Below are 144179 nucleotides of genomic sequence, written 5' to 3'. Positions count from 1 at the left end.
GCGCTATCAGAGGTCCTTCCTCCCAACCGCAATCAACATCAGACTAAGCGAAGATTACTCCAAACAGAAAACTAAATGATCCTGAAGTCTCTTTTCTACTTTCTTTAGCTGCTATGACTTGTAGTATTTTTTTTTTACTATATGCTATTCTATTCTATGTGTATCTCCTTCTGTAATATATTACTGTTATTATTCTGTATCCGTATTATCATGCTGCTGTAACACGCTGAAATTTCCCCATGGTGGAACTATTAAAGGATTATCTTACTGTATCTTATCTGATTCCATAGAGAAAGTCCTCTCCTTGTTCATGCAGACGCAAGGGCAATGCATATAGTGAAGACTGGCTACTGCTTCTCTGTTAGAGCATTACTCCCAAAAAGCCAAGTCCAGAACTTGGACTTACAGTCGATTTGTTCATCTGGGGCTATATTCAAAATATGTATTTTGTAGACACTGTTGTTGAAACCAACCAATATTTCATAAACCATAAAAAGTTCAGTTATAACTAATATGCAGATGTAGTCTTGGTGAAAAGACCACACTAGTCTGGACAAAATTTAGCGTAAAAATGACAGCCCTTGTTTGTAAAAAGGACCGCAATTCTTACCTTAGTATTCATGCCTAGTATACCTAAAAGGTGTCCATCAGAAACGACATTTTTAGTTTGTGTCTAGGAGTCAGGTCATGAGCAATCCTCACTATATATCAAGCATGATAACTGTCACAATCACTTGTCAATTAAAGAAAAAAACATTAAATCTATACACAGTGTCACAAAAATGACAATAATAAATGAAAAATGAGAACATAAAACTCTGTGGACTGTGGCAATGTAGTCTGCAAAGCACATAAATCTGCTCGAGAAGATAAAATTCAGACCCTATAAATCATGTGAATAGTTAATTATTATACCTACACAGATTAATCACATGTATTAGTAAACTGGTCCTGACATTCGTTATTTAAATGTTTCCTATCTTCAGTTTTCCCTTTCACAAAATAAAACAAATGGTAGTCGCTATAATAATAGTATACTGTTGGGTATCAACCTAGTCACATCATTGGTAAGATACCCATACACCTTCAATAGTTGGTGGCCAAATAGATGACAGCTATTGCTCCTACTCCAACATAACCATGCACACTTGATTTGGCCAAGTGTGCATGTGTTTCCAATAGGAACACAAGAGCAAACAGAGAGCTGACACCTCTGTTGGCAGCCACAAAATTACAAGCGGAAAATAACGTGCATTATACGATCATAATCCCCATTGAAATCAATGGGATCTTTTTTGAGCGTGCAAACTCTGACACGCGTATATGTGCCAGATTGCGTGCCAGTTTACTCCGTGTGAACTGCCCCTAAAGCCCTATCTAGCTAAGGCAGATCACTGCCAAACTAAGTCTTGCACAGACATACACAATGTGGAATTTGGTTGAGACTAGAGCACCCAGCATCCAAACCAGCCTCCTTAAATGGAGGGAAGGCAGGACCGATCAGTCCGCCCAGGTGACCAAGCCAGATGCCGAATGGCTGACACCAATGTCAGTCAGCAGACCGACCACGCCTATCAGCTGCAAGGGGATTAACCCCATGCATGCTGGACTGAACAGTCACAGTGGAAGAGGCTGCAAACCTGATATCATAGCCGCACCTGCTGCACAGTCCTAACACTATGCTCCGCACACAGTATGGCCCAATGGCCCACACACAGTATAATATGTTCCACAGTGGCTTATACGCAGTATATATACTTCACAGTGGTTCATACATAATATAATATTCTCCCAAGAGGCTCAAGCCACTTTAGCAGAATCCTACGAAATTTGCTTCAATGAATATACAGTACTTGAAGTTCAGCCCTCTGGTTCATTTCAATGCTATTATTATACTCTGGGTTCTCATAGGACCCCAGAGTATAATAAGTAGAGGCCCAGCAGAGGTGAGGGAAAATAACAAACACTTATCCTCACTTTGCCTCACCTCTTCTGGGCATCCTTGCTCCATCCATCTCTCTCCAGAATCTTCTGTGGTCCTCTTATGCCTTCGACTAAGGTCATGCATGCCAGAGATCTCTGCTGGGGCCTGTGTTTGGGCCTCAATGGTTATGTTCAGTGCGCTAAAATCAGTGGACCCAGGAGCATTCCCTCCAACCACCACTGTTATGCCTCTTCCTATTTCTCTACTGGTCTCTCGAGCCTATTCACAACTGCATCACCAGCATGCTCTGAAAACCATATGAAACGCATGTCCCTTTCCCCTGGACTTGGAAAGGCTTCTGTGACTTTGTTCACAGCACACAAGAGGATTGGAACAATAGCCACAATGATGTGGAAACGAGCTTGTTTGTGTGTTTGGATGTTTGTTTCTCAATCGCGCAAAAACTGCTGAACGGATTTGAATGAAGTTTGGCACATGGATAGTTTGCAACCTCGATTAAAACATAGGCTTCTTTTTATTCCGGTAAATGACATGAATTCACGACTATTATGAACTTATGTTCTCATACTATATTACACTGCTGTTGTAGTAGCTTATCTCAGGTTCTGATAACACCTGGTCTGTTATCTCTATATGTAAATACTCAGCTAACCCTCAGTGGATTGTGTACATGTATTTGCATATTATCTGATCTGCTCCAGGCAATACTGACATGGGAAAACATCTTAAATCCAAATAGCCAGTTTTCTACTTTTAAACATTTCGGGAAAAAGAAAATCTAATTAGTCGCAAACAACGAGCGCTGTGAAGGTAGCCACAAGTCACAGAGTTTTCCTTAAGTGGAGCTGAGGGGGATCATCAATGCCAACAACACACTCATTATATGGTGTTCCAGGGAGCTGCTGAGATGCCAGAACAATCACAGGCACGGTGTGAGGAACAACTTCAGTGCCAGGCCAGCTTGAGAGCTGCTGAAATGCCGGCGCATGCGGATCATCAACACCAACAACATTCTCATTATATAGCATCCCAGCGAGCTGCTGAGATGTCGGAACAATCATGGGCACAGCATGAGGAACAAGTTTAGTGGCAGGCCAGTTTGACAGCTGTCGAAACGCTGGAGCAGGTGGATCATCAGCTCCAATAACACGCTCATTATATGGCATCCCAGTGAGCTGCTGAGATGCTGGAACAATCACAGGCACGGCATGAGGAACAAGTTCAGCAGCAGGCCAGCTTGAGAGCTGCCGAAATGCCGGAGCATGCGGATCATCGACACCAACAACATTCTCATTATATAGCATCCCAGCGAGCTGCTGAGATGTCGGAACAATCATGGGCACAGCATGAGGAACAAGTTTAGTGGCAGGCCAGTTTGACAGCTGTCGAAACGCTGGAGCAGGTGGATCATCAGCTCCAATAACACGCTCATTATATGGCATCCCAGTGAGCTGCTGAGATGCTGGAACAATCACAGGCACGGCATGAGGAACAAGTTCAGCAGCAGGCCAGCTTGAGAGCTGCCGAAATGCCGGAGCATGCGGATCATCGACACCAACAACATTCTCATTATATAGCATCCCAGCGAGCTGCTGAGATGTCGGAACAATCATGGGCACAGCATGAGGAACAAGTTTAGTGGCAGGCCAGTTTGACAGCTGTCGAAACGCTGGAGCAGGTGGAGCATCAGCTCCAACAACACGCTCATTATATGGCATCCCAGTGAGCTGCTGAGATGCTGGAACAATCACAGGCACGGCATGAGGAACAAGTTCAGCAGTAGGCCAGCTTGAGAGCTGCCGAAATGCCAGAACAGGCAAACCATCAACGGCAGAAATTTGCTGAATATAGGTGGATCATCGACGCCAACAATACTCAGACGAAGTCGCGGGCAGAGGTTAGTAAATAAATAAGTACGGTCAGAGATGCACAGACCACAGTGACATGGAAAACAGCCACTACATTGCTGAGATCAATATGCCCAGGGATATACAAGCCACTGCAACCATACGGTTAATCGTTATATATATACCAACACAGGGAGGGAGAGTGGAGCACACATGTAGTAGATGTACTGTATATAACTTGTGTCCAGCTGATCCAACTTCTCTTGAAAGAACCATGTGCATGAGTGAGAACTTGGAGTCTAAAGATGGAGGCTGAGGATGTAGTGGGCAGGCTTGCTAGGGTAACAGGAAAGGGGAATGAGTGAGAATGGGGGGGGTCAGTGTGAAATAAAAAGGGGTGTCAACTGTGAGTGCGACCCAAGGAATCATGGGAATTGTAGTAAAGGCACACAACAGGAAGATACAGATGTAAACAAATGCATATCATGTTGAGAGCTCCCAGAAAACCCAGAAATCACTTGAAACACTGCTAAAGGCATTTTGGGTCACTTGTTAACCAATTAATCGTACGAGCAGATTTTTTTTTTTTTATAAAACTTATTTTGTGCCCGGAAAAATCCTTTAAAAGAACCAAGTGTGGGACAACCAACACACCAACACCTGAAGCAAACGGAGCACCAGGATCCTAAACAAAGTGGCTATCTACATTCCTGTATATTCATTTCTCTAAGCACTGTATAACGGAGCCAGGTAAGGTTTTTTGTAAAAGTAATTCAAAGGGAATGCATAACCATTTTTATGTTTATTAAACCAAGATAAAGTGTATCATGGTAATATAGTAAATGAGGTTGGATGAGGATACAAGTCCATACAGGTATCAATTTTTTTGTAATCTTTAATCTCTTATTTTCTGATTGTAGATTTTTTTCATTCATTTTCCTATATATGATTATGGGGTGCCATCTTGTCTGAGTTTCTACTCTGCTTTGTTAACAGCATTTAATGATATGCCTTATAGCAGCCTCAGCAACAGACTGGAGCTGACTCTTTGAGGTCTATGGAAGAATTTTCTAGATATGCTTGGTAGAGGAAGGGATAAGTTCATCTGTTGTCAGTAGTGGATGCAATGCTGAGACAACAAAGTTATGTATAGAGGTGTTATCTTCTATTGTAATATTATCTGCCTTGTTCTTGTCTGTGTTGTAAATGAGATAATTGGTACAAAGAAAAGTCCTACAGAATTGACAGTGTCAAAAATAGGTTGTTTTCTCAAGACATATCCCTTTAACCAAGTGTCCGCAAGTGGTAATATTCACATGTTGTTGTGTAAGTGAATAGGGTCAATTTTGTTTTTCCTATGAGATATTCCTAGCCAGAATGTTCCTTATCTAGAATGTTCTTCCAAATAACATGATATGATAGACATTGTCCGGAATAGAACCTATGGAATGCTAAATGCAGTGATAGAATTGTGTGGCATATAAGGGCTCAGGTAGTCAAATAAATAAGGGGAACCGTTAAATTGGGGTTTATAGAGTATGAACTAGATATGAGTTTCTTTGACATCATGGATATCTATAAAAATACAAATATCATTTATTTAATTCTTGGTTAGGAAACATTGGCATTCAAATTGTTATAAGCTGAAAAGCAGAAATAATCAGGAATCGTAGGCGGATGTAAACTGACAACCTACATTACTAAACAACAAATTTTAAGAAATCTAAAGTTTCTTATCACCAAAAGATCTACATAACAATGTCGAATTGCCACATTTGCATTGCAAATGGAGTTGACAAGCTGTTATTACATGCAATTAAACATAATATATCCAAACCACATGACTAGCAGCTATTGACTTTCTAAAATGACTCTTGAGCTTTGTATGTGTTTTTGTTGAAAAGTTCACTTAGACATTCTTTTTTTTTTGCACTGCTTTTCATTATATCAGAGAAAGTTTAGAACATTTTTATCCTCATTGTTCCTCCACTCTGGTTGTCTTTTCCTTTTAAAACTATTGCTACTTCTTTTATTATCTTATCTGAGAGCAATGCGGTTAATGGATTAGTATTACAACATACTGTAATAATACATACAATCTAATAGTAATCCTTATAAAGCGCCTGGCACAGAGTAGACACATCAATGTAGCAGCTGGACAGAAAGATGAGCCTGGATGATACATTCAGGACACATTGCAGGAGAGAGAGTTTACTTATTAGAAGTGGGTTACAATAATCGAGATGAGAATAGATCAGGGTGACAATGAGAGAATTTTGTTTCTCTCACAAAATTTAAGCCACAGATTGAATGGTGCAAAGTTTATAGCGTAAAATGATAGTGGTAGAATAGTGAAAAAGTTATGGCTCTTCTGAGGCTAAGTTCACATCTGCTCCAGAGTCTCTGGCAGAAACCGCCAGAAATCAGCAGATAGTCCTGTATGAAGGACTTTTCTCTCCACTAGTTTCAGTACAAAAATGGCAGACACCCGATGGACCCCATTGTAGTCTATGGGGCCTGCCAACATCTCCATTGTTGTGTCCCCGACGTACCAAAGTACAGAGAGCCCAGCACAGGTGAGAACCTAGCCTTACATTTGACAATGGAAAAACACAAAAAATGGCTTGGTCTTTAAGGTCCAAAAAAAGTTGGTCGCTAAAGGGTTGATTTCAGACAACCAGTTTAGAAATACACTTTTAGCTAACAAGTCCTTTGCACATTTCTGTTGTTAGAAATCAGAGGAAAAAGTGAACAGGTTGTCGGAGATCTTTGTAGTGACTGATCAAGCTCTATTATTTCTTACTCGTGCACTGGTAGCAAAACTGTCCACAATATTCCACGTGGGACTAGAATTATGTCCCATCATTTGTATCTATATCCCTTTTGAAACATCCCATGACCTTATTTGCCTTGACAGTAGCTGACTGGCAGTGGAGAGAAAAAGGCTTTTGTAAGTCTCCATACGCCTGTGAAGGTGATATCTCCTTAAGGAGTGATAACATCCCCAGAACCTGGTCTAGAAGTCTCTCATCTCTGCCAAATCAGTTTTCCCTATGCTTTGCTGAGGAGATCCAACCAGATCGAAACAGCGCTGTCCACAGCTGGGATACTGATGTGGCTAATCCCCGCATTATAGCATTAAGGCTCGTTGAAAAGGTCAGGCATGATGTTTAAGGGAGCTTAAACAGAGACACTGTTTTCCTATTTACAGCTTGGGAAACAGATTTGCATATTTTTGGCATTGGTTACTACAGGTAATTTTACTGTGCCCCAAGACCACTGAAAATGCTAGTGTATAAGTGTCAGGGGGAGGCTACTTACATTGCACATTTCAATAGCAGATTTTGATGTAAATTTGTAACCTGTAATCTACTGCTCACTGCTCCACACTGTTTCTGTAACTCCTATTCCCTTCTATAAAAGTTACATAAATGGTGTATCTCAGACCTATGCTGTGTCTGTACAGCATAACCATAGGTGAAAGTCTTCTCATTGAGGTTGCCACTGGGTAAGTAGTGGGGCACAGAGGCTGGGGGCTCATTTTAGAGATTGGACAGGTCCCAGAGATGGGACCAGCATCTATCAGACATTTATGGCATATCCTTTGGAAAACCCTTTTAAGTAGGCACTAACTATTTAACAACATATCTTAGAAAAAAATGTCTTCTTTGTTAATCTCTTTTCATGGAGTTCTCACAACTGACATTCACTCTGTAATATCTGCTGTATTCCCCTTTGCTATGGCAGGACATCCAGAAGGTCACAGCTCACAATAGAAGTCTAGGGAGAGGTGAGGAATGAGCAAGAGGAAAGAGGACAGACAGAGGCACAAAAGAGACTGCAAGTTACATAGCAGTTTTCTAGTGTAAAAGAAAGTTATGATTCACATTCTTCTCCATGTTCTTTGTGCAGTACATGGCAAAGGGGAAAATTGGTAAAAATGCAGTGTAAAAGTCACATAAATAGTGTTATTCCTCATGTACATACTGTACTATTACTACTATTTGTTGGAACACTATAAGCTTTGCCTAAAGAAATCTACCATTAAGTCCACTTAGAATTTTCCATTACATGTGGATAGGTTTTTGAAATCCCTGTCCACATGTATTATGCTGTAAATTTCTGCAGATTAGAATTTCAGGATGCGCACTAACAATCCACAGCAATGTCACAGTGTTCCATCCATGTTTAGTATGCCCTATCATGAACCTTATCAATATATTTGTATGTATGAGGGGGTGTAAATCCCTGCATTTATGTTCCAAATTGTAGTCAAAAGTCTTTTTTTAGAAAGAGATGACTAATCTCATCTTATTCCACACGGCTTTGGCACAAAATGTTAAGCACATACTGTATTCTGTGATGCTCGGGTGTTGGCATATATTGGGCCATGTAATGTAATATTTAGTCTTCTAGACTTTAAACCTGCACTGGCTGTCTGTCAAATAATATAATAGTCATATTAGTTGGTGATCGCAGTGTATCATAAGCTTGTCACTATAACTCTGAGTGCCAGAATCAGATGATGACATGTCACACTGAATCTGCTAACTGATCAAGACTGTTCCTATGATATCATTAGACAAGTCCGCACTCATGTAATAGTTGGATGTACTCCCGGGAGATAGTTCCTAAGAGACTGATAGCTGAGTCTCAATTACAAAAAATGATTATTTTAGAATATGAAGAATATGCAGAATACGAAACAAATACATTAAAGACGTTTAAATAAAGGTCCAATATACTAAATACATTTCTAATTTCTTCTGGTACATACAAGGGGATCCTACCTGACATGAAGTATGCCCATGGAATATCCATCCCCCTATATTTCCTAATAGTGGATATAAACATAAGAGAGACTGCTGATTATTTCATTCATTTCAATCTAAGGACATCTAATAAAATGGATACAATTCTAAATATGGTAACAAAATTATACAACAATGGGATCTCGATTCAGTATAGGAGCTCCTTGAACGATATAATGGGTCCAGATTTCATAATCTAAAGATATATTGGCATTGGTTAATTATATAACCAATATATAAACTGCATGGATCAATATCTCTCTATAATAGTGTACATTGATTTTATGAATACCGACATAAAGACTTCAACTATAAATGGATATGCGCCATCTCAAACACAATGAATATGCATAAAGAAACTTGTCTTACAAAGGCATACAATGACGTAAAAGCTAAATATAAAATAAATGCATTCAAGAGTAAGTACCCTACAGAAGTGTGAGCTCTGCAGTCTAAGTGAAATATAACAAGTATGGAGAAGGCAATACCCAGGGAGGATATTGGTCAACCTGTCTCTACAACAAGATTTGTCATTTTTATAGACATATTCTATATTCTGCCTATCTGTATGTAGTATGTACTGCGCCATCCATGTGCAACTTGTGCAGAAGAGGGGCCCCCTGGCTCAAGGACCCATTGGGGGTTCACTCTGTGAGCCAGTCCAAACCTGACTATATCAACAAGAAAACAGACTGTATTTTTGTCACTTTAGTAAAAGTTGAATGTAAGGAGATGTTTAGTGAAATATGCAAGTGGAAATTACTATTGGAACTGAACAGGCTGCTTGGATGGAGCTTAGGGCAATAAGTGACAATCTGTAGATAAAAGCTAATTTTAGTATGCATACAGCTCAAATAGACTGGAGTGAAATGGCCTTTGTGATCCAAACCAATCAACTATCCAAGGCTTTATCTGCAGAAAATAATTTCCAGATGGATAACCAGTTACTAACATACACTATTGTACTGTGAATTGTGAGCAATGGAGAAAGTCATAAAAGCAGCTTTCCATACACTCGACTTATGTTATGCAGAACAGACGGCGGATTAATCACTTTAGAAATTAGTTCTATGAGATTTATTGAATAGTTGTTATATCTAAGCAGATATTATTTCTTATTGCACTACTATGGGGGCTTTTCTTAAGAAAATAATTAAAGAGGTTTGGCCACAAAAGCAACTCATTCCTTATGTCAGTGGTCAGACCCCTACTGGCAGTGGCATAACTAGGAATGGTGGGGGCCCGTGGCAAACGTTTGACATGGCCCCCCACCCACGCCAAAGACCCCTCCCCCCCCCCCCGCATTCCTGTGCACTCTATTATGCCCCATAGTGGCTCCTGTACACTGTATTATGCCCAATAGTGGCCCCTGCACATACTATTATGCCCCATAGTGGCCCCTGCACATGCTATTATTCCCCATAGTGGCCCCTTCAATGATGTCCGAGACGATGCAGGGCCTCGGTCATGTGGCATCAGGGACGTCACAGAAGTAGGCCCGAAGCCTGTCTGGAACCCGGAGAAGTAACAGTGTTTTTTATGTTCTCTTACCTTTCCCAGGCCTCCGATCATTATACTTCTGAAAAGACCTCTGAGTATAATAATAGTGTTTGGGGGCCTGCGGCATCATTTACCGATCTCAGCCCCTGCCAAGATCGGTACATAAATAGGGCTCGTTACTGTCTGGAGTAACTTCAGTCGGTAACGGCCTATTAAAAAAAAAAAAAAAAATGCTGTACCGGTAGTTACGCCCCTGCCTACTGGACATGAGGACATAGGTTCTTTGAACCCTTCACAGTATGGAGCAGAAGTCATAAAGTTGTGCTGGTGCTCAAATCCTTTCTATCAATCTAACAGTCATCAAAACACGTATATGTATAGCCAGCTATGGTTGGTCCCATCCATATCAATTCTTTGGCTACCCCTCCTTCGCAGCAGAAAGATGTCCTCTGTCATTGCAACCATATTTAAAGTAGATGTGCACTTATACTCTGTATAGTCATAGTCCTTATTTACTTCAAAGTAATATACAATAAAATAATTTTGTCCATACATATTAGATGTCTAACAGCCAAACTCACTGATTTCAACCATCTAATGTATATGTCCAGGCCCTTTGTCCTTGGGGAGATAAGCCACAACAGCGTTCCATGTTCAGTAGACACGTGACGTTTAGCCGAACTAAGCATGCAAGTGTATGAGGGAGTTGGACAAGAAAGCCACTGGCCTAACAAGCATGCAGCTGTCAGCTCTCTAAAATGTATGTACTTGCAACTACCCCACCCCCTATTAATTACAAGAATTTGTTCTTAAAGGGCCTGTCCATATTTATTTTTAATTAATTTCCTATCCTTAGGACAGGACACAAATACCGTATATACTAGAGTATAAGCCAACCCAAATATAAGACGAGGCCCCTAATTGACTCGAGTATAAGCCTATTGAGACTTATTGACTCAAGTATAAGCCTGGGGGGGGGAATCCACCATTGCAGATAAGTCTAGTCATGTGCATTACAGCTTAGTAACTCCATGTGCCTCATAGTAATAGCAGTTAAGCCCATCACATCCTTCACATTAACCCCCGTGTGCCTCATATAAGAGTTACTGATATGTGGGACATATGGAGGTAATAATTAGGTAATTTAATAATTAAGGTCCTTTATTAGTACCCCCATGTGTCTCACATATTAGTAACCCTTATATGGGGCACACAGGGGTTAATATGAGGGACATGATGGGGTTAACTGCTATTAATGTGAGGCACATGGAGTTATTGAAACTAAATTAATAACCTCAACAGACATCAATAGGCAGAGTAATAGGCACAGCAGGTACCTGTGTGTTTTTCTTTTACTTTACTGTAGCTTCCTCTCCTCCATACGACAGACATCTTCTATGAGACACAGTGAATCCTGGCCCCCACCCTACCCATACTTTTATTAACCCCTTCCCGCCGATGGCACTTTTTGACTTCCTGACCAAGCTCGATTTTTCAAAACTGACATGTGTCACTTTATGTGGCAATAACTTTGGAACGCTTTAACTTACCAAAGTGATTTTAAGATTGTTTTTTCGTAACACATTGTACTTCATGTTAGTGGTAAATTTTGGTTGATATGTTTTGTGTTTAATTATAAAAAAATTGGAAATTTGGTGGAAATTTTGAAAAATATGCATTTTATAAAGTTTGAAATGATGTACATTACATACAGATAGTCAGACCGCCAACATTATATCATAAATCTCATGTCCCAGATCTCTGCTTTATGTCGGCATCAAACTTTAGTCACCCTTTTAATTTTTACGGACATTATAAGATTTACAAGTGAAACAACAATATTCAAAATTTTCAAGAAATTTCCAAAACCCATTTTTTAAAGGGCCTAATCCAGTTATGAAGGGGTTTTGAAAGACCCTTGTATTAAAGCCCCACATAAATCACCCCATTTTCAAAACTGCACCCCTTAAATAAGCCAAAACAACATATACCTAGTAATTTAACCCTATAAGTGCTTAACAGGAATTAATACAAAATGGAGGTGAAATTTTCAAATTTGAATTTATTTTACTAATATTTTCGTTTAGCCCTAGAATTTGCACATTCACAAGGGGTTAAAGGAGAAAACGCATCCCACAATTTGTTAGGCAAGTTCTCCCGACTACCATAGTACCCCACTTGTGGGTGTAAACTAATATATGGACACACAGCGAGCCGCAGGAGGGAAGGCGCGCCAAAGAGCTTTTAGAAGGCAGATCTGGCTGTGATCAGTTTCAGGAACCATGTCGCATTTACAAAGCCCTTGAGGAGTCAAAACAGTGGAAACCTCTAGAAAGTGACCCCATTTTGAAAACCGCACCCCTCAAAGTATTTATCAAGTGATGTAGTAGCATTAGTAACCCCGAAGTGAATGTGTAAGCTGTGCGGAGTAAATTGGGTACACCAAATCCCATTCTATTTTCCCACCAGCTCCTATGACGCGGACGGGGAAGAGGGGCATTCTGGGGGGTCAGCGCTGGTGTATGCTCTCTCATAAGCTCTAAATATGGGGTGTCCCCTGAAAACGCTCGCACCGCTTACACATTTCCTTCTAGTCGCAGCCACTTATGTCCTAATGATTTGGCGACTTTTGGGGTTTTTGTCTTCACATTGTACAAGGTAGATTTTTATTTTTATTTTCTGGCAATGTGGCCATATGAGGGCTTGGTGTTTGCGGTATTAGATGTACTTTTCAATGCCACCATTTTGGGGCGTGTAACTTATTGACTACATTTTATTAACTCTTTCTGGGTGGGATGTAAAAGGAAACATCAATTCTGGCATTGCTTTTTAGCATTTTTTTTTCCCGTGCAGCGTACAGCATAAGTAACGTGTTACCTTTATTCTGCGGGTCGCTACGGTTATGGCGATACCTCATTTATATGATTTTTTAATGCGTTGCTATTTGTGCAGAATAGAATTCAATTCAGGGAAAAAAATCTATTGTTTTTGCATCGCCATCTTCTGAAAGGCATAACGTTTTTATTTTTCGCTAGACAGAGCTGGTTGAGGGCTCATTTTTTGCGGGAAGACCTCTTCTTTTTATTGGTACCATTTTGGTTTTCATCTGACCATTTGATTACTTTTTATTGAACATTTTGTAAGGGAAAGGTGGTGAATAATCATTATTTTGTGCGGTTTTCTACGTTTTTTTTTATGACATTCGCCGTTCGGGTTAAATAATGTTTTAATTTTATTGTTCAGGTTATTACAGACGCGGCGATACCAAATATGTAATGTTTTTTTCTATTTTTCTTTATTTTACATAATAAAACATTTTATATGGGGAAAAAGGGATTTTTGGGGCTTTATTTATTTATAATTTATTTTAAACTTATTTAAACTTTTTTATTTTGACTTTTTTTTCACTTTTTTTTTCTGTCCCCATGGGGGATTGAAGCAGTGATCGGCTGATCACTGCTTCAATAGATATACGCTGCAATACACGTGTTACACGTGTATTGCAGAGTATAGGAAGCTGTCAGCCTGTGTAGACGCACAGGCTGACAGCTTCATTTACGGCAGGATCTGCCAGGAGCGAGGACGGGGTAAGTGATGGGGCAGACCCGGGGTCACTGATCAGACCCCGGGCTGCCCCCTACGAACACCGGCACCCCCCGAAACCGGTGCGGGGGGTGCCGATCGGCACCATATGACGTTGTAACCCCGGAGGTGCCGGTGGTCATGTTGATCACCGGCATCTCAGGGGTTAACACCCGCGATCGGACCCGGTTCCGACCGCGGGTGTTACGGGGCATTGTCAGCCGTGTATTACGGCTGTCACCCGCTGTGCATGGTGCGCACACAGTTTCTGTGTGCGCACCATGCATCCGCAGTAATAGTACAGCGGTTTGCGGGAAGCCCTTCCCTGCAGCGCCGTACTATTACGGCGAATGTTGGGATGGGGTTAAGGGATCTGTCCAGATCACCAATAAGTTATGCATGATATGGAGGAGATCTCCCTTAATAAAGCATAGGTAAACCTATAAATGCAATAATTAAATATGCACTTTATTGTGTTTTCTTATGAGATGCACAATTTCCCCAACCCTGCCCTGCCAGGGCAATTGTATGCATGGAGACCATAAAGGGTACATACTACTTTAAAACCATAGGCACTGGGGCAGATTTACTAACCCTAGGTTTGAGACAGCATAGACATAGACTAAACGATTTTAAAATGCACAATATATAATCTGGCATATCATAAGTTTACAACTAAGTTGGCTTCGTTTATGGCAGAAAAAAATGTTCAAAAATTTTGTGGCATTAGGTGCCATATCTTAAGTCAAATAAGCCTGTCCCCTATTAGAATAAGAACTAAAAAGTGTCTTAAAGTATATAAAACAGATTAATGGGGCAGATTAACATCAATCCTTATGGTTCCTGAGCCGTGCGTTTCATATATGACAAGGCTCACCCGCTGTATGACCACCTCATCAAAGTAAAAAAAAGTCACAATTTTTTGAGCAAAAAAAAATGCTACTTTTCATGCCTTATAAGTCAGAAAATTGTTGTACAAGGCATAATAAATCTTCATACTGTGTGTTGCCATACAGTGCATATAGGCTGTACAACCAACATTGAGCTAAGCAGAGGTCATTCCATACAGAGAACTGAAAGACCCTTAAGTTGTGATATCCCTTCTACTATTTTTTACCTTTATCTTTTTATCTGTACCTACTATCACTGTAATGCCTCTACTGTGGAGCTTTCTGTATTAGTATGTTATATTATTATTGTATTAACCATGTATTGCCCATGGTGGGACCATTAAAGGATTATCTTACTTTATATGAAATTGGGGGCATATAGACGTACACAATATGGCCCTGCAAACCATTGAGCAAAGGTATGGTCCTATCAATAAAAAAAAAAATGGAATTATTTTTGAGTGCATTAAAAAGCGAATACAAAGTGTTCAGTAATCCATAGTAACCAATTAAGGATTAACACTCATCATTCCGTAAAGCAAATCCCTCATTGGTTAAAACGGGCTGCTTATAATTTACATTTCCATATATTATTCCATAATAAGCCTCGCTACGCTCCTTTACCATCACATAGCACCATTTAGTTCGAATGGAATTTGTACTTAGCCTTGCAAAAGCAATGGATGGTTAGGATTTACATGCAGTTCTCCTAGGTGACACTATTACAAGCTTCACTGCATACACATATGCCAGATGAGATTTGTCCAATACGAAAACAAATAAATGTCAGTCATTCTGCCGAAATTGAGTCTCTCTTAATAATCATTGACATTTCACATCCAAATATGTGTTATATTTCTAAAACATCTATTAGCAAGAAAAAGCTTGGCTACTGCTGTTTTTTCATTAAAAATATACAAGTGAATTCTGGGGGAATTTTAGCATTAATGGTACTGGGTTGCAATCATGGGAAAATAATAGTATCATAAAGTGAATTGCTCTCTTTCAGCCTGCTGCTCACGCTACAGTACTTTAGCATATGCGCTGCTTGTGCTGAAGGTCATTGGTGCAGCACCTGAAGGTGAGCCAAGCAAACAGCTGTTACATTCCAAGTCCTCCGAGAGAAGTAGTAAAAAAAAAGCACTTGGAATAGAAAGCAGACTCGAAACTATCAATGGGCATCAAGTGTTAATTACATCCAAAATTCCTACTTTCTGAAAACCCTCAAGTGGAGCTGTCTGTCAATATCATCTCATCGCCTAACCTACTTTGTGTGTTAGGACTGGAGAATAGGACACATTACCATAAGATATCTAAAATAAAAACAGCAAAAAAAAAACTGGACTACTTATTTTATGCAGTTATCAAAACTCATCTTTATATATACAGCATAAAGAATACTTTTTTGGTAAATTGCATTGGACATGTTTCTATTATTCAGACAATCCTAAAGGATCTTATTAGAGGTGAGCGAATAGTATTCGAAACTCTAGTTTCTAATACCTCGCTCCATAGGAATGCATGTAAGTGGCCGGCGCTTAACCCCTTGGGGTTTAGCCGCTTCCATTCATTCGTATGGGAGCGAGGTATTCGAAATTAGAGTTTCAAATACTATTCGCTCATCTCTAGATCTTATCACTTTGCACAGGTTCCGTGTGGTATTCTACAGCAGTGGTTCTCAAGGATCCCTTCTCAAGAGCCAATAAGCCCTGGGGGTACTTGCCACGTTGATAGCTCCTCATACCCCCTCAAAGGTTGTTTATGGCTTTCATCACCCACAAACTAGTATTATACCCTGGGGTGCCAGAAGAGCACAGGAAGCAGCACCAGAGCCCAGGAAAGACGAGAAACACTGTTTCTATATTTATTCACCAACCTCGGGCCTCAGCTAACTATGCTCTGAGGGATTGAAGAAACTCCAGGGTATAATTGTAGTTCATGGGTGATGAACCCCCAAAATTTTGTGTTTCTCCGAACTCCAGAAAAATGTGAGTTTGGCCAAACCCCAAATGCCTATGTATGTAGGGGCCACTATGGGACATTATAATGCATTGAGGGGGCACTTTGGGACATTACACTACATTATACTACTATATATGGTGGCAAATATAGGACATTATACTGTATGGTAGGACCACTATGGGACATTCTACTGTATGGAGGTACTGCTAAGGGACATTATACAGTATGGAAGGGGCACTTTAGGACATTACACTATATGAGGGCCACAATAGGACATTGTAATTCATTGAGGGAGAACTATGAGACATTATACTATATGGTGGCCACTATGGGACATTCTACTACAGGAGGTACTGCTAAGGGACATTATACCATATGGAAGGGCCACTTTGGGACATTACACTATATGGGGGCCACTAAAGGACATTATACACTATGGCGCTGAGGGGATAGTCATTTTATATGTTGAGGCCATTATATCACATGTGGCGGACACAGTGGGGGCCACTATATTACATTTGGGGCATTGACGTGTGAGGGCCATTATGCTACCTGTATTGGCACTGATGAGGCCATTACATAATTGTTAACAAAGGCTCCAAATTAAGCCTTATTTTATTAACATTTATAAGTGATCTCTACTTTGGGGGTACTCGGTTGGGACATTTTCTCAGTAGGGGATACTTCGCTTGAAAAGGTTGAGAAGCACTGTTCTAGAGGACTAGCTGCAGAGATTCACTTAGCTTGTAGGAAAAGATACAAGTAAAGTTGTGCTTTATTAATGTAAATTCTTGCTTATTCTGCGTAAGAGTCCTGTAGGCCGTCTCACGCTAGGATTGGTAGCCACCCACGTATGAGTGTACATAAAGAGACTGCTCAGTGGACATCTCAGTCCAGAATAAGCAGGGATTTTAATGAATAAAATACAGGTTAGGCCTTATTGACATGTTCACAAATCGCAATTCGTGGACGTGTGAAGTACGGATAATATAATGGTTATTTTAAGGTTGTGTACGCTCCATAGTCTATAGTTTATTTAATTTAGTATGGCATAACTTTTGCCATACTGTGAAGGACAGTATTAACCCCTTCCCACCGATGGCATTTTTTGATTTTTGTTTTTCGTTTTGGACTCCCCTCCTTACAAACACCATAACTTTTTTATTTCTCTGCTCTTAGAGCCACATGAGGTCTTAATGTTTGCGGGACTAATTTTTCTTCATGATGCTAGTATTATTCATTTTGTACAATGTACTGGGAAGCTGGAAAAAAAATCATAATAGGATTTGAAGAAAAAGTGCATTTGTGCGATTTTCTTTTGGGATTTTACGGCATTCACTGTGCAGCCAAAATGACATGTCACCTGAATTCTATGTTTCGGTACAAAACTATCTGGTATCTGGAGATACCAAATTTATATGGTTTTATGTACATTTTTTTAAAAATGTAAAACTATGCCAAATTTTTTTTTTCTAAAAGTCGCCATATTCTGACACCCGTAACTTTTTTATACTTCTGTATATGGGGATGTATAGGGCATTTTTTTTTGCGGGGCCGGGTTTACTTTTTAGTTATACCATTTTGGGGAATTGGAATTGCTTTGATAATTTTTTATAAAAATTTTTAGCAGATACAAAACTGTGAAAACATGGCGGTTTGACACTCTTGACTTTTTTTCTTGCTACGGTAAACAGGAAAAATATTTTTATAGATTTGTAGAGCGGGTGTTTTGGGACACAGGGATACCTAACATGTATGTGTTTCACAGTATTTAACTACTTTTATATGTGTTCTAGGGAAAGGGAGGTGATTTGAATTTTTAATACTTTTACTTTTTTTTTTTTTTTTTTGCATTTATTAGACCCCCTAGCCTGCAAAAGAATAACACTGCAGACAAGCCGGGGAGCCTTTACAAGGCTCCCAGCTGTCATTCCAACGTAACGTCAGCCCTGGACCTTGTTCCAGGTGCCAGCGATCACAGGCAAAATGGCGGCGCCCATGTGACACTGGGAAAATGGCGCCTTGGTCAGCTTTGACCGAGGAGCCGGAGGGGTTAATGCCTCTGATCGGTGCGGGCACTGACCGGAGGCATTAGCACTGGGTGTCTACTTTGTAAAACAGTAGACACCCGGAAGCTATGGCAGCCACCCGACTCCCGGGCGGCCGCTATAGTTAAACACCTGGCGCCCACTGTAGTATTATGGCGGATGTCGGGAAGGGGTTAAATGACTTACAAAAATCCAGGTATACTGTATGACATCCACTGGTCACCCCTTATCCAAGTTTCTGCTGGCTACTTTAGAAAAAGTAAGTAAACGGGCTTGACATGACCTCCCCTTCATAGTTACATAGTAGATGAGGTTGGATAAAGGCATTAGTCCATCAAGTCCAACCTCTAACCCTACAATCCCTAAAGCTATGCTGGTTACTGGTGAGTATATTGTTGTCATATGAATTAGTATCATCTCTTAATAGTCATAATTATAATTTTCCAGCAATAAAAGTGGCTTGAGTGGCTGCTTCGATACAGAGCTCCAAGCTGGGAGCAACCTTTATCTTTCCTTTTCACTCTCTTTGTCTGTATCTTCAAGAATCCTGTAACTAAGCAAACTAGCACTATGAATTAGCAACTATAAATCGAATGGAAGACCCTGTGGAGTTTCTATTGTTAAAGCATGGACAATGACTCAAGACCTGGAGTTTTCCTGTTGTGCACATGTGCCTGTTACCATCCCCCCACGAGCTAAGAACCACATGGACACCATGCGGCAGACAAAGCTGGAGGAGAGACCTGCAGGAAAGTGCGGACTTCTTCTTTCAAGGAGATGATTTTCGGTGTCTATTGCTGATGTGGGAAGATGCCTACAGCGGACTGGTATTTCTTTCTTTTACTGTGGACACATAGGACTCTGTTACAACCTGGGAACCTACCATCACCCACCTACCCCATGTGTTTATGGAAGCTTGGCAAGAGAGCAGCAGCCTGTCTACCTGGATGGCTTCAGACTTCTCTGGGCAGCAGAACACAGTGGTAAGAAGAAAGGAGGAGGAGGGCTTGTGATGAAGGACATTTGGGGCATTTTTTTTTATTGTGGTTAATGGACAATAGCGCTGATGCAAGATACCGAACTATCAGCTGTGAGCATGAGATTTCACCACCTACCAAAGGAACTGCCACATGTTATCATGATGCATATACTGCATATGTCCCCACCTCTGCAAAATACGTTTTTTTGCCTGTTATATCTACATGCTGTGACCCCCCTCCTCATGTCCTCCAACCACATTTGGCTGTATTATTAACATCACTTCACACAGAGAACTAAATGATCCTGCAGTGTGTCTGTGTTTCTTTCTTTTTTAGTTGCTATGATTCCTAGGATTTCTCTATCTGCCATGAGCTTGTATGTGTTTCTCTCTTGTTATATACTACTGTACCATCTATGAAACTGTATCACTGAAATTTCCCCATTGTGCGACTATTAAAGGATTATCTTATCTTATCTTATCTTATAAAAGTTAATCCGTTCAAGACCAAAAGTCTTTTGAGAGTAAAGGCACAGAGCGAAATTTTAATTTTTGAAATACTATATTTTTTTTTATTATTTCATATTATTTTCATATTTCTTTCATAGGTTTTTTTTTATATAGTTTACTACAATATGTTTGTTTTTTTTTCTACAGTACACATCAGGCTTTCTTATTGTTTTACCCCTTGCTGCCATAGCCTTTTTTTTTTTTTTTTTTTATTTGTGTTTTTTTTCTTCACATCTATAAGCCATAACTTATTTTTCCATTTACAAAGCTGTATCAGGATTTACTTTTTTCATTTCATAGTGACATCATTTAATATTCATTACATAATAATGGGAAGATTCAAAAAATTCAGAATGGGTTGCAATTTAAAAAAATGCATTTGCACTATTTAATTATGCCTTAAGTTTTTACAGTCTTCACTGTACAGCCAAAATTACATGTTACTAGAGATGAGCGAGTACATACTATTCGAAACGGCAGTTTCGAATAGCATGCACCCATAAGAATGAATGGACTCAGCCGGCACGAAGACGGGACCGGCGTCCTGCCGCTTAACCTCCTGCGTTATGGCTGCGTCCATTCATTTTTATGGGTGCGTGCTATTCGAAACTGCCGTTTCGAATAGTATTCGCTCATGTCTACATGTTACCTATATTTTGCAGGTCATTCTGATTAGGGTGATACCAAATTATAAAGTTTCTGTTTTAACTCCTTAGCTGTAACTCCTTAACAAAAATCTATAGTCCCCATCTGACACTCTTAACTTTTACATATTTCAGTTTACGGCCATGTAAGGCATCTCTTTTTTTTTTTTTTGGGGGGGGGGGAAAGGGAGGGGACAGTTGAATTTTTTATTTATGTCATTTTGGGGAATATATTACATTTTGATAGGTTCTTCTTTTTTGAAAACGTCAATACAGCATAAAAACAGTAGATTTTGCTCCAAGTACAGTGTTCACCATGCGAGAGATATTACCTAAGGAAACCTGCAGACCCTATAGACTATTATGGGGTCCATGTGGTTTTCCGCTGGGTTTCCACACGAAAAATGCTTGCAAGACATTTCCCTCTGCATTTGTCATATAGAGAGGGGAACAGAATGGCCCGAATGCAGATGTGAACCGGGCCTTATTTGGGGAAAATGATCAAAAAAATGTTCTTCATTTTTTAGGTATTATATTGATGTACTTTGTTCTATGAATATTTTTAATCTAGACTTAATTTTCTAATTCTCCCATGTATGACAGTGTCAAACTGTGTATAAGGTACATTGCTATAGTGCTAAGAACAAAGACGTTAAGTAAAAGGGTTGTCTAGGAATTGGACAGATCACATTGGAGGCTGTGGAAGGTAAAAAAAAAAAAAAATCTCACCTGTCCTTGCTGGTGGAGGTTGGGCATCGTGTGTGACCATTAAGGCCATCAGTGGCTTGGAAAAGAATCCAGTGACATGTGTGAGTGACGTCACTAGGTATTACAGCCACCGTAAGGCCAGTGATTGGCCAATAACAAGTGAGGTGTCCAATTCTCTGACAACCCCTATAAGCTATATACAGTATGTATCTCCTAATTTAAAGCTTCCCTAATCTTTCAAATAACTTTTGATTTTCTGCCAGCATTTGTGACTAATACATTTAGCAATATACCGTACTCAATTAACTGATTTTGTTTCTTTTACATGAAATTCTGGGGTTACTTCAAACATATATATCGGACATCGTAAAACCTAGAATAGCTTTCATACACTACTAAGATTGCAGTTCTACCTATATTATTTCTAGAGTTATCAGTTCTAACTGCATATGTGTATGTGGAAGGTTTGTGTGTGTGTGTGTATATATATATATACATATATATATATATATATATTTTTTATTTTTTTTTTGTCATGGAGCAAAGGTATACGTCTTTCCTCCGGAAGATCTCTTGAATCAACAGGGACATAAGAGGACGGGAGACAGCAGCAATTTATTGTAATCCGCAAAGTTAGCAGCCGGCAGCGGTCACATCAACCGTAATAACAAGTCCACGGAAGTCACAATCCAATGATAGCTTTGGTTCCTTGGTCCTGTAACTAAATCCTGGCTCTCTGCAGAGCTGTTCACAGGCTGGCTAACCCATATTAACTGCTAACTACAAACATAAACATAAAAACTAGAGTTGAGCGAGTACTGTTCGGATCAGCCGATCCGAACAGCACGCACGCATTGAAATCAATGCACGCAGCCGGCACGCGGCGGGTTAAGTGGCCGGTTGCCGTCAAACCGGAAGCACCAGGTGCTTCCATTCATTTCAATGCATGCGTGCTGTTCGGATCGGCTGATCCGAACAGTACTCGCTCAACTCTAATAAAAACTGTTACATCCTATATCTGTGGGTGGGAAGGGCTGAGTCACAGATCCTTCCCCCCTCACCTATGCCAAAGAAAGCAGACTCCCTGTCTCCTTTGGACAATGCACCGTCCAACATCTTCTTGGAGACACCAATCAGATTATCTCCACCCATTGTCCTCACTGGTCCTCGCTAGTTAGAGGTATTTGCATACAATGTGCTAACACACTAGACCCTAATCAGCCAACTACACATTGATGTATACAACAGGTTAGAGAATACATTCCACACGAACTATATATTACACATTGCCTATAGTATAGACTCTAAACATCGCGTGACATATATATATATATATATATATAATATTATAATATACTAGCAGTACCTGCGACTTCGTCCGCGGCGCCGATCCCCCTTTGCCTTGTGGCCGCAGCAGGCCCTTCCTACACCTGTGGGCCTATGGACCCCCGGGACCCCACCTTCCAGACTGCTGGCTCCCTTTCCCTCCTCTCCCCCTGGCCACCCCCCTTTTTCTCTACCCGCTCCCCCATTCCCTCGCTCCTTCCTCCTACCTCATGCCCCTTGCCCCCCACCCCGTGCCCCCTTCCCCCACCCACCCCATGCCCCTTTCCCCCTGCCTTACCTACCCCGTTCCCCTTCCCCCCCACTCAGTGCCCCCTCCCCCCCTTACCCACTCCAACCTGCGACCCTGGCCTCACCCCACCTCACCCCAGGCTTGCCATGCACCGAGGTTTCAGGGGTTCATAGGGTTGGCAGACTGTGCAGCACAGGTGCTGCAGCCATGCATGGCGCACGGCACAGGTAGACGGCGGTTTGCAGGAGTTCGGCACAGTTCCCTCTACCTCTTCCCACCCCCAGGGCCCTGGTGGACTCACCATTCCAGACCGCGCACTGGGCTCCAGTGATGGCGCTGTGTGCGGCTCTTGGCATGCACAACGCCATTTTCTTCCTGTGTCTTTGCGGCCAACTTGTGGCTGTATAGCTCCGCCCCTGATGTTGCCTGGTCCAATTAGAGCGCCGCGCCTGACGTTGTGACGTCATCTCAGGTCCTTCAGCCTACACCAACCATGAATTCGGTGCTGGCGGTCGGCAAACCCGGCAATATACGTGGATGGTGAGGCACCTATATTCTATTCCTGGTGCCATTCTAGGTATGTGCGAAATTTGAGGGAAATCTGTTTGCCCGTTGCAGCGTGATTGCGGAACAAACATCAAAACACAATATTAGTAAGGATAAGGATAATAATAATATGTTATTATATATTATTGTTTATATATTATTTTTTTATGACGCTCCGATACCCTGTCAGTAGTAGAAGTGACTCATATGACATCAGAATCACTGTTTTATATCTTTATAATGCCTGAGATACATCTGTTTGATGTGATCCCCCACCAGTCTTAACTTTGCTGTATACACAGGAGTCCACCTACCCATACTTCAGTGAATAATAGAAACAGGAAAGAATAAATAAGGGACAGGAAGCAGATTTCAGTGAAGGAATTCAAAGAAATGAGCCAAAATCCATTAATAAAGTGTATAAATAAAGTACGGTATATATACCGTAGTTATAACGTCACAAGCGAATGAAGGCACAAAAACAAAGAGCACTAGAATGCGGTAGAATAGGTAAAACATGGTAGCCGGAGGTAATTACTGTATATTCAGGGCAATGTACATTCTGCAAGACTAAACATTTGATGTCCTTACTAAATACATTCTGAACATGCAGATGTAGTTTTGGAAATAGAATTTTTTTTTTATGGGAAAGGAGCAATTTTCAGTTTTTTTTAAAATGTTTATTATTTTATTAATTGTTTCTAATTGTATTCATTTGAATTCACTAATTTAACTTCACAATATTTTTGACATTTGTGGATTTGACCTGCAGCATGGACCCTGCTATTGCTAGAGAAAGGGCATTGACATACCGTATTTTTCGGACTATAAGACGCACTTTTTTTCCCCAAAAGTTTTGGGGAAAAGAAGGGTGCGTCTTATAGTCTGAAGGTGGCGCCTGGCATCCGCTGTAATAGAGAGGCGGAAGCCGGCAAGTGATAGACGCCATTACAGGTGTCGGGGCCTGAGACATCGCTGCGCTCCTCTGCCCTGCATGAAGCCAGCAGCGGCAGGGGCTCCTCCGTCCCCCCGCCGCTGGCTTCATTCAGGGCAGGGCAGCGATGTCTCAGGCCCCGGCGTCTATCCCTCCCCGGCATCCGCCTCTCTAGTACAGCGGATGCCGGGTCAGTATCAGCGGCCCCTTCTCCCCCGGGGCTGGTCCCCACCGGCCCCGTACCTGTAAAGTTGCAGGCCGGCTCCTGCGCGGCGATATCGCAGGAGCCGACCTGTTCGGGTGACAGCCGGGAGCCTAATGAGGCTCCCCGGCCTGTCACGGCTATATTAGTATTGCGGCTGGTCTCTATGACCAGCTGTAATACTAATAGACAGAATGTCCCATAGACGGCAATACAGTTGTATTGCCGTCTATGGGACTTGCGATCAAGTGACCGCAGGTTCAAGCCCCCGGGGGGAATAAAATAGTAAAAAAAAAAAAAAAAAAAAGCTTTAAAAATATGAAATAAATAAAAGTTCTAAATCACCTCCTGTTTTTTTTTCAATACAAGGTGATCTAAGCAATAGATATCCCCCAAAATGGTATAACTAAAAAGTACAGCTGGCCCCGCAAAAAAAACACTCTATGCATCCCCGTACAGCTGCAGGGTCACCTGTCAATGTGGCCTTGCAGCTGTTGCAAAACTACAACTCCCATATATTAAATATTTTACCAGTTTTTGCTTCAAAATTTTTTTTCCCTATTTTCCTCCTCTAAAACCTGCGTCTTATAGTCCGAAAAATACGGTATATGTGGCAGCAATAATAATCACAGAACTAAGTGCTTTGAAGACACAAGGATATGAACTGCCCGGCCCAGGGGCTTTATGCCCATTAATTTTTTCAGTCCTTTTATGACTATGACTTTACTCAGTCTGGACAGGTCATTACTGATGACATCATCATCAATGTTACTGAATATTGTGAACACAGTTGATATGAATGCATTTAATATCTCTACAGTCTCATAATCAGCTTTACCATTGTTATCAGTTATGGGATCTAAATTTTCAATAACAACCTCTATATTGTTGATATAATTTTTGGGGAGATTTGTTTTACTGTCCTCAAAAATTTGCTTCTTATTTTCTATACTAGCTAGTCTGAGTTCTTGCAGCTTTTACTAGCCACCTTATAGTCTATAAATGCAGTTTCTGTACTTCAGACATATTTTTTTTGTATTTATTACTTTTTTATCTTACATGTAAGCTAAGTTTATGTTTCCTCCTCTTACAAATATACTGGTTAACAGATCTATTTTTTAACCCATTTAACAACTCCCATCTTTTTTTCAGCGTTCTTTTTTATATCATTATAAGTCTATAGACTGGAGATAGGCTCTAAGCATAGGAAAATTCACCTTTTTAAAATGAAAGTTCCCAAACTTTTCATAATTATATGTACAAAATGTCCTACTGGTGGTCTATATGTAAGGCAGAAACTTAGAATGAGGAAAGGAACTCACATCATCATACAATCAGAGAGAAGAAAACCAATAGAGAGACTGGAGGGTCTGGTGGTACAAACTCATGACAACCTTTTACTCACTCAGCACAGGGATGAATGGGTCTCATGGATTTATGTCATCCTACATCACTTGTGCCATCAGACCTGGTAAGGGCATCACAACCAGTCACCAGATCTCAGTTGAGGACAATAACTGTTTCACACTAGTTATCTGTGAACTGCTCTGTTATTAGCCCTTGTGATGCCCCTGGCTGTAGACCCTCAGTCCAGCACAGAAGAGTCCTTTTAGCCCAACACCCCACCTCTCATTGTGGCAGCAAAAAGTAGTCATACTCACAGACTTGCTATGATTAATCTAAAGCAGAAAGAAAAGTATCAGTCCCCTGTCCAGTTTCTCGGGGCAGAAGATGGAAACCCGCAGGACTGGCTAAAGCGGAGACCGGGCGCAGATGTGAACCCGCCCTTGCTGATGATGAACTGGGCATCTAGGCTTAGCTAGGATCCCCCCACACTATCATGTACACTTGCGCTAATATACTCCATGGACACTGGTTGTTTTCATTAAAAAAAATCTTCTTAGACATCCTACTACGAAACAATATATTACAATGCAGGGAAAATGCTCTTTTTCTTTCCACATTGTCAGCCATGACATTCTCACTACCAGGATTGATGCTTTTACAGGGACAGCTATGGGTCCAACACAAGTCCCTGGAATTCGCTGGAAATACTCCCAGGTTATTACACTTTGAAATATATACTTTCTTAGTTTTTATTTGACCCTAGAATGCATAATGTTAGAAATCTACACTTTTACATAACCCGGGCCTTTTAGGACCGTATGCAAATCACAAAGAAGAATTCAAATAAATAACTTTTACAAGTTTATTTCATATTTGCCAAGTAAGATAAGAAAAATACACAAAATTGTAATTATAATTAGAGATGAGCGAGTACTGTTCGGATCAGTCGATCCGAACAGCACGCTCGCATAGAAATGAATGGACGTAGCCGGCACGCGAGGGGGAGGGGGGTGTTAAGCGGCCGGCCGGCGTCAAAGCGGAAGTACCAGGTGCATCCATTCATTTCTATGGAGCGTGCGGTTCGGATCAGCTGATCTGAACAGTACTCGCTCATCTCTAATTATAATTGCAGAAAACTCTAAAAAAGTAATTACATTAGAATAAAAGTACAGAAAACATATTTAGTAGACAAGCATTGGGGACTTCCTACAGCTTTGAGCTTTTCTCAGAATACGAGGGGGGACCCAAAAGTTTCCAGAATGAGGCTGCTGCACGCGTAGTTTTCGTAGTTCGTGATTCTGCAGCTAGTTATTTGTTCAACCACGCCTTCTCAGTCAGTGTGCCAAGCAGCGTTGATGCGGAAGGTTTCGTCTACCCGCTGTGAATTTTCTTGCAAGAACTGTTTTGTCCAGCCGTCATTTTTCCTCATGGATTAATTTTATGAGCAGCGCGCGGCTGTGAAGTTTTGCTTTCTGCTCGGAAAAAAAGCATTGGAAACCTTTCAAATGTTGAAGACCGCTTACAAGGATGACGTGTCAAGCTCAAGTTTACTCGTGGTTCACCCGCTTTAAAATTGGCGAAATGTCAATTGATGATCAACCGTGTTCTGGACGTCTGTCAACTTCCCGAACAGACGAAAGTGTCCAAAAAAATCAATGAGCTCATGCGTGAAGATCGACGGTGAATCATTGAGGAACTCGAAGAGTTGTCTGGAGTGAGTTGGAGCTCAGTTCAGCGCATTTTATCGGAGGATTTGGGCATGTCATGGGTCGCTGCAAAGTTTGTGCCGTGGCTCTTGACTGATCAACAGAAAGAGCGTTGCATCGAAACATGCCGTGCCATGAAAGAACATGCAGAAACAGGACCCAGAATTTTATGACTCGGAAACCAAACAACAATCAAGCCACTGGAAGACGCTATCCTCGCCCTGCGCCAAAAAGGCTCGCCAAGTGAAGTCCAATGTGAAGACAATGGTCATTTGTTTTTTTGATGCAAAAGGGATTGTGCACTCGGAATTCGTTCCAACAGGTCAAACTGTCAACCAGGTTTTCTACTTGGGGGTTCTCAAGATTCTCAAGAGGTTGCACAACAGTGTGTGGCGGAAAAGGCCCGAAATGTGGCAGTCTGGTGATTGGTTTTTCCACCACGACAATGCCCCAGCCAACACCGCCATCTTGGTGACCACTTTCATGGCAAGAAACGGAATGACTGTCTTGCCTCACCCACCCTATTCACCCAATATGGCTCCCAGTCACTTTTTTTATTCCCACAAATGAAGAGGAAACTCAAGGGGAAGCGTTTTGCCGACATGGAGGAGGTGAAGAGGAAAACGACAGAGGCGCTTGCACACATCAAAGTAGATGAGTTGAGTAGATGAAAAATGTTTTAAACAATGGCAGACGAGATTTGACAAGTGTATTGCCGCTAAAAGAGAGTACTTTGAAGGAGATTGAAGGAATTTTGTACAAAAAAATAAATACACGCTTCAAAAAAACTTTTCTGGAAACTTTTGGGTACCCCCTCGTATTATGTAATGGGTCAGTAAAACCCTTGGTTGAACAATGTGTCATTGTTGACTAATGTCAGTAAACTAAAAGGAAAAAACAATTACTACAATCAGGGTTGTCCACTCTTTCCTAGTGTGTGTCTGTCCCTGCCCCCTGCCATTGTTGACTGTGTGTGTCTGCCCCTACCCCTACTCACCTTTAGCAGCTCTCACCTTTTAGACTTTCTTCTAGGTGATGTACAATGCTCTGGATTCTTGAGGCTCACAAGGTATACACTTTGCTAAGTTCTTCTAGAAAGAAAGACGCTGAGAAAGAGACTGACTCCTTCCTTTCAACATCACATGGCATCATCACAGGTCCTTCAGCAATCAGCACACAGTGTATGCCAGTGTTGGCGAACATATGGCATGCATGCCAGAGAGGGCACTGTCGCCATGATTGCTCACTAATAGGAAATCCAGTGTAGAATTCACCGTCAGTGAGTGATTGTTTCTTTCAGCTGTATGTGCAAATGCACATACAGTTAAAAGCTGTCAGTGTAGGCCGCGGTCCGCATTTTACACTGACTGCAGACTGTAACCTCTGTCCTGATGCAGGCGCGATGCAATAAGTCATTAGTGCCTGCGATCCGAAGGAGGAGGATGCTCTTCGTGGGACTGCAGCCACACCGGGTAAGTAGCATATACTACTGTGTGGGGTGCCTATTGTGGAGCATAATATACTGTGTGGGGGCCACTGTGGGGCATATAATACTGGGGGGGAGCACTGTGGATGATATAATACTGTGTAGGGGCCACTGTGATCCATATAATACTATGTGGGGAACACTCTAAAGCATATAATACTGTCTAGGGCCACTTCGGAGCGAATTGTACTGTCTGGAGGCCACTGTAGAGTGCATTGTACTGTGTGGGGGCCTCTCACTATTTATATCACACAGTATCTGTACTATAGCAGCCATGTGATATTATTACGGGCTATAATAACATTGCATGGGCACTATAAAACAGGTCCTGGTTAATTTAAGGTTAAATTGCCATGTTGGCAGTTTGCGATAATTTAGTGGGTTTTGGGCTGCAGTTTGGGCTCTCGTTCTTGTTGGGGAAGAGTATGTTACAGGGCTCCAAATTAAATAATTAATTAACAGGCCTAGATGGACTGCAGCCATTTTTCTAGGCCTGGAGAACTGATTAAGACACAAGATGGTGTATCAAAAGAGTTCTGATTTATTATTACAGAGAGTAGCATTTATACAGACAAAAGCAGGTTGGACTTGACATGATTGGTTATAACATAAGCTGTGGCACATGACTATTGGATAAGGTCTGCATCTCATTATTACACTCCAACCTGGGATGACCTTTCTCATGACATGAAGAAGAATCTAAGATATTTATGTGTAAACCAATATCTTACACTAATTCTAGATGTATATCACAGCAAGAGAGATAATGATCACATACTGGTCCACTCCGGCCTTGGGGCTAACGATCAACAGGTTATTTGAACCGGTTTCTACACCCACCCTCAAAGATGAATAGTCTTAGCACAAACAGATAAGGAGTTATAACCCAACTATCAACATTCCACATGCCTTATCCCCTAAAGGGGTCTCTTAGACTCTAAACAGACATCCTTATGAAGCTTATATAAGAAAAAGGTTACAAGATGGCTGACAGAATACAAGATGGAAGATGTGATCCTAACATTCTCTAAAAGGTTCACCATCATTGGTGTATGCTGTCCCCCTAATGCTCATTACTGTGTTCAGAAAGACCTGTGATAATGTCATGGCTATGTGATGTTGGAAGGAGGAGTCAGTCTCCCTCCCAAGATTACACGGCCATGGCATTATCAAAGGTCTTATTACACACAGCCATGATCCATCCCCCTCCCCAGCAACCCTGATTACAAAATCACAGTAATTTGTGACACATAAACTGATGAGTATATGAGAAACATAATACAGGCCTAAAAGGTTAGGTTATGTAAGTGTTATGTAAATAGGTAGTTTTCAACAAAAAAAAAAAAGCATTGTTATATCAAAATGCCTATCGCATAAAACTATACAAACAACTGGAAAATACCAGCAACTACAAACTTGAGGAATACCTGGAGTTTCAAAATTCTATCTAAAGTAATCTTGCAGAAAATAGCAAACAAGTAAGCTAGCGGGCATAAAAGGCCCAGGTTATACATTCTAGGGTTATTAAAGCCATACAACATATATAATTGACCAAAAAAGATGGAAACATGCTCTCAGTGTTTGCAAAGTACATCTGCTTTACTGAAACACAAATAGTAGTAACAATAGTGACAGTCCTCAGTTTAACATCAGTACGGTAAATGTCCATTTACTGTAACCGGATACTGGCGCCTTCGATTTTGCCAAATTCATAACAGAAGTAGTCAGGACTGGTGTACCTCCTAAACAACAGGTGTAAAATAGAACTTAAAGGTAATGGCCATTGTCAATCCAAAGAATAAGCCCTCACATAGCTATGTTGACAGAAACATAAAACAAAGTAATGAATATTGGAAGGCGGGGGAAAAAATATGAAAAATGCCGCAAAGCATTAACATAAAAATTACACTGCATTCTTAAGGGGTTAAAGAGGTTTTACAAGACATAATGATGATCTATCTTTAAGACACATCATCAATATGTGATTGTAGGGTTCAACCTCTGGGACCCCTACAGATCAGCTGGTTGAAGAGGCCGCAGTGTTCAGGTTAGCGCCCCAGCTTCTTCACTGAAAACAAAACACAGCACTGTATATATTGTAGGGACTATGCTTGGTACTGTAGCTCAGCAACATTCACTGCAATATGCCAGAGTTTCTGTTGTACTATGTGATCGATGAACTTGACATCAACGGTACAGAGAAGAAGCCACGGAGCTCGTGGGCACCAGGGCCCCATCAAATAGCTGAGTGATGGAAATCCTGGGTGTTGGAACCCTATCAGTCACATATTGATATCCTAACAGTGTGTCTTCAATATATAGGTCCCACAAAACCTCTTTAAACACATACATAAATAAATACACATTCAGCTACACAGAAATAGAATCAACCATATTTTATTAGGTAGGCAATTAGGAAGACTGTCCACAGTATGGAGTGAGGTTACAGCTAAGTCAGCTACTAAAGGGGTTATCCCATTAAGGCAGCCCCATAGCAATGTACACGTAAGCACACTGGAGCTCCATTCACTAGCAGCAAGCATGGAGGACTTTCAGCCCCTTTTCCAAATAATTGCTGTGGTACTTGATGGTCAGACTCCCAGTGATCTGACACTTATCTTTTATCCTGTGGCTAGGGGATAAGTGTGCTTAAAGAGGACCTTTCACTATTTTGCCCATAGGCAGTTCTATATACTGCCGGAAAGCTGACAGTGCGCTGAGTTCAGCACACTGTCGGCTTTCCCGATCTGGGCCCGGTGTGAAGAGCTTACGGTCCGATACCGTAGCTCTTCTATGGTCAGAAGGGCGTTTCTGACACTCAGTCAGAGATGTCCTTCTTCACAGCACAGCCAATCGCGCTGTGCTGTGAGAGCCGGGAGGAACGCCCCCTCCCTCTGCTCGCAGTACTCGTCCATAGACGAGCATTATCAGGGAGGGAGGGGGGCGTTCCTCCCAGCTCTCACAGCACAGCGCGATTGGCTGTGCTGTAAAGAAGGACGTCTCTGACTGAGTGTCAGAAATGCCCTTCTGACCATAGAAGAGCTACGGTATCGGATCGTAAGCTCTTCACACTGGGCCCAGATCAGGAAAGCCGACAGTGTGCTGAACTCAGCGCACTGTCAGCTTTCCGGCAGTATATAGAACTGCCTATGGGCAAAATGGTGAAAGGTCCTCTTTAATGGGACAACCCCTTTAAGGAAAACTAAAGAGGCACTTTTAAAGCGATAGATTTCCATACCTCACATTCCCATTAGTGTAACAAACCATATCATACAGAAGTACGCTAGGTTCACACCTGCGTTCAGGTTTTTATTTGGACCGCTTGGGGACCCGAAAAATGGAAACCCAATCCCCTTAAAAAGTAATTACGCACATTTTTTAAGTGTAATAATATATGGAGTGGCCAAACGGCAATGAGCACAGATGTGAATACAGCCTTAAAGGGGTATTCCCACGTCGCATACTCAGCAGTCTTTACTGCTGTAAAATCTTCTTTCTTCCTGGTTTCTTGCATCATTTGGTGGGCGGGGTTTCACAACCTGCCATTTAGCTCCGCCCCAAATTAACGTGTCGCTCCGCCCACCCATATTGTACTATGAAGTACAGGCAGCAGCAACTCCATTCTGTGGTACATACAGAGACTGCCTGTTAGGGAATAGCCAGATGATAATTCCCCAGAAGCTGCTGGTGAACCCTGGAGGAAGGGGCACAAGGGACAGTGAGCCCTAAGCTGAAGCCCCCAACTTTCCCTTCCTATTGCCAGACCCTATTCTAGGTAATAGGCGACAACCACGAAGACAGTCCCTCCCTGAATACGTGAAACACAAAACGCAGACAAGACGAACAACAAAGGGAGGTCAGCTAGCCAGGGTTCGGTAACAAGAGGGCGATGCAGTGCCAAATCGGAGTCAAGAGAATAGTCAGTAGGAAAGCCAGAGGTCAAGGATCAGAATACAAGTAAATAAACAGCACGAGATACCAGAAAGCAAGAGGCAATAACCGGCACTAGTGTGACTGTGAGCCAAGACTAAATAGGGGAGGAAGAACCCGCCCTGAACCTGATAGGAAGGAAAGCTGTCAATCACAGGCAAGACAAAATCAAACCACTGAATGGACAGAGGGAACAAGGGCAGAAGACGGGTGTGGTGCAAAAGCAATCACAGAACTAGAGCTGAGTTCACACAGTGCAACTAAAAACTTTAAGCAGATTATCAAACTGCACATGCCTCCTGCGCCGCAGGACGCGAGCAGAGGGTGGCGCAGAGACCCGAACAGGCAGAGATGTTACAGTGCCTGTCTCTGCCATAATGAACACAATTGAATTAGCTAGCCTGATAACTGGGAGAACAGAAGAAATGAAAGCAGCTCCTTTCCTCTATCTGAAAGCAGGAAGCTAGGTCACGTGGTGTAGACACAGGAATAGCTGTGTCTACCCCCGAGAGCAGACAGATACATCACTGGACTTTTGAGCAGATAAGTCAAGGGATGTGTCAACAATGAATTGAATAAAGTAAGATAATGGACAAACAAAGCAGTTTTGCTGAAGCAATGTATTTAGGAAAAGTCTTACATTCACATTAACAAGCAGTATAGATAGGATCCTTGTGATGGGACAACCCCTTTAAAGGAGTTTTCCGCTCACCAATCGAACTGTCATACTGATGACGTATCCATAGATTTTAGGCCATCAGTATGTGATCTGTCAGGGTCTGACACTTGGACCCTGCATAGATCATCTGTTCTAGAGTCCTCCGGGAGCTGGGAGTTCAGCGCCATTCCTTACATAGTAGCAGTGCTGCATGTGCCGCCTATCCACATGCAGATGATCTGTGCGGGTGCCGGATCCCCACAGATTGCAAACTGTGGACAGGTCATCGGTATGACAATCTGATTGGGGGCCGGAAAACCCCTTCAACACATCACATCTTCAGCAAAATTCACTGATTTGCTTTGCACAATTAAATAAATTATAATATACAATAAATTAAATGCTATATCTTTAGCTACTGAAAATAACGTCACAAAAATACATCTTTAAGCATTACAAAAACAACAACCCGCTCTGCAAAGGAAAATTAAAAAAAAAAATGGCCATTTGTGCAGAAATGTAAAGGCACTGCATCCTAAAGACAAGCATAAGACAAGAGACAAAATAATGCCCTATTCCCTGGTGCCAGTAGAGGGAGCGCTAGCACAGATATCATCTCCTCCCAGGCAGCGCTGGCAGGTCTGGCAGTCACTCCCACTCTATCACACGCTATATTCAGCATCTTATGCCACAATGCAATTACCCACAAGACCCTTCACGTGTCTCTGTCACATGACTTGTTCCAAACACATGACTCGCGCGGAGAATACGCCCTCTGCTCGTGACGCGATCGACGAGGGGCGTAGCTGTAACTGTTGACCAAGTTTGGCTCCAAACGGATACGGTCCTCCACGTGATCGTGTACGGGAGCAGCTCTAGCGATGGAGGCGGCCACGAGTAATGACGAGGTGAGCGGAGGCGATTTGGGGCAGACCGAGTGACGTCTCACTGAGACACAGAAGAACTTGCTGCAGTTTGCAGGAGACAGGCTGGTTATTGCTGCCTAACCTGCTCTGTCATTATAAATAAAGATTTAGATAGTCAAAATATTCAAAAGGCCAATTCCCAGTTATGGAGGCTGTGCGTTTTAATAACGGTGGTCGCCTGTGCTGGAGGGGAAGTGCTTAAAGGGCATTTCCATAAGAGGAACAATGCTGCCCCCACTGGAGGGCTTGTGGTGAGAAGACTGTGCTAGCCTGACAGCAGTCTTGTTCCCAGGCCTCATGGGCGACTAGATCGCAGACCTGTTTAGTGGCATGCTTCGGTGAATGCCAGGTTGCCGGTCTGATCATGGGCATGCTTGGATGATAGCCAGATTGCCAGTCTGAGCCTGGGCATGCTTGGATGATAGCCAGATTGCCAGTCTGAGCCTGGGCATGCTTGGATGATAGCCAGATTGCCGGCATGGGCATGCTTCTATGAATGTCAGGTTGCCGGCCTGAGCCTGGGCATGCTTCGATAAATGCCAGATTGCTGGCCTGGGCATGCTTCGATGAATGCCAGATTGCCGGCCTGGGCATGCTTCGATGAATGCCAGATTGCCGGCCTGGGCATGCTTGGATGAATGCCAGATTGCCGGCCTGGGCATGCTTGGATGAATGCCAGATTGCCGGCCTGGGCATGCTTGGATGATAGCCAGATTGCCGGCCTGGGCATGCTTGGATGATAGCCAGATTGCCGGCCTGGGCATGCTTGGATGATAGCCAGATTGCCGGCCTGGGCATGCTTGGATGATAGCCAGATTGCCGGCCTGGGCATGCTTGGATGATAGCCAGATTGCCGGCCTGGGCATGCTTCGATGAATGCCAGGTAGCCAGCCTGCTCATGGGCATGCATCAACAATAGCAGTGTTGAAACTGCTTCCAAGGAGTAGTCAGAGAGCTGATTATCCTTTGGCACTTGGGTGATGGGGTATCTTACCTCTGGGCACACTGTGCACGATAGCCAGAAAGCCACCCAATTTCTTGTATCCAGAAGCCTTCCAGAAGCACAAGGTGGGTTATAACCAGAGGCCCGTCCTATGTCTGGGCATTGTGGTAGGCAATAACCAGAGGCCAGCTCTATCTCTGTGCATGCTGGTGGGCTGTATCTCTGGAAATTGTGCTGGGCTATAAGCAGAGGCCTGCCCTATCCCTGGGCACGTGGTGGGTGATAACCAGAGGCCTGCCCTATACCCGGGCATGTGGTGGGTGATACCAGTGAAGATGCAGTGTGTGCTTAGGCAGCAGTCACTTTATTTTCTGCTCACTGCTGAAGAGGATATGCTTGTGGCTGGCTCAGTAGTGCCCAAGGCATTGTGACTGGCAATACTGAAAGGGCGCTGCGGCTGTTGTTGGGCCCCTGTGTGCCAGGTGCATAGTTTTGTCATTGTTTGTTCTTTAATTTTTTCAAATAATGCAAAGTAGCAGAACTTTTCCAAGCATGTGCAGTAGGACTTTTCCAAGCATGTGCAGTAGGACATTGAGATCTCCACTGTCTCTATATGAGGTACGCGCACACAGAAGCAAACAGTGCTCTGATGTTTAGGACTCCGAAGACAATGAAGACAGGGATGGAGGAGCAGAGCAGCACAGTTCCAAAAGACAAGACTCCTGAAAATATTCAAGATGTGCGTCCATACAAATATCATATAGTTCAGCCATGACTGAGGATACTTGCATCTGACACTCAGATATTTACAGCGTTCCTCACATCCTACTTCTGGTCGCTTTTATACTTTGAATGAAGTCTCCATATTTTCTACTTGCTGGATGAATTTTGTGTCTTTGCTGACGATAATTTACTGCTCAAATGAACACTTGTAAAAGTAGTCTAATATTTCTTTTAAAGCCATAGTATACCTAGGATGCAGAAAAATGGATAAAAAAAAATTCCAGCATGCCATATACATAAAATACTAGCTGCTACCCGCGACTTCGTCTGCGGTGATTGTAGAAGTGTGTAAATCGAGTCGCGGGTGAAATTTTACGATCGGATTTTTGCAGCGTTAACGCCGCGCACACGCGACCGTAAACGCGCACCGTAAATAGCGTGGCGCAAACGCTCCTGTAACGTGGCGCTCGGCGTAAAAATAAGCACCAAATGAGCGCCGCGTTACGCCGTGTGAATGGACCCTTACACGTGTATTTGTAGACGTGTATTTTCAGCAAATACATGGGCGTTTATTGGGTGTGAAGGAGAGCAGGGGGTGCGCTGAATAATGCAATGCATTGCAATAGTAATGTATTGCAATGCATTGCCTAATAGTGTGAGTGTATGCACAATGTTTAGTTCAGTCAGTAGAGTGGGGGATTTCGGAGGCGGGGAGAGGTAATGTGTGTGTTTCACAGTATTGTTTTTTTATTTTTATTTTTTTATTTTATTTTAATGCTAATGAGGTTTGCAGGCTGCATCCAGCAGCTTGCAAAACAATACCGTTGTACACCAGCAGGGGGTGTCCTGAACAATGCAATGCATTGCAATCGTAATGTATTGCATAATCGTGCCAGTGCTACTGCAGGCTACGTAGCATAGCCTGCAGCAGCCTGGACACACTGAGCTGTGTGGGAGAGCTAGCGGCTGCTATAGGAACCTTCGCGGCGGCAGCCTAGCTCAGGCGGCGGAGATGAGCAGGAGGATGCCTCCGCGCAGCGAGGGACAAACGGGGTAAGAGAAGGTGGCGGAGGACGCAAAGTTGGCAGGAACCCGAGACATGACGGGGGTAGCGTAGTGTATGCGCGATTGTGTAAGGGAAGGGCTATGGCGTACGTGAACTTACCAGTGTCGAGCTGGTGGATGGATCGTGCAGAGGAAACAGCAGGGAGGTGACAGCGGCATTGGGTACTGTTGCGGGCTGGAGGCAGGATTTTGTGTGCTGCGGCCTTAGGTGGAGGCGCACAATGGTGGCGTGCAAAGTGCGCATGCTCCTGTGAAGCTAGTGGAGTAGTGTGGTTGGCGGTTGCACGGATCCTCCCAGCGGTGGGGGTCGGCAAACATGGCTGGTCCGGAGAGTGACAGAGGTAGGCTCCTGCAGGAGGGTGAAGGTGAGGGTGAAAGTGGGAAAGTATATGTGACTGTTAGTGTGTGGGGTTAGGGGCTAGGCTGTAGAGGGTAATGTGAAGTTTAGGGGCTTGCTATGGTCCAAAGTGTGTGAGATTGCAGAGATGGTGATGTCAGTTTGTTTTTTTGTGGGGGTCCTGTGGAAAACGTATGTGGGTTATTGTGTTCAAAAGTAGTGTTTGTGGAAAATTTTAGCCAAATCGGTGGAGCGGGTTTTGCGGGATTGACCGCCAAACATCCGAACATCCAAACTCACAAACATTTCACATTTATAATATTAATAGGATAACTTTTACTTCATCAGATTAAAAAAAAACATCCAATTGACAAGGATCCAAGACTTGATAAAATAAAATGAATAGCTTACGTGTTTCGGGAAGTCCCTTACTCATAGCTTATAGTGTACCTACTATACTGATACCATTCAGTGTCCAGATAGAGGTTGGGGGTGTAGAGGTGCACACATAAACTGCTATATCATCTGCATCCTAATATACCTTCAGCTCAGCTGCACCATCCCAAACACATATCCTGATTTCTGATCAGATGAGTAGTATATCACTGTATAACCGTGATGGCGAACCTATGGCACAGGTGGCACTCAGAACCGTCTCTGTTGGCTCACATCTGTGGAACAGATTATACTGTGTGGTGGCGGAGCAGATTGTACTGTGTGGTGGTCACTGTGGAGCAGATTGGACTGTGTGGGGACCCTTTACTATTTACACAGTATCTATTTTATAGCAGACGTGATATTATTACAGGTCATAATAACATTGCACGGACCTATAAAACAGATCAGTACGATGTAAATAGTGAACATTAATTGTTCAGAATTGTACCAAATCCAGTACAAAGTTGTTTGTATAATTGAAGGCTCTGTAAAGCCCCATTCATACGACCGTATTTTGCGGGTCCGTAATTGTCCGCAATTGTGGATCTGTACAGTATTAAGATTAAAGGGATTCTATCAGTAAACCAACATTTTTTCTAATTACCATGTCGGAATAGTCTTAAGAAAGGCTATTCGTCTCTTACCTTTAGACGTGGTGTCCGCGGCGCCGTTCCTTAAAAATACCGGTTTTAACCGGTATGCAAATGAGTTCTCCGCAGCAATGAGGGCGGGCTCAAGTGCTCAAACGGCAATGGGGGCGTCCCCACTGCTGACCAAGAGCTCACTCCAGCGACGCCTCCATCTTCAGCTGCAACCCCGCCTCTTCTGTCTTCCGTCTCGGTCCAACATTCGACGCCTGTGCAGTACACTTCTGTATTGAACTACAAGAGCGGCCTCCCAAAAATGGTTCTTGCTCTTGTAGTATCCCCAGTGCTCCGAGCACCTCCTGCGTTATAACTCTCCACCACTCCTTTTATGCTTCTGATCACTCCCTTCCTCCTCTTGGCTAGAACTTCTGCCTTTCACAGGTATCTGACACAGCGCTGTGTGTACCTAAAATATTGTGCATGTGCAATCGGCTCCGCCACTTCGACTTCAGGCAGAGCTGACTGTGCATGTCCAAGCAGCCATTTTCCGGTGGTTTAGTTCTCTGGAGAACTGAGCATGCCAGGATGGCATCACTTCATTTATGGGTGCTGGGCTACTGAACGTTCCCCCGGTAAAGCCGGCTTCACGCATGCTCCCATTGAAGTGAATGGGATCTGTTTTGAAGCGCTCGCGTGTATGAGTCTAAATGAGCGGCGCGCTTACTCCGTGTGAAGGGGCCCTAAGTCTTCCTTGTGTTACGTCATCTGAATGGCTCCAGTGTAACACCACATTTTCTGGGTTGGCTTCTGCTGCTTCCCCCACTCCTGACCTTCCCTTCCCCTCGCTATATACCCCTCCCCTCCAACTAGGGCTGAACAATTATTACCTAAATCAATATCACAATTAATTGACCATTTTACCTTGATTGCGATTAATGAACGATTATTTTAAGCCCCTTTTTGGTTTGTTGGTCATGTATATTAGTACTCCTGAATAGATAGTGTACAGTCAGTGACATATCCTTTAGCCAATGGCAGGAGACAGGATGGAATAAATGCAAAATAATTGATCAAGTTCACAACGATGAATTCAATCGACTTTTGATTATCGTTCGATTAATCACCCAGCCCTATATCCAACCCAATGATGACTATAGTAATACACAATCCTTTTAGGTAGCCGAGTTGGCTTATTACACAGCCATGTGCCTTTATATTATTCCCTAGGTTAGAATGCTTGTATACCTAGACATCAGTGGTGGCATACATCTGTTTTTTTCAGGTTGGATTGTGTATGAATCAAATGGAAGAATACAGTATAAGAATTGAGGGTATATTTACATGGGAAGGAATCGTTGTACAAAATGGTCATTGTGCTGATCATCCCATATAAAAGGGCTTTTAGTCCAACCACAGATCCCGTTTTTCTTTGTGGAAGTAGATGGTGTGCCCACGTATGTGGTAGTAGATATACCCTTAAGTACTGTGCTACGGGTGTGCAGTAGGACTAGTACATACACTAGGTGTCCGCAATGTTATTTAGTCATTCATTTGTGGTTGTCTTCAGGGATGGCTGCTGTTTAACTCCTTTGCTTTCGGTAGCAAAACACTTTTCTGAGTTCGGAGTTACCCCCTGCCCTCTGTGACATCTGCGCCTGTAAAATGAGTGCGGGCACTGTTATTACCTCACTCCATAGAGATTTGTTCTCTGCTGGCAGCTTTGCAAAACACTAAGACTAGATAGAAGGGCAGACGAGTATACACTGTGTGTGTGTGTGTGTGTGTGTGTGTGTGTATATATCTGTGTCCAGGGCAATGTCCTGTAAAGACTTGGTGAAATCTGGTCTTTTTTAAGTTGATTTTTCTGCATTTTGGCCAAAAAAGCCATGTACACTGAGCTTGTTATCTAGGAATTATGAAACTATATAAGCCATTTGGTGGAGTCCAGGGTCACTGACAGCACAGCAGATACAGAGGGCACATGTCTTTCAGAAACTATGGGCAGGGGGAGGCCGTGACTTCTGCTGTAACTGGAGGAGGAGGAAGATCTTGCTGTCATTACTCAGTATTGGTGGAAGGGGGCGCAGTCACTATTAGGGACTTTGTGTCTTTTAGAGGGACGTTTTCTGATATATTGGTCCATTACCACTAATAGGTGACACGTGTTATACTAGTTTATACTGGGGTACTGTCAGCCTTAGATGAATATAGAGCTGGGAAATACAGAGACAATAAAGTGATGACACAGCTCAGAGTGCCGTGTGTAAAACCTGTCAGTGTGAACACGGTTGTTAGCCAACTATGGAAATGTATAATGAATAGGAAGGTAGAAATAGAAAGGCTTTCTAGACAGGACACTGACACTGTTGTGAAATATGAAGGTTGTGAAATTGCCTTCCAGCAAAGAGCAATTGTAGGGCCGGACAAGTAATGGCATTAGATTGCCATCTCCAACATGCACAGTTCTGTTTTTTTGGCATGTACTTTTTTTTTTTTTTTTTTTTTTTTTTCCCCCGTCACACAGGTCATTAAAACAGTCATGTGAATTGATCCATTAATGTCTGTAGGGCCATGTGCTGGCCATTAATAAAGCGCTGTAGAATCATGTCGTGTGAATGAGAACTGAGGATTATGCAGAGCGAGTTTAGAAAGTGGTTTTTTTTGGGGGAGGTGACTGTGTGCCCACTCCCTGTACATTACATCTGCTATGGCAGATCCTATAAGCATCCTCCCATACCGTCCCAAAGCTGGATCTGTTCCAGGTATGCTCAGGTTCACGTGGCCGCTGAGGCTAATCAGTCTATGGAAAGGACATGGGATGTCATTACCTATGATGTCCTGTGCTGAGACCGCAGCGGTCACATGTGGTGGGGACTTCAGCCAGAAGAATACACCAGAACCGCAGGACCAGACCACACTGGTAGACACCAGAGGACAGGGGAGTATGGCTTTTTATGTATCATGTGCATATAAATAAGATCCCCTATTCCTAATAATTGATTATCACAACTCACCTCCTCCCCCTCCCTGCACAGTGACCTATAGATGCTCCCCCTTGTAACCTTGTAAATGTTCCCAGGGTTATTACCATTGCTAAATTATTATTAAGTCCAGTCTGTGGCAGGGCTTAATAGTTACATAGCGATTTTAGCATAGACTGCAATACTTTGTCTGCAGCGTAATAAATCTAAGAATTGCAAACATTCAAATAATAAGATTCTAAAAAATCCGGGGGGGGAGGGGGGGATTTAAACCACCATTAAGAAGTCACGAGACAACCTTATCTGAATAACACTTTTAGGTATGTGACAACATGCAGCCCTCTGGGAGTCCATGGCTTACTTCCCATCATGTATTCATTAAACTAGGATTTGGGGAAAAATTCAGTTATTGCCGTTCCTGGTAAGGCTTGTGACCATGGCGGTTGTGGGTTGTTGCCGCTGACAAGTTCCATGACAGTTGTTGTATATCAGTGGCTCTTGTTGCAGCATGGATGCTATCACAGTCTGTGAAATCTATTTTTGTGTTTGGATCTCATGACAGCTGTCATCTCCATCCATTCCTAACAGTATGTATAGCTCTGCAGTGCCCTAGATGACCCCGAACGCAGTTCTCTGTACACTGGGTGGGCATGACGTATGTGGTGCACTACTTTCCATTTGGGATAAGCAGATGAATTGCCCCCTCCAGTAATGAAGTTTTGCAGTCTGCTTTTTTAGGGGGTATACAAAATGGCTGACAGCAGTAAATATCCTCGAATTCAATAGTTCCCAAACTGAGTGTTGCAACCCTTTGGGTGGTCATGAGCCTTCAGTGGTGATTAGACTGTGCAGCGCTGCATTGTAGTCTAATATAGCTGCTGATAAAGGGTCTGAATTGACCCCATAGTACAGTAATGTACCAAAATGAACATGGGGGAAGGCGGTCTAACCTCATAAATATTTTGTTGGGGTTCGCCTATCTCTGCTAATAAAGCGGCCCGAGACATTATGCTCTGGAGTATTATACTGTGAGAGACTGTGGACCATTCTGTCTGGAGACACTGTGGGGCATTATACCATGTGGGGCATAATATATATATATATATATATATATAATATAATTATTATTATTATATATATATATATATATATATATATATATATATATATATATATATATATATATATAAATCATGTGGGGGCCACTGTGAAGCATATTATATATACTGTGTAGGGGCATCAGGACAGGGAACTGTCAGATACATCAGAAAGGAGGGGGGCACACAAACTTTGCTGATATTGGGCCCCAAAATTCCTGATGGCAGAGTACTGTGCTAAAAGGCAGAATGAAAGGAAGATTACAGCGGAATGAGAGGCAGAATACAGGTAGCGACATTTTTTTTTTATTTCAAATGCAACCAAGTACAATAGAGGTGATTTCCTGGAAAAAATCTTGCCCAAAAGTAGGTTTTGCGTTCATAAACTTTAGGCACTACTGATTTAATTAATTAAAAAAAATCTGGTGTTTGACTTCCTATAAAAATAAACATGTAACAAGCTACAGATCTAATTATGTAATATTGATTATATAATGTAACAATTTAAAATAATCCAGATACAGTAACTTTTCTCTGCCCCTGGTTCCCAGCGATTTGACTCCATGGATCATAGAGATTGCATATTGTAGTGATATGCCGTTACTTTGATATGTTGAGCTTAATATTGTGAAATGCATTGACTAATTTCTTTCTTTTATTTTTGTAGGCCCCCTTAATGTCAAGTACAAATGTGAAAAAAAAATTCAGAGCCAGGAAAACTATGAACGCAAGCTGTCGGCAGCAACTGGCCACGCTCAAGCTAAACAACTCTTGCAAGAATGACAAATCTGCTAAAGCCGCTCCTAGCAAAACTGCAGAACAGCCTGAGTTACTCAATGAGAAAAGCTTTGGTGCCCAGGACAACGCTGCGGCTAAAATCGGCAAAGGCCCGGGTGTATTCCCCAATGGTCTGAAGGTGTCCATAGAGGTTTCGCAAGTGGACTCTGGAATTAACATTGGCTGTTCATATAATGAAACTTGGGATCAGATTTCTCAAAAATCTGAAGATGTCCCATTCTCTCACACAGCGCATTTTTTGGTTCGAGATTACAATGCTCCAGCAGAAAATCCCATCACGGGCTTAGATCAAGTCACTTCAACCACTAACACTGGAAATCCAGTCCTGAGCGAGGAGACGTTGGAGATTGCTGAGAGCACGCTTGTGCAGGACGTACAGGGGGTCGGTAAACAGACCGATATTGAATGCAGCACCATCTCCGAAAATCTGAATGCGTCAATAACAGTAAAAATAATCGATGAGGAGAAGAACTTTCAGACCTCCTCCATTGATGTGCCTCTGACAGGGCTTCCAGATCCCAACTGTGCTGCAGCTCTCCAAGTTCAGCTTGATACTCCTAGTTGTCCTACTGATGATTCTAAAGCGCTGAGTTCTCCATCGACTGTCAGCGCAGTCCCCGATTCTGTCCAACCTGAGAACGATACCGCTGTTGGTAAGTCTGGTTTGAGGCTCCAAAGTATATGTATACTGTATTGTGTCACTGCAAATAGGAGCAGATACACCCAATCTCATAGTTTGTTGCAGAGTTTAACAATGTAGGATGTAACCTGCATGGAATATATCTGCACACCTAAAAATTACTAAGGGATTTCCCGTAATATAACATTTACAAGGAATCTCTTCAGAACTCTTTGTGGTTGGTGCTGTTCCTTTTTTATTGCTCCTGAATATTTATGAATAAATTGACACTCAACTAAGTCTGAGTGGACACTCAGTCAGCACGCCCCCAACTAATAACACCCAGTTGTCAGCTTATTCATACATTTCCAGGAATAATAACTTAGGAAGGGCACAACAGAGTTCTAAGGCAAGATCTGATTTGTGAGACGAAGGTCATTGGGACTGTGAAGCAAAATTAAAGAAGACCTTTCATGGTCCGGGGCACAGGCAGTTCTATATACTGCTGGAAAGTCGATATGTCTTTCCCGATCTGTGCCCTAGGTAAAGCGCCATCGGTCCCGGTACCGTAGCTCTTTTACAGTCAGAAGGGCGTTCCTGACAGGTACATCCTTCTGTACAGGCAGCGCTAATGGCGCTGTGCTCTAAGACCGGGGAGGAACGACCCTCCCCTCCTGATAATGCTCGTCTAGGTATGGACAAGCACTGTGAGCAGAGGGAGGGGGCGTTCCTCCCTGCTCACACTGTATAGCGCTATAGGCGCTGCTGTAGAGAAGGACGTTCCTGACAGACTGTCAGGAATGCCCTTCTGACTAAAGAGCTACGGTACCGGAACCGATAGCGCTTTACCCGGGGCGCAGATCGCAGCTTCCACCTCTCGGGAGCTGATAGACCACATGATCTGCGTGGGGCTGATTGTCGGACCCCATCGTGTTTATTTACAATAGAGTCTATGGGAATGGACACAGACTGGGAGGGGGCTCTGTCTGTGTTTGGCACAATCGCTATTAAAGTCTATTGTTCTGATCCTATGACTAATCAGTGCAACAAAAGTTAGTAGTGTGAACTTCCCCTAGCTAATCAGTTTTACAGATACAAAAAAAAATGGTAAAAGCAGGTGAAAACCTATGGAAACTAATGACTATCTATTAACATAGAATCAATGTTGAATAAAAATGGATTAGGGAAGGGGGGACCCACACAGGGGCCTACGTGGTCACTATGGCAACCTCTTTGAAGCAAAGTCGCCACCATCTTTAAAGACCTGACATCTGCCGTAATGATATGGCGAATGACGGGAAGGGGTTAAAATTGGCTCTATGTAGACAGCTAGTCATCAGTTTGTTTGTTTGTTTTTTTCTTTTTTGGGGGCTAAAACTGATCAGTTAAATGGATGATGAAAATGTGAAGTGAGTCCTTATTGTGGGACAGACATCCTAGATGGAGACTTTGTGATCCTCATTGTAGGTATACTGTATATCATGACTACATGTTTTTACTTTATGAAGGTGCTAGTCAGAAGAAAAGAAACTGTCTATACAGCTCGGACGTTCCTGAAGCAAAGCGAGCCAAAACTTCAAACAATGTTACATTGAGTGAGGTACGCTAGTATATGATGTTAAATACGTTTGTGTCAAAAAAAAAGAGGAAAGTGGCGGGGGGGGGGGGATACCTCTATTTGGCTAATTAGACAGATAGCATTCACATGCCTATAGAGCACAAAGGCCTCTTCATCAGGCAACTTTACAAACGAGCACAACATCTAAAAGTGTAACTCATTTTCCTTAATTTTTTGCTATTGTATCGGGGAATGAATGTTGCAAATGGTTTCGTAATTTACTTTATTAACCTATTTAATGTCCATTTAACAGAAGACAGCTGTAAAACTCACATTAGTAAAGCTCTAACTGAGCATTGTCAGGGAGACTGCACATAAACATGTACTCAATGTAGTACATAGAGCTGAAGCAGTCACCAAAGGTGGGATGGTCATTGCAAATAGTTGTATCTCAGGTTTTATACCACCTAGAAAAATGCTTCTGGTATCGCAGCAATGCTGAGACACTGCATATAGAATTACATTCCTTTTGAAGAAAAAATAGAAGGAAGTCGGGGTGGGCACTCACCATTCCATGGTCGGCAGATGATACTTGACACTTCTCATATATAAAAACAAAGTCCTTTTATTAAGTGCAAATAAAAATAATGATACAGGGAGGGAGAAAAAGCATTATAGGCACAAAAAATGGCAACAGCCGTTTCGCGTCTAATCTGACGCTTTTTCAAGCCAAAAAATGCATTTGCGATTTTTATTATTTTTTTTTTTTTTTTTTTTGTGCCTATAATGCTTTTTCTCCCTCCCTGTATCATTATTTTTATTTGCACTTAATAAAGTGCAAGACTTTGTTTTTATATATGAGAAATGTCAAGTATCATCTGCCGACCATGGAATGGTGAGTGCCCACCCCGACTTCTTTCTATTTTTTTCTTCAAAATGCTATGTGCTATACATCAGGGGTTGTAGAGCACCACCTGTAGCGGCGTGCTACTGGAATGTTTTGCCAGATAGAGGGCTTAATAGAGGAAAAAGAAAACGACCCAAGTCATAATGTCTTTATATAGCTGTGCCGTCCATTTTTTCTCTTTATAATAAGGACTTTGTTAGAATTACATTCCTGACTGTTTTAAAACTAGTAATCTCTGTAATTCTTTTATATCTAGTATCTAGATTCTAGTAGAATCTGAGCTTTCATATGACACCAGATCCGATTTCTATGTGGTATAAAACTGGAGATAGAGCCATTTGAAGTGAACACCCCCTTCAGCTCTGCATATTCACAATACGAATCCTATCCTAGTGTTCTCAGACTTCACTTGCTGACTGTTACAGGATAGTGGGAACAAACTTTTAACTGTTTTATCTTTTCTTACCAGATTGAAAGTCTAATACACACAAGGATAAATATATTATTTGAGGATGTATTTGAGCAGAAAATGCAGGCTTTAGCACGACAGACTGAACTTATCCGAAGAAACATGAATCACACTGATGACCTTGCTAGACATCTGGTGGGTTTCCAATTTACCTGATTTTCCATTTCTCTTGACATTGTCTAAAAGACTACAATACCCTTTAGTAGGAAGATTTTTATTTTTTATTTTTTTTAACATAATGGCAACGGTCATTTTGAACATGGTGTTTGAACTGCAGGCAGCGTGGCATACAGCACAGGTAGTTATACAGATTTTGTAGCAAAAGTGTATCTTGTATTTCATTCATTGACTGACAGCCTTCCTAGTATGACTGCATACAAAGAGAGCTGCTAGTCAAAAGTAGGACCGCCCACTGGACTCTTAAGTATAAGAGGAGCCATGTCTCTGAAGTCCAAGCTCTACAGACTTTTCCACCTGCTCTGACATGCTGCATGCAGGTACGACTGCATGTACAATGTGACTGATTCTTTTTACTATTGACTATACCCTACTATAAAAAAAAAAGTACATCAGTTTTGTGTCAACTGGAAGGAATAGACATGCCACTGTCATAAACATTCTCACTCCATGCAGAGATGAACGACTGGTGTTGCATGTCTGAGCTGGTCATACACTTTAAAGGGATTCTACCATTAAACTACCTTTTTTTTCTAATGAACTCGTCGGAATAGCCTTAAGAAAGGCTATTCGTCTCCTACCTTTAGACGTGGTCTCCGCCACGCCGTTCCGTAGAAATACCGGTTTTAACCGGTATGCAAATGAGCTTTCTGCAGCAATGAGGACGGGCCCCAGCGCTGAAAGGCTGATGAGCGCATCGCCATTGCTGCCCAGAGCTCTTTCCTGCGCCGCCTCCTTCTTCTGCAGCAACTCCGCCTCTTCTGGCTTCTCTTGCTCTTGTAGTTCTATACAGGAACATATAGAGGCCACCCCAAAATGGCCGGCTATTCCAAACATTCCTTTTGTATGTGAATCCCCTGAGTAGTTTTTGAATAAGCCCATTTTTATTCACATGCTAATTACCCTCCAGCGAGCACAGGAGTCTCATCGAGCACTCTCTGCTATGTGTGTACAGCACAGGCTGCTGCTGACTCCCTGCTCTCTCACACACACATAGCAGACAGTGCTCGCTGAGACTTCTGGTGCTCACTGGAAGCTAATTAGTATATGAATAAAAACGGGCTTAATCAAAAACTAAACATGTGAAGAAACTCCAGCAATCTCCGGATGTAGTAAAAAACTCCAACTTTATTGTGTCATGTTATTATGCCATGATGAAGGATCTAATCTGAAATGCGTAGGCTTTTTTTTCATCTATGATACGCCAAGTCAACTGTTGCGGTCACTTCAAGCATACAGACTGAAGTTTTTTAATATGACATAATAAAGTTGGAGTTTTTTACTACATCCGGAGATTGCTGGAGTTTCTTCACATATTTGGTTTGAGCTACCGAGTGGAGTCCATCGGTGTCCGTGCATTCCGGACTATGAAATTCAAATGACAAGTGGGTGAGCCGGTCTTCTATATATTCTATTATTCAAAAACTACTGAGGGGATTAACATGCAAAAGGTAGGTGTGGAATAGCCTTTCTTAAGGCTATGCAAGTACATGTTTAGTTAAAAATGACTTTTCCCAATGATAGAGCCCCTTTAATCACATGACCATGGACTGAATTTTATCCACTGTCATTAAGCAGAACGAATGATTAACAAGCAAAGCTCTAGAAAACTGTGAGGAATTAATGCAGAAAGTATATTGGAAATTTGTTCAACTTTTCGTTATACAGAGTATTGGTCTGAAAGTGGCCAACCCTTTTTAACTGTGTTTTGCTATAAAACTACTTAAATCACAGGCTGATGGTTAAAAACTTTTTTTTTTTGACAATTTTTTATTTTTTTATTATTACAGAGGAGCCTCAGGAGACTGGAAAGACGCATTAAATGTGCAGTAATCCTTCAGAAACAGTTAGGCACTTGCTCAACTAATCTGACAACTTCAAGTACGGAGGTAAGACATGATTTGTCAAACTAAGTTCATTCAACCACAGTGTACAGGAGTGAAAACACTATAAGTAGTTACATGACTACAGCTGTACCAAAGCTTTACTGATGTATACTATGCGTATATTTGCAGTAAATCTCAGTATACATGCCCAGCACCACACTTACATTTTTTTAAGATACTTTGCCAGCAAGTATAGCCACTCGGAAAGAAAGAAATTTGACTTGCCAAAAAAATGACATGGCTTATATAATACTATATGATGGTCAACTATTGATCACATTGGTGGGTCCGACATCCCCCAATCTTCACAATCAGCTGTTCTTGGCAGACTCCAACGCTGGGACTATGTGGTGTATGGAGCCAGGAGTAGACATCTGTGAACACTGTGGATGTCACATGCCCAATTACCGACACTCTGCTCCAAATCAAGTGAATGGGAGCTGAGCGGCAATAGAACGGCATGGACGGTACAGAATGTATGGAGGTGTCTGCTTCCGAATCTGTAAACTGCATAGTTCCAACACAAGAGACTATTGAATACATCTGATTGAGGAGGAGTCTTGTGTGTTGGAATCCACCAATCTGATGTTGATCAGTATCATAAAAAACAGAAAAACTCTTTAAATGGCCACTATTGCTTTAACAAACTTACAGGAATCAGTAGTACAAGTGAATACAAGAAAGTTTGTCATGTCTTATCAGAGAAAAAAACTTCTTTGTCCATTTATTGATCTCTTTTCCGGCTCCCCACTCTCCCTAATGAACTAACTTTCATCAAAAAAAATTGATATATGTATTATCAAGGGAAACTTGGGGGGCCTTTCACCATCTCCAGTTTTTAGCAACCTTTACTAGATGCAGCTCCACTGATTCCAAGATGGTTGGCAGAGGCTAGAGGAAAAATTCCATTCCCTGGCAATGGGTGCAGCTAGTTTTGGTGCCTGATGTGATACTTAGGGTGTGTATGGTCAGGCAGGAGAGTGGGTGTGATTCAGATCTCGAATCATAGGCAGCCAGTGTCAGAGCTCAGATTCACGCCCCGTTGTTCTGACACCGCCCTCCTGACAGTATAGAGCCTAAATAGTGTACCAGACACCAAAACTAACAGCACTGATTGCTTAGGAACAGAGGGGGCTGGAGAAAGAATTCCAAATATGCCAGAATCATAGGAGCAACAACAACACAGAAGTGGTGAAAGGTCCTCTTTAAAGATGAGCAGATAAGGCGCTTGTATCATATAAAAGTAACACTGTAATATACCACAATAGTCAGAAGGGCTGTCCCATCAATGTAAAGTATGCAGAACATTGCACTTTGTCTTGGAATTCTCTATCCGCCACAGTTTATCCATTGACTTTAGTGTGTGGTTTTCCACAGAAGCAGCACAGTCTCCATTTAGTAGTAAAGGTCCTGATGATGAGAGAGAAAATGTATCTCAAGAAAATCCTTTTTAAAAAGATTTCATGTTAAAGGGATATTCCCATGTCCCTTACTCACCAGTCTTCGCTGCTGCAAAAACTTCTTTCTGGTTTTCGATGTCAGTTGGTGGGCGGGGTTTCATATGCAAAGCCATACTGTCTGACTACCTCCAGTTTAGCTCTGCCCCCAAATTAGCGTGTAGCTCTACTCACCACATAGCGTGATCCTATGGGACGACTGAAGGGCCTGTGATGTCATCAAAGGTCCTGTAACACTTGGATTTGGCTTGTTCTATATAGAGTCGGCTAAATCCTAGTGAGCAAAGGGACCAGGTTCTTTAGCCCACTAGGATTTAGACCAGTCTTTCTCAAAGTGGGCGATAACGCCCCCTTGTGGGCGCTGGAGGCCTATAGGGGGGGCAGTAAAGGGCACAGAGAAGATTGGGGGGCGTTGAAGCGGTTTAGGGGGGCGATGGCTAATTTAAAGGGGTGGTATCATAACAATGATTCTATCTATACTGCTTGTTTAATGTGGATTTAAGACTTTTCCTAAATACACTGCTTCAGCAAAACTGCTTTGTTTGTCCACTATCTTACTTTATTCAGTTCATTATGGACACTAGCACCTGACCCCCTGCTCATTGCTGAGGGAGCCACATGACGTAGCTCCCTGCTGTGTGGGGGGAGAGAGGGGGGGGGCTGAGTGTATGGAGCCAGCCTGTGTCTGCACCACACATACACATCACCTAGCTCCCTGCTGTGACATAGAGGGGGGTGTGTGGAATAAGTGCTGCTTTCTTATATAAAGCAGTCTAAATCCTACTGGGCTAAAGGACCTGGTCTCTCTGTTCACTAGGATAAAGCTTTATTATATAGAGCAGGCTGCTAGTGGGCAGAGGAGCCAGGTCCTTTAGGAAACTCCGTACAAGGTAAATCCAAGTCTACAGGACCTTTTGATGACATCACAGGCCCTTCAGTTATCCCATAGGATCACGCTATGTGGTGGGCGGAGCTTCACATTAGATTAGTTTTAAAATTGAAATGTTTGTTTTAATAACATGAATAAATGTTTTCCTAATATTACAAAATGGTGTTTTACATTACCCTCATCAGAAAGTCTTATTTTCACATGACACGCATAATTTAATTATTAACATAATGACTGCGCTTGTGATTCTTAAGATGTAGTAAAGTAAAAAAATTTGGGGGGGGCGCTAGAAAATAATTAATTCTCGAAGTGGGCGGTAGACAAAATAAGTTTGAGAACCTCTGATTTAGACTGTTTTATATAAGAAAGCAGCACTCATTTCCCCCCTCCTTTATCTGAGAGCAGGGAGCTAGGTCACATGTGTGGTGTAGACACAGGAACAGCTCCCCTCTCCCTCCCCCCTGAGAGCAGGCAGCTATGTCACTTCACATTTGAGCAGATAATCCCAAGGGCCATAGAAACGCAGAGTCAACAATGAAGTGAATAAATTAAGATAGTGGACAAACAAAGCAGTTTTGCTGAAGCAATGTATTTAGGAAAAGTCTTAAATCCACATTAACAAGCAGTATAGATAGGATCCTTGTGATGGGACAACCCCTTTAAACATATTTTTGATGATATTTTAAAAGGTTTTTCATGTCTTTCTAAATTCTGCAATTTTCGCTCTGGCCACTACACCTTGTACGTCTGAAAAATTGCTTGCAAATTTTGTAGGGGTTTTCTTTATGGCAGCCACAGACAGGATTACAATTAACGGTAACGCCACTATAGATAACCTCACAAAACACCCTGCGTTGCAAACACTGCTGACAATACATGATGTCACAGCTTATCTACTCAGTCTCTGCACAGAATATGTATAGAAAATTCTCCCATAGAATTTAGTGAGTCAGCTCCAGACTATGGCCATGACTATGCTGTAAAGCATATCACTAATTGCTGTTAACCTGAGCAAAGGAGATGCTTGGGCGGGATGGCTGCCCCCATAATCATGTACAGAAAATAGAAAAAAATAAATCTACAATCAGAAAATACAGTTTAGAAAAAAAGTGATGTTTCATCTGGTTTTTAATAAAAAATTAAAAATAAGACCATTTATTCACTTGAAGGGCTAAGGCTGGGGCCCCACGGGACCTAAATGCTGCAACTGCGGGAAAAATTGTAGCATTGTACAGTGCAGGCAAAGTGGATGGGATTCATGCAGATCCCATCCCCACTTTGCGGAAGAAATCGCAGCGCGGACAAGCTATGATTTTCAAAGCCATTGCGGCTTTTCAAATTGCAGCATGTCAATTATATCTACAGAAACGCTGGCGGCTTTCCTGTAGATATAATGTTAAGAGAAAGTCTGCAGCGGAAAACTTTGTGAACTTTCTCTTAAGAGCGTTGCGGAATGAACCACAATGTGATCACGCAGCGGTTCTTTCCGCAGCGCTTTAGCGCTGCGACTACGGCCCGTGGGGCCTTAGCCTAAATGTGTCCTAATTCTACCACGATACCTAGATAATAGCAGACCTTTTTATGCATTACCTCTTTTGTTCCCACAGCTCCACAACACAAATGCAGCATCCAGTGCGTCTTCTTCAATCCTTCCAGCTATAGAAACCACAGGCTCCCTTCCAGGAACATCTCCTGCACCAAATCCCACCAGCAGTAGCGCAGACCTTGTTGTACTTAGTGATAATGAGTCTGAGCAGCCAAGGTGAGACTGCACCCCAATGCTGTCAATGTTGTACTTAGCTCTGTAATAAAATGCATTTATTGCTGCAGATTAGTATTGTTAGTATAGTCTTACCTTTCCCCGGACAATATGAAGTGTTGCGTCAGTTCCAGCATCTCAAGCTGCTAGTTCTGATTTTTTTTCAGGCATTAAAAGGAATTTGTCACCAGAACCCAGCTTATCAAGTCAATAAGATCGTTATGTTAGGGTCATCCATGTTTGCCCCTTTGTGAATCTTTGTCTCCATTGCCAAGACTTCACCTTTTTTGTCAATCCGTAAATGAATCCTTTTGATCAACAGTAATGCCCTCGTTGCTCCAAGGAGCTCATTTGCATACTGACAAAATTTAGATTCCTATTCCTGGGATATTGTCGGTTTTGTCAATATGCAAATGAATTGTTTGGAGAAATGAAGGCACTACCATCGCTCCTGAGAGGTAAGCGGCAGCGCTTCCCTGATCCAGACAGCTTGTAAAAAAAAAAATAAAAAATATTTGATCATTTTGTGGTATTGGGAAAAGAAGAAAAAAAACTTGAAATATGTGAAAACCAAACTCCTTCCCTTCTTTTTGTGGTGTGTTGTGTTTTTGTTTTGTGTTTATTTCCCTATTTTCTCAGATATTAAAACAGGTAAAGTAATATGCAAAACTAAAAATGACAGCAAAAACAGACAAAAATGTTTTGCATATGCTGAGCAAAAAAGAATTGTAGCTTTCAAACTCGCATGTACCAAAAAATAGAACGTGCCTGGTTCTGAAGTAGGAAAAATGGCCCGTCATGAAGTGGTTACAGGGTTTGTGATTATTTCCACTGCACTGTAATCTCTCAATACCCGCAGCCCTGTAGAAGTGAATGGAGTACTTGTCGGCGCTCCATTTACAAGGAGGCCTGAAGGGGCCCTCAGCGATCGGACACTTATCCCCTGGATCAGGCATGTCAAACTCAGGGTACCCCGAGGGCCACATGAGTAACAAGAGGTTGTTGCGAGGGCCGCACACAGCAGCTAATGGCTAGGGCCTAGGAGACTGATCCATACCATGGATACCATGCATCGCAAAAATCCGGCATTTCTATTGCAGGCTACATAGAGTAGCCTACAATAGAAAGTATAGAATGACAAGCTGGAGCCTCACAAGTCTCCCAGCTGCCATAAAAATGCACGCAGGCCCCGAATCTTGCTCCGGGTGCCTGTGATTGCTGATAAAATGGCACCTCAGTTAAAGCTGGCTGACACCATTATTGTGTTGCAGTGCTGGGGAAGGGTTGGAGTGCTGGGGGGGGGGGGGCTGGGGGAGGGGGGCTTCTGGATGTCTGGCCCTTCCTTGGGCCTGAGGACTGTTTTTTCCCACCCACTTGCAATTCTTGCACTTGGGGGTTAATTGGAGCACTACAGAATGTAATGCTCCAATTAACCTGCAAGTGAAAGAATTACAAGGTGGGTGGGAAAAAAAACAGTTCTCAAGCCCAAGGAAGGGCCAGACAGACATCAGAAAGCCCCCCTCCCCCAGCACCCCAACCCTTCCTCAGCACTCCAACCCCCCATCATCATAAATCTACTATTTATCCCCTATCCGTAGGATTGGGGTTAAATACTTGAAAAATCACTGAAAAATTTGGAAAATTTCTTCTGCAGAAGCTTACCTGCTTCTGCTCTTCAGCCTGCGCAGCGGTCTTGTGAGACCGCGTAGGATGCAGGCACACGTCGGGTGCGGGCCTGATTATGTGGCCACGTCACCCGGCGTGTGGGGAGGAGGGGACGGAGCAGGCAGAGAGCAGGCAGGGGGACCTGCTCTCTGCGAAGGGTGAGGGGCGGCTGCTGGAGCAGCGCTGTGTCCAGCAGGATCGCCCCAATCCACCGCTCACTTTCCCTGTCGAGACAGTGACACTAAGCCAGTCCAGGACAGTTTGTCCTGGACTGGCTTAGGTCAAAAAATGCCGTCCCCCCCCCCGGGCCCCGGCATAGCGCCGCCTGAAGCGGTCGCTTCATGAGAGGTGCGGCGCTGCATATCCCTGCATATGACCTGCTTATGTGAACAGCAGCCGCTGATCACGTAATCAGGTCATATGCAGGGATATGGGCCAATGAATGAAGAGCCGGAAGTGCTGATTGTGAGTTTTGTACATCTGCGGCCCGCACAAAAGTCTCAAACTTTGAGATAAAGTTTGAGACTTTTGTGAGGGCCGCAGATATGCCTGTAAAGGGCCACATGCGGCCCTCGGGACGCATGTTTGACATGCCTGCCCTGGATTGTGTCTAGGCAATAAATGTCCATAACAGGCACATACCTTTTAATGCAGTGGTTCATAACCTTACTAATGCCTCAACCCTTTAATACAGTTCCTCATGTTGTGGTGACCCTCAACCGTAAAATATTTTTACCTCCAGTTCAATAGTTGCTCTGTACACATGTGGCTGGTCCACATAAGTACATTATGGCGCCAGTCCTGTCACATACACCTGTATTTGAACGCAGGGGTGAACCTACCCCTTTCACCGCCCGAAGCAAACAATAGAAAGCCGCCCCCCCCCCCCCTGGGGAGGAGGGGGCGTGGCAGAGCGGGACTTGGTGAAAGGGGCGGGGCTTAGCGCCATTCGCAGGCAGAGCGCAGGCACGGAGAAGACCTGCTCTCTGCCTGAGCGTGAGGGGAGGCTGCTTGGTGCAAAGCCAGTGCAGGACAGTTTGTCCTGGACTGGCTTAGGGAAGCAAAATGCCGCCCTCCCTGGGGCCCTGGCATAGCGCCGCCTGAAGCGGTCGCTTCAGGTCACCTCATGGCAGGTGTGACGCTGTTTGAACGGTTCACTCATCCGGGACAAGCCCAGAGCACACAGCATCACCCCACTCCTGCTGCTGTAGGAAGCTGGTGGCAGCAGGAGTGGGGTGATGCTGCGTTCCCGATTCTCTGCACCTTCCTCTCCCCCCACACACACTGACTATAAGATGCAGCCCCATTTTCCTCCCAAATTTGGAGGGAAAAAAAAATGTGTCGTATAGTCCAAAAAATACGGTATATGTAGTATATATAGGTGTGTGTGTTTGTATGTATGTATGTGTGTGTTTATATAGATAGACAGACAGGTAAAATACTGGTTAATAAGAATTAAAAAAAAAAAAAAAAAAAAATAATCTAATTCTTCTCAAATATCTGTAATGCAGAAACTCAGTTTAAAAAAAAAAAGTTGTTAATTTATGGTGAGACATTGTCCGGTAATAAAATATAGTATTTTAAGGGAGACCATTCAAAGAAAAAAAATAATTTGTGTGTGTGTATATATATATATATATATATATATATATATATATATATATATATATATATATATATATATTAGCTGTCTGAGAGCTTTTTTTATTTTTTTGCAGTATATTGGTTTATATGATTACCATCCTGAGGTCTGGTTTATTTTTTAAATAACTGGGTTAAGGTAGGATATAGGTAATGTGTATAGGGGAACCTAATTCAACATAAACTGGTCTTTGTTTATTTGCTTTTCAAAGAGCAAATTCCCCTTTTTCACCACTGAGTTATTTGTATTCCTTGCCCAGAATATTTAGTGGGGCGTACATGGCCTAATAAGTCCCTGCACCAGTCTCTTCCCAAATGAGAAACATTACTCCTTTTTGAATATATATTCTAGTATTTGGATTCCCTGTTTATGCTGCTCAATGTTTCACTTTTCTTATTATTATAAAAAAGTTAAAATAAATTCACTGATTTTTCTTTTCAGCAATCCAGAAAATCGAAACAACAATCCTAAAAAAGTGGACAGTGCAGGTATGAAGCTCTAAAATATGTTAACTGGTTGCAATGTGTTTACTAGTGAAATGCTATATAGTAGTCGCTACTGGCCTTTGTTTGAGTTCTGTGGGTTTTTTTTCGGTTTTATCGTGTTCAGGTTTTGTTTTTGTTTTTTTGGTTTTTTTTTTTGTATTATAACATATTTAAAAAGAAATGAAAGAATAGGAAATTTTGTGAAAATTCTGAAAAAATAGGGGGCAACACGGTGGCACCCTTGCAGCGCTGGAGTCCTGGGTTTGAATCCCTCCAGGAACATCATCTGCAAGAAGTTTGTATGTTCTCCCCATGTTTGCATGGATTTCCTCCCATTCTACAAAGCCATAGTGATAGGGGAAAAAAAAAAAGTATGTTGTGATACCTATGTGGGGCTCACAATATACATTAAAAAAAAAATTCAGAAAAATATGCGATTTTCAAAGTTTGAAATTACGGTATCCTCTTTCTGCTTTATGTTGACTTCAAATTTTAAACGTTCAGTTAATTTTTTTTTGGGGGGGACGTTATGAGGCTTACAGTCTAACAGGAATTTTCAAGAGAAATTCCGAAAGCAATTTTTTTAAGGTACTAATTCAGGTCCAAAGGGGCTTTGAAAGGTCTTTGTATTAGAAACCCCCATTAATCACCCCCTTTTTAAAACTGCACCACCAAAACAATTCAAGACAGCATTTAAGAAGTTTAACCCTTTAAACGCTTCACAGGAATATAAAGCAAAATAAAGGTGAAAAATCTACATTTAAATTTTTTTTTCAATACTCTATTTCTATAAACCTAAAATTTGGACATTCACAAGGGGTTAAAGAAGAAAATACATCCCATAGTTTGTTGTACAATTTCTCTCGAGTACAAATATTCCACATGTGTTGATGTAACTTGCTCTTTGGGCACATGACGGGACGCAGAAAGGGAAGGAGCGACATTGAGCTTTCGGAAGGCACATATTACTTGAAGCGTTTTCAGGTGCCATGTTGCATTTGCAGAGCAAATGAGGCACCAGAACAAAAAAAAAAAAACAACAAAACATTAAATTATCCCGTTTAAGAAAATACACCACTCAAGGAATTTATCAAGAGTTATAAGGAGCACTTTGACCCTACAGATGTTTGTACCCCATATGTCGTATGATATATGGGGAAGAGTATGGCTCTATCGCCCAAGGGCCCACACAAACCTGAAGCCGGCCTACTGTTACAGTAAATTGACCTGTACCTTAAGAACTATAACTACGCCTTATTTTTGGAGTAAGGCTTATGATATCAGTCTTTTTTTTTTTTATTTTTATTTTATCCTGATAGAAATGGATCCCAGTATTTCTAATCCTGGACCAAAACACAAACGCAGGTCATACGAAGCTGGTTTCAAACTTAAGGTTGTGTCAAGAGCAGAAGAAAGCAATAACGGTATTGCAAGTAGCGAATTTTGTGTTAACGAAAAACAAGTGAGGGAGTGGCGGAAAATGAAAGCGAACTTGGAAAAGATTCCAAAGGCAAAAAAAGCTCGACGTGGTTTAACGTCTCCATATGAAGCTCTAGAGACTGAATTACATAAATGGGTTATGGAGTGTCGTCAAAATGGTTACTGCGTAACACGCATGGAAATACGCTTACGTGCCCTTCAGATGGCTCAATATGACACACTAAGAACACCAGGCAGTGAAAATTTTGTTGCGTCAGCAGGATGGTGTACCCGCTTTATGAATAGATTTGCCTTATGTTTGAGGTAAAGAACAAAGATGTCACAGAAGTGGAGAAAATTTCCACCATGAATTACAGTGCGTGTACACTGGATGGATGGATGGATGAAGACTGAACAAACAAAAAAAAAGACTGGAAGAAATTTGGAATGGACGACCAGGAGCTAATATTGTTTTTGTTAAGCCTTCTTTCCAGTTACTAAGCTAGCTTACTAGTTTACTGTTTTTCTTTGAAGTAAATATTCAAAAACATTTAACCTACTGATGTCTCAGTTAATGCAATTTTATTGGTATCTATTTCAATTTTTGAAATTTTCCAGTAGCTGCTGCATCCCCCCCGATCCCAGGCTACTCGAGTATATATGGTACTACCAAGGGGTATACTGAGTATTTTGACCCTACATATGTTTTACAGAATTGGGCCAGGAAATAGAAGATGACATTTTTTTTTTTTCCGTTAAAATCTTGTTTTAACTCCAGCGTCCACCCCAGAATCAATAATGTCTACAACCACCTGTGGCAGTAATAACCTGAAGTAATGGTTTGCTGCATAATGTTCACTGCTTTGTCCTGTTGTTTGACCCAGTCTCAGCCAAGATTTAGCCTTTAGTTAAATATTCTCACATTTGATTTATTATATAGTGATAATACAGTTAGTATAACAAGAAATATTTAATGAGAGTTTCCCTATAAATTAATATTTTTAGAAAAAAAAGGGGATAAAGTGAGTATCCAAAAAATATAGGGTAGCAAATTTAAAACTCTAAAGCTTTTATTAATACCCGCTAAAACATTTACTATAAAATTGCTCCCCCACAAGTGAACCACCATCACCTATCACAATGTAGGATAGCTAGACTACAGATAGTCGCATAGGTCTGATTGGGGGTATAGTAGCCAACACAGATATTCCAGCTACTAGGATGTCAAGGGGAAAGAAATAAATAAACAAGGATCCTCCCACTCCTTTCCTCAGATCCCTTCAACACCCCATATCAGATCCAATGTGTAAGTTGCTTTTGGGAGATACACAGGATGCTCTTATATTCTTTTGTTATCTCACTCCTGTGTCAGTATAAATAGCAACTAAACTAGCTGTTTACAATGTTTCTAACTATTTAAAACAGCAATGTAAATATAGCAGAGTATTCCACTTGCTACACTCAGTTTGCCTTTAGCTGCCTGGACTCTCACACTAACACTAATAGCTCCAGGCACTGATAACTGCCTAAATTCACAGCACTATTAGCCCTGAGTTCCTGGCCCTCAGCTCTTGGCAATGCTAACTGCTTAACTTTTCAGCAATGTTAGCTTCACTGGTAACAGCCTGACATGTTTCCTTACTGCTCACTGCAAGTAATTCATCAGAGGCTTCTCTAAGATAGCTTGCCACTTCCTAAAATAAGTGATTGTTTCAAAACAAGGAGAGCCTAGTCACTGCCCCGCTCCCCCCTTGGCATTTTTTTGCAGCCATGAGTGAGAGTGGAGACATCAGATCTTTTAAAGGAGAGGCTCCGCCCTCTCACTGGGGCTCTGGCCAATCAACATCCTGCCTCCAGAACCTATTTCTCCTTCAGATCAGGCCGTGCATGCACACTAAGTTTAACCCTTGCATGCCGCCAAGGAGATCGGCTCATTTTATAAGCCAAACCTCCACCATGTAAACTATATATATCCAGGACATATATACAGGGCTAGTAAGCAGCCACTGAACGGTAGGTATACTGATGTTCCAATGCAGACAGAATACACTAGTGAGGGCAAAACTATTCACTTACGCCTTGATAACCAAGCACCCCCTATCATTTAGAGGTTTTCATAAATAAACACTGACCGCAGGGGTAAAAAAGAATATAAGAGCGTCCTGTGTATCTCCCAAAAGCAACTTACACATTGGATCTGATATGGGGTGTTGAAGGGATCTGAGGAAAGGAGTGGGAGGATCCTTGTTTATTTATTTCTTTCCCCTTGACATCCTAGTAGCTGGAATATCTGTGTTGGCTACTATACCCCCAATCAGACCTATGCGACTATCTGTAGTCTAGCTATCCTACATTGTGATAGGTGATGGTGGTTCACTTGTGGGGGAGCAATTTTATAGTAAATGTTTTAGCGGGTATTAATAAAAGCTTTTGAGTTTTAATTTGCTACCCTATATTTTTTGGATACTCACTTTATCCCCTTTTTTTTCTGATAATACAGTTAGGGCCAGAAATATTTGGACAGTGACACAAGTTTTGTTATTTTAGCTGTTTACTAAAACATGTTCAGAAATACAATTATATATATATATATAATATGGGCTGAAAGTGCACACTCCCAGCTGCAATATGAGAGTTTCCACATCCAAATCGGAGAAAGGGTTTAGGAATCATAGCTCTGTAATGCATAGCCTCCTCTTTTTCAAGGGACCAAAAGTAATTGGACAATGGACTCTAAGGGCTGCAATTAACTCTGAAGGCATCTCCCTCGTAAACCTGTAATCAATGAAGTAGTTAAAAGGTCTGGGGTTGATTCCAGGTGTGTGGTTTTGCATTTGGAAGCTGTTGCTGTGACCAGACAACATGCGGTCAAAGGAACTCTCAATTGAGGTGAAGCAGAACATCCTGAGGCTGAAAAAAAAGAAAAAATCCATCAGAGAGATAGCAGACATGCTTGGAGTAGCAAAATCAACAGTTGGGTACATTCTAAGAAAAAAGGAATTGACTGGTGAGCTTGGGAACTCAAAAAGGCCTGGGCGTCCACGGATGACAACAGTGGTGGATGATCGCCGCATACTTTCTTTGGTCAAGAAGAACCCGTTCTCAACATCAACTGAAGTCCAGAACACTCTCAGTGAAGTAGGTGTATCTGTCTCTAAGTCAACAGTAAAGAGAACACTCCATGAAAGTAAATACAAAGGGTTCACATCTAGATGCAAACCATTCATCAATTCCAAAAATAGACAGGCCAGAGTTAAATTTGCTGAAAAACACCTCAAGAAGCCAGCTCAGTTCTGGAAAAGTATTCTATGGACAGATGAGACAAAGATCAACCTGTACCAGAATGATGGGAAGAAAAAAGTTTGGAGAAGAAAGAGAACGGCACATGATCCAAGGCACACCACATCCTCTGTAAAACATGGTGGAGGCAACGTGATGGCATGGGCATGCATGGCTTTCAATGGCACTGTGTCACTTGTGTTTATTGATGACATAACAGCAGACAAGAGTAGCCGGATGAATTCTGAAGTGTACCGGGATATACTTTCAGCCCAGATTCAGCCAAATGCTGCCAAGTTGATCGGACGGCGCTTCATAGTACAGATGGACAACGACCCCAAGCATACAGCCAAAGCTACCCAGGAGTTCATGAGTGCAAAAAAGTGGAACATTCTGCAATGGCCAAGTCAATCACCAGATCTTAACCCAATTGAGCATGCATTTCACTTGCTCAAATCCAGACTTAAGGCGGAAAGACCCACAAACAAGCAAGACCTGAAGGCTGCGGCTGTAAAGGCCTGGCAAAGCATTAAGAAGGAGGAAACCCAGCGTTTGGTGATGTCCATGGGTTCTAGACTTAAGGCAGTGATTGCCTCCAAAGGATTCGCAACAAAATATTGAAAAAAAAAATATTTTGTTTGGGTTATGTTTATTTGTCCAATTACTTTTGAGCTCCTAAAATGTGGAGTGTTTGTAAAGAAATGTGTACAATTCCTACATTTTCTATCAGATATTTTTGTTCAACCCTTCAAATTAAACGTTACAATCTGCACTTGAATTCTGTTGTAGAGGTTTCATTTCAAAACCAATGTGGTGGTATGCAGAGCCCAACTCGCGAAAATTGTGTCACTGTCCAAATATTTCTGGCCCTAACTGTATTTAGTTCATGACTGACATAATGAATGTGCCCAGATCCTGTAGCTGTTTTCCACCAGAGAATATATTTCACCCTCTGGAATAATGATCTTTAAATTGATTGAAAATGTCATTATAACCGTTCCCAGATTGGTGGGCCACAACAATTGATTTTCTAAGATCATTCCTGATGTCTCTTTTTTTAGCTTAGTGTTACACATATCTGAATGCACCAAACCAGCAAACTGCCAAAATGTTGACTTTTGTAGAAATGGGAACACTTGCTGATTGATGATTTAATCAAGGTTGTTAGTACCTGGGTTCAATTAAAGCTAGATTCACTTGGTCCGTGTGTTGGTCAGTGAGCGTCTTCTGCCTCTCTGTGGAGAAACCTTTTTTTTAAAACCGGACACAAAGTCTTGCATGTCCAACTTTGTGTCTGGTTGGAAAAAAAAAACAGTTTCGCCGGGGAGAGGCAGAAGACGCTCACAGGCGGTCACGTTGCAAAACCATTCAAGTGAATGGGTTTGAAAACTTACTGCCGGGTTTCCGTCTCCTGTCCAGTTTCTCTCGGCAGGAGATGGAAACCCCAAAGTGGAGACCTGGCGCAGGTGTGAACCCGCCCTTAGAGGATTTCATAGTGTGTTCTGTTTGCTTCTATTATGGCTTAGGGTATACTCACTATATCGAAGAATTACTTTAGCATTCAGTAACAGACCAGTATCTGTGGCAGGCCATTAAAGTGGATAAGCAGTTCTGAGTTCACGGTCTTACCAAGTTTCAGTAAGACTTTGGTGGTTCTAGTAGGGCACAATAGTACTTAAAGTAAATGTTCATCTGATTACCATTTTTCTTTTTTAGCCTATGAAAGTTCAGAATCCAATACCATGTGGATCTTAATCATAGTTAGAGCTTTGCTTTGCTTTTCTGAAACAGAGCACTAAATTCTCATAGGCAGAATTCTTTAAAACCCCTCTAAATGTGCTTATTTTCAGAAGACCTTACATGTCCTTCTGCACAGGCGGTTTTATATAACACTAGAAAGTCAACAGTGTGCTGAATTCAATGCACTGTCGGCTTTCCCATTATGTGCCCCGGCTCAAGAGACCGTCCTATATAAAACCGCATGTCCAAGAAGACATTAAAGGTCCTCTTTAAAGGGGTTTCCCCATCTCAAGGATCCTATCTATACTGCTAGCTTATGTGACTGTAAGACTTTTCCTAAATAGATTGCTTAAGCAAAACTGCTTCGTTTGGCTGCTATCTGAGATTATTCACTTCATGGTTTACACTGTGTTTCCATAACCACGGACCTGGGGATGGTCATATATCTCCGCCCATTACAAGTGACGTAGCTCCCTGCTCTCAGGAGGGGGAGCTGAGTGCTTGGAGTGAGCTTGTATTTCTGAGCTGTTTATCTCCAGCTTTTCCATTTATCAGTCTGCTAATTGAATTTTGCTGGTAAAGGCGGAGACAGGGAGTCTGTTACCTCTGTATGTAATTACAGACCTAAAAGTGAGTATATTGCAAGCTGACTCTTGGTCCTGTAGCATGTATGTTTGGGATTCTCATCACCTTACAAATCCAGCTCTGCTACATCAGCTTCATATTGTGCATCTTCCAGTGATACTGTGGTAATTTATTTAAAACTATCCCTCATTACTGACTGCAAACATGCACTGCTATGAAGAGAGCTAGCAGAGCTGGCTTTGTCTGTGAAATAGCAAGTGAAACTCCGCCCACCAATTTACTGAGAAAACCAGGAAGTGAACAGAGCAAACAGCCTGCAAGTTGGTGAAAGCGAGTTGGAAATACCCCTTTAAGAGCTTACTGTTTCATTCAATGTACTAATAACACAGTGTGCGGAAAGCTCCCTCCAGTGGTGGGTACTTTCAGCCGGTGTATCTCTATGCAGATGATCTGGAGCTCTATATCAGAAAACTTGACCTTCAATATCTGTGGTCATATATTAAGAAATTAATCCACATAGAATTTTGGATCTAAGAATGTCAAGATTATGATGGCTGGACATTCATTGTAAGGCTGACAACTCCTAGGGCCTCATTTGGTTCTTGAACCATTGGATTAGGATCACTGCTCTAGAGCATCAAGCATCCTTGATCATATTTGGAATAGATATGTATAATATCCAGTATAACCAATATTTTTCTTTTATTAGCCATGCAAAAAATCATGGAATCCATCAAGGAGCATAGGAAGAAGGCCCAAGCGGTAGGCACTGCGTATAAAGCTGTTGTTTGTGTCATATTGTTCATACATTGTGTTATAGCTTTCATAAGTATGAAATAATTCTAGAGCTTTGCGTGTCTCCAACAGGGAAAAACTGTCAAGGCTGTAATTGACCTAACCGATGATGAGGAGCAAAGATGTGATAAAGGTACCAAAATAGTTCAGGCATTGTTATATTAGCATATTACTGGATTATGATCACTAAGTCCACATTCACATCTGTAGAATCCATTCGTATTAACATGCAGATTCTAATGAGCATTCCAAACATGTCTGAAACACAAGGAGATTTGCATTAGCTGCGTTCTGCAGATTTCTACAGTATGGCCACATCCAAGTTATTTGTTTCCATTTTCTGCAGCATATAAAGGGTCTATAAAACCTTGTTACCCTTACGTCATACTTTATTTTAGATGGATTCAATGTCAACTTTTGAAACAACTTGTAGTTGATTCCGCAATGTGTGAACATACACTTATAGTCAACTATGAAAAAAAAAATGCCTTCCCAACTAACGTCATTAAAGTGATCCATCATTAATATCAGAGATGGGAATATCTACAGGTCACTGTATAGTACCTGATAAGTGTCTGTTCTATCTAGAATGAAGCTGGCCGCTCTATCCAAGATGAGAAAACAGCAGAGCTGTAGGTTCACATTCGCACTTGCTCTCTATTGTTCGGTTCCTTTGGGGGACCAGAACAATGGAAAACAAGGACCGCTAAAGAAGCAGCTACACAATTAGCCTGGCGGACCCATTGACTATATTGGAGTTTGTAGGGTGTCAGACATTTTGAAACTGGAAGCGGTGGTGGACAAAGTCCAATGGAGACTGATGCAGATGTGGACCTAGCCTTTCTTGGCTCTTTCAGTAACCCATATATATGAACGAAGTGGAGACCCCCACATTCACAGCCACCTCCCCTCACTATCTCTGCCCATATGGGGCCATTTTATCACATCTGCCCAACATAAGTGAAACCCCTACCTTTTGGAATCCATACTTATCAGATATTTATGACCTATCCTGTGAATATGCAAGACATGTCTGATATGGGAATATGTACGATCAGGAGATCTCTAAGCTGGGGGGCTTTCAGTGCAGAGTGCCCAAGAAGAGAACTTCCCCATTTATATTACATGAGACCTGCATTTCTCAGTTATACAAGATCTTTTTTATAGGCTGGGTTCACACGGCCGCCTCAGGTTCCAGTCCAAAATACGGGGATAGCTGCGACTGGATGCCAGTGCACTGCACCGTTATCCACCGCACTCCGCTCCGGATTAGGCCCAAATGAATGGGAGGGAGGAGGGAGTGTCTTCAGGTGGATGTTGCAAGGCGACTCTGCCTGAAGAATGAGAGTAAACGGCTCCCGGAAAAAAGAACTGAATGGCTCCCATTGATTTCAATGACAGCCGTCTTTTTGGTCAGGATTTTGAGGCGGATACGGCCTCAAAATCCTGACCAAAATACCCCGTGTGATCTCAGCCTTATAGATCCATCAGAAGTCCTGGAGAACCCCTTTACCCTGCACTTATACTCTATAGTGATAAATGAATATCCTAAACCATCAGTTTCACATGATGGCTGATACCGTATCATATACATATATCTGCAGTTCTACAGTAAATACATTTGCTGTCTTTTCCGTAGTTCTACAAAATATATTGAAATGTAATAGAGGTTTTCTGTGTTTTTCAGATCCAAATATGGTAGCTGAGCATTCTGTATCGGCGACATCGTCCGAGGAGAATGGCAGTGTTGGAAATATTTTTGACAAATACTCTGTCAAGAACAACCTTGCATCGAGTAACAGTAATGATGCTGCTCCAAGTGACAACGTGAATGAAGACAAACAGTCAGTCCCTGAATCTCCTGCACCAGAGGTAAAAGAGGTAAGAGAAGAGCTGGTTATAAGGAGTAGAACTGGAACCACTGGCCCCGTGTTCAAGTACATTACAATGGCCTGCAGATTCTCTGCCGGTATCACTGCGCCTTTCTCCCTATCCATTGTGAAGTGTGAAATCTGTCATGGGTGTAACAATATTTAGCATGTCCTCAAATACACAAAATGACTACGTATAGGGATAATTTGTAGTCTGTTGTCACAGAGATGCAATAAGAATGTATTTGAGCTGTAGACACATGGTAGGATGTTACAATTGAAATTGGTCTGCAAAGTTTCACCTTTCTTGCATCTTGGAGGCTTTTAGACTAATAAAAGGTGGTAACAAATCATATATAGGTTTTATATGGGGGATCTGCAATAACCATAGTCTGAGTGAATGGGATTTGAGACGTGGAGTAGATTTTGCCACCACTCTTGCCCCATGTTGACCACCACACTTTAGCATGTTCACCTCCAAAATATATTTTCTCTTCTAATGTATTTCAGTGACAACATAAGAACGGTTCTTCCTTGCAAAATGTTTATTTTTCCATTATGGTCCTACCCTACTATTATGGCCCTTTGTTTGGTACTCCATTGGTATTTCCGGTGGACTTCGTAGTCACCCATATATTTTTTTTTTTCTCCCTTTTCTCATCAGAATCTGAAAGAGTCAGCGGCCAAACTAAAAACGGATCTCACAGGGTTAAAGCCTCCGCAGAAGCCTCAGCTGAGACTTGCTCAAGTCCAGAACCCTAAAGGCATTGCCCTGTCATGGAATGTCTCCAATGTTGATTCCAGCTGTGCTCCTGCCAAAGCCTATTGCCTTTATGTACATCAGGGAGATCCGAACAGCCCCAAAAAACTGTGGAAGAAGATTGGTGAAATCAAGGCGTTACCCTTACCAATGGCTTGTACGCTCACACAGTTTGTTGAGAACACTACTTATTCCTTTGCCATGAGAGCCAAAGATGCCAATGGACGCTTCGGACCCCTGTGTGACATACAGTCTACCACGTTAAAGCCTCAAAGCTCCTCTAAGAAATCATAGCTGGTCTATGTTTTACCTATTATACAAAGTACATTCGTCTTCACTCATATTGAGTCATGTTTAGTTTTTTCTTACGTTTAGTCTATTTTAAAGTCACTTTTTGTTTGAGTAGTCAGTATTTTACCGCTTCCTTTTGGGATTGTGCATGGGTGGAGGGTTATTTTTCTGTTTGTATTGTGTGTCTTAAAAATAATATCAGCAATCCACAAATTCCTTTTAAAGGGATGAGCAAATGGTTGGTGTTTATCCAGGCACAGCTCCTTATCAGTATATGTGGCTGTGACTGGTACTGCACCTCACTGCCATTTACTTTAAGGAGACTGAGCTACAAAACAATGCACAGCCAAACATACACATGAGCCACTGTGCCAGGATAATGCTTAAAGGGGTTGTCCAGTTTTAGACCAAAACTGAAAGTCAAATATTACTGTTATTCTATTTTCCATTATACTTTCTGTATCAATTCCTCAGTTTTCTAGACCTCTGCTCGCTGTCAGTTATTCTATTTACTTCTAGTGGATAATAATCAGTCCATGTGAGATACAGGCCATGGTCATGTGACTTGTATTGCACATGACCATGGACTGATTTTTATCCGCTTGGAGTAAGCAGAACGAATATCCGCAAGTAGAGATCTAGAAAACCGTGAGAGAATATATACCAGAGAATATACTGGAAAACTTTTCATTGTGCAAAAAGTAAGATTTGTCTCTCCATATTGGTCTGAAAATGGAGAACCCCTTTAAAGGGGCTGCAGCACCCTTTCTTCTGGTTGATGTGGGTCTCAAAGGTACCAGTTGTGCATTCATGACCTCTTCTAAGAAGATGCTTTCAATTTCCCTCCAAACAAAAATCTTTAACACAAAACCATGTGCTGGGAAAACTTTCAACCAGTTAGGAGTTGTCCTGGATTAGATAACTGGCGCTGCTCCCATTCTGATGCTGCCCAGGTTTCTTGCCGATCTGTATTTTCTGGTCCTCCTTAAAGGGGTTGTCCAGGCAAAAATGGACAACACTTTTAACGTTTAAATTGGCTGGGTGCAATGGTGTAAAAAAAAAAAAAAAAAAAAAAAGCATACTCCTCTGTCCCCATTGCTTCGGTATCATCCAGCATCTCCCTGTACATCTGACCCTGCAGCATCTTCCGGAGTTATGTTGAAGTCACTGATTGGCCTCAGCGGTCACATGAGCATGTAGGCCAATCAGTGAAGGGCCTGAATATCACTACCTGTGACATCACAAGTCCTCTTCCTGAGACCCGCTGAGGCCTCAGCGGTCACATGAGTATGTGTTTTTTGTTTGTTTTTTTTCACTGCCCCTTGCTGATTCAAACTTTTAAAAGGGTTGTCCATGTTTTCCTGGACAACCCCTTTAACCGCCCAGTGAACGACTGGCTGAACAGTATTTGCTTCTTGTCTAGAGGGAGCGGGCAGAAAATACCAGCAGAAGACCCATGCATATTCAGAACTGGAGTGTCCAGGATCAGCAAGGTGAGCATTGCATCACCCCAGACGATCCCTAGTTTAATATACTGTAGCTTAACTGGACCTTAACATAGGTTTCTGTATTTAGTTTCTTCCATATTCCTTTCTCATTGAGAGCTATTCAGCATAACATATTTTATTAGTACTATAAGTTTAGCTTAGTATAGGTTTCCTAGTTCTGCTTTCTGGCACTTGATCTGTGCAACACCAGAGGCTGAATTTTTCAGAGTTTTATGTATTTCTTAGAGAACCATTTTTTTCCATGTTCATTTTCTCTTCTGTAGTATCTATTGGCACTTCCTTCCAGTACCTGAGACAGGGGTCTATATTAGTTACTGCGTATTGGGATGACGCCGTAGTACTTCGGAGTTCAGGCAATAGCCGAGGTTTGGTGATATGTCTGATGGAGAGGGTAAGGGTACTTGTGGGAATTTTTTATCTGATGTAGCATAGAACTACTTATTCTTACTTTTGGGTGATTTTTGTATTAAAAAAAAATGAAATGATTTAAATGTTCGTGCCATGGCCATGCAGCTGTCGGCCATGTCGGCCGTCTTCGGCTTTCTACGCGGCTGTGCTGGTTTATCATTGTACATAAAGAAAAATAAAATCAGTTGGTGGATTAAAAAGGGTGCTGATGGTATATCCAAGTGTATTAGGATGGAGCAGATGCAGCACTTGCTTGTGCGCACTCTGTTCTGTTCACTTCATGGCTTCTGCACAACTACAGTGCGGCGCAGCTGGAATGGATTGGCAGCCAAGCAGATATGGGGTTTGAGCAGACAAGGGATTTGACAAAGCTAGCCTGGCAAACTACTTGCCTGCCTCCATCAATCCCATAAACTTTGAAAGGGGGGCATCATGCATGTCTGACTGGTGCTCTATTCAGACTTGTTCTTGCTGTTATTATGCAGTGATCAGGGGTCTCAGGATCCATGTTTGAGTGAACAAAAGGAAGTCCCAGTGATGGGGGGGGACCCCAGCTATCAGACATTTCATCACCTAGAAAGTGAAAAACATTAATTTTGGGGGATTTCCATTTTAAAGGCCATGACCAAATAGGTCAGTTTGGATCCCATTATGAATCCATCAGGTTTCTTTAGGAATTTTATTTATTTATTTTTATTTTTTTTGCATTGGCAATATGGAGATGTCCTAAATCTCCCCTGAAGTCTCCATATCGGCTTATTCTGCTCTCCTCATTGAGTACACAAACCTGCTTGTTTATGCCGAAGTCTTCAGGGATAGCCGTTTGCCAATGGCTATTTATGGCCACTTTTAATGGGACAACTGTCCATCCATTCAATTCAAAGCTTCAAGAGTCCAACCTTTCTCTTTAGTCAGTGTTTTGGCTGCAAGTCTAAGCCCATCTAAGGGGGCGTTCACACTAGCTTCTGTCTGGCCACCGTGATTCTGATGAAATTGCAGAAACAGCTTGGGGACGGCTTGCATACGGTCAGTTTAAAAACACGTTTTTTTTAATGGGCTTTTAAAGCAATCCGCAGATGTCCGTATACAGCCCCTCGGCCGTGAAACTACTTTTTTGCACAGACACAAAGTCGGGAATGCATGTGTTTGTGTCTGTGCAAAAAAAAAAGCGGTTTAACGGTGAAATGGCTGCATACGGACACCTGCGGATTGCTTTTTTAAAAAAAAAAAAAACATGGAAATTAATGGATTTTTAAATTGACCATATGCAAGCTGTCCCGAAGCTGTTTCTGCAATTTTTTTTTTTTTTTTTCACCAGTTTTCTGGCATAAAAACAAAAGCCATGGGTTTGCAACTTTTTAAATGCCCCTTGCAGTAGGAATAGTTGCAACTGGTGATTTTGTGTTACCTATGTCATGATTCTGAAAAGCGGGTGGGTCCATCAGCCCTGCCAAATAATAGGCATAAATGATGCTGCGAGTCCAAGGGGTAGTTCACATGGAGTAAACGCGCTCATTTTGGAAAAATACACATTTAAAAAGAAGACTCCCATTGACATTTTACATGTGTATTTTGACGTGTTTTTTTTTTTACACGTGGAAAAAAATGTCATTGAAGTCAGTGGGAGTCTTATTTTTTTTCATGTGTATTTTTTACACGTGTGTTTTGCCAAAATGAGCGCGCGTTTACGCCATGTGAACTACCCCTAAGACCAGGTTCACATCTGCATTCGGTAATCCATTCCAGGAGTCCGCATTAAAAAGCACATAGCTAAGAAACCACACGGAGCCGACAGACTATAATAAGGTCTGGGTGGTTTCTGCATGAAAGATGTAGAGAGAAAAGTGCTGCTTACGCTGGGTTCACACCTGCGTTCATGTCTCCGTTCTATGGTTTCCGTCTTCTGCATGGCAGAAGACGGAAACCATAGACCGGGTGCGGCGGTGAGCGTTTTAGACTCTCCGCCGCGAAACCGGATTTTTTTTATCCGGACACAGAGTACTGCATATCCGACTCTGTGTCCGGATTAAAAAACCCGGTTTCGCGGCGGAGAGCGCAAAACGCTCACTGCCGCTCACGGCCGGACAGCTTTCTCACCCATTCAAATGAATGGGTGAGAGAGTCTCCTGCAGGCTTCCGTCTCCTGCATCTGTTTTATGCAGGAAACGGAAACCTGCAGTAAGGACAGTGAACGCAGATGTGAACGAGCCCTTACAGTGCTTTTCTCTCTGTAGGAATCATGTGGACACCGAGCCGAAAACACACAGTTTCTTAGCTAACCTTTTTAATGCGTCTAGGCTTCTGTTCGGGAGGTCCCCAAGCAGACTCCGCAAACGGAATACCAAACACAGATGTGAACAGAGCTGAAGCCAGGTGTGTAGATTTCGCCCAAAGCAAGTGGCCTAGCAGAGGGTGCGCATCGTCCTAAATCAGGCTTGCTGAAGCCAAAAATATGAAGACTAATGTTGAAATGCAAGTCTTCAGAAATCTTTTTTTTTTTTTTCCCTTGACTTTGAAAAATAAATAAATAAATTGCTTTAGACGTTTCATAGCAGAAAAAGGCAAAAAGCAAAATTCCAATTCTCAGGGAAGAATTAAAATATGATATATAGCACATAATGGGGGGGGGGAGATATAGTGTAAGATGGGTGTATTGTATGCAAGTCTTGATAAATGGCCTGACTGGTGCAGGGACCAAGAGATTTATGAAGAGGAAAGGAAATCTATATCAGTAAGGAACTGGTGTCACTATCTACTGTAACTCCCTCTGAAAACTGCCCCATTTGCACAGATCAAGACTTGAGATGCAGATTTGATGCAAGAAAGTGGCTTGCGCCTTTTCTGGCACAGAGGAATTGATGAATTTGCCCCAGTAGGCCTAGTAGTGGAGACGCTTCATTTTTGTACCATATTCTAATTTCCGTCTTCCAGTTTTATATGAGAATTTTCATTACCGGGGATTGTTGATCGGATTACCTGCCGTACTAGAGATCTAGTTCACTGCTGCTTAGTTTTCTTATGGGCTAGGTTCATTTGATGAATTTTTTTTACATTTTTTTAAAATCTAAGATCCTTGACAGGATGCCATATACCTGTAAGTGAGCTACCAAAAAGGGAAAAAATAAATGAAATAAAAAAACCACTAATGTTGCCTTTGTTTACACCCAGTTTGCTCGTATGCCATAAACTCAGATTTGTGTGTTGTAATATGGCAAACATGATAAAACTGTTCTCGACGGGACAAGTGGTACAACACCCCCCCCCCCATCCCTTTTCACTATTCAGTACATGAGACGGGAACTGTTTTTCCTTCTTCAAATCTTTTTTGGTTTACCAGATCACCAATGAAAATCTTGCAGGCAGACTCTGCTGGCATCCTCTTGGGCGGTGCTGTTTAACTACAGATTTCTAGAAACATATTACATTTTTATTGGTTTCTTAAAGAGACATGTATGCTATGATTGTTTGCTTTTCATACTGTGTTTCTCATAGTGTTTTTCTGTGTCAATGTAAAATTTGGAATTCTTTTTGGTTATCATCTTAATTAAAATTGTAATTTTTTTTGGTCTTCATAATGATTATGACAAATATGATATGACAAATAATGATATGACAAATGAATTGTTACTAGGGCTGTGCAGTCAGAATTAGAAGAAAAAAAAAAAGCGATTGACTCAAGATTTAGATTATGCAATTTTCAATATGGTATAATTTGTTACATATTTATGGGGGGATATATATATGTGTGTGTGTGTGTGTGTGTGTGTGTATATATATATATATATCCTACTAACTTTAAAACTGTGAAAGTTTGTGTGTTTGTTACTCTTTCACGCAAAAGCAGCTGAACGAATTTGGATGAAATCTGCACAAAGTTTGTAACCTTGATTAATACATAGGCTACTTTTTATCCCAGTAAAAGACATGGCTTCAGGACTGTTATGAATTTATGTTCACATACTATATTACAGTAAGGAAAATGTTTGTTCTCGTACCGTGCCAGTGGGTTGGAAATATAAAAAAAAAAAAAAAACTTGATAGTTTTCAGTAGTTGATACCTTTTTAATGGCTAACTCATAATGATGACAGATTACAATGTTTCAGAACGTCTAGGTTCCTTTCTCAAGTAAATTTAAAGCCGTTTACATTGTCTCTACCAATTACTAACAACCCCCCCCCCCCTTCCTCCTGGAATTCTAACCCCTTTTTTGTATATAAATCTGCTCCTTCAGAAATGGCTTTAAATTTACTTGAGAAAGGAACCTAGACGTTCCGAAACGTTGTAATCTGTCATCATTATGAGTTAGCCATTAAAAAGGTATCAACTACTGAAGACTATCAAGTTTTTTTGTTTTTTTATATTTCCATACTATATTACACTGCTCCTGCAGCAGCTTACCTCAGGTTCTGATAAAGCCAGGTCTGTTATCTCTCTATGTAGATATACAGCTAACCCTGTGTCCATTTGTGCACATGTATTTGCATATTATCTGATCAGCTCCAGGCAACATGCTGACACACTGGATAGGAAAACACCTTTAATCCAAATTGGCAGTTTGCTAATTTTAAACATGCCAGGAAAAAGAAAATTGAATTTGTTTGCAATTCTAAAAAAACGAGAGCTATGAAGGTAGCCAGAAATCAACAGAGTTCTCAAGCAAAGCTCAGGGGGATCATGGACGCCAACAACACGCTCGTTATATGGCGTCCCAGCGAGCTGCTGTGATGCCGGAACAATCACAGGCACAGTGCAAAGAACAAGTTCAGCAGCAGGACAGCTTAAGAGCTGCCGAAGCAGGCAAACCATAGACGGCAGCAATTTCCTGAATATAGGCGGATCATCGACGCCAACAAGATGCAAAGTCACGGGCAGAGGCTAATTATATACATATATCTGCATATACACACCCCTCTCTTTCTTTACGGAGTTTCAGATTGAAAAATAGTGGGATGTGTTGTAACACCAGGTCCAGCCTGTAGCCTAGCGGGGCAACTTCTAATCCCAATTTCTAATGAATGGCATCACATTCTTTTAGAATAGATAAAAGGAATAACACAGGACACATTCATTTTGAAGCAATATTTTTCTTTTGTAACAATAAATTGACCAATTTCCATACCTAGATTTAAAACTACATGCAAAACAGATCTAGGAACAAATCTGCATTTAATATATGTACAGTATTCAAGGTTGTAGGGGTAAAGTCTGGCTATAAATGAGCTAAACTTCCAATAATAAAGATAAAGCAACAATACATATCTGTAAATTGCAAGAAAATGTTGAAATTCCAGAATGTTCAGTGAGTTGCAGCATGCCTAGTTCAGTTTTCCTTTTAGGAGTTATGGGAAAAGTAGATTCTTGTTTCTGGATAAGGTTTCATGATGTAGTTTTGGGCACTTCCGAAAACAAAGCAAGTTCATATTTTCAAATGATTCTTTAAAAAAAAGCAAATTTTTGGTAATATGTTTATTAGTATATGTTGCTTTGCATGTCATGGCAGAAACCGGGAAACAAATTCTGATGTCACTGTAGTCAGATCCCCTATGCTTGGTGTTTAATGGTCTGTTTCACATTTGTTCTCTGTAGAATGTTCCTTGGCACTCTAGCAATGAGGAGGTCTGACTACCAAAAGTTGACAAGACAGTCAGGGGCCGTAAACGCTGCAATTTGCCCGCGGTGTTTTACAGTAACTGCAAAGTGGATGGGAAAGTTTTGGAAATCACAGCATGTCAATTATATCTACGGAAACGCCGGCGGCTTTCCCATAGATATAATTGCAACAGACAGTCCACGGAGGAATATTCTGCAAACTTTCTTTTCAAAGCTCTGCGGGAATAACCGTGATGCGTTCCTGCCATGGTTTTTTTTGTCCCGTGGGGCCTTAGCCAAAGGAGTTTTCAGGGCCATAATGGATGACCTATCCTTAGGACAAATCATTAGTTAAAGATCGGCAGTACACCTGGATCACTACTTCCGTCTCGTTCATCGGTCATAATGCCTGTTTTCAGCTCAGTCTCATTGAAATAAATGGTGATGTGTTTGGAAAGTAGTGAAGAGGGTGCATTGCTCACCCAAACTGTGCAGCCTCTTCAAAAAGTTGATCAGCAGGGTGCCGATTCGCCCCCCATTGGTCTTCAGTTGAGGATCGATCCTAAAGGATAGGTCATCAATTGTTAAGCCTCGAAAGCCCCTTAAGGCTACGGCCCCACGTTGCAGAAACGCAGCTTCTTTGGTTGCAGATTTTGCTGCGTTTTTTTTTTTTTTTTTTTTTTCCTTTTTAGCCAAAGCCAAGAATGGCTACAACAGGAATGAGCAATATATAGGAAGTTCTTATACTTCTCCCTTCTGCTCAATCCCCTCCTGGCTTTGGCTCAAAAAACCACAGCTAAATTTGCAACAAAAACTGCGTTTCCGCAACGTCAAAGCCAACAGTGGCTACAAAATGAATGGGAAATATCTATGAAGTTCTTAGACTTCTCCCTTCTGCTCCATCCACTCCTGGCTTTGGCTCAAAAAACTGCAACAAAAAAAAGCTGCGTTTCTGCAATGTGGGGCCTCTGCCTAAGTGTTCAATATGACATTCACCTACACTTTTACCAAGTCAACAGTTTCAGGGATAAAAAGAAAAAAAAATGTTTCCTAAATGATAAATTGAGATTTCTTATACATGTTATTATAAAACCACCCTATCCCCCCTCCCCTCCCCATGGACCATATAAACTTGTTAAATCTACAGCTACCAACCAAAAAAATATATTTATATAAAATTAACAAAAAAAAAAGTTCAAGTTGTAAAACATTATACATGTATTGTAATATTCTAATTCTTTCCCATTAACCAGAGACGGGCTAATGTTCCAGGATACGTGTATAATGTGTCATTCTTAGCCTTAAACATGCTAAGAAAACAGTACAAGTTTAGGAAACATTACCATTTACTACACAACCACTGAAAAATGATTATATACAAAATGGTTATCTGCATTTGGTGGGTGTAGTAATACAATTCTAGATGCTGCTCTGCCCTATTTACGCTTTCTAAGTATCAAGTACATGATGCTATTGATTAGGGTGAAGGCGAAGGCGATCCAAGCTAGAATAAAGGAGTATCCGAATGAGCCGTCCTGTACAGGCATATTCTTGTGGAAGTCCTCGTGCATGGAAGTGTAAATTGCGGCAGCGATCATAACACACAGACCTGGAAGAATAAGAGGAAAAAATACTGAAGTTAATATATAAAATTCTATAGGTGTAGATATGAGTAAGCGTATCTGTAAGGGTCACATATGCTGAGGTGATCATTTTCTGCGTGGCAAACAGTTTTCTTAATCCATAAAGACCTTAAGGCTAAGACCCCACGGGCCGTATCCGCAGCACTAAAGCGCTGCGTGAACGCATTGTGGTTCTTTCTGCAGCGCTTTTAAGAGAAAGTTCACAGAGTTTTCCTCTGTGGACTTTCTCTTCACACTATATCTACGGGAAAGCCGCCAGCGTTTCCGTAGATATAATTGACATGCTGAGATTTGCAAAGCCGCAACGACTTTGCAAATCGCAGCGTGTCCGCACTGCAATTTTTTCCGCAAACTGGGGATGGGATTCGCATGAATCCCATCCACTTTGCCTGAACAATGTGTACAATGCCACAATTTTTCCCGCAGCGTCTCTGCTGTGGGCAAATTGCGGCGTTTTCAGTCCGTGGGGCCCCGGCCTAGAGGGGTTTTCCAGGCATTTTGATTTTTTTTGTTATTGTATAAAAAGGTCTGTTAGTGCTATTAATGGGTTAAAAGTACACCCATTGAGTGATTTATCTGGGAGCTCTTGGCATCTTCTGCATTTGTTTAGTAGGTGTTAGCTTCACTACTATGTAAGTTCCTGTGTACCTTCCACAATACCAGCCTGTCACTGCTCCACCCTCCCTGTCTCACTAGCTAAGCTATCCTGCCCGCTGCTAGCCCTTTTCAAGTAACTAGCAACACACACACATCATACTTAGCTAGCTCCTCCTCTCTTCTTCGCAGTGCAGGCTGGAGATGCTGTGCACACACCGGAAGTACCTGTGAAGCCTGCTCAGTAGAGATGGAATGCTATCTCTACTACGCATGTCTTGCAGTCACCTCCATATTGCGCAGGCGCTTCGAGGAGCCGTTCCCGTACACAAGAAGACAGGCAAGTATTGATGGGGGCAGGGAGAAAGAGCACTGGTGACATTCCATTTCAGAAGTGGTGAAAGTGAACATCACCGTATTATCAGAAAGGAATGTAACCGCCCCAGAGATATGGGTAATTATCCTTTTTTTTTTTTTTTTTTTTTTTTTTTTTAAATAGAAGTAAATTAGTTAGGCGGGGGGAGGGGGTTTAGTGTAGCAGCTAAATCGTAGTTTATCCCGGGCAACCCTTTTAAGTAAATGAACAAAGGCAAAGCATATGGTAAAACGCTACAAAGGCATAGGATAGTGTTACTATAGTCTGCTTGGTGTGAAAAGCTGTAATGTAATATGTATGAAGTATCTGAACATGCCTTTGAAGGGTTTGTCTCATAATAAACACTTATCACATATCCTATGAATAGGTAGTGGGTGTCTGATACCCAGAGTACCAGATGGGACCCCTATGAATTATCAGATCAGAGGTCCTGTGTCTCCTTGAATGGAGCAGTGGGCACGTTGCCACTCAATTTAAAGTCCTTAATCCTGGCCAATATACCTGAGCGCTATACTCGTACCCTGCATGCACACAGATTCAGTTTCAACTACAAAACTCTGTGTTGGCAGGGTACAAGGCAAGGTTGTGTTGATTCCTAGCAGTATAGTTATCTATGATACTGAGGCTCTCAGCAACGTTCTAATACAGGACGATAGGTTGGTCTTCTGGCATACTGCTCAGGCTCGTAAATCTAGCCAACATGGGCAGAGTTTTATGGCTGAAACCGGTGTGTTGGTGGGGTTAGTCCATAGGCTTTGAATGGAGAAGCAGCAGGCACACATGACAGCTACTCTGATCAAACGGATAAGACACTGGAGTCTGTTCTCATGATCAATGACAGCCCAGAGATGGGACCCCCAGTGATCAGACATCATTTTTTCTGTACATAGGGGGAGAAGTGTTGAATATAGGACAACTCTACCAAGACCTCCTACTTACAGGTGTAGGACCGCCTCAACCTATCCTTTCAAAGCTGGAATATGGTTTTCCTAGTCCTCCGCGAAACATGACACTGCCTTCATATACCTTATATTTCATGAAAAGGTTTTATCCTACAGTCCTCATTGCTTGTACTGCAATCTTATGTCATTCACCACTTTCCTAAACAATGTCATAGCATGGATGGGGCCTCTGGCCCAATCAGATTTATCATTTATTCCAGAAAACTGGCGTAAATGCCTGAAATTTATGCCAACTAGTTAGAGTGGATTTCGGTGCAGATGTAGGGTTCTTCCAATTTGTCAGGAGACTTGTAAGTTAGACATGCCCTCCAACCGCGTAGGACATAAGACCGATGCTGATAACAAGTCTTCCTCAGGGGGTCACTAAGTTCTACATGGAGCCTGAGAAAAATGATCATTGTAGGAGATGCCCATCGACCATGTAGAGGACTATGCGGACATAAACCAATCATAAGCAGCAGCACAGAGGAAACAAGCATATGCCATAGGCATTCACACTTGTATAGCAGCAATATCCATGAAATGGCTTTCTATTAGGCAGATTGTCATTCTCTGCCCATTAAGAATACCGTATCCAACATGTAGACACCATATACAAACAATTCTATAGACGCGAGCACCGGGCTAAGCTGAGGTTTCATCCATCTCCTTAATTAGGCGACATAAGATACAACTGTCTGCAATTAACATAACAAATGGATCAATATAATACAACTGAATTCAGAATCCAGAATGATACAGAATAATAATAGCTTCATAATCGTCACCAAATTAAATCATTTATTTCTTTGTGAATCTACTGAATGAGCAATTAGAAAATACAATTAAGGAGATTAATGACTGTTTAATATAACAATCCATGTAGTGTTTCTATACTGTGTGTGGCGGTATTCTGTGTGAGGATATATTTGTAGAAAGTTATTTCCAATCTACTTTTAGAAGGGTTTGGAGCAGATTGCTCGGTCTAAAAATTTAGTACTCAAACGTAGTGAGGGATGTATTAAAGGGGACCTTTCATGTCCTCATGTATATGCGGTTTTATATACCGCTAGAAAACAAACAGGGCGCAAACTCAGTTCACTGTCTGATTTCTCAGTATGATCCCAGATGGTGGAGATACCAGTGCAGTGCATTTTGGTACAACATGGATGAAATACTCACAGGCCAAAAACTGGATAATGGCAGTGAACACAAATCGCTCTCCTTGTTTAAGCCGGAAGAGTTGGAGAACAAAGCTCAAGAGTCCAATACAGCACAGAATGGTGGACAAGATCATGGTCGCCTGAATGGTCTGGATTGCCTGAAAAGCTAAGGAATAAGATATAGGATTAGTAATATGCTCATTGACTCGTGCACTGGAGAAAACAAGACCGAACAGACGGATACAAGTGCTAGAACTTACAGTTGTTGTTGCTCCCAATCTCTGAACAGATTGTATTTGTAGTAGTGTTGAGACAGGTCTTCCAGATGTCAACATAAAAGTTATTTCCAACCCACCAGGCCTGAGAATCAGAAGAATATGACGTTACATTTCTCATTTAGGATCACATCACTGATAGGACTGCCTCGTTGACTTCTCACCATAGAAAGAGCAGACATTTCTATGGCTAAGTGACAGGTTATACAGAATATTCTCCTACAAACCTATACATCAATCTGCTCAGCTCCTCCTGCTCTATAACATGCCGCTTGCAGATTACATTGCATATTTCATACCCCAGGTTCCCTTTAATTCCTGTCATCATGGATACCAGTGAGTGACATGCCATCCTGCCACCCAGCTCTAGCCAGGTGTGGGTACAGATTTAGGGGCTAGTGCTTTGTACCACCAGGATTCTTCAGTCCTGTACATCCACTTTTACTGAAATGTAGAAGCTCCCACTAGATAGATCAGACACTTCTGTAAGCAGCAATGACCTCTGCCCGGCTGCGATATTGTTTCCAGCCCCTATTGCATATATATATATATATATATATATATATATATATATATATATATATACTTTCACATTGTAATTCTTCATGGCGAAATGCTTGTACGGAATAATGGCATTACAGCAGCATTGTGCAGTGACTCACATTGTCTATTGTGGCGATGAATAGCAGTGCTATGGAGGTTATGTGGAAAATGATAATAAAAGCCAGTACCACCAACATCTTCGCTCTCCTCTGCTGTCAGATCAAGAGGAAACTGAAAGACAAAACGCATGCAATGGATTAGTCATATGGCAAGGATTATTCTTGTATTCAAGTTTGCAACTATAATGGTAAAGATACGAGTCCAAGGCTGGAGACGCAACGCTATAATAATGTATCTCTATTATATGGAACCTATTACAGCCCTGTAGATCCTTATGATACAGTTGGTTCTGGTCATTAGACCCACAAACGGGACAGGATTTACAGTGACAATATGGTCCATATAATACACTCATATCCATCTGAATGGATTTACGTGTAGAAATTCCTACAACTGTCCCATTCATCTCAATAGGGCTTACGGAAATCTATGTACTCCCCACTAAAACAATCCTAGTCAAATGCATGGACTTTATTTTCAGTGCCAGAAATTCCTGCAAGATTTGCCAAATGTGAAAATACTTAAGCGGATTGATATGTAGATTTGTGGGGAAAAATTCAGTATAACTTGTATTTAGTTCCCTGAAATCTCTGTTCTTCCTTGCAATCAAGGAGGCGGTCCTATCCGTGATTGACAGCTATATATAGTCAAAGGGGAGGTCGTCAGTGACTGATAGGACCGCCTCCTTAACGTCTCTACATAGAAAGAGAATTCAAAGAATAAATGACAGGTTATACTGAATCTTTTGCCATGAAACTATATATGAATCTGCTCAGTTCCTCCTGTTCTATTACATGCAATTTTTTACAAGGAGGCAAAATGCTCTCAAATACAATTTACAGATAGACTCTAATCGCCAGGAAGATGTGATTCTAATATATAAATATATTTTGTTCCCAAAAATATACAGAAGAGACATAATGTGCATCAGTAATTTTGTAAACAGCTTCTTAGGCTCTGTTCACACTGGTGTCTTAATGTCTGATCATTCACCACCCCCTTACTGTTATTATAAATCCCCTGTATATGCACATTTGGTACCGGATAGAATAATGCAGCATGATGTGTCGTTCGGGCTAAGAAAGCACAAAAGAAATCTGATGGAACAGAACTAATGGAAGAGTAATCGGATGTATTCTAGATGTATTCAGTATTCTACTGCAAGTAATGTTAAAGGGTTAAACATGTCCCACCACGGTCCTCCCCATCTTCCCTTGCCCACTTTATAAACAAGTGACAGGAGGTGAAAGTTCACTTTTTGCCACCACTTCAAGGTTAAGGATTGTGCCTCATGTTATTACATGTCTTATTACACCATTCACTTATTACTTCATTTGTTATATTTGACCTCACGTGCATGTCCAACCAGTGTAAAAATTCTCTAGTAACAACCAGTTTCGAAGTAGATTTTTTTTTCCCCTTCATTTGCCAATCTGTGCATTACCAGTAAGTTACACAAGATGGCAGCAGATCTTTACTTGAGAGGAAATGGGATTCATTGGAAGGAGAGGAAGTAAATGTTGCCCAGAAGTCATTAGAAAAGTTTCTCATGAAAGTTATGTTAGTGGGATCTTAAGGTTTGTAGAGTACATCAGCTTTACGTTTGGCTCTAGAGGACTACAGTTGAAGATGGTATGGGGTTCACGCCAATCCTACAAAGACATACTGATGGGGGACAGATTATGAATCGTATATGGGAGCATGTTAATGTCTGTAAAGTGCTACAGAGTATGTTGGTGCTATATAATATTCTCCCCACTAGCATAGTCTCTGAGAAGAGCTTTTAGCGGCCAAAGTTTAGTTATACAATATACTTAAAATCTGCTTAAACTATTTAGTTTTAATGAAGAACACATTGCGGCCGGGCCCCACGTTGTGAAGACACCCTGTTTTTAAATAAATCGCAGCATGTCAATTCTACCTGTGGTAACACTGGCAGTTTTTGTGCATAGGTATAAAAAGGGCAATAAGTTTGCAGAAGAAAACACTGTGAAAATGCAATGAAAAACACTGTGGGAAAAATACACACCACATTTTGCTAAATGTGTTATTAGCCTTAAAGAGGACCTTTCACCATATCTGGGCACATGCAGTGTTATATACTGCCGGAAAGCTGACAGTGCGCTGAATTCAGCGCACTGTCGGCTTTCCCGATCCGTGCCCGGTGTAAAGCGCTATCGGTCCCGGTACCGTAGCGCTTTACAGTCAGAAGGGCGTTTCTGACCATTAGCCAGAGACGTCCTTCTGCCTCGCGGCGCCAATCACGCTGTGCTGTGGAGCGGGGAGGAACTCCCCCTCCCTCTCCTGCTAATGCTAGTCTACGGACGAGCAGTGTGAGCAGAGGGAGGGGGGAGTTCCTCCCGGCTCCACAGTACAGCGCGATTGGCGCCGCGAGGCAGAAGGACGTCTCTGGCTAATGGTCAGAAACGCCCTTCTGACCATAGAAGAGCTACGGTACCGGGCCGTAAGCTCTTCACACCGGGCACAGATCGGGAAAGCCGACAGATATAGAACTGCCTGTGCCCGGATATGGTGAAAGTTCCTCTTTAAAGGTACATGGACCTTTTAAAGGGGTTGTCAAGTTATTTGAAGGTGCAATGAACAAGCCTGTATTTAGCAGTCTGACCTGCCACCATGTCCAGCAATGTGCTACTGCATACCTCCCAACTTTTGAAGAACCGAAAGAGGGACAAAACTTAGCCCCGCCCACTTTTGTGTTGACTCCACCCACTCGTTAATTTTTCATGTGCCCGCACACAGTATAATCCTCCTACAGTCACCCGTAAATTATATGTCCCCCCTCTATCTCTCCCCCAGTTTCATATACACCCTTCATCTGCCCCCAGTTTCATGTCCCTCTTCCATCTCTGCCCCCAGATTCATGTCCTCTCCATCTCTGCCCCCAGATTCATGTCCCACATCTCTGCCCCCAGATTCATGTCCCCCATCTCTGCTCCCAGATTCATGTCCCCCATCTCTGCCCTCAGATTCATGTCCTCTCCATCTCTGCCCCCAGATTCATGTCCCCACATCTCTGTCCCCAGATTCATGTCCCCCATCTCTGCCCCCAGATTCATGTCCCTCCATCTCTGCCCCCAGTTTCATGTCCACTCCATCTTTGCCCCCAGATTCATGTCCCTCCATATCTGTCCCCAGATTCATGTCCCCACATCTCTGCCCCCAGATTCATGTCCCACATCTCTGCCCCCAGATTCCTGTCCCTCCATCTCTGCCCCCAGATTCATGTCCCCCAATCTCTGCCCCCAGATTCATGTCCCTCCATCTCTGCCCCCAGATTCATGTCCTCTCCATCTCTGCCCCCAGATTCATGTCCCCACATCTCTGCCCCCAGATTCATGTCCCCACATCTCTGCCCCCAGATTCATGTCCCCACATCTCTGCCCCCAGATTCATGTCCCCCATCTCTGCCCCCAGATTCATGTCCCTCCATCTCTGCCCCCAGTTTCATGTCCTCTCCATCTCTGCCCCCAGATTCATGTCCCCACATCTCTGCCCCCAGATTCATGTCCCTCCATCTCTGCCCCCCAATTCATGTCCTCTCCATCTCTGCCCCCAGATTCATGTCCCCCATCTCTGCCCCCAGTTTCATGTCCACTCCATCTCTGCCCCCAGATTCATGTCCCTCCATCTCTGCCCCCAGATTCATGTCCCCCATCTCTGCCCCCAGTTTCATGTCCACTCCATCTCTGCCCCCAGATTCATGTCCCTCCATCTCTGCCCCCAGATTCATGTCCCCACATCTCTGCCCCCAGTTTCATGTCCACTCCATCTCTGCCCCCAGATTCATGTCCCTCCATATCTGCCCCCAGATTCATGTCCCCACATCTCTGCCCCCAGATTCCTGTCCCTCCATCTCTGCCCCCAGATTCATGTCCCCCATCTCTGCCCCCAGATTCATGTCCTCTCCATCTCTGCCCCCAGTGTCATGCCGTCCTCTCCATCTCTGCCCCCAGTGTCATGCTGTCCTCTCCTTCATCTGCCCCCAGATTCACGTTCCACCTCCACATTAAACTTACCTTCTCCTCCGCTCCCTCGCCGCTCTCTGCCCGCCTCTCTCGCTGACACATGCGGCTGAAGGAAGGAGCTGACACAGGTCAGCTCCTCGCTTCGCCGCTGCCCGCCTCTCTCCCTGACACATGCGGCTGAAGCTGCTCGCGCGCTCGCTTCGCCACTGCGTCTCTCTCTCGCTGACACATGCGGCTGAAGCGAGGAGCTGACCTGTGTCAGCTCCTCGCTTCTCCGCTGCCGCCGGCTCCTGGCTTGTAGACGCGAAGCGAAGGTCAGCTCCTCGCTTCAGCCGCATGTGTCAGCGAGAGAGAGACGCAGCGGCGAAGGGAGCACGCGAGCAGCTTCAGCCGCATGTGTCAGGGAGAGAGGCGGCCAGCGGCAAAGCGAGGAGCTGACCTGTGTCAGCTCCTTCCTTCAGCCGCATATGTGTTCAACTCAGATCTGCATCCTCTGGACGCAGATCTGAGTTGAAATCGGGACATACCTCCCTCCAACCGGGACCGCGGGACATGTCACCCAAATCGGGACTGTCCCGCGGAAATCGGGACGGTTGGGAGGTATGGCTACTGTGCTTTTCATTGAGATTTGTCAACATGGCTGCAGCGGTGCGGTGTCCGTATACATATATCAACACTGCAGACAGTCGCTGATCTCAGCGGTCCCGTACTGTATACCAAGTGATGTGTGCATATCCTTGTCACCACTTCATGCATGTAAAATCCTAGCAGTGCTGGAAATTGTAGCTTGTCAGACTGACAAGTATAGGTTTGTTATTTTAATTCTTTCTCTGCAGTTCCCTTTTTGGCACATGACATGCCCCCTGTTTGTTCGGTGACACAAGATGTTCTATTCACACTCCCTAGTGCCACATCACGTAATATATGACTTGGGGCCCGGGAAATGCAGGAGTATTCCTCCAGGCCCAGGATATTCAGCCATATTTCTTGGTCACCCTTTTTGCAGAAGCCTCGAGGACTTTTCGGGAGAGTTGACCATTAGGATTTGGAGTCAGTTGGCAAAACGATGGGAGGGTTTAAAGTACTACAAATAAAGGTGGGGAGTGGTCCGATAGGTCCTTCCTTATATTATCCTGCCCGCCGAGAGTTAAACACACTGATGGCCTGGACACAACATGGGTATGTGTCTTAAATCCTACACCAAAGCATCTCCTAAAACCCTGATCACTAAATGACTATATACTGTAGATTGCCATGATAGATAAATACGCTTTCATTTATTTTATAGTTTCCATGTATTCATGCTACAACCATGTTCACAGAGCTCACAATAGAGTCAATTGCACAACAGAAATGCATTTTCCTGTCCAAACATCCAAATGGCGGCCACTCCTTTCCTGTACCTTACTCCAGAGTAATAAAACACTCTTAGGTTTTCTCCAAACAAGGCATATAAAACATGATTGAAACGTAAGCGTTGCTGTTGTGATACAATACCAAACAAATACTGTGGTCGGTGACCAGGCCACGGTAGGAAATCTCTTTGAAATAACCACCCAAAATTTCAAAGAAGACAGTCAGTATGGGAAACTGGAACTCTGCCACACATATGGTCTGGGGAAGGGGGTGGTCTTCTCAAAGAGGTGGTCTTTTGGGGAGGCTGTATACATATACTGAAGTTACTGGGCCAGATACAGAAACATAAGTGGATAACACTAGATAAAACACATAGATAGACAGAAAGTTAATGGACAAATATGAACATAATCCCTCACATGGTCTCTGACAGTCCAGTATATATACCCATCCCCCCACGTGTAAATCTTTAGCACACCTGATATCACAGCTTATCCTAGGATCACACTAGCATTCGGCTTTCCATGGGGACCCGACGGAAAGCCTATCCACTTATAAAAACGGATACCCACAGACGCCATATATTTTTCTTTCCTTCGATTTTAAGTGGAATCTCCTATGGAGACTGAAATGCAGATGTGAACCTAGCCCTAATACTTATATCAGCCACATACAGGTTATAACAAAGTGATACTGATAAAAAGGAGCCTTTATACACCCACAGCAAGCCTCAAGATCATGCAAAACCAGTTGTCTTCCAAGATCCTACATTCTTGTTGAACTTGTCTCACATAGAAGTATTAGATAGATTTCCATTCATAGATCTGTATAAGGCAAATAGCGATTTGGCAATTTTTTTTACCGCTATACACTGAATAGGATAACAGGTTTGTATTTTTATACTTCAGGCATTTTCGGACGCAGATGTCTGACTGTGGGCGCCACTACCAGATCACGGCTGTGTAAATCAGTGGAGGGTCACAGTTATGGCGCCCGCTTCTGAGTGGGCACCATATTTCCATCCTCTGTACTACATTCACACAACAGTGATTCATGGCTGTGTGACATCCATTCTCACAGGAACGTTAGTTTGATGGTCCATTGTCATAAATCATCATAATATAGGTCATGTCCTATTATTGGTCATTTTTGCAGAACTCTCCATACACTGGAATGTATTGTATCCATGAAAATGGGGGCCCCATTGGTGGAAGATGACGGTGAAAAACGTTTTTAGTTTTTCGCAGCCGTTTTGCACCTCTATTGTCTGAATGTAGCTTTACGGTGGATGTTTAGAAGGGGTTAATTAGCAACGGACTGAACAAGGGGTGTAACTGCTAGCGCTCAGTCCACTAACTGAGACCATATAGCATTGTTAACGTTTTGAGATCTGTTGACATGGTGCAGTGCTACAAAGTAGATGTGTCTGTGGGGTGGGGTGGTTCCCGGGCCAGAGCCTGGGGGCTTAGCCTGGTTGCTGTGGTCCGTTGGGCTGCCGAGTTGCCCTCCCTGTGGGCGTAGTGTTGTGGTAGCAGTTGCAGTGCTGTAGTAGGGTAGGGAATCGCTATACGGTGGTCACTGTGAAGTGGCTAGTGGGCCATCCCAGTCCCCAGACCTGAATATCATTGAACATCTGTGGGATGATTTGAAGCGGGCTGTCCATGCTCGGCGACCATCTAACTTAACTGAACTTGAATTGTTTGTCCAAAATACCTTTATCCAGGATCCAGGAACTGATTAAAAACTACAGGAAGTGACTAGAGGCTGTTATCTTTGCAAAAGGAGGATCTACTAAATATTAATGTCACTTTTCTGTTGAGGTGCCCATATTTTTGCACCGGTCAAATTTTGGTTTAATGCATATTGCACATTTTCTGTTAGTACAATAAACCTCATTTCAATCCTGAAATATTACTGTGTCCATCAGTTATTAGATATATCAAACTGAAATGGCTGTTGCAAACACCAAAATATTTAGAACTAAAAATGATTAAGATTAATAGGTGTGCCCAAACTTTTTCATAGGACTGTATAATCCTAGGATATGTAGTCCATGGGTTTTGTTTTTTTCTCTTAAATTTGGTAGCTGTTGGAAGGAGCCATGGCACTTGTATGAGCGCTGTGACCTCTTCACATCTCTTTACAGTGCATGCTCTCTACATCATAGTGGCTGTGTGATGGATTTACAACCTTATCTCATAGAAGTGAATGGGACGAGGGTGTAATTACATCATACATCACTATAAAATGGCATGAAATGTACACAGTGAAGAAGTCCCAGTGCTCACACAAGGACGATGGCACCATCTCTTATATCCTGAGTATAGGTTACCAATAGAAATGAGTTGGACAACCCCTTTAATTTGGCACCTCCATTGCTTCTTCTTGAATGATTTTGTTGTTTTCCCACGTAATCTATTTACAGATACCAATTAATTGACAGTAACCTTTTTCCACTCTAGAACCAGAGGGTTATTAGAATTAACCCATAAATCACAACACCTTATATCATCAAAGACGTTACTTTTTACCTTCGTACCCCTGACACATTCAGTACAAGTAGTAAACTACTATTCGGGGTAGACAAATGAGGTACCAGCTAATTCAACAGCTTTTCCTCTACTATATTGCCTGCATAATTCAGGGCACATATAGAATTATTTTGATGGTGTATTTAAATATCCTTTGAGAAGATACAAGCAATCCATTGAGTTATATTGCTGACTGCTACTTCTTTAGGAGCTTATTGCATATAATCTGACTCAGCAGCTATTGAATTTACACAGGATATATCACATCTTCTCACATGTCTGCTTTAGTAAATGCCTGGGCCTAATTTCTATAAGAAAAAATATATCTTTGTAACGTATTAGCCAGTGGATATGAAATGTAAAGATTGATAGTCCTCAGTAGTTGATACCTTTTTAATGGCTAAGAAAAATGATGACAGATTGAAAGCTTTTGAGACTACTAGGTCTCTTCATCAGGCACAATTTCTGAAGGCATGCACATTTATCCAGGAATAGAGTGTTTGGTGCACAATTGATGGAAAGTAGTACATACAAATAAATAGAGAAGTTCAAAAATTTTCTTTGAAAAGCTCTGGAGCCACCACGGTTTTTCCCACATTGCTTTTTTTTGCTGAGGGTCGCTATGTGGGGTCTTAGCCTCAAATTCACTTTTTAGTGACATCCTAAGCTTTCCCAGTGGTGACTTCAAAATGACAAATTATCAAGGAAAGCAATAGCCAAGTTTTAGGCCACATCACTTTTTGGCTGTGGCTTGCTATGTGGGGCCTTACCCTAAAGGGGTTTTCTGAACTTAATTATTTTATGACTTATCCTCAGGATAGGCCACAAATACCTGATCGGCAGGGGGCTGACCAGTTCCAGCACCCGTCCAATACGAATCTGATTGGTCTGGGGGCTGGATATCGGCGACAAGACAACCACTTTAAGGGTAAATTATGGATCTGGGAGAAAAAAAAAGACATCTTGCTTCCAAAGTTTTCCTTTAATCGCAGTTAACATGTCATGGCTTTAGTGGACTGTTAAGAACAATGCTTCAGGATATCATGTATAGAGATTGTGATGTTAAGAAGGGTTTTACATTTCATTCTTTATATTCTTTTCCCCGGAGCAGACTGCAACAACCTACAGTTTTAGCTGGTTAATCTGGTTGTTCAATCCAAATTCTGTACATTTCAGTGACTACTCTGTAAAGGCCTTAAAAATACACAAAGGATTGCCTGGAGCCCAGAGAGCTGTAGACTGACAGTACAAGGAGACACTGAAAACATGCAAAATATTCATAAGTAACACGAACAAGAATAGGTTTACAGTTTTGGATCCGGAAGGTAAATACCCTTCAGCACTCAAATCCCTGCCCCGCCTGTTAGTAATGTGAACGTTTGCTGCATTTCTTATTGTATTGTCAAAGTGTCTCATTTGATAAGATTATGATCAGCTATATCATATAACTGAATAAAATTTATAGTGATTTTTCCAGAATTATAAGGGTTAATCCACACGGAGGAAAATGGCGCTGAATTTGGTCTGGAATCCATGTCAGATTCAGTGCTGAAAAAAAGCGTCCCATTGACTTCAATGGGTTCCTTTTTCTACTAGAAAAAGGAACCCATTGAAGTCAATGGGAGGCTTTTTATTTCAGTGATGAATCTAACACAGATTCCACACCAAATTCAGCGCCATTTTCCTCCATATGAATGCACCCTTACTTATCAGTTATCCACAGGATAGTATGTGATCCCTGGAGGCCCCACACCAGTCATAAGAATCGGTGTGTCACACCAGCCATCGGCTGCTTAATTCAGCTCTATGGGACTGCCAGAGATAGCTGAGCATTGTACTCAACTGTGTTTCTCTTAGTTGGTGAGGTTCTGGATGGTTAGACCCCTACTGATCACAGGTACCCCCTATCCTGTGGATATGGGATAAATTTAGTAAAAATCCATTACTGTAGTAAAAGTAAAAGACCAGTAGGAATCTGTTCTTTGTATATGAGGCAAAGGACAATATGCTTAGGACTGACGATACATGTTACCAGCACGTGTAATCTACAGCAATGAACCATCCCGTCTGTTTCTCCCTTAGATGTAATTTTGGTTTTAACATGAACTAGCCCCAAACATACCCCCAGGCTGTATATGATCGTCAGATGATACCATCACCTCCACAGACACGTGAACTAAATCACATGTATAGAAACTTCTTCAAAACTATTGGAAAAGCATTCAATATGGCTACCAAGTTAGAAAGAGAATGGCCATAGAGTAGCCTCCTGAATGCTTCCAGATATCTCAAAATCACTATAAGTCTAAGGCCAGCTCATAATATAAGCCATCAGAAATTATACACAACTGAAATTGTAAGACTTATTCAATTATAAGTCAGTGACAAGATTTATTACTCTATTGCATATAAAATATAAGTAAAAAGAGATGTTTTTGTTGTTATTGTTTTGCTTAGATCCACCAAAAATATGCTGATAGGACCCCAACCAATGGTCTGACACATGACAGGAGGAGGATCTGGCAGAAACATTCAATTTCCATCAATACTACCATAAGGCACATAAAGCATTACACAGTTCCTGTTGAAAACAATGGTCTGTCCATGTAAAACAAACTTTAGGCATGCCATTAATAATTGAGATAACCTCTATTATGATATTGTTATACAGTAATATAATGACTAAATTGACATCAGACTAGATTAACAATACATAAATGCATAATACTTTATATTATCTTCTTGGATTATCATCACATATCACACACATCTACCTTGCAAGTACCTTAATTAATAAGAGTACAATAGTTTAACAAACATTGAGAAAACAAACTCCATGTAAATTTTACAACCTTAGAGTGATTATATACATATATTTAAGGCATCACAGTGATGCTATTGTGTTAAATATAAGCGCCCTCCAAAATACAGGCGTACCCGGCTTCTTTAATATTTCACTCCCACATATTAAACTAAAAATATTCTCACAAGGCTCCCAAAGAGCTATTTGCAGACACAGTAACAGCCCTCTTAGCACTCTGCTGCCCTGAATGTCTTAAGTGTCTCTATAAAATGTGTGTAAAGTCACATGTGCAGCCCCTGAGGTCATTTACATATATTACAGGTCATGACAAATCCAATCACACAAGAATGTCAGCTCATAAGGCTCCAGAAACAAGGAGCCAAGCCCCAAATATAATTACCACCTCCTTGTAGAAAGCCAAGCCCACACACACAGAAATCGCCTCCTCGCAGATCACAACTGAACACTCAGATACACAAAAGTTCACGTAAAAACAGGGACTTAACATGAATTTAGTCAATAGTTATTGTAGGTATATGTCCAGCTGAGCAGCGATTCCTCCTGACCCCCCCATACATTTGCACACTAAGGTCAACTGAGTATGCACTTGTCTCCAAAGGGGAGAGAGGGGTAACCGGTGCCAGATAAATCTCAAATTAGAATACATTGGGCATGTTCAACAAGTCTTATTCGTTCCTTAATATGATCTGTTAGGGGAGAGTTAGAATATCCCCAAATATATTGTTTGCTATAAGAATGTGAAGTTGTGGAATACACCCAGAGAGGGGCCCATTATGATCATTGCTATGGAGACCCTGTTATGTAAGAAGCCGGTCTGTGCATATACCCTTACTGAATGATATTGTTCATGTATTATCATAAGTGGATATATTGTTTATGCATTTGTCATAAGCATACAGGGCCGCCGATAGGGCAGTACTACCGCTACTGGCGTCAGGGGCCCGGCCAAATTGAAAAATTGGGGGGGCCCGGCCCCTGGCGCCAGCAGTCCAAGGGCTGGATTGGGAGACGGGGACCGATCGGGGCCCTGACATTTCGATCGGGCCCTCTGCAGTGCCCACTGCCCAGGCCCCAGGTCAGAGGAGGTTGTTTAAGCCAGTGTGCCGGGTGTGCCGCGGGGAAAGTTCCCCAAACGCGTGCCAAGATTGGCACGGGAGACCTACTGTATATTGCAGGCACAGCAGCCAGTCCCCGTGTACTTGTAAATGTAGACGGAGCGTCCTTACACTGCTCTGCTAGAGCTCAGGTGTAGGACACGCCCCCTTCTCTCCCTCCACCAATCAGAGATGAGCCTCTCACTGCACAGAATAAGGGCTCCTTGGACCTGCTGCTACACGTGAGGAGCTCCTGCCGTCTGCAGCCCTGAATAGGAGAGGAGGAGAGGAAGCTGAACAAAGTGAAAGTAAGAAAACACCAGGTTAGTAACTATTCTTATTAATGTCAGGCATTTGGGGTTATTAATTTAGTTTTAGTAACTCCATGTGCCTCACATTAATAGCAATTAACCCCATCATGTCCCTCATATTAACCCCTGTGGCTCACATAAGAGTTAATAACATGTGTGACATATGGGGGTACTATATAATGAAGATATTTACTTAATTATTACCTCCATATGTCTCACATATCAGTGTCCCTTATGTAAAGCACACAGGGGGTTAATGTGAGGGACATGATGGGGTTCACTGCTATTAATATGAGGCACATTGAGTTGTAACTAGAGATGAGCGAACACTAAAATGTTCGAGGTTCGAAATTCGATTCGAACAGCCGCTCACTGTTCGAGTGTTCGAATGGGTTTCGAACCCCATTATAGTCTATGGGGAACATATACTCGTTAAGGGGGAAACCCAAATTCGTGTCTGGAGGGTCACCAAGTCCACTATGACACCCCAGGAAATGATACCAACACCCTGGAATGACACTGGGACAGCAGGGGAAGCATGTCTGGGGGCATAAAAGTCACTTTATTTCATGGAAATCCCTGTCAGTTTGCGATTTTCGCAAGCTAACTTTTCCCCATAGAAATGCATTGGCCAGTGCTGATTGGCCAGAGTACGGAACTCGACCAATCAGCGCTGGCTCTGCTGGAGGAGGCGGAGTCTAAGATCGCTCCACACCAGTCTCCATTCAGGTCCGACCTTAGACTCCGCCTCCTCCGGCAGAGCCAGCGCTGATTGGCCGAAGGCTGGCCAATGCATTCCTATGCGAATGCAGAGACTTAGCAGTGCTGAGTCAGTTTTGCTCAACTACACATCTGATGCACACTCGGCACTGCTACATCAGATGTAGCAATCTGATGTAGCAGAGCCGAGGGTGCACTAGAACCCCTGTGCAAACTCAGTTCACGCTAATAGAATGCATTGGCCAGCGCTGATTGGCCAATGCATTCTATTAGCCCGATGAAGTAGAGCTGAATGTGTGTGCTAAGCACACACATTCAGCTCTAATTCATCGGGCTAATAGAATGCATTGGCCAGCGCTGATTGGCCAGAGTACGGAACCTGACCAATCAGCGCTGGCTCTGCTGGAGGAGGCGGAGTCTAAGATCGCTCCACACCAGTCTCCATTCAGGTCCGACCTTAGACTCTGCCTCCTCCAGCAGAGCCAGCGCTGATTGGCCGAATTCCGTACTCTGGCCAATCAGCACTGGCTAATGCATTGTATTGGCGTGATGAAGCAGTGCTGAATGTGTGTGCTTAGCACACACATTCAGCTCTACTTCATCGGGCTAATAGAATGCATTGGCCAATCAGCGCTGGCCAATGCATTCTATTAGCTTGATGAAGCAGAGTGTGCACAAGGGTTCAAGCGCACCCTCGGCTCTGATGTAGCAGAGCCGAGGGTGCACAAGGGTTCAAGCGCACCCTCGGCTCTGATGTAGCAGAGCCGAGGCTGCACAAGGGTTCAAGTGCACCCTCGGCTCTGCTACATCAGAGCCGAGGGTGCGCTTGAACCCTTGTGCAGCCTCGGCTCTGCTACATCAGAGCCGAGGGTGCGCTTGAACCCTTGTGCACACTCTGCTTCATCAAGCTAATAGAATGCATTGGCCAGCGCTGATTGGCCAATGCATTCTATTAGCCCGATGAAGTAGAGCTGAATGTGTGTGCTAAGCACACACATTCAGCACTGCTTCATCACGCCAATACAATGCATTAGCCAGTGCTGATTGGCCAGAGTACGGAATTCGGCCAATCAGCGCTGGCTCTGCTGGAGGAGGCGGAGTCTAAGGTCGGACCTGAATGGAGACTGGTGTGGAGCGATCTTAGACTCCGCCTCCTCCAGCAGAGCCAGCGCTGATTGGTCGAGTTCCGTACTCTGGCCAATCAGCGCTGGCCAATGCATCCCTATGGGAAAAAGTTTATCTCACAAAAATCACAATTACACACCCGATAGAGCCCCAAAAAGTTATTTTTAATAACATTCCCCCCTAAATAAAGGTTATCCCTAGCTATCCCTGCCTGTACAGCTATCCCTGTCTCATAGTCACAAAGTTCACATTCTCATATGACCCGGATTTGAAATCCACTATTCGTCTAAAATGGAGGTCACCTGATTTCGGCAGCCAATGACTTTTTCCAATTTTTTTCAATGCCCCCGGTGTCGTAGTTCCTGTCCCACCTCCCCTGCACTGTTATTGGTGCAAAAAAGGCGCCAGGGAAGGTGGGAGGGGAATCGAATTTTGGCGCACTTTACCACGCGGTGTTCGATTCGATTCGAACATAGCGAACACCCTGATATCCGATCGAACATGTGTTCGATAGAACACTGTTCGCTCATCTCTAGTTGTAACCTGTAATATACATGACCAAACTTTTTATACACAACTGTGGATAAAAGTACAGACCTATACATTTCTAAGGACCCATGTATACAGCCATTCTTTTTGTGGCTGTGTATCTGGGCCAAATTGAAGAGCTGAAGATTATAGAGCAGGTCCTATATCTGTCCTATACGTACCCTATATCTGTCCTATACATTCCCTATATCTGTCCTATACATCACCTATATCTGTCCTATACGTACCCTGTATCTGTCCTGTTATACCCTATATCTGTCTGCATTTGTGGCCCTGTCAATTAATTTTTAATGTTTATATCAGTGAAAACCACATGCGTGCCACTTGTATGCAGGAGGCGTAAGGCTGAGGCCCCACGTTGCATAAACGCAGCGTTTTTGTTGCAGATTTTGCTGCAGTTTATTTCAACCAAAGATTCAACCATTTAGAATCTATATTATTAACTATATGTATAATATGTACTGTTTTAGTGTCATTTTGTGCCATTTTGGTTGGTGGTGTGCCCCGGGATTTTTGAAGTGTAAAAAGTGTGCCGCGGCTCAAAAAAGGTTGAAAATCACTGGTTTAATTGTCGCAAAATGAAGTAGTCTTAAAATGGTGGGGGGGGCCCAGACACTTAGGCTGTATGGGGCCCCAAAATTCCTGATGGCGGCCCATTAAGCATATTACATTGATATGTATGTATAGGAGTAAGGTGATTTACTTCCTGCAATCACAAGACTAAATATGCAGCCAGGCTAGGTTTATAGCTTTACTCCTTGCTGTCCTTAACACAAACCAGTCAGGTATATGAGATGCGAGAAAGGGGGTCGGATAGGGACCTCATATGGTACTCATCTTTCCAACATGCAGATAGAACCAGCTTTCAAAAATGAAGAAAGGGGGAAGAGGGGGGCACTTTGGCACTGGTTGTGCCTTCATAAGCCAGGAGATCACTATTACAAAATAAACTGTGAAGAATTTTGCCATAACATGGAAGCAAAAAAAATTATATATATACAGTATACTGAGTATGCCCAACCAATATGAGAGATTCATCCAGCTCCATGGAAACAAAAAAGACTATAAGATACCAGGTTTTATGTTTTTTTTTGTTTTTGTTTTTTTTTAAAACTTTTTTGCTTGTTTGTCTTCTTGTTTGTCTCTTTAGATGTATAGATCAGCACTGGACCGTTTGGGTATTATATAGTTAAATTTAATAGTACTTTGTGTGTACTCTTATGTTCACATTACCTGTTTAAAGTGTGTTTGCTGTGCCTGACTAGAGATGCATGTATATGTCAGTGAGGTTACTGCCAAGCCCAGTAAGTTAGTAGTGGCGACAGCAGGTATTTGAGGTGTGTAGACTGTCTCGAGATGAGATTTATACTCAATTTGCAGCTTGAGTGAGTGTGAGTGCAAGAATGAGTGAGTGGATTGAATTGAGCCCTGACAGTTGCACCCATACAGATACAAGTCATAAAAGAAATATCATGTTATCATTTTGAAATACAGATTTGCAGTTTTTCTTGATGTTGTGCCCATTATATTTTACATTATTTCTTTTTAAGGCCTACACACGACAAATAATCTTAAAAAATATATCAAAAAGTGAACACTAAGTTTGCATATAGGTTATATCACTAGACCCAGCCTAGAAGCCAAGGGTGTTATCAGTCCATCATCATGTACAACAACATTTGGAGATGTCATTTGTACGGATTATTATATTATTGATATCATTCATTGAGAATCTGTCATTTGCCAGGTGTAAAAGCTCTCCACCAAATAGGATTAGCAAAACACAATTCTCCGCAACCACATGAACTACATTACATAAAGCTGGGGCTGTTCTTAAATACAATAAATGCAATATACAAACGTCTTGTTTACTAATCTCAGCAAATGAAATCATATTCTCCAAAAATAGTTTGTTCTGCCATTACATATTCTGTACAAAATACAGATCAGTCTGTAGCGACTTCAGTTTAATACTATTTAATCTGTCTAATATTTTACCCATGACGTTGGGGTCTAAATTGGTTTTCAAGAATCATAATATTTACTATGTTAATACTATTCCTGATATAGATGGGATACTGTGGGCCCCAAACCTCAGCTTTACTTAGTATCTACCTAGGACTAAATTAAAAATACCTAAAAGCACTAAAAATATTTTTTTGTGGTAACCAACTGAATAGAGATTTACTGAATGACTCCTCGACTATAAGCAGATGTCCTAAATATATTCACTTTATGTAAGGGTAACACTGTGCTTTGTGTTTGATTGGTATTTCAATACACAGATGGTGAAAAAACATCGAAGGAGCTGTCCAGGATTAAGAAAATAAATCTTTTTTTCTAGAAACAGCAATACTCCCCCATGGGCTGTGTCTGGTATTGCAGATGATTTCTCACTTATTGGGGAAAATCTGCAATAGCAGGAACAGCCCATAGCGTGTAAATGGTGTCTAACTTTTCTGCATTAGTCGTATACGGGTTATCACCAATTTTATATGATTATTATTACTAAAATTAGAAAAAAAATTATTTAAATTGTATTTTTTAATTTGTTTTATATTACACAGATTAAAAAAGCATGGAGAGAATCAGTTTTCTAATATGGTAGAATAGACATGGATACGGTTACAACATATAAATACATATTTATCTATTTTGCTTACTTATATAGCGCCATCATAATCCACGTCATTTTATTGAGATGTCCCACTGAGGCTCACAGTCTAAATTCCCTATCAGTATGACTTTGGATTGTGGGAGGAAACCCACACAAACACAGAGAGAACATACAAATTCATTGCAGATGTTGTCCTTGGCTGTATTCAAACCTAGCTTTCAAACTAGATATAAAAGTACATATTCTGTCACTTAGACCCTCTCAAGGGTTAATAGGAAAACATAAATATGCCTATGATGAATGGACAACCCGTAAGGGCGAATTCACACCAGCACACAGTCTCTGCTTTAGTTAATCCGGCAGGTTTCCGTCTTTTGCCCCGAGAAACTGGACAGCGGACAGAAACCCGGCCGGCAGTCTTCAAACCCATTCACTATAATTGGTTTACAAAGTTACCGCCTGTGTGCATCTTCTGCCTCTCTGCGGTGAAACCATTTTTTTAACTGGGCACAAAGTCCGGTTAAAAAAACGGTTTTGCTGCGGAGATGTCCACTTTCTCCGGGCAGAAGACAGAAACCCGCTGGATTGGCTAACGTGGAGAATGGGCGCTCGTGTGAACCCGCCCTAACCTGCTAATATTCTTCATATGTAGATTCATACTCTATATATGAACTTTTCAGCCATGGTCATCAAATAGTGAAACCTCACTCATCCTTCCTGTTAGGGAATTGCTAGATGACAATTTCCCAGAAGCTGCTGGAGAACCCTGGAGGAAGGGGCATAAGGGACAGTGAGCCCTAAGCTGAAGCCCCCCACTGTCCCTTCCTATTGCCAGGCCCTATCCTACATAATAGGCGGCAACCACGAAGACAGTCCCTTCCTATATATGTGATACACAAAAACACAGACAAGACGAACAACAACGAAGGGAGGTCAGCTAGCCAGGGTTCGGTAACAGTCGAGCAATGCAGTGCCGAATCGAAGTCCAAAAGAATAGTCAGTAGGGAAAGCCAGAGGTCAAGGATTAGAATACAAGTAAATTAACAGCAAGAGAAGCCAGCAAGCACGAGGCAATAACAGGCACCAGTGTGAATGAGAGCCAAGTCTAAATAGGGGAGGACGAACCCGCCCTGGACCTGACTGGAAGGCAGGCTGTCAATCACAGGGCAAGACCAAAGTTAGCTACTTCATGGACAGAGGCAACAAGGGCAGAAGACGGGTGTGGTGCAAATTCAATTACAGAACTAGAGCCGTGTTCACACAGTGCAATTAAAAAAAACTGCACACGCCTCCTGCACCGCAGCATGCGAGCAGAGGGTGGTGCAGAGACCTGAGCAAGCAGAGATGTTACACTTGCCCTGGTAGTCTGTGACATCACTTTATCACCCTTCTGTAGACACCTGAAGTTGGGTCGCTCTTTTTTTGTAAGAGTTTCTGGTTTGGTTGACATAAGGTAATTTACATACTTTTTCCATAGAGCATTGCTTGAAAATAAGTCTCCACACACCAATCAGGTTTCTTCAATGACAACTAGTGTCAGCGGAACCACCTCAGGATTAATACTGGGAAGAACAAGGAGTTGGTGGTGGACTTTAGTAAGTGGAGGATTTCCCCGAATCCGGTGGACATCCAGAGGACAAGCACTGAGATAGTCAGCATTTATAAGTACCTGCGTGTGCTCCTCAATAATAAGTTGGACTGGGCCGATCACCTGGATGCGCTGCACAGAAGTTTCACAGCAGGTTCTACCTGCTGGGGAGCTTGAGTGCGTTTGGAGTCTAGGGGGCACTTCTTAGGTCCTTTTTCAAATCTGTGGTAGCATCAGCCAGTATATGTGGTTGGTGACAGAAGGATACTGTCCGTGGTGAGCTCCATGCTGGAGAACAACTCCCATCCCATGAGACTGTGACAGCACTGGGCAGTACTGTCAGTGACCGACTGCTTCACCCCAAGTGTGAGAAGAAACGCTATCAAAGATCCTTCCTCTCAACCAACTGTGGCCAGGCTGTATAATCAATGTCAGGCTAAGCAAAGATCACTGCAGAGAGAACTAAATGATCCTGAAGTCTTTCTTTTCTTTTTAGTTGCTATGACTCCTAGTATCTGTTCTATCTGCTATTCTGAGCTTATATGTGTTCTTTCTTGTAATATATTACTGTATTATCCATGCTGCTGTCACACACTGAATTTCCCCAAGGTTGAATTAATTTTAAAGGATTATCTTATCTTATCCTTCCTGAACATTCCCTAAACTCCATTTCAGAAAATGATATATAGGCTTCTCGCCTTCAATATTGACACATAAATATAAGTTCACATAGTGCAATTGTTGTGCAGTTTTTTTGCATGGGAGACAGATGCTTTATTTTTTTGTAGTATCTTACTCGATCTTTGGTTGGTTTCCACCTGAACCTTCCACTGAAGTGAATGTAAGTTGGAAATACTATTGCTGTCAGCATGAAGATTTCCCCTGCAGATTTTACATTTGAGATCCTGCATAAAAGTCCACTAGGTGAACATACCGTAAGTATATAAATTCATTAGCGAATATAGAGTGCCGACTGCTGTAAGTCATTTCAGCATTTTTACATTTTTACTTGAATCCCTGTTTTCTCTTTGGCACCATCTCTTTCAGCCACCATATGCATATACACACAAATACCTAGATATACAAAGAAGAAACTATTCCAGGAACCTCAGATGAATAACTGCATATAAAAGTCCATCCTATCAGTAACGCCTGCTTTACAAACATAGGAAGATATGTTCATCTCAAATATGCTTAACACCTCCCCACCTGCTTCTGAAACAATACAGGACTGGGAATGTTCAGACTCGTGACATTTAAAGGGCTTGTAAACCAGAAATGCAAGTGACCTATATATACAGATGTAGCAGAGTTAACCTGAACCTCTGCAGGTAGTTGGTGCAGTGTGATATCTTATCAACGAAAACACCATAAAACAATTAAAAATCAAGGTTAAAACATTTTTCAATGACTTTGCAATGTCGTCTGTGATGAACTATCTATCGTTCTCCAGTGGTTAAACCAGTTGTAGAAGTTCAGGTCAACTCTGGTACATTTGTACTTAGCTTAGATAGGCAGGTAAGTGGTCACTAGACACCCAGGACTTGGGCACAGCAACTATAACAATAGGGGTGCAAAAGTTGTAGTCCCTTAGTGAGCCCAAAGTCCCTCTGCCACATATCAGGATACCCTTACTATAAACAGCACATGATGGGGCCATGCTTTACCTATATGATTTTTTATGGACAATTTTTTACTATTAAATACATCCAGAATCCTACTAATAAACATAACATAAAAATGCCTTATCAGGTAATTATTTTCCCTTAGTAAAATTGCTTCTAGGTAGGCTTGAGCGATCGGGATCAGAAAAGATCGGATTCCGATCGACGATCGAGTAAATTTTACGATCACGATTGGAATTTCGTCTCGATCTTTTCCAGCGGGATCGAGGTCGGAGATTATATCAAGATCACCTCAACCCTTAAGTGACTTTTCCCATAGAGAAGCATTGACTGTGGTTGAGCGATTAGGATCGGAAAAGATCAGATGCCGATTGGCGATCGAGTAAACTTCACGATCACGATTGGAATTCCGACCCAATCTTTTCCAGTGGGATTGAGGTCGGAGATTATATCAAGATCGGCTCAACCCTCAAGTGACTTTTCCCATAGAGAAGCATTGACTAGGGTTGAGGATCGGGATTGGAAAAGATTGGATCCCGATCGGCGATCGAGCAAATTTCACGATCGGGAACGGCTGGAAAATGATTGGAAATTGGATTTTGAAATCGATCTTGAAATCTCAAGATCGGCTCAACCCTACTTCTAGGGAACAATAGCATGGTCTCCTACAGAAGTACCATATGACGGAGACACACAGCAACTATAACTTATTCCATCATATGGGCAACACAGTGGCCTTGCAGCACTGGAGTCCTGGGTTCGAATCCAACCAGAAGACATCTGCAAGGAGTTTGTATATTCTTCTTTGTTTGTGTGGCTTTCCTCCGGGTACTCTGGATTTCTCCAACACTCCAAGGACCTACTAATAGGAAATGTAGATTCTGAGTCCTATATAGGACAGTGAATGAGAATGTCTGTAAAGCGCTTTGGAATATGATGGTGCCATATAAGTAAATAAATCAATCAGTCGGTGCACACTGCTGAGTGTATGAGGCCTCACACAGATAATATCTACAAATACCATATCATATGTTATATTAGAATATAACCAACATGGATCGTCTCTGTTTTCACTTTTCTTAATTGTACAACTTTTGACATATGAAATATGCTGGAATTGTGTAACACTGTTTGCACAGCAGACAAGGCATGGGCAGCATTCCCAGTCTTTGCCTCTGAACAGACTGTGATATGTTTTCTTCCTGTTGCTGAACTCTATCACAAAATTGTTTTCATGGCATATCAACAAGTAGGTGCTGAATGATGTCAAATTACATCATAATACATTCATATCATAAAGCACCAGCCATTACTGTTGTGTAATCTGCTGCTGCCAACCGTTGCTTAAAGGGGTTTCCCGTGAACATAACCATACTTAAATTTTCAGAAAATTAAAAGTAAAACTTTTTTGCAAATATACATAACTAGCTGGTACCCGCGACTTCGTCTGCGGTGATTGTAGCAGTGGGTATATACAGGCGTGGGTAAGGTTTTCGTACTATGTATAAGGTATGGGATATGAAATGTAAGTTTGTATCTTGTTTTTGCTATAATTCAGAGAATACGTGAGACTTTTGTGTTGAAGTTACTTTGTATTTGAGCTGCTATATATACGGTGTTGTGAGAAACTTTACATAGTGACTTTCGGACAGAGGTATTTGAAGTTAACCCTTTCCCGCCGATGGCATTTTTGTGACTTTGGTTTTTAGTTTTTGACTCCCCTCCTTCTAAACCCCATAACGTTTTTATTTCTCCGCTCCCAGAGCCATATGAGGTCTTAATTTTTCTGGGACAAATTTTTCTTCCTGATGCCACCATTATTTATTCTATATAATGTACTGGGAAGCAGGGAAAAAATTCAGAATGGGGTGGATTTGAAGAAAAAATGCATTTCTGCGACTTTCTTACGGGCTTTGGTTTTACGGCGTTCACTGTGCAGCTACAATGACCTGTCCCCTGTATTCTGTGTTTCGTTACGATTCCGGGGATACCAAATTTATATGGTTTTATTTACATTTTGACCCCTTAAAAAAATCCAAAACTATGTTAAAAAATTTTTTTATGAAAAGTCACCATATTCTGACAGCCGTAACTTTTTTATACGTCCGTGTACGGGGATGCATAGGGCGTCTTTTTTTGCGGGGTCGGGTGTACTTTGTAGTTCGACCATTTTTGGGAAATGTTATTGCTTTGATCACTTTTTATTCAAATTTTTATCAGAATCAAAACAGTGAAAAAACGGCGGTTTGGCACTTTCGACCATTTTTCCCACTACGGCGTTTACCAAACAGGAAAAATATTTGTATAGCTTTGTAGAGCGGGCAATTTCGGACGCGGGGATACCTAACATGTATGTGTTTCACAGTTTTTAACTACTTTTATATGTGTTCTAGGGAAATGGGGGTGCTTTGAATTTTTAATCCTTTTTATTTGTTTTTATATTTTTTTTACTTTTTTTTAAACTTTTTTTTTTGCATTTATTAGACCGCCTAGGAGTATTGACATGGGTGGGCGGTGTCGTGGATTGTCAGAGCGGTGGGGGTCGGCAAACATGGCTGCTCCGGAGCGTTATAGAGCGCCTCCTGGAGTATTGTTAAGGTGAGGGGCAGAGTGGTAAAGTATATGTATATGAGATTGTGTTGGGTTAGGGGCAAGGCTGCAGAGGGCAATATGAATTTTGTGGCTTGCTATGGTCCAAAGTGTGTGAGATTGCAGAGATGGTGGTGTGAGTTTGGGTTTTGTGGGGGTCCTGGCACAAACGTATGTGCGCTATTGTGACGAAAAGTAGCCTATTGCGCAATCGGGTGTATTAACTATGTTTGTGGAAAATTGCAGCCAAATCGGTCGAGCGGGTTTTGCGTGATTGAGGAACAAACATCCGAACATCCAAACTCACAAACCCACAAACTTTCACATTTATAATATTAATAGGATTAAAATTGTCTAACAATTTTTAAAGATTTTCTGGCAAGTTCCAAACTGTAGAGAGTTCCTGAATTTATGTTTGTATCCATTGGCAACCTATCAAGAAAAAAATACTGTCTAATACTACTAAATTGATTATAGAAAATCTATAAAACTGTGCAAAATGCTTAATCATTTATATGTGGAAACTTTACATTTTTAAAAGATTTTTTCAGCCTCAAATAATTTTTTCATACCAATGTTCTATCCACAGGACACCCAAACCCTGCAAAGATCAGCTGTTGCAGCAGCTTCCAGGAATTGGTAACTGCTAGTGGACAGGGAGCACATGCAGCACCATTCCTATACAAGTAAAACAGCTGATCTGCATGGAGTCTGGGAGTTGGACCCAAACAGATGGCATGATAGGTCATCAGTATGAAAAAATTATTTGCGATGGGAAAACCCCTTTTAATTGTCTACAAATTAAAACATGAAGATGTTTGTGGGAAAACCCTTTAAGGAGGCTTACACTAACCAACAGTGCCCTAAGCCCTCATTGACACATGAATGTTTTGGTCCGAATTTTATATCCAAGTTTGTAAGCCAAAAACCAGGTGCAGGTCAAAAACACAGGTCCATTATACCTTACCTCTATGTAGAATCCACTCCTGGCTGTGGCTTACAAACAGCGATGTGTGAATGTGTCCTAAAACTGTCCACAAGCAATTCAGAGATTCAAGTTGGTCATATAAAGTAAAGTCATCAGCGGGTCAGCGGACAAACTTAAACTGGGGTTCCGCAAACTTTTTAAACAAGGGGCCAGTTCACTGTCCCTCAGACCACTGGAGGGCCAAAATATAATCTTAATTTTTTTTAAACTATACGCTCCACAGTAGCTCATCCCACAGTATTATAAGATGCACCACATTCCCCCCATAGTATTATATGTTCCACACTACGCCCACCCCCACACAGTATATGCTCCTCAGTATGCCCCTCCCACACAGTATTATATGCTCCTCAGTACGCCCTCCCACACAGTATTATATGCTCCTCAGTACGCCCCTCCCACACAGTATTATATGCTCCTCAGTATGCCCCCTGCACAGTATTATATGCTCCTCAGTATGCCCCTCCCACACAGTATTATATGCTCCTCCGTATGCCCCTCCCACACAGTATTATATGCTCCTCAGTATGCCCCCTGCACAGTATTATATGCTCCTCAGTATGCCCCTCCCACACAGTATTATATGCTCCTCCGTACGCCCCTCCCACACAGTATTATATGCTCCTCAGTACGCCCCCCTGCACAGTATTATATGCTCCACAGTATGCCCCTCCCACACAGTATTATATACTCCTCAGTACACCTCCCTGCACAGTATTATATGCTCCTCAGTATGCCCCTCCCACACAGTATTATATACTCCTCAGTACGCCCCCCTGCACGGTATTATATGCTCCTCAGTATGCCCCTCTCACACAGTATTATATGCTCCTCAGTACGCCCCCCCTGCACAGTATTATATGCTCCTCAGTATGCCCCTCCCACACAGTATTATATACTCCTCAGTACGCCCCCCTGCACGGTATTATATGCTCCTCAGTATGCCCCTCTCACACAGTATTATATGCTCCTCAGTACACCCCCCATACACACACACAGTATTATATTCTCCTTAGTATGCCCCCCCATAGGGGGGCTGCAAGAGGGCCGTAGTTTGAGGACCCCTGATCTAAAGTATACGGGGGCAGGCTGATAGTACCATTGGGGAATAAGTATCAGGTATGTTGGGTCTAAATGTGCCCAATTCATTGTTCCGCCAGGGGACGAGCCTTTATGATTATATATGGTTGTGTCTAGGAATAATATACAAGTCCTGAAGTGGTTGGTTTTCACTCAGTAATAATTGCTATTACTATATTAATCTGACAGACTAATATTGGGGGGATTGCTGTATGTACACAGGAGTATTTTTCCCATCACCAGTGTATAGTAATAAATGACCAATTATATAATTTCATTAGTTTTGTGTGGTTCCTGCAATCTGGATGAAAAGTTGGATTACCCCATAATAGTGGATCCTGCCTTAGGGATAAGCCATCAATATTAGAATCACTTGGACCGATATTAAACAGTGATTATTCTTCCTGTGCTATTCCATGATATAGTTATGCAAATGTTCTTACATATTCTATCACATCCTGACGGATAACTATTTACTAGATGAAAAGATAATTCCAGGCACTCCATATTTAGCAAAGTTAAAAATCAGAATTTGTCATAGTGTACACAATACAGTAGTAGCACCCATGTCCAATCGGCGTAAAAAGTTACTACACAATATCAAATAATACAAGTTTCACATGAAGTGTTGAGATATATGAATATAGGTCTTGGTAGAGTCCCAGATGTTTCAGTAGTTCTAACTTTATTTGGCGGGAAGACCAGAAAATAGAGAAATACGAGAAACAAATAAATACAATGACTATATGGCTAGTAAATAAAAAGAAAATCAGTGCAGAATTATGGTTGGTAATTAAATTATTCACAAGTAAATGTTGATATAGACCAGGTGGCAGTCACAAGACTTGAAGAGCATATAAGGTGAGAGTGGCAGCAGTTCAATCCGTCACCAGAGGACCGGGTGATTAGTGGACAGGAGTAGAGGACCAAAGGTCCGTTATGGACGAACCGTGCTCTCTGGCGTATAGAAGAGGATGGTAGACCAAGGACTAAATTCAACAAATTTATTGGAAAATGTACAGCACAGTACAACGCGTTTCGGGCCTCACAATGGCTCTTTTTCAAGTGCAAAGAAGGAAAGCATCAATTAAGAAGGTAACAAAATAAATTGAATGAAATGGATAGAGGTCCGTTAAACCAAATATCTTGTTGGGTTACAATATTATCCTGCCTAAAGTGTGACATACAAATAATATAGTAACACCAATATATTCCACTGCACTAAACAATGTACAAACCAAGTATAGCTGTCAGTTTATCATTGGTTTGGCCTATATCTATCTTTCCCAATCTGTTCATAAGTATGTAAATTGGGCTTGGCCAAGGGTGCATATTTATTTCACTTGGAAGAAGGCAATAAGTCACCGCCAGACAATTCTGGCATTGACTTATCTCTCTGTAGAACAAAGGATCAGAGATCAAAAATCCAACATACTGATCCGTCTTCCTGCTGTTGGCCAACATTCAGAGAATTGTCTTGATACAAGTTAGATCTTCTGTTGATCTCATATATCAGAACACTTCAACCTACTAACTGGATTGTATATGGCCAGAGTAATGAAATTGGTTGAGTAGAAAGTGAGCCTTAATGAACTCCAGGCGGTCAACAAACCTACATCTTATCCTGAGCTCCTTGAATATGTTTAAAGTTTCTTCAAGTATTTGCTAAGTTTATGAGACAGGAAAAATGATCTCTTAGGAAAGTAAACTAGTCACATAGCAAAACCTCATACTACCCTAAGGAAATTATATGAAACCTCCACAATGAGTAAATGGGTGGGGTCCTGTGTCTATTACTCATATGTGGTTAGACTGGTAAAGTGAAAAATCTATATTGGACACTGACAATAGGCACGGAAATACTTCTATCTATTGCTATTACTTTTTATGTTTAAAAAAATGTGTAAAGGGATTGTCCCACCAAAACATACCAGTGGACTGATGATAAGTTTCAGATCGAGGGGGTGCAACCACTGGGACCACCAATGATTGAGAACAGGGATGCTTTGCATGAGTGCTGATCAAAAAGGCCCCACCCCACTCCTATGTGTGGTCCAGGGCAGGTCTGGAGTAGGCTTCAGCCCAGGTGTGGGTCATAAGCTCAATACTGGCCCATAAAAGGCTGAAGAGCCTGCACTTCAGGGCAAATCCAGGGAGTGAGAGGAGGCATCTGGGTCTGTTCTGTTAGGCTGTAATCACACAGAGTAACGCCAGCCGTTTTTTGTGTGCTTTTTGCACATAGCGCCGCGTTAACGCCGCGTGTATGCCGCGCTATTTAGCGGTGGTGTTGCCCGGCGTTAACGCGGCGCTATGTGCAAAAAGCACACACAAAACGGCTGGCGTTACTCTGTGTGAATACAGCCTTACTCTGAGTCCGGTGAGACTCTATCGCGCTTATTGGTTTGTTTGTGTGGCTGTTAGTAAGCCACACGTATAGTTAGTTTTTAATTACTGTTTAGTTAGTTGCTCAGACGAGCAGGATTTTGTTTCTGATTGTTTTTGCCTGGAGTTAAGGCTGTATTTTATTTTGCTAATTTTGTCAAGGTTTATTTATTTATCAGTTTTTTTCTAAATAAATCTTTTTCCTGCATATTTTGTGTCCCTGTCTCTGGCTGGTTGGGCCCGCACCATTGCTGAAGAAAGAATGAACAGTTTTAGACCTTAGGTCTGCGTGTCTATGTAGGTCTATAGTTACTATAGTTAGATATTAGTTAGACTTTCTACGGAATGGATGTAAATATATCTAAAACAGTTAATTTTTATCTTCAGTGATGTTTCAGTGTGTTTCTCAGTATATACCATGGTGATATCTGTTGTGCTGGCCATTTTTGGAATATCCTGATGTCTTTGGTGGTTTGCAGTTGCCTGTATGGTTTTCAGTCACTTATATGATGTATTAGGACTGACTAGAGTAAGTGAAGGTCATCATCTTTCTACTGGATTTCCCCACCTACCCAGAATTACTCTCAATGTGGATAGTTATCAGTCACAGGGCTTCCTTTTAGCTATTACATACTACAGCAAAATCCAGGTGTCTAACACTGGCTAAGACTGTACAGTATTTAGAGTCAACACAAAGCGATAAAGCCTATTGCAACCATCCATTGTACAATTGTAGTTAAGTATTCCTTAAAGAGGTTTTATGGGGCTATGATATTGTCCATTTGCCCATAGGATACGTCATCAACATCAACTTAGTGGGGCCTGCTACCTGGAACCCCCACACATCCACTGATTTAACAGGCTGTAGCATTTGGACAAGTGCGTGGTCTCTGCTTACCATGGACTGTGTAGTGGTTGTACTTGGTATTGCAGCTCATTCATTTGACTAATGGGTATGACGTCACCGACCTGACCAGGGAATGGAATTTACCCTAGTGCTGCAAGCACTACAGACAGCTGATCGGTGGGGGTCCTCGATGACAAACTTTGCCAATGTAATACTGATGTCTATTCTAAAGATATGCCATCAATATCATAGTCCTGTAAAACCCCTTCAAACATTATTGGACTTTCCTTCGAATATACCATCAAAGTTAAAAGGTTCTGGAGAACCCCTTTGCAATATATATGTATTCCAGCCTTCATCAACACAAAAAGCATGTACAGCATGTCTGTGCTAAAGCCTAATCCTATGGCAGGTCTCCACCATGACTGTCATTATACTGTAATTTATTATTATTAGATGGTGTCTACAAGACTTCTCTAGACACAGACCTTCAAGTAGCTTCTGGAATAGTCTGAGTTTTATGTAATTCTACTTGTATGACCTTCTTACATCGTACTATTTCCAATTACCCCAGTATAATGGAAATGCCAGGCCTGGAATGGCAGGAACATTTATGAAAGAGCCATTTGTGCGCATTTTTGTATTTCTGCCCTTGACATTTTAAGTAGCATTTTCTCCACATAAAAGGCAGCTCTTTGTAGTCCAATTCATGTTCATTTTATTGATATTACATATGCTCAGGGCCCAGCAGACACATTGTGACTATGTTTTTTTTATCATCTATATACCCAACTCTACTTCACAGAGACCTGGAACGTACAGTACCAGGCTGCCTAAGCTAAAATATTCCATTTCACAGGGGCTGATATTAACCTCTTTATTCCAGATACAAATGAACAGGTGACTGTAACCTTAAGGTGAGTAAACAGGACACATATCTTTGTAACCACAGGTTTAATGCATAACTGAAGCCTTTGTTTTGTTGGCTTTTATAGTTCACTTGTATTAGCTTGTGCGTCAAGGTCCTGTATAAATAGATCAGAAATGGGCCGTATAATATAAAACAACGTGCATGTATTCAACAAAACGTATTTTACTGTGCAGACTGTAGAGTTTGAAATTTACATTATTTTTGTCAAATTAGTTTTTTCCAGTTTTCTATGTAATAGTAATATAGCGATGTATAATGGCGCAATATGGTGCCTGTAGAATTCTATAGATCCTCCATATGCTTCCAATTAAACACAAAATGTTTTTCCACTGACTATAGCAAGTGGAGATGGCGACATCTTAGGGCGGGTTCACACCTGCGCCCAAACTCCGTTTTCAGGTTTCCGTCTTCTGCCGACAGAAGACAGAAACCTGGCAGACAGTGTCCGGCCATGAGCACCTGTGAGCGTTGCATGCTCTCTTGTTTTTAACCGGACACAAAGTCCTGCATGTCCAACTTTGTGTCCGATTAAAAAAAAAAACTGTTTCACCGCGGAGAGCACAAAAAACGCACACCGGTGCTCACAGCCGGACACTTTCCAAACCCATTTAAATGAATGGGTTTGAAAAATGAATGCAGGTTTCCGTCTAGTTTCAGGTAGGAAATGGAAACCTGCAAAACGGAGAACAGGGCGCAGATGTGAGCCCGCCCTTTGCCGTTTCTTTGTATATCCTTATTAGTAAATATATATAATATCAGTGTATTGGGCTGCCCATACACATAAGTAACATGACGAGAACCACACGGTGAAACTACACGCAGGTTTACCATATAAAACATACGTGTTTAACTTTACTTACTGGACAGTCAAAGACTGTGAGACAAAACAACAGCAAAATGGCTTTGTTGGTAGCACAGTAAAAATGACTACAAGTACATGGTAACAGAGAAGTGAACTACATAACACAGTCATTATAGAACAGGTTGGTCTAGTTTCATACAAAGTACAGATCAAGCACATGCAACTCATCCACTTCATCTGACGTTGCAGTAATGCCGCGGTTATGATGCTGTAAGTTTGTCTAAGATCTGAGGTCGGAATGGGTTTTGCCAGTGTAATATGGTCCAGAAGCGTTAGATCCATGTACAAATAGCCTTAGGGTACATTAACATAGGCAAATTGCTTTTATTAAGTATTTTGGCTTTGGATTGGAATCCATAATAGAAAGGTAAGACAATCTGAATGCTGATAACCACCGACAATGGCGCAAATCTGTATGTGGCCATTTGCTGCAGTTTATGGTCTGTTTCTGGTACTGATACTACACCTAAGTAGGGTAGGGCATTGCTTTTTTTTAAGCCCACTGAAAAAAGGACAAAGGCTGAGGCCACACAATATAGAAAAGCTGCGCTTCTTTTTGCAGTTTTTGCTGCTGTTTTTTGAGCCAACCCCAGGAATGGATTTAGCAGAAGGGAGTGTGCATATTTGATATTTCATAATCCACGTAAAGCCACTCTTGGATTAGTCGTGTTCACTAGGTTAAAAATAATTTTTAAAAATGTATTTTTTAAGTACTATATCTTACATTTTCCACTCTGGTCACTCATTTTCATCATAGCCTGACACTTCCCAATTCTGCAATGTTTTTTTTCTTGTAACCTCATTTACCTCATAGAGGTTACATTAAAAGATAACACTTCTGGAGATAACACCGCTGAATTGTGACTGCATCCACTATTGACGATAGGTGATGGCAGAGAACTCATCCACTCCCTTTCTCTGCACAGAGTACATACAGTCTGTTGTAGATTATGGCCATATCACTAAATGCTGTTAAAAGAGCACAGGAGAAGCTCAGGCAAAATGGCCGCCTCTTTTTACAGAAAACAGATTAAAAACATCATATATTTCAAATGGTTTTAATTTAAAAAAAAGTCTATACATTCTTTTTAAAGGTTTTTACTTCACACTGATTCTGACAAGAGATGGATGAACCGCTCCAAGATTCATTTTGTTTTAGATTTAGGTGGCTCGAACTCTGATTTCTTTCAGGTCAAACAAGTTTGGTACAAACCAGAAGTGACATTATTATACCCTGGGGTCTCTTCAGACCCCGGAGTATAATAGGTGGCGACCCAGGAGAGGTGTATAAGATAAAAACCATTTATACTTACCTTCTCTTACATCTTTTGGGCCTCCTCACGGTGCCAGCCCTCTGTCTCAGTCTCCTTGGTGATATCATGCATACAAAGTCTCGGCTGAGGCCTGTAATTAGGCCTCAGTGGTAACATGACATGCCCAATCACAGGCCTCAGCACTGACCCCTGGCGTCTGACATCACCAGGGGAGTGCCGGACACCGCAAGCAGGCCCAAAAGATCTAAGGGAAGTCAAGTGTGAATGGTTTTAAATTTTTTCCACCTCCCTTGGGACTCCACCTACTATACTGTGGGCTCTAAAGAGACCCAAAAGTATCATAATATACCGCATTGCATGCCACGGCACCATTTTAATTTTTCGGTGATGAATCCCAAATTGTGTCGTTTTTGTAAAAAAAAACTAATTATTTGGAATATTGAGTCGCCCCGACACATTCCAAAGTGGTTCACTCATCTCTAATATGACCTATTTTCCACATATTAATCATAGTTAATGCAGTGTGAACATGTCCTAAAAGCATTGTCAAATGCTATAAGTAAATTACAACAGATTGCAAAGAAACTAATCTAAAGCTAAAGAATGTAAAAGCAATCCAAAAACCTGTTTTTCGATTATATAATAATACACATTAATGGTCAGAGATATTACTTTGGCAGCATATATATACAAAGAGATAGACTTGTGATGTTGGCTCCCTAGAGCAGCGAATTACGCAGAAAGCATTTTCTCACAAAGCACGAAGTTCTCTGAGAAAGTTCTATACTTTATGGTCAAATCACAAAAGCAGTGATTGTATTTCCTGCCCGCCTCTGGTTTCTAATTCCAGACATCTGAGAAACAGATTAAGTTCATGTGTTTAACAGACATGGCTGTTCATTTATACAGATTCCAGCTGTGCTATATTGAATCACAAGAAACAAAACAAGCCTTGTGGTCACTGGGCCACTCGGGAGAGTACGAAACGGACACACCCAAATTTTAAGGAACTTTTATGAATTTTAAGGAAATTTATGAAATGAAAAATCATCACATGCAAAGTGTTTTTTGATGTTACAGTTGTGACTTCTGTACAAAAGCTGCCATCGCCTTGCCACTGCGAATGCAATTAAGATGGATGGCAATAAAATGTAATGCAGTGTCTGTATCACAATTTATGAGATCACGTCATATAGTGTGTACAGTGTATACCATAATGTATGGTAGTGGTATCAGTTTAAGCCTATAATATAGAGGTTACCGTATACGAGATTAGTGATGCTGTTTTCCAGAAACAGCACCACTCATGTCTATTGGCTGTGTTTGGTATTGCAGTTCAGTCCTATTCACTTGTATGGGGCTGAGCTGCAAACACAGTCCACAGACCAGAGGGACCCTTGAAGGAGATCCTTTTTTTTCTAATCTCATAAACAACTTTTCATCCTGAAAAACATAACAGTAAATTTACCGATCATCTGTAGTTAGTAGCTAATGCCAGCCTATGTGGGCACATATATTTTAAGGCCTAAATACACTTACAAAACTTTTCTTCTAGTCTCAAAGAATAGTCAAATAGCAGTTCCCTGCTGCTGGGCATTTATCGTTCAGGTTCCTGTTAAAGGGGTTGTCACATAAAGACAGTCCTTGTTTGTATTTCTTTTTAGGACAGATGGAAGTGATCAGCATCAGACTGAGGCTCCTTGGGCCCAACAGATAAAATGATTCTTAAGGTCCACCTTTCAATAAGTCTTAGGGGGAAAAAATATAGTACTGTTCAGTTTTGCCTTCTTCTAGCATGGGCCCACCAGAGGTTTCTCTGGTACTAAGATTGACCAGTCCAACACTAAAAGACATAAAGTAGGATCACTGTCTTGGGCCCTCCTTCTGTGAGTCAGAATAGAGAACCACTCTGCAGGAGTATCCCCAATACCGGACTATTCACGCCAACCATGTCACTCATGTGGCTCAGGAAAGGTCAAGGAGATCTAGCCATACTAGCCAAATGTTTTACACAAACCTAAGATTTGGGGGATTAGACAGGTGTCACAGATTACGAAAAATTCTGAGATGGGCCAGGATGTAATTCTAGGGAAATATGGGCAAAAATCTCCAAGGCGATAGCAAACCAATCTATAGCCAGTTCTTGCCGTTAGTTAGACTCATACTCCGAATCCCTTGGGCTTTGTTCATAGTGGCTTTAAGGCTTCTGCTTTAAAACAGAGCCAGGACAGCTATGCCAGAACCCCTTTAACTTTAATGAAGACCATCAGACCTCTATTGAGGTCCTGGTATCTGTGACAGAAAGAACAATACTACATCATGCCACTAATAAAGCCCAATTAAAAAAAAGTTGACACCATTAACTAAGTACATACAAAGCCTAACACATTGTCATACATTCTCATTGATAGTATGTGGAGACAAAAAGTGATGCCACAGTATGTGGAAACTAGAATCAATGGTACCGTATGAGGAAGCTATAAGTAATGATAAAGTGGATGCTTGAAGTAATGGAATAGTATGTGAAGGGTAGAAATAATGGCACAGAATATGGCAGATAGAGGTAATGGGTACTTATATGGAGACTAGAAGTATTAGTATTATTATGTAGAGGCTACAAGTGATGGGGAAGTTAGCTTAGTAGAAGCAGTGGTGTGAACCCAAACAATCAAGACAGGGTGGAAAACAAAATATACAGAAAACTGGTTTATTTAGAAAAAAAAGAGAACAATAAATAAACCTTGACTTCAGGCAAAGAATTAGCAAAACAAAATACAGCCTTAACTTCAGGCAAAACCAAAAGAAAAACCTGCTCGTCTGAGCAACTAACTAAACAGAACTGATAACCTAACTATACGTGTGGCTTACTACCAGCCACACAAACAAAACAAGCACAAGTTTGTCTGACCGGACTCAGGGTTACAGAACAGAACCATACACCTCCTGCAGCCTTTTTCTGGCCTAGTAATGAGCCAAGGACTCACACCTGGAGCTGAGGCCTACTCAAGACCCGCACTGGATCACACATAAGTTAAAAACCTGGGGGAGATACAGCGATATTCCAGCACTCTGACTGTCACCGTCTCACATGGAACAGTATGTGGAAACTAGAAATATTGATACAGTATGTGGAGGCTAGAGGTTATGGTATAATAAATGGAGACTAGAAGCAAAGCTACCATATGAAGAAGCTAGAAGTAATGAAACAGTATTTGGAGGCTGGAAGTATTGGCTCATCTTGCTTTCATAAGTTTGCACCTTTGGTGAACTCTGAACAGATGTGCTATCAGTATCATACTGAGCCTAAGAAAACAACGACAAGGAATTTTCCAGAAGAAAAAAATTGAAAATAAAAATCCCTGTGTTTAAAAAAGAAACAAAAATGTATAAGGTTATCTTTAAAATCCTCAGCTACTCTCTTAATGGTCATTATTTACACAGGTGTAGGGATGACGTGATGTCCTGACACATGACCACAACTGCCAATTAGTGGACACACGGGTGACTTTCTAACCTTATTAGAGTCACATCTGTAGTCAGTGATTGGTTACCATAATGACATGTTGGGGTAAGACACTATTACTGCAGACGTGTAAGGAATGGCCATCTTAATCAACTTCATCGCTATCCATTTTACTTTTGCAATTGAGTTCATTGGATGAAAGAATGAAAAAACGTGTGAACTGAAGTGGAATCCTAACCTTAAGCTTCAAAAATCTAAATTATAGAGCAGGAATCCAAAAATATCATCATCAACGTCAGCTTTCTTCAATGATTGTCAAGTTCTGGCCTTGACACGTCTTCTAAACACCTGTATCAGTTTCATATTCAATGTGAGAAGATAATAGACAAGACAATTATATTTTCATTTCCCATGCTGTTCTAGACTCTCGTAGCAGCCGTCATTCTCAAGTGGTGAAGTCTATTATACGGAGTGACCCTTCAAGAGGGATATAAGCCAAGCTGTGAAGATTTCTTACAAGATTAAAAAAGCAGGATGTCAAAAATTTCATTTAACCTAAACAAATCTATCTACAACAAGTGTTCCCCGTATTTCCTTCCTGTGGAGTGAAAGTGAACAAACCAATCAGAACAATATGCGGAAAGTATTACAGTGTAAAGAAGCCATAAATCAAGATACAGACCCATAATGGAAATTCTAACAGCCGCTCCCAAGAACAACTGTAGCTGTCACAACCTCCCCATTCCTTAGATGTACACACACTATGTAAACAATTTACCATATTACATAAAGCCAATCCTGTACTATTATCATACAAGGAAGTTAAAGTCTTCTGTAAAACGTTTTGAAATGACCAAAGGGTTTACAGAAAACTTTTTGAGAAGGGTTGCAGTATCTGCATGGAGTACAAAGGGGTGTGTGAGGGGTTTACAACAAAAACTCACGCAAGTGTTCTTAAATTTATATTTTTTGTAACCCCAGATAATTGTGGCTATACTGTTTAGTCATTTCCCGGTGAAATGTACTGGCTAAAAGTCCAGATAACTTCAGTGTACAACCATCCAGTGGTTTTCATCCTGTAACAGGCCCCACTCCATGGATTCTAGTATAAAGGGATTTTTTTTCCTCTAGTCTCTTTCAATTTAAGTGCCTGATATACTAAGTTGTCAGGTGGGTGGCGTCTGGCGAGAGCAGAAACAGCCTCTGATAGGACAGTGTCAGATACCCTATGTCTGTCCCTACCTGACACCACTTACATGACAGTACATAGCTTAGTTAGCATATCCACCACCAAAAGTAACTGCACTGATTGCTCAGGAACAGTGGGGGCTAGAGAAGAAAATTCCAACTATGCTGGAATCAGTGGAGCAGCTTATATTAAATGTTGTAAAGAAATACAGATTTCAGTTCTCTCTTAATCTGACCAAACTTGTGTAGTTAAGCAAAATGATAACATACCTTGGTCGAACTGTATGTGACCGCTGAAGAACAAACATATGATGTTAACCAGGAGACCAGAAGAGGACCCAGAGTCCAACACAAAACTTTTGGAAAATTTGGGCTGAATCTGGTTCGATCCAAATCAGTTTTCTAACCTCTGATAACTACTGTTTGTAAAGAACTCTTAAATGGAACTGCATAAAAAGGTATATGTACCCCCTTCTAGTAAATCAGGAACCTTGCAGGCAAAACAGAAACGTCAAGGCAGATTTAATATTGTGGCTACAACTCAATCCTGGTATGATGTTCCCTAATGTAGCATATTTTGGCGTCTTTGTTACTTTAAGTTTGACAGCAAATTTTTAAGACTTAGAGCTTCATGACAAATAGTTTAAATGTGACAACATGCACCAGAATGCGCAAAAATTATTTTGTTACCTTCCATTTCAAAGTAAGTTAAAGGGGTCATGCAGGACTTCAATAACATGGCTGATTTCTTCTTCTCAAGAAGTGTTATCATGTCTGTTATATGGCCATGCTGTTGCTCAGTCCCATTCATTTTAATGGGATGGAGATGTGGCATTGCCATATGACCAGCACACATGAGGTCACTTCCTGAGAAAAAAGCAGCCATGTTTTCGAGTCCTGCACGATCCCTTTAATTGCTATAAACTTAGGGTACACAGTCTAAAGATTGTCCCTCTAAGTATACGTTGTCTATTAATAAATCTGGGCCAGTGTGTTAAACCTAATGCAGAGCCTAAGATGGGGGTGCGTGATATAGGGACACAAAGAGAGAATGTCTTTGTCATGGGCTTCCCCTCAGGCCCTGCACCAGGCATAACACAATAAATGAAATGCCAAGTAAATAAATCTCATCATGTAAAACAAAACAGAAATACTGTATTATATATAAGCAGTAGTGGAAACCTCAATATCATCCTTTTAGGATTTTGATCAATCCCTTTACAAGGTATATGCACATGCTTTAGGACATCTGCGTGCAGGGGTAAACTGTAATGATGAATGAGCCTGGGAACCATCACTCATACTTGAACGCAAGCCAAAAGGAATTGTGATAAAATTCCACTAACCTCTAAGGATAAACCCACACTCATTTCTAAGCCAAGGGGAAATCTAAAGCTAATGACTGTATCTCATGACTGTTCATTCATAACTTCCCTTCCACTGCTGTGACTCACTACTACAACTTACATGTGTCAAGTATTAAGTTTCACAACATATGTATGGAACCATTTATGTAAGGGATTTATTCCTTTTCTATATAGTTGTATAACAAGTCACTTACATTTGGAACAGTGCAGCCAATATTACGTGAAGAGGTTGTCTGAGACAATTGACAGATATTCAGTTGAATATGAGCAGATTTGCTTTGGGCTGTAAAGACTATATATAAGTTCCACTGATCTATAGGTCTTCAGTACCCAAAACACTTGGGGTCTTGAACAATAACTTCAAGATGTCAAATTGAACCCATTAGAAGTGGCATTGAAATCAGTCTAAGCTGCCACAGGAGAGCTGGTTACAAAACGTCTTATACATTGTGGGAAACCACTACACTATCTAGGCCAGAAAACTAGTGCTAGACCCACATCTTTGGCACATGGCCCATCTTTGCTCCAAAGTATGGTGACATGGACTTCTATGGGTGCTTGCAATAATATGAATAATATGAAACTGTAATATGTCTAAGTGCATAAGCCCAAAAGCATTATATGGACAGACATATAGTTATTACAAAGATCTTCCAACCTGAAGAAGAATCTGTTTACGTCCTAAAAACATTGGAGCTGATCTGAGTATAAGGATTAAGATAGTAAAAGCCACAGGCAATTATTGATCATTTTCTTTGTTACTTCCAAGACATAATAGAGCACTGACGTGTCAGCCAAGACAGTACTTTCTACTAATTCCCCTTAGGTAACCTGTATTTTCCATCCCAGTCAACTTTGACCTTCAAACCGCAAGAGCCACAATTGTAGACATCTCCTTGTTAGATGACCTGACTAAAACCAGGAAGACTTATATGTCTGCACTGTGTAGTAGGTTTCCTATACATTTATGCAGACCCTATAAACCAGCGAGCCAGTCGTATGAAGGTTTTCCTATTACTAGTCTATCATCATCAGTCTAGGTTACTTGTCAGCTGCTTCCGATATTCCCCGACATTGTACCGAATTTGTATATCCATTGTGGTATAAAATCCCAAAAAAATTGGGAAAGGAACTTTTTTTAAATAATTTTTAGAGGTCAAAAGAAATCGTAGCCTCCTCTCCTGACTATACAGCTTGCCAATTTTCCAGCGCCCGGCAGCCATTTGTCTGCTACTGTGCAGTTGGCCATCTGTAGGTGGCATGGCATAGGAATACTGACATGTTTGAGCTGCCTTATTCATGGTCATGATTAGTAATAATATACTGTATGTATGTGTATATATATATATATATATATATATATATATATATATATATACACACACACACTCTCTCTCTGTGGTGTATGGATATAGATCCTGCATTACTCACACTCCTCAGAGCAATATTCCACATGACTCCAGAGAAAACGTATTCGAAAAGACAAGTAAATCAGGTTTGGATGTGTTACGGCGGCCAGGTGCATTATTATCTCTCATATCTATTCATATAGTGCTGGAATATTATTCTGCTCTGTACAGAGACTCTGTTCATTCACATCAAGCCCCACCTTACTGGAGCTTGTATTGTAACTGCAGGCGTACAGTCAAATGAGAAAGCTAAATGAAATTAAATGGGATCTTGGTTATACTGTATTGCAGTATTTTTGTAGTATATTTGTGCCAGAAATACTAGAACTGTGTCAGCAATAGGTCGGCATACAAACCACATACTATTTTGCTACACTGTTCAGAATCAGTCCAGGTTCCTTCTGATGTTGTTTTAGGGATACACCCAAAGGAGTTGGAGAAAGCTAGTAGCCAGCATTCACCCCTAGCCCTGGTACATTCAACTGCAACCTCTCATCAGAGGACAGAACTCTTGTTTGCCCCTCATCCATACATAATAGTCCTTTAGCAATGGAGCTTGTGGTGGATAAGTCCTGTGCAGATAAGGTGAATTGACCAGCCTACGTCTAGGTCCTCCCTTTTTACAGCCCAACAATCTATAGTACTTACACCCAAGAGAGTAACAACCAGGCTGCCACTGAGAATATGGATGAATACATTGTATATATTTTTCAGTTTTGTAGAAACTTTTACCAAGTTAAAAGTGACTTCATAATTTACTGTAAGTTATCATTAACCCTTAAGTGCTATCATGGTGTCCATTATAATGATACATGTATGATAGTGGTGTATAGTAGATTCCATGACAGTACTTAAGGGTTAAAGATATTGTCTTAGATTACTATCCCCTTTCCATTTCTCTATAAGGACACATGTACATCATTTAGGGGGTTCTAACCTTCCTGCTTATGTATTACACGGAGACCATTCATGAATGGAAAAGATCAGCCAACAGCACCTACAACCACCTCTGTCTCCAACTACAACAAACTCAAATCTCTCCCTGACAAAGCTGAAATCCCTAACAAGCAGCTACTGTTCACAGAGTCATTTAGCAAGGCAATAGTGAGTCGGAAACATGATGTGTCATGTCAAGCAGATGCCATTCATGCAGTGCATATACAGAAGAGAAAGGCAAAAGTTCTCAGCCACCTCCAAGTATTTCCAAACCTGTCTGTACAGGAAAACCTAGCGCACATTTATCCAACACAAGCAGTGTATCAGGACGTTTCTGACATCAGGATCATCCACAACAATTGTAAAAAAAACAAAAAAACTTCCCTGGGTCAGATGTAAACCATTGCACAAAGTGTCAGGTCATTGAGACAGTTTTAACATCATCAATGATCCTTTCTATCTCTTTTGCTGACAAACTTATACAAGGAGTTGGGTTACTAATGTGTTAAATCTTGCACACAGCTTCTGAAAGAACAGACCTTGCTTTAACTACTACACCAACATTACCCTATGGAAATGTTGTGGTTAAGTCTCTTTTATTAACTTGTTGATTTATAGACATCTTAAAGTTGAATTTACCACATATGACCATGGATAGTGAATAGTATTGTGGCATGTGACACACTCGACCTGCTGGGGTGAAGTGTGACATTATATATATGACCTAAATGTAGGCAACAGATACGTATAGAGCTGCAAACATCTGCCAGTGACTACCATCTGTACATACCCCTGGTGGAGGATTGGGTTAAGCATTCCATAAATGTATATTTTGGCCGAGATTCCTAGACTGTCTAATCTATGCCCATGGCAAGCATCTAAGAACTAGCTGGGTTTCCCAGCCCTGATATAAAAGTGACTTCTGCTTTCTGCTAGGGAAGCCCTGACCAAGTTCTAGGGAACCCCAAAATTCCAAGCAACACTGGCAGGGAAACACTGGTACAGAATGGCGAAAATAGTAAACTAGAATTTGTATGTGTCCAAGTATATAGATTTTTTTTTAGAATTGTAATATATTCTGTAGTTTTGCTTACTTTCCAAAATCTGCAGTGAGGAAAAACTTACACCACTAGGTGGAACATTTTCCTCAAATTAAAAAGAAAAAAAAAAGTGAACAGCCACACCTATATGACGAAGATGGAGGGAGCCTGGGATGAGGTTTAAAAAATAAACTGTACAAATGAGTCAAGTGTTAGATATGAAAATTATTTGCTATTGTAATTTAAAAAAACATATACAAGGATCAGTTTGGTCCGTGATGTCTTATCATTCACAATGTGTCACCTTTAAACATGAATCTCAAGGAGTTAAAAGGCTTAAGTGGCAATAACCAAGTCCATCCCCAGGCACATTCCTCATTAGGCAATTACCCCTCCCCAAGCCCCTGAGGCATCGGAGGCAATAGATCAGAAGTGAACTTCAGCAACTTCAAACTACTAAGATGAATGCTAAAAGCCAACGGATAAACCCTTCAGAGAATAGTATGTGCTGGTTCTCCAGGCGCCCCCATACATCGCATCCTTACAAGCCATATAATATATTTCTGTTTACAAACATATTATACAAAGTTGCACAAAGAACATGAAACAGATTGGTGACTGGCAGCAAACTTTAACACCATTTGGATATTAGAACGTTTGTCTATTTTTCCACCTATGTAACCATATAGCTAAGAAATTAAAATAAGTCACTTTATACTGAAACATGAAGAACATTGTAACAAGAAGAAGAATGGTCTCCATGGTTACTCTTGTTCTGCAGCTCTCCTAACATTCTAAGTCAACATTCTACCAGGAACAAACAAGCAGATGTTCCCTCAGACTCCACTCCCAGCCCAGGTGCCTCTTACTGCCCTCCTTGCTTAGTTTAATGAAGTTTTACTTACCTGTACTTTTAGAAACTTCTATTGCGGGAGGATAGGTCCTTGTGGATTTTGCAGAACAGACACCTCTAGGAGTAGAGCACAGCTGCTAGTTTGTATGAATCTGGGACTTGTTTTGAACCTCTCCCTCACACCACACCAGTTCCCTCCCCTTCTCTCCTATGCCTGGATTATGAGATCACACGTAAGATGGGTGTGGAGAAAAAAATATAGATTCCACTCTGTCTATATAAAGCAAGCTACAAAAAAAACTTGCAAGAGGATCCTTTTCCCACCCTGCAGCAGGGTTCAAATTCAAAAAATGCACCCAGACCTTTCCTTCAACGTTAGACACGTCGGATCACTATGAATCCAATTGACTTAGGCTAAACTCCACCCCAGCAAGGCAAAACAGATGGAGAGAAAACACAGGCACACATATCCACGCTCCAGTCAGAGTGCTCAAGTATTTGTTTTTGTTCTGACACTGCCACCTACAAAGAGGTATTGAAAGTTTAAGTTAAAAACCTGCGCCACGTAGTCGATAGAGGGGTAGTTGTGCTTACAGGATGGAATTTCAACTGTAAGTTTGCAAAAATGTGTCTAAAGCATTCATTTCCTCAAGAAACATCTTTATATCACATGCGGCAATCTGAGCAAGATATCTTCACTGCTAAGGGGTGATAGACCAGCTAAAATAACAGACAGATTGGCACAATGATCCCTGTGTCAGCATCAGTCAGCAGAGACAGGCGAAGAAGGGGGGTGCTCTGTGCTTGTGCAGGGGCACTAACTTACTTGCAATAGTAAAACCACACATTGGAATGATGTATTATATAGCAATAGGGTACAGAAAAGTACAAATAGATATAGCCTAAGATAGTGTTATTATGAAATTTAAAGGGTTTCTACTGTCTGATATTATGTGGTCTATTCTATTTAACTAAGGTACTGGACGATTTCAATATTTAACCTGTATTCGCTGCTGCAGGTCCCCAATTCGCATCTGCAGAGTAATCACTAACAGGTGAGAAGTGTAACTGAAAGTCAGTTTTGGAAGTAAACAAGAAAAAGAGCAAACAGGTCACAAGCAAGTCAATGTTAAACTTCAGTTGTACTACATCAAGTCCCAGAATGGCTCGTAAAAGAAGTGTCAAAGTATCCACGTGATTCCATTGTAACAGAAGACACACAAATTACTGGAAGGGTATATGTCTAATAAATGGATTAAATGGGCATTCCCATCTATAGGATAGGGGATAACTTGGTGGGTTCTGAGATCTCCATTCAGAGAATGGTGGTATTGTATCCTCTGTTCTGAATGGAGTAGTGATCAGACAGCCAGTGGTGTCCCAAATAAGCTTCTATTTTAAGTCAACTTCTTACATCAGTTACGCTAGGTTCACACGAGCGTTGTGCTCTCTGTCATTATGGTGAACAATGGAGAGCTGGACTGCTGTTTCAGTGGTAACACATGTACACAGGTGGACTCCATTGACTATAATGGATCCGTCGGGTGTCTGTCAGGTGTCAACCGTTTCAAAACTGAAATCAACACAGAGAAAAGTCCTCCATGCAGGACTTTTCTATCGACCAATTTTCAGCAGTTTCTGCAACAAAGACTCTAGTGCTGTGACCTCACAAATATGTTTAAATCACAGGTGGGTTTCAGTGAGTGATTGTTGTGATATAATAGTGTGTCCCTATCAGATAAACTGCTGTAAAATCAAGAGTGTGTTTTCATCAGGTGAATTGCTGTGGCATCACAAGTGTGTTTCCATCAAGTAAACTACTGCAACATCACTAGTGTGCTTTCATCGAGTAAACTACTGTGACATCACTAGTGTGCTTCCATTAAGTAAACTACTGTAACATCACAATTGTGCCTCCATCGAGTAAACTACTGTGACATCACAATTGTGCCTCCATTGAGTAAACTACTGTGACATCACAATTGTGCTTCCATCGAGTAAACTACTGCAACATCACAATTATGCTTCAATCGAGTAAACTACTGTGACATCTCTAATGTGCTTCCACTGAGTAAACTACTGTGACATCACAAGTGTGCTTCCATCAAGTAAACTACTGAGACATCACAATTGTGCATCCATCGAGTTAACTACTGTGACATCACAAGTGTACTTCCATGGACTAAACTACAGTGACATCACAAGTGTGCTTCCATCGAGTAAACTACTGAGACATCACAAGTGTGCTTCCATCGAGTAAACTATTGTGACATCACAAGTGTGCTTCCATCGAGTAAACTACTGCAATATCACAATTATGCTTCCATAGAGTAAACTACTGTGACATCACAATTGTGCTTCCATCGAGTAAACTATTGTGACATCACAATTGTGCTACCATCAAGTAAACTACTGTGACATCACAAGTGTGCTTCCATCGAGTAAACTACTGCAATATCACAATTATGCTTCCATAGAGTAAACTACTGTGACATCACAATTGTGCATCCATCGAGTTAACTACTGTGACATCACAAGTGTGCTTCCATGGACTAAACTACAGTGACATCACAAGTGTGCTTCCATCGAGTAAACTACTGAGACATCACAAGTGTGCATCCATCGAGTAAACTACTGTGACATCACAAGTGTGCTTCCATCGAGTTAACTACTGTGACATCACAAGTGTGCTTCCATGGACTAAACTACAGTGACATCGCAAGTGTGCTTCCATCGAGTAAACTACTGTGACATCACAAGTGTGCTTCCATCGAGTTAACTACTGTGACATCGCAAGTGTGCTTCCATCGAGTAAACTACTGAGACATCACAAGTGTGCTTCCATCGAGTAAACTACTGTGACATCACAAGTGTGCTTCCATCGAGTAAACTACTGCAATATCACAATTATGCTTCCATAGAGTAAACTACTGTGACATCACTAGTGTGCTTCAATAGAGTAAACTACTGTGACATCACAATTGTGCCTCCATTGAGTAAACTACTGTAACTTCACAATTGTGCCTCCATCGAGTAAACTACTGTGACATCACAATTGTGCTTCCATCGAGTAAACTACTGTGACATCACAATTGTGTTTCCATCGAGTAAACTACTGTGACATCACAAGTGTGCTTCCATCGAGTAAACTACTGCAATATCACAATTATGCTTCCATAGAGTAAACTACTGTGACATCAGTAGTGTGCTTCCATTGAGTAAACTACTGTGACATCACAATTGTGCCTCCATCGAGTAAACTACTGTAACATCACAATTGTGCCTCCATCGAGTAAACTACTGTGACATCACAATTGTGCTTCCATCGAGTAAACTACTGTGACATCACAATTGTGCTACCATCGAGTAAACTACTGGGACATCACAAGTGTGCTTCCATCGAGTAAACTACTGCAATATCACAATTATGCTTCCATAGAGTAAACTACTGTGACATCACTAGTGTGCTTCAATAGAGTAAACTACTGTGACATCACAATTGTGCTTCCATAGAGTAAACTACTGTGACATCACTAGTGTGCTTTCATCGAGTAAACTACTGTGACATCACTAGTGTGCTTCCATTAAGTAAACTACTGTAACATCACAATTGTGCCTCCATCGAGTAAACTACTGTGACATCACAATTGTGCCTCCATTGAGTAAACTACTGTGACATCACAATTGTGCTTCCATCGAGTAAACTACTGCAACATCACAATTATGCTTCAATCGAGTAAACTACTGTGACATCTCTAATGTGCTTCCACTTAGTAAACTACTGTGACATCACAAGTGTGCTTCCATCGAGTAAACTACTGAGACATCACAATTGTGCATCCATCGAGTAAACTACTGTGACATCACTATTGTGCATCCATCGAGTTAACTACTGTGACATCACAAGTGTGCTTCCATGGACTAAACTACAGTGACATCACAAGTGTGCTTCCATCGAGTAAACTACTGAGACATCACAAGTGTGCTTCCATCGAGTAAACTACTGTGACATCACAAGTGTGCTTCCATCAAGTAAACTACTGCAATATCACAATTATGCTTCCATAGAGTAAACTATTGTGACATCACTATTGTGCTTCCATCGAGTAAACTACTGTGACATCACAATTGTGCTACCATCGAGTAAACTATTCTGACATCACAAGTGTGCTTCCATCGAGTAAACTACTGCAATATCACAATTATGCTTCCATAGAGTAAACTACTGTGACATCACAATTGTGCTTCCATCGAGTAAACTACTGTGACATCACAATTGTGCTACCATCAAGTAAACTACTGTGACATCACAAGTGTGCTTCCATCGACTAAACTACTGCAATATCACAATTATGCTTCCATAGAGTAAACTACTGTGACATCACAATTGTGCATCCATCGAGTTAACTACTGTGACATCACAAGTGTGCTTCCATGGACTAAACTACAGTGACATCACAAGTGTGCTTCCATCGAGTAAACTACTGAGACATCACAAGTGTGCTTCCATCGAGTAAACTACTGTGACATCACAAGTGTGCTTCCATCGAGTTAACTACTGTGACATCACAAGTGTGCTTCCATGGACTAAACTACAGTGACATCGCAAGTGTGCTTCCATCGAGTAAACTACTGAGACATCACAAGTGTGCTTCCATCGAGTAAATTACTGTGACATCACAAGTGTGCTTCCATCGAGTAAACTACTGCAATATCACAATTATGCTTCCATAGAGTAAACTACTGTGACATCACAATTGTGCTTCCATCGAGTAAACTACTGTGACAAATTGTGCCTCCATCGAGAAAACTACTGTGACATCACAATTGTGCTACCATCGAGTAAACTACTGTGACATCACAAGTGTGCTTCCATTGAGTAAACTACTGTAACATCACAAGTGTGCTTCCATCGAGTAAACTACTGCAATATCACAATTATGCTTCCATAAAGTAAACTACTGTGACATCACAAGTGTGCTACCATCGAGTAAACTACTGTGACATCACAAGTGTGCTTCCATCGAGTAAACTACTGTGACATCACAAGTGTGCTTCCATCGAGTAAACTACTGTAACATCACAATTGTGCCTCCATCGAGTAAACTACTGTGACATCACAATTGTGCTTCCATCGAGTAAACTACTGTGACATCACAATTGTGCTACCATCTAGTAAACTACTGGGACATCACAAGTGCGCTTCCATCGAGTAAACTACTGCAATATCACAATTATGCTTCCATAGAGTAAACTACTGTGACATCACTAGTGTGCTTCCATAGAGTAAACTACAGTGACATCACTAGTGTGCTTCCATAGAGTAAACTACTGTGACATCACTAGTGTGCTTCCATCGAGTAAACTACTGTGACATCACAATTGTGCCTCCATCGAGAAAACTACTGTGACATCACAATTGTGCTACCATCGAGTAAACTACTGTGACATCACAAGTGTGCTTCCATCGAGTAAACTACTGTGACATCACAATTGTGCTACCATCGAGTAAACTACTGGGACATCACAAGTGTGCTTCCATCGAGTAAACTACTGCAATATCACAATTATGCTTCCATAGAGTAAACTACTGTGACATCACAATTGTGCTTCCATAGAGTAAACTACTGTGACATCACTAGTGTGCTTCCATCGAGTAAACTACTGTGACATCACAATTGTGCCTCCATCGAGTAAACTACTGTGACATCACAATTGTGCTTCCATCGAGTAAACTACTGCAACATCACAATTATGCTTCAATCGAGTAAACTACTGTGACATCTCTAATGTGCTTCCACTGAGTAAACTACTGTGACATCACAAGTGTGCTTCCATCAAGTAAACTACTGAGACATCACAATTGTGCATCCATCGAGTTAACTACTGTGACATCACAAGTGTGCTTCCATGGACTAAACTACAGTGACATCACAAGTGTGCTTCCATCGAGTAAACTACTGAGACATCACAAGTGTGCTTCCATCGAGTAAACTACTGTGACATCACAAGTGTGCTTCCATCGAGTAAACTACTGCAATATCACAATTATGCTTCCATAGAGTAAACTACTGTGACATCACTAGTGTGCTTCCATCGAGTAAACTACTGTGACATCACAATTGTGCTACCATCGAGTAAACTATTGTGACATCACAAGTGTGCTTCCATCGAGTAAACTACTGCAATATCACAATTATGCTTCCATAGAGTAAACTACTGTGACATCACAATTGTGCTTCCATCGAGTAAACTACTGTGACATCACAATTGTGCTACCATCAAGTAAACTACTGTGACATCACAAGTGTGCTTCCATCGACTAAACTACTGCAATATCACAATTATGCTTCCATAGAGTAAACTACTGTGACATCACAATTGTGCATCCATCGAGTTAACTACTGTGACATCACAAGTGTGCTTCCATGGACTAAACTACAGTGACATCACAAGTGTGCTTCCATCGAGTAAACTACTGAGACATCACAAGTGTGCTTCCATCGAGTAAACTACTGTGACATCACAAGTGTGCTTCCATCGAGTTAACTACTGTGACATCACAAGTGTGCTTCCATGGACTAAACTACAGTGACATCGCAAGTGTGCTTCCATCGAGTAAACTACTGAGACATCACAAGTGTGCTTACATCGAGTAAATTACTGTGACATCACAAGTGTGCTTCCATCGAGTAAACTACTGCAATATCACAATTATGCTTCCATAGAGTAAACTACTGTAACATCACAAGTGTGCTTCCATCGAGTAAACTATTGCAATATCACAATTATGCTTCCATAAAGTAAACTACTGTGACCTCACAATTGTGCTACCATTGAGTAAACTACTGTGACCTCACAAGTGTGCTACCATCGAGTAAACTACTGTGACATCACAAGTGTGCTTCCATCGAGTAAACTACTGTGACATCACAAGTGTGCTTCCATCGAGTAAACTACTGTAACATCACAATTGTGCCTCCATCGAGTAAACTACTGTGACATCACAATTGTGCTTCCATCGAGTAAACTACTGTGACATCACAATTGTGCTACCATCGAGTAAACTACTTGGACATCACAAGTGTGCTTCCATCGAGTAAACTACTGCAATATCACAATTATGCTTCCATAGAGTAAACTACTGTGACATCACTAGTGTGCTTCAATAGAGTAAACTACTGTGACATCACAATTGTGCTTCCATAGAGTAAACTACTGTGACATCACTAGTGTGCTTCCATCGAGTAAACTACTGTGACATCACAATTGTGCCTCCATTGAGTAAACTACTGTGACATCACTAGTGTTCTTCCATCGAGTAAACTACTGTGACATCACAATTGTGCTTCCATTGAGTAAACTACTGCAATATCACAGTTATGCTTCCATAGAGTAAACTACTAGACATCACTAGTGTGCTTCCATCGAATAAACTACTGCAACTTCACATTTGTACTTCCATCGAGTAAACTACTGTGACATCACAATTGTGATTCCATCGAGTAAACTACTGTGACATCACAATTGTGCTACCATCGAGTAAACTACTATGATATCACAAGTGTGCTTCCATTGAAGTCAACTACTGAGACATCACATGTGTGCTTCCATCGAATAAACTACTATGACATCGCAAGTGTGCTTCCATTCAGTAAACTACTATGACATCACAATTGTGTTTCCATTGAGTAAACTACTGTGACATCACTAGTGTGCTTTCATCGAGTAAACTACTGCAACATCACAAGTGTCTTTTTGTCAGGTTACCTATTGTGATATGAGTTTCAGTTAGCTGCTGTGACATCACAAGTGTGTTTTTATCAGGTACTAGCAGGAGGACCCGGCTTCGCACGGGTATATTACATTTTATGTTTGTGTAGTGGCCCCATAAGAATTGTCCAATTTTGCACTGGTGTATTTTGTATGTTGTTTGTGTGTATGTCCATAAGCGTCATGTGATTATGTGTATCTCATTTTGGATATCAGTGAAAAACCTGTGATCAGTTGTTATGGATACCTGGAGTAAAGCTCTATCTAATCCTTCCCTGTGTAGTACTGTGTTTAGATGCAAGTATCTAATCCTTGTTGGTGTGGTACTGTGTCCAGATGCACATATCTAATCCTCCGGCGTGTGGTACTGTGTGCAGATGCGCGTATCTAATCCTCCCCGTGTGGTATTGTGTGAAGAGGTGTGTATCTAATCCTTCAGCAAGTGAAACTGTGTGCAGATGTGCGTATCTAATCTTACGGCATGTGGTACTGTGTGCAGACGTGCGTATCTAATCTTACGGCATGTGGTACTGTGTGCAGACGTGTGTATTTAATCCTCTAGCGTGTGGTACTGTGTGCTGAGATGCATATGTAATTCTCTGGCGTGTGGCATTGTGTGCAGAGGCATGTATCTAATCCTGCCCCATGTGGGACTGTGTGCAGACGCAGGTATCTAATCCTCACCTATGTGGTATTGTGTGCAGTGGCGCGTATCTAATCCTCCGGCATGTGGTATTGTGTGGAGAGGTGCATATCTAATCCTCTGGCATATGGTACTGTGTGCAGAGGCACATATCTAATCCTCCTCCATGTGGTATTGTGTACAGTGGCGTGTATCTAATCCTCCGGTGTGTGGTATTGTGTGAAGACGCATGTATCTAATCCTCTGGTGCGTGGTACTGTGTGCAGATGCGCATATCTAATCCTCCCCCATGTGGTACTGTGTGCAGATGCGCGTATCTAATCCTCCCCCATGTGGTACTGTGTGCTGAGATGCATATCTAATTCTCTGGCGTGTGGTACTGTGTGCAGAGGCATGTATCTAATCCTCCAAAGTGTGGTACTGTGTGCAGACGCATGTATCTAATCCTCCCCTGTGTGGTATTGTGTGAAGAGGCACGTATCTAATCCTACGGTGTGTGGAACTGTGTGTAGACGCACGTATCTATTCCTACGGCATGTGGTACTGTGTGCAGACACGTGTATGTAATCCTACGGCGTTTACAACTGTGTGCAGACGCGCGTATCTAATCATCTGGCTTGTGGAACCGTAAGCAGACGCGTGTATCTAATCCTACGGCATGTGGTACTGTGTGCAGACGTGCTTATCTAATCCTCTGGTGTGTGGAACTGTGTGCAGATGCGCATATCCAATCCCCTGGTATGTGATACTGTGTGCAGATGCATGTATCCAATCCCCCGGCGTATGGTACTGTGTGCAGACGTGCGTCTTTAATCCTCCAGCATGTGAAACTATGTGCAGATGTATGTATCTAATACTACAGCATGTGGTACTGTGTGCAAACGTGCGTTTCTAATCCTCTGGCGTGTGAAACTGTGCAGATGTGCATATCCAATCCTCTGGCATGTGGTACTGTGTGCAGATGCGTATATCTAATCCTCCCCTGTGTGATATTGTGTGAAAAGGTGCGTATCTAATCCTCCCCATGTGGTACTTTGTGCAGACACACGTATCTAATCTTTCAGCGTGTAGAACTGTGTGCAGACTCCCATATCTAATCCTCCCCTGTGTGGTATTGTGTGAATAGGCGCGTATCTAATCCTACGACATGTGGAACTGTGTGTAGACGCGTGTATCTGATTCTACGGCATGTGGTACTGTCTGCAGATGCACGTATCTAATCCTCCAAAGTGTGGTACTGTGTGCAGACACACGTATCTAATCCTCCCGTGTGTGGTATTATGTGAAGAGGTGTGTATCTAATCCTCCCCGTGTGGTACTTTGTGCAGACACATGTATCTAATCCTCCAGCGTGTGGAACTGTGTGCAGACGCACATATCTAACCCTCTGGCGTGTGGTACTGTCTGCAGATGCACATATCTAATCCTACGGCATGTGGTACTGTGTGCAAACGTGTGTATCTAATCCTATGGCGTGTACAACTGTGTGCAGCTGCACATATTTATTCCTATGGCGTGTGGAACTGTGTGTAGACGCCTGTATCTAATCCTTCGGCATGTGGAACCGTGTGCAGACGCACGTATCTAATCCTTCAGCGTGTGGAACTGTGTGCAGAAGCGCATATTTAATCCTCTGGTGTGTGGGACTGTGTGCAGACGCGTGTATCTAATCCTCTGGCGTGTGATACTGTGTGCTGATCTGTGTATCTAATCCTCTGATGCATGTATCTCAGTTTGGATATCAGTGTTGTATTGTGCATGTGGAGTGACCGTGTGTATTGCAGTTGGAATATGAGTGAAAGTCTTGCAGGTTTGTATTGGCTAAGGGGGGGGGGGGGCATTGTGTTGGGAATGCTGTATCTCAGCAACGGTATGTCCCAGCGAGTTGCAGTCATGTCTTAAACCTTCCCGGATACCTGAAGTATCTCTGTACCAAATTTGGTGAAGATCAGTATAGTCGTTTGGTTTGCAATAGAGAACAGACAGACAGACAGACAGAAATTCATTTCTATAATATAGAGAGATGTTTATATGATATCAAGTTAGTTTCAGCATGATAAGTTGCTGTGACAGCACAACTGTACTTTAATGGCAAGCTACTGTGACATCACAACTCTCTTTTTCGTCAGGTGTAATTCACTTTCTGGGATTTTGTTAGGAAACCTGCTATGACATCACAATTAGTTAGATTCAGTCAGATAAATTCATGGATTAATAAACCATAAAATGTGCAGTGTAAAATCGAGGAGCCCATATACTACTCATAGACAGGGCCCCTCTATTGTTGGTGTCTGTCCTTGCATATCACTGGCAGTACAAAGTGCTGTGTCTAGGCCCAAACTGTATTAAATATTGCACTAGTAGCTATGATAGCCTAAGCGGGATATGCACCTTGGATACCTGTTGGCCAAACAATTGTATTCAGCCCATCCCTCCCATTGCTCAGATGATCATATATGTGTTCCCAATAGATAGAGGGGAGTCAGACAACTCTGGTGGGGGATTATCAGTTTTTAGAACCAAAGGATTGAGTATGTTAGTCCATATCAGTCATGGAGGGAGAGTTGGGCACCCCATACACATTTTATAGCTAGTTGGTCCCACTGAAATCTATGTGTTTGGCAGACATTAACCTAATATACGGGGTATATACAGTCCTATGAAAAAGTTTGGGCACCCCTATTAATCTTAATCATTTTTTGTTCTAAATATTTTGGTGTTTGCAACAGCCATTTCAGTTTGATATATCTAATAACTGATGGACACAGTAATATTTCAGGATTGAAATGAGGTTTATTGTACTAACAGAAAATGTGCAATATGCATTAAACCAAAATTTGACTGGTGCAAAAGTATGGGCACCTCAACAGAAAAGTGACATTAATATTTAGTAGATCCTCCTTTTGCAAAGATAACAGCCTCTAGTCGCCTCCTGTAGCTTTTAATCAGTTCCTGGATCCTGGATGAAGGTATTTTGGACCATTCCTCTTTACAAAACAATTCAAGTTCAGTTAAGTTAGATGGTCGCCGAGCATGGACAGCCCGCTTCAGATCATCCCACAGATGTTCAATGATATTCAGGTCTGGGGACTGGGATGGCCATTCCAGAACATTGTAATTGTTCCTCTGCATGAATTCCTGAGTCGATTTGGAGCAGTGTTTTGGATCATTGTCTTGCTGAAATATCCATCCCCGGGGTAACTTCAACTTCGTCACTGATTCTTGAACATTATTCTGAAGAATCTGCTGATACTTAGTGGAATCCATGCGACCCTCAACTTTAACAAGATTCCCAGTGCCGGCATTGGCCACACAGCCCCAAAGCATGATGGAACCTCCACCAAATTTTACAGTGGGTAGCATGTGTTTTTCTTGCAATGCTGTTTTTTTTGGACGCCATGCATAATGCCTTTTTGTATGACCAAACAACTCAATCTTTGTTTCATCAGTCCACAGGAACTTCTTCCAAAATGAAGCTGGCTTGTCCAAATGTGCTTCTGCATACCTCAGGCGACTCTATTTGTGGCGTGCTTGCAGAAACGGCTTCTTTCTCATCACTCTCCCATACAGCTTCTCCTTGTGCAAAGTGCGCTGTATTTTTGACCGATGCACAGTGACACCATCTGCAGCAAGATGATGCTGCAGCTCTTTGGAGGTGGTCTGTGGATTGTCCTTGACTGTTCTCACCATTCTTCTTCTCTGCCTTTCTGATATTTTTCTTGGCCTGCCACTTCTGGACTTAACAAGAACTGTCCCTGTGGTCTTCCATTTCCTTACTATGTTCCTCACAGTGGAAACTGACAAGTTAAATCTCTGAGACAACTTTTTGTATCCTTCCCCTGAACAACTATGTTGGACAATCTTTGTTTTCAGATCATTTGAGAGTTGTTTTGAGTAGCCCATGATGCCACTCTTCAGAGGAGATTCAAATAGGAGAACAACTTGCAATTGGCCACCTTAAATACCTTTTCTCATGATTGGATACACCTGGCTATGAAATTCAAAGCTCACTGAGGTTACAAAACCAATTTTGTGCTTCAGTAAGTCAGTAAAAAGTAGTTAGGAGTATTCAAATCAATAAAATGATAAGGGTGCCCATACTTTTGCACCAGTCAAATTTTGGTTTAATGCATATTGCACATTTTCTGTTAGTACAATAAACCTCATTTCAATCCTGAAATATTACTGTGTCCATCAGTTATTAGATATATCAAACTGAAATTGCTGCTGCAAACACCAAAATATTTAGAACTAAAAATGATTAAGATTAATAGGGGTGCCCAAACTTTTTCATAGGACTGTATATTCAACTCTTTGGGCAGAATGTTTTTGCCCATAAAGAGGCGCTTTCCATAATGGAGTGTATTTTCACCATAACGTTCTGCTATCTTGTTTATGGGATCTGCCAACTTTCATGATCTATATTGCTTAATATTGAAGTTTGTACTGTAATATTAACATGAATAAATACTTGAAAAAGTTTACTCTGTTTGTAAGGACTCAATATAATGGGGTTCACTTTTGCAATTAAATTACTAAAAAACAACCTTTTTGGTGATATTCTAATTTATTGAGGCGCACTTCTATCTATCTATCTATCTATCTATCTATCTATCTATCTATCTATCTATCTATCTCTTCTGGGGCACAGAGTCCCTCTACACTTGAGGGGGCCATGTTACAGATTTTCCCCTGGCTTTCATGTGCTACATGTTTCTCCTCTATGTGTACTATGTGTCTGTCTGAACAATTGTTGCACTTCACCCAGAATTCAACCACATACCTTTCCTTCTGATCTCGGAGCAATTCACACCAGCTGAGTCCAGTATTAGCTGCCACACCTCCATAATAAAATGTATTACCTTCTTTTGCTGTCTGGATTATGTCCACGTGCTGGTGTTACACATGATCATCTCCCCACTTGTTTTATAGGCTCTGTAAGAGCACATCCACATTGTGTGGCACCTGTCATCCAGTTAATGCAGCTGAATTCATTTGACTGTCTTCAAGTACAGTGGGATAGAAGGCAATACTGTGAATACCATTGTGTGTTTCCAAGTTATTACTTTAAAGAGGTATTCCTAACTCCATTGTTCACCAACTTGCAGGCTGTTTGCTCTGTTCACTTCCTGGTCTTCTCTGTAAATTGGTGGGCGATTTTTCACTTTCTATCTCACAGACAAAGCCAGCTCTGCTATCTCTCTTCATAGCAGTGATGGTTGTACATAAATTAGCACAACATCACTGGAAGATGCACAATATGAAGCTGATGTAGCAGAGCTGGATTTGTTAGGTGATGAGAATCCCAAACATACATGCTAAGGGACATCTTGCAATATACTCACTTTTAGGTCTGTGTTTACATATAGAGGTAACAGACTCCCTGCCTCAGCACTTATCAGCAAAATTCAATTAGCACTGATAACCTCGGGAAGAGCGGAGATAAACAGCTCAGAAATACAAGCTGCACCCGAGTCCCAAGCACTCAGCTCCCCCTCCCCTTCCCTGAGTGCAGGGAGATACATCACTTGTCCTGGGCAGAGAGATAAACAGCTCAGAAATACAAGCACGGAGCACTCAGCCACTCCTCCCCTCCCTGAGAGCAGGGAGCTATGTCACTTGTCTTTGGCAGAGAGATAAGGTTCATGGTTATGGAAACGCAGTGTACACAATGAAGTGAATAAATGAAGATAACAGCCAAACAAAGCAGTTTTGCTTAAGCAATGTATTTAGGAAAAGTCTTAAATCCACATAATCTATCGGTATAGATAGGATCCTTGTGATGGGACAACCCCTTTAAGTAAAAACACAAAGGTAAATTCCAATAACAATTATTTTTGTACCAATAGCTGCAATTGGCCACATCATTTACGTGACTGCATTGGCTGCATTGCAGACATCACAGCATATGGTTGTGCCCTTAGGGTGCTCTTAGATGGTGCGCCCTGGCTCCATTTGTCATGCATTAATTGCTGGGACATGCTTGTACTTTCCCATTGAAGAAATATCAAGTACGGGTACAGCCCTGTGATTAGTGAGTGCTTACAGTTCCTAGTAATTGCCAGACTGCACCTGTACTTGTCATTGCTGCAAATGGGACAACACAGGTGCACCCAGACAATGAACTGCAGATGTGGCCAGAAAACACTGTCTAAGGCCGGTTGCAGATGACCCTGCGGCAACTGACGTACTGTGAATTAAAGAGGACCTTTTATCAGTTGGGGCACTTGCGGTTTTATATACCGCTGGAAATTCAGCGCACTGTCAGCTTTCCCGATCTGTTCCCCGGGTGAAAAGCTATCGGTGCTGGTACCGTAGCTCTTCACCGTCAGAAATGCATTCCTGACAGACAGTCAGGGACGCCCTTCCTCACAGCAGCGCCTATACTGTTGTACTGTGAGTGGGGAGGAACGCCCCTCCCCCCCAGTACTCATCTATGGAAGAGTACTATCAGGAGGGGATACATCTCCACAGAAGGCCTGGCTTCCGAAGGGTGTCATTACCAGGATAAAAACTTACATGTCGGGTTTTGCTGTCCGCTTGAAAAGTCGGACATCTCTGGGAACGGACAGTTAAGGACAGACACGAACTGTAAAAGAACGCACCCGATGTCCATTTAAATGAATGCAGAATGTCACGGACACAGCTAGTGTCCGATGCTAATGTGCACACAAGATTTTGAATGGACATTAGCAGTGGACACTACCTGTCGGACACTGACGGTAGTGTGAACGCTCCCTAAGAAAAGATGTTCCGGGATTATTAGGTAAAGAGAAATGTGTTTAATAAAGCAATTATGTCAGGAGCAGTGAAAGTCCTCTTCAATGTTGTTTATGTGGATGACTTCTTAAACCTTTATTGGCTTAGTTATATTAACACATTTTTGTTTCTATACTTTCCCAATAAATGGATTTCTTCCACATAAGGCTCAGTTCACATCTGCGTTCGGTATTCTGTTTGGGGAGTCCACTTGGGGAAACCTATATGCATTAAAAAGCAGTTAACTAAGAAACCACACGGACCCCATAGACTATCATGAAGTCCGTATGATTTCCACTGGTTACAGTGTATGGGGTCCATGTGGCCTCTTCCCCAAGTCGACTCTCTGAACGGAATAGAAAATGCAGATGTGAACCGGGCCTTATCCAGTTTCCTGCAGCAATCCATAACTATACTAGATAAATATACAAAAACAACAGCAGCCCTCTGTAAACAGCACCAAGCCCTATAGAAACAGAGCTGACAATGCATTGCTGCTATTTCTTACATACACATATACATTTACTATTAGTTACTATCTCTACATATAAATTTGAGGTTCTTTGTATACATGATTGTTCAAACTTGTAAAAGCCCATCTGCCATGACAAGGCAACCACATTCATACCCTACACTAAAATAGACCTCTCCTGGACCAAGAATAAGTGAACACGGCGTAAGTAGGATCCACATCAACCAATGCCACGTTTCCTCTCCATACTCTAAGGCTACATTCACACTTTTGAGTGATCAGTGAAAACAGACAAATATCGGACATGACCTATATTTTGATGGTTTGTAATAACGGACCACCAAAATATTGATTATGTAAATAGCCGCCATTCACTGAAAGTGAAATTATTGCTGCCGTGTGACATCCGATATATAAAATGGACACCGCATGGCCAGTATTCACAGTCATCTGAATGTAGCCCTAGAGGAAGAAAAATGAATGTAAAGCACATTTTTACAAGACATATAATACATGTGCAATGCTATATTACACTACGTGCAGTTACTGCAGGCGGGATAATGTTTAACAATCCTGAGATCGGTATATTACTCTCCATTATTATTATTAACATTCCCTCCACGCTATGTTATGGGGCATGTTCTCGGGGGACGTATCATGTAGTAACAGCTGGTGTGTCCATTGCTGCCCTTCCCTTCTTCTACAGTTACATGGTGTGAATGTGCCGTTTGTTTGGACATGATGGGTGAATATATAATCCAATTTCCTAGTGTGTAAAACCTGGAGCAGCCGCCCTCAGGAGCCTCCATATCAGGCCTTCTCATCACCAGACACTTGACAGCGGTTTCACAAGTGGTAGGTGTGGGAACGAGGTTACAGGTTACACGACAATAGTACATTTATGATGTATTTAGACAAGTCTGGCGCTCTGACCTGCGGATACGATATATTAGAGCAAGCTGGACAAATCACAGGAGCCAGATGGACACTGCACCGAATGTCCAGATTTATTACCAGGGTCTTTTTTCACCTGCTTTTCTTGAAATCTATTAAAATGTTGTAGGTAAAAAACATCAAATTGTCTCTTTAATAATATAACCAGCTCCAGAAGATTAAAGCATTTGTCATTATATTCTTTAAAGGGAATCTGTCTGCCATAAATTGGTTCTAAACCTAACCATTGTATCTTGTACAGATTCAGCTTTGAAGCCCCATTTTCATGTATATTGCTGTTTTATCTGTTTTATCCATATGCAACTGAGGTTAAAAGTGCTGACACTTGTGACAAGCTGGTTTGCTCATCGCTAGTCTTAGCTAGGCCATAGAAATTTCACACTTTCCTTGCTCATATTCTTACTGACTGTATAGTGACAATTCTTCCCAAATGACAATGCATTGTAACTTCACAAGGGAATTCTTTCCTTTGTATTTCAGTCTGTTTGATCATGAAGCCAATTCCACACAATCCTGTCTGCATGCAATATAATTTGTTCCTTGGCTTGTCCCCAGATGACATTTGCATAGATAAAGGAGCCGTCATGTAGTCTATGTAGGGCACCCAGTGCCTCAATTTTAAGGTCAGGAACACAAATATATGCCAATGAAATCATCATTCTCTGGTTATAAAAGTGATAAACTATGGTCTTCAACGCACAGTTAAAGTATAGAGCAGCCTATACAATTACATGTAAATACTGTATTTAGGACCTGTGGATTATGCTTCATATATATTCTCTTCATTGTTGGCTACTTTTAGCTTGAGATAAGGTTAGTTTACCTGCAATGTTTATTTGTAACCCAATGGAGTCTAAAATCCACTTCTTTTCTTATCAGAGGCTAAGAATACCTTTCTATTATGTGTTACACTGCAGATCATCTTGTTCAGATTGACCACAGGGTACAAGCACAAGCACACCACCACAAGTCCAGCAGGGGACTATAATAAAGCATTGCCTTTCATTACAGCAAAGATAGAATAATATAAAACACAAACACCAGTGAGATAAAAGTAATTTCAGTATATATACTGGGGAAAATGTTGTAGTCTGGAACAATTAATAGTCCACTGAACACCAGAAACTAATCTCTCCTACTGCCTACCCCTGACCACAGGGATTCTGACATAAACACTTTCACTATTCTAGACCAAATTAAAAAAAATTTGAGAGAAGTCCTCAGTAGTTGATACCTTTATTAATGGATAACTTAAAAAAATGATGACAAATTGCGAGCTTTCGGGATATTAAAGCTATCCCTTCATCAGGCTGGTATAACACAATATCTGAATGTATATCTATATACAGGAATAGAGTGTTAGATGCAAAATAGATGGAAAGCAGAACATGCAAATAGACAGTTCAAAAAAACATGTATATCAGTTCACAGGAAAGTTCTCTGGGTTTATAATTCCTTTGATCAGTGACGTGGTGTCTAGTTGTTGTAAAACGTCATAAAACCCTGTGACTGGTTTAACCCCATTTGGAGTGTGTCAAAAGTCATCATGAGTTTAAATTCCCATACCCTCCGATCTTTTTTGTTTTTGAAATTTCCTCTTAGTATCAGGATCTTTGTATCATTGGTGGTATTATGATTTTGATTGCAGAAGTGTTCTGGCACCGGGAGGTCCATTCTTTGCTCTCTAATCGTATGTCTGTATGAGTTCATCCTCATCCTAAGTGCCTGGCCTGTCTAACCTACATACAGGCCCCCAGGACACTTAGTACACAATATCAAATACACCACATTAGGTGTGCTGCAGGTGAGGTTACCTGGGATCTTGTAGTCTTCATCAGAGTTCGGGATCTTTATTTTATCCGTGGTCAGTATGTGAGGGCAGGTTTTGCACCTTTTCTGTCCACATGGGAATGTTCCTGTGTTAGTTAGAGGTAATAGTGAGCTGCTAATAATCATATTCCTGAGGTTTGGTGGCTGTCTATAGCACAGGAGACGGGGTCTGGAAATATGGATTTTAGATGGTTGTCTTTTTGCAGTAGTGGATGTAATTTGCATGTAATTCCTCTCAGCATCTCCAGGTGTGGGTTATATGTGACAACCAGGGGCACCCGATTGTTCTCCTGTTTGGGCCATGAGAATACCAAGATCAGAGTTATTAAAATACAATACCAAACAGGAAAACAATTGGGTGCCCCTGGTCATAGTGTACAATAAAAGTTACACTGGGCTATAAAGAGTTGATAAGGTCAAAGCTGTGTTTATGGCTAATTGACCAATAACTCTGGGTAACTGTCGTCATCCTAATTAATTAGGCTGAGTGCCAGCAGTAAGGAAATGACACCAGACACACTATTTTTGGTTTTAGTTCCTCTCTCAACCAAGGAGGAAATACTGATGCCCTAAAACAATGTGGGGTTAAATAGTAGCAGAGGAAGGAAGAGAGATAACAACAAGTTTTCATATTCATTCCTGGTTGGTATGGTACATCTTAATCAAACAGAAAAAGTTTAAGCAGTTCCATATATAGCCAGCTACTCCTGGTCCTACGTGGTAACCTTGGGGAGCTGTCTTTTAGTAGCAAGCCAAGCATTTGCTTTTCTTTCACCTATCCTGGATGCAGGCGCCATCTTATCATATAACATTATACCAGTTTCAAGCATAAGCAACTATATCTAGCATTCAGCTTTTAAGGATAACAATGTTTTTCATACATTACATGATTATAACCTTCACAAAGGTACACAGCTCAAACATACCCCAATAACACACTCATTAATCCCCACAGCATCTCTGAGACTGACTCCATCCCCTTTAATTTATAAAGGTTAGTTTTCTTCATGATGTGGAACTTGCCAAAAACTAGCAAGATATCGCCACAAGCTTGTCACTACCAAGTATGAGAGATTCCCTTTAGGGAAGAACACTTAAAAACACATACAGTCCATAATACACACATTATAGTAATATAATGTGTCCTGTCCTGAAGTTTGGCATAAAACTACCATAGACAGGAAAGATTTTATTTTTTTTTTTTTTCAAAATGGTGCACACTGCATGGAAGACACTTTCCTCTTCCCTAGGCCAGATCTTGACTGGTGACCATTCACATTAATACCTTGGGCCAGAAAGTGACATAAGTAAATTTATCATATTTTATGACTCTGTTTTTAGCAACACTCCTTTCTTTAGTCCAGCAATGAAACTGCAATTACTAGAAAGACCAGTCTTGGAGCCGCAGGGATAGGTCATCAGCATGTGATCTGTCACCTGGACACATCATGGATCATCTTTTCTAGCAGCTTCTGGGCAACATGTGCAGCAGTGCTCATATTCAAGTAATAGGAGTGGTGCAGCTGCTCCATCCACTGCATTACTTGAATAGGCGCCCTGCTGCCCACTGCCCACGCTAGCCATCCACTAGCAGCTTCCGACAACCAAGAGCCTGCTAGAACAGATGATCTCTTAATGAAGAACATATAAAATTATCCCCATATTCAAAATCCAGAGAAATAAATCAAATCCAAAATTCAAATCCATAGAATAAAATTGGTATTTTTTAATCTTCCATGAAAAATGCCATATATCCTAAAATACAGATACCATAGTTGTTTTTTTCTTCTCATCTCATCTCTCAAAAACATGAAATAATAAAAGAATTATCAATAAGTCATATTTACCACTAAAAATGTAAAGACATCCTGAAAAACAAGCCCTCACACAGCTATGTCAATGAAAAAAGAAAAATATTATGGGTCTCACAATATGGGGACACATAAACAAATTAAAATTATTTTGTAGCAAACATGTATTATTATGCAAAACTATATGTATTGTAATTGGAGCTAGCATAAAATGACATTAATATTATTTATACAGCTTACTGGAGGCCATAAAAAAGATATTTAAAACAATGGTAAAATTGCATTTTTTTTATCCCCATACGCCACCATAAAATAAAATATTTTGAATACATTCTATGTAACTACAAATTATAAGGTCTAAGGAATAAAAGTGACTTTACACTAGATCTTGATTATAATTGTTATAGCTTTAGTTCTACAGGTCCTATAGAACCTTTGTAAGGCCTCGTTCACATGTGCGTTTTGATTCCACATGAGTACCCCCCCCCCAACGGAATACCGAACGCAACTGCAAGCACTGTGCAGTAAAAGCACAAGGACCCTATTGACTATAATGGGGTCCATGTGCTTGCCGCCAGATCTCCACAGGGTTCATGCGGACAGGAAAGTAGTTCACAATCTACTTTCCTGTTCGCATGATTGGTGCGGGCAGCACATGACAAGCACATGGACCCCATTATAGTCTATGAGGTCTGTGTGCTTTTACTGCACAGCGCTTGCAGTTGCGTTTGGTCATTTACTGTCCCATGCAGACTCCCCAAACAGAATACCGAACACAGATGTGAACGAAGGGTAACATGCCTTGTACTGCATTTATCATGAGTTTTAGATGCTTTTTAGACATTTTTTGCTATTTGTACAATAAAGAGGTGTGGTTTGTGGGAAGTGAATATGGTCTAAGTTGCTATACTGTCAAAATTTTGGAGCAGTTTTTGGAGTAAACTAAGCCAATGAATAGAAGCTGTAAAGATAAAATTGACACTCTAAAGGCCCGTTCACACGGAGTAAACGTGCGTGTATTTTGGCAAAATACACGTGTAAAAAATACACATGTAAAAATAAGACTCCCATTGACTTCAATGACATTTTACACATGTATTTTAACGTGTATTTTGATGTGTATTTTGACATGTTTTTTTACACGTGTAAAAAAATGTAATTGAAGTCAATGGGAGTCTTATTTTTACACGTGCAACAGATGGATCATCCATCAGACACTGTGATAAATCTGGTGCAGTTTAAGACTAATCTAACTTTTCACTTTCTATACAGTATTAAAAAT

General features: G+C 41.6%; 2 protein-coding genes across 3 annotated transcripts; one reads left to right on the top strand and one right to left on the bottom strand.

Annotated features, from left to right (window-relative positions):
* Window positions 1–34623: 34623 nt before the first annotated feature.
* Window positions 34624–68649, top strand: ATF7IP2 (activating transcription factor 7 interacting protein 2). Of its 2 annotated transcripts, none has more exons than XM_075285949.1 (11): window positions 34624–34719; window positions 43576–44359; window positions 45834–45925; window positions 47260–47394; window positions 49227–49325; window positions 53276–53430; window positions 57176–57222; window positions 64952–65004; window positions 65110–65170; window positions 66725–66909; window positions 67573–68649. In XM_075285949.1, the coding sequence occupies exons 1-11, from the start codon at window positions 34693–34695 to the stop codon at window positions 67960–67962; spliced, it is 2028 nt and encodes a 675-aa protein (XP_075142050.1). In that variant the 5' UTR covers window positions 34624–34692; the 3' UTR covers window positions 67963–68649. The 2 variants fall into 2 exon arrangements, with proteins under 2 accessions (XP_075142050.1, XP_075142049.1); XM_075285948.1 differs by having other exon boundaries at window positions 66725–66918.
* A 7467-nt stretch (window positions 68650–76116) lies between these two features.
* Window positions 76117–122967, bottom strand: EMP2 (epithelial membrane protein 2). The gene is made up of 5 exons (XM_075285959.1): window positions 122708–122967; window positions 81120–81231; window positions 80443–80542; window positions 80202–80348; window positions 76117–77074 (listed from the first exon to the last, which is right to left on the bottom strand). Exons 2-5 carry the CDS (start codon window positions 81195–81197, stop codon window positions 76902–76904), a joined length of 498 nt encoding a protein of 165 aa, XP_075142060.1. The 5' UTR covers window positions 81198–81231; window positions 122708–122967; the 3' UTR covers window positions 76117–76901.
* Between the last annotated feature and the right edge of the window lie 21212 nt (window positions 122968–144179).

This window comes from Leptodactylus fuscus, chromosome 8 (assembly GCF_031893055.1).
Source record: "Leptodactylus fuscus isolate aLepFus1 chromosome 8, aLepFus1.hap2, whole genome shotgun sequence".
Lineage (NCBI taxonomy): Eukaryota > Metazoa > Chordata > Amphibia > Anura > Leptodactylidae > Leptodactylus > Leptodactylus fuscus.
The sequence above is the reverse complement of the archived record's forward strand: the minus strand, read 5'-3'. Positions and strand labels throughout refer to the sequence as shown.

Excerpts from the sequence above, each read along its gene's own strand:
- ATF7IP2 (XM_075285948.1), top strand. The coding sequence starts at position 34,693 with ATGGAGGCGGCCACGAGTAATGACGAG. Across the intron at positions 47,395-49,226 it reads ATGACCTTGCTAGACATCTG|AGGAGCCTCAGGAGACTGGA; the intron begins GTGGGTTTCCAA and ends TTATTATTACAG. Across the intron at positions 65,171-66,724 it reads GGAGCAAAGATGTGATAAAG|ATCCAAATATGGTAGCTGAG; the intron begins GTACCAAAATAG and ends TGTGTTTTTCAG.
- EMP2 (XM_075285959.1), bottom strand. The coding sequence starts at position 81,197 with ATGTTGGTGGTACTGGCTTTTATTATCATTTTCCACATAACCTCCATA. Across the intron at positions 80,543-81,119 it reads TCATCGCCACAATAGACAAT|GCCTGGTGGGTTGGAAATAA; the intron begins GTGAGTCACTGC and ends TCTGATTCTCAG. Across the intron at positions 80,349-80,442 it reads GATTGGGAGCAACAACAACT|CTTTTCAGGCAATCCAGACC; the intron begins GTAAGTTCTAGC and ends CTTATTCCTTAG.